At 40.7% G+C, this 144,179-nt stretch overlaps 2 protein-coding genes across 2 annotated transcripts; both read right to left on the bottom strand.

Moving 5' to 3' along the window:
* Positions 1-4,490: 4,490 nt before the first annotated feature.
* On the bottom strand, positions 4,491-7,349 carry gsc (goosecoid). The gene is made up of 3 exons (XM_034135319.1): positions 6,933-7,349; positions 5,853-6,112; positions 4,491-4,775 (listed from the first exon to the last, which is right to left on the bottom strand). Exons 1-3 carry the CDS (start codon positions 7,243-7,245, stop codon positions 4,629-4,631), a joined length of 720 nt encoding a protein of 239 aa, XP_033991210.1. The 5' UTR covers positions 7,246-7,349; the 3' UTR covers positions 4,491-4,628.
* An 85,247-nt stretch (positions 7,350-92,596) lies between these two features.
* On the bottom strand, positions 92,597-143,451 carry dicer1 (dicer 1, ribonuclease type III). The gene is given in 31 exon segments (XM_034135194.1): positions 92,597-94,270; positions 95,236-95,311; positions 95,414-95,576; positions 96,864-97,132; positions 101,077-101,335; positions 105,116-105,790; positions 108,412-108,489; positions 108,491-108,565; positions 110,972-111,698; positions 114,046-114,221; positions 115,877-115,982; positions 116,854-117,036; positions 117,134-117,287; positions 122,139-122,352; positions 122,458-122,637; positions 123,103-123,242; positions 123,358-123,433; positions 123,952-124,084; positions 124,170-124,324; positions 124,452-124,694; positions 125,591-125,723; positions 127,034-127,506; positions 130,054-130,222; positions 132,643-132,803; positions 132,897-133,031; positions 136,684-136,814; positions 136,978-137,140; positions 137,446-137,645; positions 138,834-138,943; positions 140,065-140,111; positions 143,330-143,451. Coding segments are annotated over 28 exon segments (5,727 nt in total). The 5' UTR covers positions 137,560-137,645; positions 138,834-138,943; positions 140,065-140,111; positions 143,330-143,451; the 3' UTR covers positions 92,597-94,104.
* Between the last annotated feature and the right edge of the window lie 728 nt (positions 143,452-144,179).

Below are 144,179 nucleotides of genomic sequence, written 5' to 3'. Positions count from 1 at the left end.
TCCACAAGGTGTCAGATTTTAAATATGAATGAGCATTAAGTCGTTTATCAAAAAGTATGGAGGCTTCACCCCTGCAGCTTTATGATATATTCATTTGTTATCTCCTGGAGGGTAAAAGTGCATCTTTATTACATGAAATATGTATCTGTGTAAGAGCCAGCTGTCACTTTAGATATGACCTCTCATCATTATGTAGTGCTCTGTTCCTTCTTTTGTTCCAACATGTTGTTCTTTTATAATATGATTATCAGATGAAATGTATGCCATATTTGGGAGTTTTGTGAAATCTTGCTAAAAGTATCTGTACAGTAAGGTTTTAGCTTTTGTTCATTGTGTCACATGCCAGGAATAATGAACATCAGCATAATGAAGCATCAGGTCATTTGATGAGAAATGTAGCACAAACGTAGCCAACATGCTGTGTTCCATCATAAAGCCCACTCAAAACACTTTAGAAACTCAGTGTAACTAAGTAGATTTACTGAAGGACTGCACTTAAAGGTGGGGTATGTCATTTATTTCAGAAACACTTTTTGTTATATTCCATGGAATGCTCTTAACATCCCAATAGCAATGAATATATTAAATGCTTTGACAATAAATCCATAACAAAATGTCATCTGTGGAAGCCGTAGTACTGTAAAAAGCATGACCAATCATTTTAGCCGGCCCGGCTAAAATAACTGGATGGCCTACCTGCCTGTCAGCTTTCCATCTGTGCACAAACTTATCTCGTGCCCTCATTGGTCATGTGCACGTTCGTGTGTGTTGGAGGAGGGTCTCTGTAAGGAAGTGGAAGATTTGTTTCCGGTTGTGTATTTTCAAATTCCAGCGCACTCGAGCTGGTTTCTCCAAAATTATCTACCCCACCTTTAAGTACAATTTTGAAGCACTTCATTTTATAATACTTTAAAGTTTTTACTTCACTACATTTATTTGAAAACTGTAGTTACTATGCAGGTTCATAATATGTGTATGTATTAAGGATTAATATACCCAGCAGTATAAAGAGTTATTAAAATTAGATCCACCTTTACCATCTGCACAACTTCAATGATGTTAAGGTCTCTAATAATAGTCCAGCCTTATAATAAAAAAAGTATTCCGAAAAAAGCCATTTTGCTTAATGAGTATTTTTAGTTTTGATAGTTTGATGCAAATACTTTTGTACTTCTGCTTAAGTAAAATTGAATGCAAGACTTTTACTTGTAACAGTGTATTTCTACACAGACAAGTACTATATGTGAGTACTATTCCAGCGCTGCCTATAACATCCACACACATGCCTGTTGTTTGATACGCTGTCAAAGAGTAAGACAGGCTTTAGTTTGATTGGAAATCCCCACAAAAGAATGGGAAACAACATGAGCCATAAAAGAATGTCAGTATTATGGTTTTATTTCATGTGATCCCCAAAATGCTGCCGTCAGCTGACAAGAATAACATACACTAGAAAGTATGGAATTGTTTTAATATTCTTTGGCATGGAAACATCTGAATATCTGTTAGCTATCAGCATAAAAGCTTCACTATATGAAGAGTAAGCACTTGGCCAAGCTGGGCTCAGTCCCTTCTGCGGAGGAGCAGGGTTCGAATCCGACCCGAGACCCTCTGTCTCTCCATCAAAAGGCAATGGTGACCCAAAAAAGAATCTAAAAAAAGAATAGTGATGTTTAATCATTTTAAAACCATCAGAGGTTGTATGAGGATAGAGTCTTCTGAGAAAATGAATAACATTCTGAATGAATAATGTATTTTTATTCATGATGTACTTTTTCTTAGCATGGTTTAATTGTTTTTTATAGACTACATTTCCTCAGTGTATGTTATAAATAGATTGATATATATATAACTGGATTGTTCCGGTGAAAAACAGTCGGCGCAGTGATCTCCAATGAGGCTGCTGACACTGAGGGTCAGAGGTCAAACACCATCAGACATTAATAAGACGTATATCCATTATTTGATGGTAACGAGCACCAAAACTGTTAGTCCAATGAATCTGTTAATTGAATAAAATAAAAATGAAGACAAAAACGGTGGGGCTTTGCTGCTTCAGCTTTAGTTTCCTCGGGTGTTTCACGTAGCTTTCAGTTAGTTATTCTTCCTGTTGTCTTTGGGTACATTTGACCCGTTTCTAAAGTTCTCTATGTCGGAATAAGGTTTTGTGTCATCCAATTGTCACAAAAATGACATGGATGGTTCTTCACTAATTATTTGCAAGAACAATTATGATCACTAATGTCATTGAATTATGGATCTGTCAATAACAAAATGCATATTGTCTTTCTGTGCTGCCATTAAAACGATTTGAAATGTTTTCAGAACTAAATCCTGACTTAACACACACCAGTCTGTGATTATCCCCAGAGATATGTTCCTCTGATTTGAACTATAGTCAAATAACACCAATTCTTTGCCTTTCTGAACTCAAACATTTGTTTTTAATTTGTGGAAATTAGATCTATTGACCATACATCCCAAAAACAAAAGTAAAACTTACAGTAATGAGTTTCATTTCATTTCAAACCTTTATTTAACCAGGTGAATCCCACTTAGATCATCGATCTCTTTTTCAAGGGAGACCTGCAATGAAATGAAGTTGGCTAAAAAGGTGTAACACAGATTTGGCTGATTATTTAAAGCTTTAAATAAACCACGGGAGGACCAAAGCTGCCCAACTGATGGAAAGACCACACACATTTAAGGTAAAACATGTCTGTCTTTAAAATGTTTAAGATGTATTAATAGTTTTATAGAAATAATCTTTAGTTGCAAGGTCGTAGAAATAACTTTAGCAATATGAAGGTCATCGTGAGTCCAAAACTCAAGCACCCACCAGCACAAAGCTTTGAGCTGGCACCAAAACAACATTTCATTTTCAAATTATTTTTATTATATTTTTAATTTTGTAATTGTATTCTTATCCAGCATATCTTCAGTTATATTTTTGGCATATTGTATTCCTTTTTTCATAGCATAAATATTAGATTTTATTTGTTGTGCTTAACATTGATATATTGAATGTAAACATACTAACAACAGCCTAAATACCTAACGTTTTAATTATTTTATACTCCTTTTATCTGGGGCCCTGCGGCTAAATAAGCGCATCTTACTCTGTAAACCAAATATATTTCCCTTCATCCACGCTGATGCTTAGTTGTCTTTTATTTAACTAGAGTGCAATAATGACAAGCTACATTTAAAAATGACACACCTCACATTTTTTGAGACAATCTCACAGTACTTTGAAATATATTTTGTTCTCACTTTATGAAGAACACTTATATAATCTATTGCAATTCAATACAGCAGCTCTGCCATAACTGTGGTCTTACACTCAAGTTAAAATAATAATACCGCAGTGTAGAAATATTTTGTTAAAAGTAAACTATATACTATTGAGAGCCAAATATTTAAGAACCAAATCTACATTTTCCAAAGTATCTATTTTCTGAGTAATATATGATATCACTGGTTTATAATGAGTGATGCATTCAGGTTTCTATCAGTTTAATTTTGCAGCTCATAAATTATTAGAAACACATTTTCAATACATGTTTATACTGTCACATATCTCTTTAAATAGTACATCATAATGTAATAGCTGACTTCATTTCTGTATTAATAATTTAAACCTACAAAAGTAACTAGTAACGAATGTTGTAAATAGCCTAAATGAGTTCATTAAAAGTACAATATTCAGATTTTAGTGAAGTAGAAGTATAAACTACAGTACGTAGGTACATGCATTTAGTTACCTTCCACCACCTAATAAACTCATAATGTTCCGCTTTAATCTCGTAACGAAATGCGTCACACAGTTGTCTGTAATGTTTGTCTTCCTTAGGAAATATATATTACACTCCAACGGTAAGAGAAAATGGTTTGGATTATTATTTTACAAAAAGGCTTCAGAACAGAATCACCCGTTAACAGTTAGAGGACAGCACGGTTTGAGTCATTGCCCTTCCATTATTAAGTCTCTAAAGGATGTGTGTTTTGGCTGGACTGAGGCTTCTAATACTTCCACCTGACACAGTCTACAGCTCTTTATTTTCAATATTATTTAAATTCATATCCGTTTTTTAACCTACATTCGACGCGGGAAATGTGAAACGATGACGTGCTTTTGTTTTCCTCCCCTTTAAAACGCTTACTAAATTAAATCCCTCCCGTTTTCTCGGAAAATCAATTTTGTGCTCCCAATTTTTTGTCTCAAAGTAAAAGTCGGACAACATGTTGATGACATTTCATTTATATTTTAATGAATGCTCTTCGTCCTTTTACGTAGCTTTGCTATTTTTGCAGAATCAAATAAGATGATATTTCACTCAGCTGTGTTTTACAGTCTGTTCCCCTGCGGCAGTGAATAATGTCACAACGGAGAAAATACCGGAAATACAACATTTAATATCCACATATAACATCACCATATATTCAGACATGCCCCCCCCCCCCCCCCCCCCCCCCCCCCCCCGAGCCAGCGTAACCTTAATTACAAAACTTAAATTAAATATAAATAGCGGACACAGGATCAATAATAAAACGTAGATATTTACAGCTGTGCAACATCGCAACATAACCCGCGGCATGCCCCCCCCCCCTGTACACTCTCAGGGTCCTCAGCTGTCAGAGTCCCCCTCGCTTTTCTCCTCCGGTTTCTCCGCGGAGGTTTTGGAGGATTTGTTCCATTTCTGAGAGCTCTCTGACTCCTCTGATGAAGACCGTTTCTGCCTCCTCCACTTCGCGCGCCGGTTTTTGAACCAAACCTACGTGATAAAAAAAGCACAGTTTTAATATCTAAGTTTAGCGTTTTTATCGTTCTTGTTTTGCCCTCAATATTCCCGGTCAAACCGAATAGAGCCTGTGAGTATATTTCAGTGTATTTATTTGATTTTTACAGTAGCCTACAATTAATACGGATTCCTCCACTTTAACTGCACAAAGCTCATTTCCCCACTGGCAGTTAATGCCGGATTTCGAATGAATCCTTTATTGTTAATATTTATTTTATCGCGCAATTCAAATAAAAAAAATGTGTATTGCACTAATTTATAATGTATTTCCTCTGGTGTTAAATCATTGAACAGTGTGAGGATCATTGCGTTAATATATGGAATTTCCCCCGTGAAGCCCCCAATGTATCATCCAGTCAATTTAATTTATATAGTCCAACATTTCACAACTTAATGACATAAAATGTATATTGGTCTTTTTTTATAAACGAATTAAAATTAGAGCTATTCCATGATGTCACCTGCGAATAGCCTGATGTCATATAGGCTACTTGTGTATTATCGCGGTAAGTAAACACTTTCGTTCTTCGATAAATGATCAAATAAATTACTAGTAATAGTAAATGTACCTTGCTATTATTATTATTATTATTATTAGGCTATAATTGTTCATATTTACCGTGGTTTTCCATCTAACAGTCTTTTTACTTTTCATTCACATTTAATTCTCTGTGTTTTAAAGGTTCTGTTTTTATGTGAGAGGAGTTTCTGTTAAATGTGCAATATAAATACGTTTATTATAGGCTAATATTATTATAATTATCTGTTTCTAAGGAACTCATGTGTTTTTATTCTGGAAGTAGCAAAAGCTAAATTATTTAACCTCCCTTTTTTCTTCTTTAGATACATTTCAAAGGCCGTTGACTTGAGGAAAAGGCGTAAATAATAGAAATAATAACAATAATAATTGTTGTGTCACTGTAATAAGCCCTACTATATTTTTAAATAAACACAACGTAAATCTAAATTAAGAGCACATTAATACTGTTTGCATGTTTTGTACTTCTAACCGCAGTCTGAGTGTGTGTGATGAAAAGGTGAATCTCTGACCTCCACCTTCTCCTCCCGGAGGTGGACCTTGCGGGCCAGCTGCTCCCGGGTGCCCACGTCCGGGTACTTGGTCTCCTGGAAGAGGCCCTCCAGAGCCTCCAGCTGCTCGTCCGTGAAGATGGTGCGGTGCCTCCGCTTCCGGCGGCAGTGCAGCTGGTTGAGGAGCTGCAGCTCGGTGCGCGAGAGGCTGCCCATGTTCATGTAGGACATCATCTGGTGCGGCACCGGAGAGATCAGCACCGATCCCGGGCTGTCGTAGCCTGCAGGCGGGGGAGGAAACACCATACAGCGGTGAGTTTAAGGGCTGAACGGTCCTACTGTCACAGCGCGTAAACACACATAAACAGGGCTCTGAGTTATGTGGTTAATTGGAAACTCTGGCTGAGGTTGTGAACACGCAGATTACAGCTGCTGCGTAAAAGAACGGAAATCTGAAATGTAAGAGTTGTCTCTTTTATGTAAGTGAATATGTTTTCTTAGAATAAACAAACTCCAGATTTAAAACAATCGGTCCTTTTGTACATAAACAAGCATCTATTTAAGTCCATGCGTAAAGCAACAGTTTGGAGACGGCTCAGTGACAGTAAACCGCAGCAGGGCTGAGGTCATAACAACAGGATAAAGACATCACGCAAGCATCTGATTTAAGATTACAATATTTTCTGCATGGTTTGGCTTGTGGGTGCATTTGAAGATGTTAGTTCATGCGTAAATAAAGGTTTTAATTCTTTTATGCATAAGAACAACAATTATGTTTTTATCTTCGCAAAGAATTTTGTCACAGATTAAAATCATCAAAATAACAAGCCTTAAAGGTGACACAATAAAGGTTGAGGGTAACTTTATGGAATCACAATATGCCATTTAAACTGTGTTTGACTATGTTGAGCCCTGGTGCAACAAATACATTATTTAAGAAATGGCGCATCACAAAGTCCACATTCTATTATTTCAATAAAGGCACACTTCTTTAATCCCGCAGAGGAAATACCGTTTGAATTTTACTCCCATAAAGTATAATGTGCGAATTTTAAGATGTGTAAATATAAGTCGGTAATCATCAGCAGTGTTCGGTCGTACCTGGCGGGATGCAGGGACACTGCTGCGGGCTGAGGCCGGGCACAGAGCCGCAGCACGGCGGCACCCCCCCGGCCCCCTGCACGTGGAGCTGTCCGTAGTAGTAGCCGTTATATCCTATCCTGGCCCCGTTCATAGTCTGAACTCCGGGGGGAGACGGCCCGCATGTGGCCGAGTACAGTCCGTTGTAGTCGGTGTAGATGGAGTCCGTGAGGCCGGACAGCACCACCGGGCCGCTCCGGTGCAGCAGCAGCGGCTCCTTGCAGCTCGGCCGGCCGGACAGGATGCTGTCGATGCTGAACATCCCGGCGGGCATCACACCGGAGGGCGGCGGGAAAGTAGTAAAAGTGAAAACTGCTCGGTAAAGAGAAAGTCCTGGACGGGAAGCTGTCGGTGCCGCGTAGAACAAGTTATCCTAGAAGTGCGTCATGGTGACTCTGAGGTTACTTTTGTTCCATGCATGCACTGATGGTCTCGAGGATGCGGACTGGCTCTTTAAATGGGACCTGCTGGGAGCTGCGCTGCTTTTATACCCTGCTGACGTCACTCCGGAGCGGCTGCTCTGGGATCAGCGGCCGCGCGGACGGCTGCAGATGTGTGTATTGAGAATTAATTCAATTAAGATAATCCGTACTGTTTGCAGACTTTTGGAAACTGTTGCTGCCTCACAGAGGCTCTTCCTACACAGTAATCCGATTATTTCCTTGTCAATGAAGGCATCATAATCTAATGGAACACATTTACATTAGTAGGCACACTGGGGGGGGGGGGGGGGGGGGGGGGGGGGGGTAAAAAGGAGCAGGTAAAATCTAAAAACAAACACCAAAAATAAATAAATAAATTGATTAACCGGCTCATAATCTTTCAATTCTACTAATGTTACAGGATTTCTATTTTTTCCATTTTTGTGTTTAACATATGATTTTCTATTGCTTTATATATAATACGTGTTTAGGGCTAGCACGTAAAGGTGATATAGTAAGTTATTTAAATATAAATATTAATTGAACAATTTTCAAATCGTCAAAATGTCAGGTTTCTCCACAGGCCTACACCCATAGTTCAACACAGTTTTGTCTTTATTTAATATACATTCAGCCTCCACAGGAAGGCCATCCATGCTCGGAGTCTGATCATTATTATGACATTATTATTATTATTACTTTAGAATGAGATGCTATAAACACTTCCAAGGTATATCAATTAGAAGTTAATAAATGGACCTGGAGATCTGCAGGGACAACAAGCTGCATGAAACTGTAATCAAGGCTTTTATTTGTTTTCCTCTCCGCTTCCCCACATGAGTAAATGAATAATAACCATATTTCCATGTCAGACAGAAGCCGCTGAGCATTATATCTGCGATTCATCTCATTATCCAGCCTCCGCTCGCGCTCCGCGGGGCGCACATCAGCGCGTTTCCTCCCCGGCAGCAGCTCCTCTCTGCGGGTCAACAGCACCAGCATCTCCCCCTGACCGGGATAAGATAACGGCCCATTATCGCCTCCATTCAGCCTGGAAACAGAGTACTTATTGCATATTTACACCGCTAATCAACATGCTGAGTGGAGGGCTTGTCTGTGTGTGTTTGTGAGGTGGGGGCTGCTGTGGAGGAACGTGGATTCCCAGTTCAGACCCTAATGGGACTCATTGATTGCATTTAACGCTCAATGTGTTCTTAACACATGTCAGGCTGACAGATAAGTTTGTGATTTGGAGATGTGCCTTGTGTATGAGAGGTGATTAGCGCGCTGCGGACACTTTGAGGCGCATTGTCTGAAGCTAATGCGCCAAAGCGACCGATTTCACTCATCTGCACAATGTGAGCCCACCTTCCTGTCCCCCTGCACGAGGAAAAATAATTACAATAATTCAACGTGGATATGTGGATACAAATATTTATCCGGCATTAACTCCAGACTGCACACTGCTCAAACCAAATCATAAAACATTACCTAAATTAAGAATGCAATTTCAAATGTTCTGTTTTTTAAATGTAGGACTTTATACGTTATATTTTTGAAAATTGTTTAACCAGATACTGCAAATAATATTTTATTATCGTTTTATTCTTTTTGAATAAACTGTGTTTCGCACTGAAAAAACTGAAACGTTGATCTTAATTAAATGAATTATGTCCACAGATTCCACATCACTGTATATGGTTAGTTGAACGCAATGATATCAAGTTGAAGCTAATATGTTTTATTTCAACTTAATATCATTGAGGGGAAAACAAGTCTACTTTCGGAGAGACTTTTGATAATGTTTCATGAACAAGTTAATTTTTTTTCATGCCTGCAATAATGTGTCATATGGGTTATAATATAACACATTATGATCACCTGTTTCTTTTTTCAATAAATTCCCTTTAATGGTTTGTCATTCTGTGGAAGCTCATGCAGCTCTTGATGATTGCATAGCTCTATTTCTGCCCTGTGTTGTCTGAGCATGAATTCCTTACCTAAGTGTGTGTGTGTGTGTGTGTGTGTGTGTGTGTGTGTGTGTGTGTGTTTGCACTTCATTTTACATATCAACAACTAAAACCATGCTGTTGCCCCCCTTTAAATGAACCTGAGCTCATAATCAATACATTATTTATACCTCTAACGAGACATTGATCGGGGAATCACTGAGCATGGTTTGATTTACTGTACAATGTTAAGACAAGAAAAATACACCACCAAAACATTTATATAAAAATGGAATGAAAACATTTATTCAATTTCTACAAAGAGTTGTGCTCATCTTTGCACATGTGGCCCAATTTCCAATTGTTTTGCCCCCAATTTAAAATGCAACATTATATATATCCAGGATAAACATGAGATACTTTTACATATTTATGATTCCTGTTTTACATTTTTTGGGGCAGGTTTAGAGGGTGTGATGGTCAAAAAAGACTGTGTCCTCAAAGCATATTCAGCATAAGCATAAGTCGAATATAGAATCAGAGCTTTATACTCAGCAGGTGTAGGTTACAGTTATTATTCCATACACATTTCCAGTGATACCAAAAGCAAAACAGGATTTTAGATTTAAAATTCAAATTAAATTGAATTCCCTTTCTACATTCCAGCTCAAATACTTTACAAGTGGGCACAATTTGAATTTCAAGCATTTTATGTTGCATTTCACAGCACACAAGGATGAGTTTTCTGCTCACCTATGCATGAATGTGAAGTCCTGTTGTTGTCTCCTTTTGATATGGAAACATGTTCCTGTGCTGAAAAGCTTTTTCTGTAATACAGTCACAGCCCTGAGAGAGTGGGAGGGAAAGAACGGGGCCATATGCTGTTATTATTTCCACGTTTATTTCTATATTTCGACCTCCAAGTGGCAGTGAAAGGGCTGAGTCAAAGGGATTGCTTTAAAACGAAACGTCCATTTGAAAATAAAAGCCGTGAAGGCAGTGTGAAGGCGGCACTTAAAGGTGAATAGAAGCGTCAATCAGGCTGCTGATGGAGGCTGAGGACTCACAATAGAGGATGCATCTTTATATATCAGAGCCTGATCTGTAAAACCTGGTTAAATACGGCAAATAAAACAGGAAGACTTGGTAATGCATCCTTCAACGGATGGGAGGGGGGTAAATACATGGGGGGAGATGTCCTTTCATGACTGCAGCAGAAAGTGAGCACATCATTTACATAAGCACACCATCAGAAAATAACCAGATAGATAGATAGATAGATAGATAGATAGATAGATAGATAGACAGACAGACAGACAGACAGACAGACAGACAGACAGACAGACAGACAGACAGACAGACAGACAGACAGACAGACAGACAGACAGACAGACAGACAGACAGACAGACAGACAGACAGACAGACAGACAGACAGACAGACAGACAGATAGACAGATAGATAGATAGATAGACAGATAGACAGATAGACAGATAGAGAGATTACTCGCTGTTATTTGTACTTCTGTTATATACTGTATGTTGACTTACTTTATAATGCTGCTACTTATTGGATTTATTTTCAATGAACTGTAACATTGTACATTTCCTCGCTGTGGGTCGAATAAAGGTTTTCTGATAGATAGACGGCAGTGGGTTTCAGTGGTGTCCACTCGATTTTTCGCTCTGAAGACAATAACGGTGCATGTTTTCAGACAGTCGGTCCTTGAAAGCATCTTGGTTTAGCACTCATGGAAAGGTAGTTGTGTGATGAATAAAAAAGAGAGCTCAGAGAGAAGTTCAAACCCTGCCTCCTCTCACACCTCAACGCACCCCTGGCCAACAACTGGATTCAACAACATCCTTCTCTGGGGTTTCAGAGCAGCCAGCATGTTTTGTTGCATTACCTTTTATGTTGTTAAACGACATAGAGTACGTCACTGAATACCCCACTGGTGAATGTTGAAGCTTCTATGTGTCATAAACACGGTTGTTGGCTCCACCGCGCTACACTGTGCTGTAATTCCTTTATAGCCCAATGTTAGCTTTGACCTTCTGGTGATTCCATTTACGTTTCAAAAACCATAAAAGTAGTGTTTAAATCTGTGTTTGGAGTATGGGGTATGGGATGGCAGCAGCAAAGATCATTTTGAAAGACCGGCTGTTGGTTTGGTATAATAAGTAGGCACAGTTTTGTCAATATTACCATTCTTTTTTTAACTGTCACTTCTATTTTCACCATCACCATCACCATCATTATCAGTATCAGTGCCACTGTTTTTACTGATACTACTATTTTAACATTCACTATTACTTTTACTAACCTCATTATCAATCGTACTCTTGCTTTTACTATTGATGTTTACACTATTGCTATAACCTTTACCATCATTATAACCTTCACTTTTACCATCTAACTAGCACTATTAAATATACAATATTCTTCTAATATTTAAAACTTGTTACTGTTTTATTACATTACTTGTATGTACTATTCTTGTTTTTTTATTTTTATATTTCATCACTATAAAATGTAACATCACTGTTACTTTAACTTTTACTATAACTATTTTTTAATATATCCAGGCTGGCAAATCATTTTCAGAAGAATACACTTTATTTATATAGCAAAAATAAACTTTATTTATATAGCACCTTTCATGCAAGATGCAGCCCAAATTGCTTGACATAGTAAGACAAGATACAAAATAAAGAGTGAATAACATAATTAAAAACAAGTTATAAACAAACAGAGTTATATCACCGAACCATAAAACAAAGGAATATTATCGTGTCCATCACATTAAACAACATAAAAAAATGCCAATTACATGGAAAAAGGAATGACATGAAAATAAGATCTTTAAAAATCCAATGAATCCACAGTTGAAGTAGATTTTTTTTATTTTTTGGAGTGGTGATCAAAGTGGACAAAGCCCTGACTGGACTGGAAGAGTGCTGGTGTGTATTTCTGTTTGTTAATGTGCTTGTGTCTGTGTGGGATTGGAAGTGATAGACAAATACACAGTTACACATGCAGACTGGTGCGGTGCCAGACAGGCCTGTGTGTGTGTGAGTGTGTGTGTGTGTGTGTGTTTACTTCCAGTGTATTTGAAAGAAGACACAGTGACCTGACCTCTGTTAATAGACCTTTTCATGTACACACATCATGGTTTGTCTTTCTCTACTTGTGAGGACCCGTATTGTCTTGATGCATTCCCAGGCCCATTTTTTCACCACAAAACTCACCTTCATAACTTATTATCTAATCTATACCATTACATAAACCCTCATTATAAGGTAATTTAAAATGTCCTCAATAAAACAGTTTAAAACTGACCTTGGGCCTCATAAAGGTAGCAAAACAAGATTCCCACACACAGCTGATACCTGTTTAAATGTCAGGTCTTCTAGTTGGATCAGGCCGTGGCTGTGTTCACTGTCTACGTTGAAACCCATGTATTGCTCAGAACTGTTTGCAACAGCTCAAGGGGGCTGCCCCCCCATCCCCTCCCCTTACCCTCCTCGTTCCCACCACCACCACAACATTAAAAGCGTCTGGTTCTCAAACAAAGCCACAAAGTGCCTGTAACCCGACCACACGTTTTATATCTGCCTCTCACATCAAAGAGCACAAATCACAAAATGTACTTTTTGTTCAGCAGTCATGTACTTCACACATGAGGTTCAAGTAAGTTGTAAACATAATAATCCTCGCTCAAAAAGACCCCCGCTCACTGGGAGACAAGTGGCAGTGCTGAACTTAGCTCTTTTATTACATTACATTACATTGCATTTAGCTGACGCTTTTATCCAAAGCGACTTACAATAGTGCATTCGACCAGGAAGATACAAACTTGAAGAAAACAGAATCATATACTGTAAGTACATCAGGTTTCATAGAGCCAAAACATTGCAAGTGCTACTCAACTGGCTTTAGATAAGCTAGTCCTTTATTAGTAGATAAGTGCTTTGTTAGCAATTCTTTGTTAGTAATTCTATCGCTCGAAGTGGAGTCGAAAGAGATGAGTTTTCAGTCTGCGCCGGAAGATGTGTAGGCTTTCTGCTGTCCTGATGTCAATGGGGAGCTCATTCCACCATTTTGGAGCCAGGATAGCAAACCGACCTGTTTTTGCTGATGGGAACTTGGGTCCCCCTCGCAGTGCTGGTGCAGCGAGCCGTTTGGCCGATGCAGAGCGGAGTGCACGTGCTGGGGTGTATGGTTTAACCATGTCCTGGATGTAGGAAGGGCCAGATCCATTCACAGCATGGTACGCAAGTACCAATTAGCGTGTTCACACCGGAGTACTTTTCCCACAATAGTTCATCAGAACTACGATATATTTGCGTTCACACCAAAAAACCCCAGGAACTAAATTAGTTAATCAGAACCATTTTTACCCCGTTTTCAGTCCCTGCTAGAGAGCAGGGACTTTCGTTGGAGAAAAAAGTTCATACGTCTGATTGGCTGTGCGGAATGCAAACAACGCCCCGTGAATCTCTAGAATATTTTTTGAAGGCCGCCATTGTATTTGCTTGTATTAAGCTCAGCACAGCGCACCAACGAGTAGATTACTTTTGTGAAAGCAGTTATTATGGCAACACTAAATAAATCATCGGAGCGGTGGAGTGATGAGGATGTGTCGGCGCTTCTGGCGATTTACTCGGAGGACGCGAAGCGCCGCATTCAGAAGCTTCTACTGAATGCAGTTTCCGTGGTTCAGCAAAGTTAGCAGACCTGGCAAAGTCATGTCGGGACGAAGGTAAAATAAAATACATGCACTGCACAATACTGGTCTCAGATGTACTTTTATTTGCTCAGTAGATCGAGCTAGCCATGCTAGAACTAGCTATCATAGGTCCAAGCTGGCTAACAACATCTAGCTAGCTAGCTATTCTCAGCAGTGCCCACTATGAACACGTTTTGACTTGTGAATAAGTGTGCAATGTTCTGTAATTGCTTCACTAACTCATGGCACTAATCGTGTGTTTCAGGCGAGGTGTTTCTCTCTGGATTGGAAACTAGTTAGCTTTTCCCTCCGGGATAAAACGATAATATAACGTTAGCAATTAGCATGCTATCTGGACATAATACTACCTCTAACAATACATTGTAGTTGCTATATATGCTATGTCATTTGCAACATTCATTCTACATGTTAATGGTAAAAGCTTATACAGTTGATTACCTGCATGCCACAAAGACTAATGTTCTAATATTTTGCACATTTAAGTAAAAATGTAATTTGAAATTCAATTTTCTTTTTTATTGATTGTTTTAATTGTACTCAGCCATGTTATGTTAGATGTCAATCCACTTACACTGTAACTACTCTGGCCTTGAAAGAAGGCTACGCATCTAACTGATGTCCACTAATCCCTATAAAACAAAGTTCAAGCATACATTAAGCACAAAACAATAAATAAGGGCACTTTGATATTTATTTTGTATTTGATATTATTTGATCCTATCTTATCTTCTACTTTACACCTGCATTTTGTACACTGTCCCTGCCTGCACCATGTCCAATGTTGTCTCTGTTGACAACCTACTAGGCGATTAAACTGATCTTGTATCTTGCTTATTTCTCCTTAGGAAAGCGGGCACGGGATGACAGCTTCCTTGACACCATCATGGCGATGGACCGCCGTGCCATGGTCAGCAAGGAGAATGAGGACCTGCGTGCCAAGGAGATGCACGACTAGGGATGTCCCGATCCGATCACGTGATCGGGGATCGGAGCCGATCACGTGATTTTCACGTGATCGGGGATCGGGAGAAAAAAATCGGGGATCGGATTTTTTTTTTTTTTTTTTATAAAATATTTTTATACATTTTATTTAATGTTACAAAACAAAAATGACCATGTTCACGTCTTAAAGTCATCCTGAGGCCTTAGTTTTGGGTTAAAATTACATAACATCATGTATGTGTTGCTTCTTTTGGGCTTGTTTTCATAGACCTGGTTGCTTATTTCTCTCAAATCTGGCAACAGTGGGCGCAGTGTCTAATAGTAGCAGTAAGCTAACAAGAGGCTACGTTCAGCTGGTGCCTCGGGAGTCAGGACAGAGAAAATGTCAGGAGTTTGGAAGTATTATAAAATTGAAAGCGAAGGCAGTGTAACAGCCAGATGCAATGTTTGCAAGGCGGAGGTTCCGCGTGGTGGAAAGAACAGAGCTACGTTCAACATGACCAATCAAATACAAACACCACCAACAACAACACGACGAGTACACAGCGGCCACTCAGGTAACGGCACTGAAACAACCAACACTTTCAGAGACTTTTAAAAGGAAAGAGAAACTGCCCCAGAACAGTGAAAAGGCCAACAAAATAACAGCCAAGATAGCTGAATTCATCGCGTTGGATGACCAGCCGTTATCTGTTACCTTTTTTTTCCTCTTAATGCATTGCATAAAGATCGGATCGGGAAAAATCGGTATCGGCAGATTGTCAAAATCAAATGATCGGAATCGGATCGGGAGCAAAAAAAGGTGATCGGGACATCCCTATGCACGACGAACGGCTGCTGCATTCACACAAGGCCCAGGAATCGGACGACCAGCTGCTCATGGTGATGCCGCGCCATGCTGACTCGGCGGCGCGCCAGGTGGAGGTGTCGGCGCGCCAGGTGGAGCAACAAAATACCTTTCAAGCTGGACTTCTGGCAGTGCTAAGCGAGCTGATTAAATCCAACAGGCCTTCAATAACAAAATAAAGAAAAACTTGTCGTCGTTGATAAACTGCACAATGACTTGTTGGGAGGCGTGTGGTGCAGTGGTCTGGTGCGTTGGTGTTCGGATCAGGGGAGCACAGGTTCAAACCCCACTGCAGTCAGCATGTCGTTGTGTCCCTGGGCAAGACACTTCACCCCAAATTGCCTACACCTGGGACAGTTAATTTTGTATTATTGTGATTATATATATGCCACTGTTATTAATACTGACACTTCACTTTGCACTAAGGTGTGTCTGCTGCTGAGCCTATCTATTGTTATTATATATATATATATATATATATATATATATATATATGTTTTGATACAACTGACACTTTATTTGATATTGAAAATGTTAACTTCTATTTACATGCATACGACACACCTGGGACAGCGTGATGCTGTTATTGATATTGTCTTGAGTGTGCAATAAAAGAGAACCTACATGGCGATTAAACAGAGCCTGTATCTTACATTTTTCATTACATTTCATGTAACTAAGCTTGCTTATTTCTCCTCTGACACTTTATCTTTACAGTGACCTGTGTAGCATCCTATACATAACATGTAAGTGATTATTCTGATACCATCATGTTTCATCGGTTATAAACTGGCGAAGCTTTATTTATTGTGGCTTACAAAAAGATAATTTCATTATATTTCAAAATGGCGTCCATCTATTTATAGAAAGATAAATGGTTAAGTTTGTTATTACCAGTGTTGTGAGTTCAATATTTTTTATTAATTATAGTAAGGGAACATCTTAGGAGTTAGTGTAGTGAGTTTCAGAGCAGTGTAATAATTATTTGACCTAAAACTAAATGTTTTTATGAACATGACATGGGGATTTGCTAACTTTTGATTTCCCCCATTTTACACGACACAAATGGAGGCCACTATGGGCCAAAACTAACACGTAGGTTTCTGTAGGGTTCATAGCAGACGGATGCAGTTGCTCTCAGGAGGATATATAATAAAGGTGTGTTAACTGCTGAGCCTATTTAGTGTGCATACGACACACCTGGCACAGTTTATTCATTTCACACACGTTACGCAATCCATAGCGCGTGCATGTCGTCGTCCAATCCTTTTGTCAATCCTTCTTAACCGCCATCGCCTCCGAATCAGCATTGCTATTGCATTTGGTCGACGATCTGTATTTGTGTTTGCTCAGACGAAGCTCATGTCTGAGGTCGGAAGGTAAACAGACGCCTCATATACAGGTGGGCGTGGCAGTATACGCGGGAGGTTTTTCTTCTTCTTCTTCTCTCGGTTTTTTGGCGGATTGCAACTTTAAGGTGCATACCGCTGATGAACTAAAGCAGATCGCGAGTTCTCATGAACTATTGTGGGAAAAGTACTTGGTGTGAACGCGCCTATTGTCTTGAAGTGGATTCTAGCAGTTATTGGAAGCCAGTGAAGTGAGCGGAGGAGCGGCGTGGTGTGGGAAAATGTTGGAAGGGTGAAGACCAGACGAGCCGCTGCATTCTGGATGAGCTGCATAGGTCGGATGGCACATGCAGGTAGACCAGCCAGGAGGGAGTTGCAGTAGTCTAGGCGTGAGATGACGAGAGCCTGGGCCAGAACCTGCGTCGCTTTCTGGGTCAGATGGGGACGTATCCTCCTGATGTTGTAAAGCGTGTATCTGCAGCAGCGGGTTGTAGCAGTGATGTTTGCAGTGAAGGACAGTTTTTTATCTAGGGTCACACCCAGATTCCTTGCAGTCTGAGTCGGGGAAACAACAGAGGTGCCGATGTTGATTGTTAGGTCAAGAGTGGGACAATCTTTTCCCGGAAGGAAAAGCAGTTCAGTCTTGTCAAGGTTGAGCTTGAGGTGGTGAGCAGACATCCACTGAGAGATGTCTGCTAGACAAGCAGAGATGCGTGCGACGACCTGGGTCTCTGAGCGGGGAAAGGACAGAATTAATTGGGTGTCGTCAGCGTAGCAGTGGTATGAAAAACCATGCGGGCTAATGACAGATCCGAGCGAGTTTGTGTACAAGGAGAAGAGGAGGGGACCAAGAACAGAGCCCTGAGGGACCCCTGTAGTTAATTGACAAGGGTCGGACTCGGACCCTCTCCAAGTTACCCTGTAGGTACGGTCTTTGAGGTATGAGGTGAGGAGGGAAAGTGCAGAGCCTGAAACTCCAAGTTCTTGGAGAGTGCGAAGGAGGATCTGATGGTTCACCGTGTCGAATGCAGCAGACAGGTCCAAAAGGATGATGACAGAGGAGAGGGAGGCTGCTTTAGCAGTGTGCAGTTCCTCAGAGACAGCGAGGAGGGCAGTTTCTGTTGAGTGACCTGCATTGAAACCCGACTGGTGCGGATCCAGAAGGTTGTTCTGATGGAGATAACAGGAGAGTTGTTTAAAGACAGCGCGTTCAAGTGTTTTAGACAGGAACGGGAGGAGAGAGACAGGCCTGTAGTTTATAACATCGGACGGGTTGAGAGTGGGTTTCTTTAGGAGAGGGTTTACTCTTGCCTCCTTGAGACTGTTTGGAAAGTGACCAGAAGTTAGAGAAGTGTTGATGAAATGGGTGAGAAACGGTAGAATATCAGGAGTGATAGTCTGAAGGAGGTTTGAGGGGATAGGGTCCAGAGGACAAGTGGTAGGACGGGCAGAGGTAATGAGGGTAAGAACCTCACTTGGAGAGAGAGGGGAAAAGGAGGTTAGTGTGTGGGTGAAGGGTGGGGCTGGTGACCCAGCGGTGAGTAAAGGTGAGTCAGAAAAAGAAGAGCGAATATCATCAACCTTTTTTCAAAGTAGTTAACAAAGTCGCTTGACAGAAGGGAGGAGGGGGAAGGGGCTCTGGGGGGTTCTAAGAGGGTGGAAAAGATGGAAAATAGTTTTTTGGGATTGGAATAGGAAGATTGGATCTTATCTTGAAAGAAAGTGCTTTTTGCCTGAGAGATCGAAGCAGAGAAAGAGGAGAGGAGAGCCTGGTAGGTTAGGAGGTCGTTCAATGCCTTTCATGCTTCTCAAATGAAACACAGAGATTTTAGACAAGTTCACTCTTCCTTCCTTTAGAGCTGCAAGTCGCAAAATCATAGAAAAACATCCCACCTATCAGAATTACAAAATCAAATAAAAATATATTAACATGGCTCAATATCACACATACAAATGTGCCTCTCTGTCATGAGACCTTGCGGCGGATTAGGGAACAAAAATGTATGGGGGAAAAAATGGGAGAAGCCTCTCCCTCTCACATGACTAACGTGCAATATATATTGTGTTACAGAATATAAAACATAATCAAACTACTACATAGACAATCCTTATGACAAAAACAGTAATGTGAATAACATTGGAATTTTTTTAACTAGGATGATGTCAAGCATTTCCAGGTGTCGCCAACAATACACTATTATTATTTGAGTTATTCTGGGAAAAGTGCATGTGTTAATGAAATAAGCGTGCATTAAAAAGTATTAAAAAAAAAGAAAATAACAACTATATAAGAATATGACAAATTATAATAGAAAGTCAATGATCCAGATGCAACTATGCACAATACCACTATATATCACATTGGAATGGTTAAGAGGTTTTAACTATGAGGTGACAGATATAACAGAATAAGTACTCACTAAATGCACATGGTTGTGAATGCTCTTGCTCATTTTTTATGTCTGTTTTTGTTCTGTGGTTTTTGGTATGTTTTGTCTAAAATGTATTGAATCTGACTGTTGAAAATAAAAATATTAAACACAAAGGAGGAACCAGGTGTAAAATGTGTTCACATAGATGTTGATGCGTAATATGGGTTTTACATTTTTTTTTACTTGTTTTCTCATAGCTTTCTGAGAGTTGGTTGCACAGATAACAGGAGGGAGTAAAACGTGTGTTATTATTTCCTGGGGTTTTGTCAGTGGAATGCACTTTAGAAGCATTCAAATCAGTCCAGCATTTGGGTTGATTTTCTTAAGAACAGCCCTGAGCTGTCGGCAGGAGCACGAGTTAAGATTTCAGATAAATATATGGACTATTCAGAAAGGGGACAAATGCAAATGTGTCCATTTTCAAAATGGCAGTGCGGTACCTGCTATTGAGCTGTGCCTGTGTCCAGTCATTTTCTACTTAAATGGTTTCAATTCAGTGCTAACGTCATGTTGTCAGAGGACAGAAATGCCCCCGCCGCTTTCTTTCAGGGGTCATCAATCATTCATTATAACCAGAATCCATCAGCCAATCCTGGTAATTACTGATTACAGGCAGGCAGTGATGTGGCAGGATCAAGGAAACACACACACACACACTCACTCACACCGCTGTCTGAGCGTGTCATGTTAGGAATCAGAAACACATTTACACATTAGAAGGTCTGGAACACGCTCTCTGACTCCCCCCTCTTTTCACAGAGGTGCTACTTAACACACTTTGGAATTATAAGAAATTCAAATCAGCTCTACAGGCTGTGGCAGGAGCATAATGGAACCTAGAATTATCATAACAAGCCGTCACAGGATGGATTGAACACATTAGAATTTAAACCTCAGGCCTATCTTTATAACAGCTTTTTACATATCCACATAGGATTGTCATGGCAGTGTGTGAAAGCATTCAGTGCCTACTTACATCCCCCATTCACTTCTAACATTCACTTTTAACACTGTACAAAATGTACATTTGATGTCTGCTCCAGTCATGACATTATCCTACATGAGAGATTTCAGGCTAAAAATGTTGCGCACATTTTATAATCTATAAAATACTATACTACTTTATATCTGAAATAGCATTAGCCCTACAGCAATGACACTGTCCAAAGAAGCACGCATAACTATATGGTGTTTTGAAAATACCTTGATGCTAGGGTTAGGGTTACGGTAAATTGTAAAGGGAAGCCATGTGAGTACATGTCTTGTGAAGATTTATGAGTTCTGTTTGTGTGATGGTTATTAGGTTAACATGTCTATGCTTTTATGCACATTCCCCATTTTTAGATTGAAGTGGAAAAGCTGGACATTGTAAACATATCCAAAATATAGATTACTCATGGCTGAGGTGTAATAAAATGATATTGTAATACATTCAATAAAAGCTGATGGAAGATGGATTTCTTTTGGAATAGTCCTTGATGTGGTATTGCTTCTTCATCTTGTACCATACACAGGACATTCATCATCTGATCCTGAGGGCAACATGAATGTCTTCCACAGAATTCATGGTAATCCATCCAATAGTTGTTTAGACATTTCACCACAAATGTCAACCTAATGGTCACGCTTAAGGAAAAGTCAGAGGATTACCAAGGTTATTAGGAATAATGAATGTATGTATCACATTTCAAGCAATCCATCCATTTGTTTTCAGGAAATGTTGTTTGGGCCAAGTAGTCCGACTGACTGATTGACTACACCAGCGTTGTCATTCACAGAGTGGGCCACTAGCATGGTTATTAAAACCTCTTAGAGCTTCTGCATGTGTGTTCCTTTTTAGCTCCATATCTGAGCCTGAGATTCAAAACCTTTGCTGGTTAGATGTTTCCATAATGTAGCTTTAGGACGGCCATCGTGTGAGAGTGCCTTTGCTTTCTGGGATCCTTATTCAAAAGTTCCAATAATGTAAAAAATAAATAAAATCTTAACACAGCGTTAAAGTTATGCTCTGTTTTTTATTTAAAGCAGTATTTTATGAAAGACTGGCCATCAGAGATCCAGAGAGCAAATGAAGGAGAGAGGTGACATAAAGCAGCTCAGTGGCCATGTGTTTCTGCTTCCAGTAGCTCTGGACAGTATCCAGAGCTGGTGGCAGTCTGGTATCACACTATGCTGACCTAGGATCTGTTCTCATTCGGGCGTCAGAACCGAGAAGGTCAGGACCAGCTAGGGTAGTTCCGATAGGTAGCTGAGGCCTGACTGACCTGAGATCAAATCAAAGTTACATTTTGTGCGACATTGGTTTTTCTTGGAACCACGTTTCCCATCAACCCTCCTGTGACAACTCTTCATCCTAGTTGCTCTTGGTTTCACTTTAAAAGCCAAAGTTATCTTTTCCATCAGAATGAGCTAAAACCAACATCTGCCATCAACAGCTAAGGACCATCCTAAATGTTTTCCAGCAGCTGTTTTTTTATTTTGTTTTGCTTTGTGGTTGACTTCCCCTGTCTTTTTGCTCATTTATTCCAAGGTTTTGTGAAGTCTTCACCCCATCACTCTGTCTCATCTTTCTATTTGATCCAACATAGAAACAGTTTTCGTACTTTTGCATGGCTGGTGCATTACGCTGCTGGAGTCTTATACTGTGTATGCATTTGCATACTTCTGTATTTACTTACGCTGTTGTGAGTGCAAAAGTGTGTCCCAGTTCAAAATATTTGCAAAATGAACTACAGTATAAGTACCCAGATGGTGCACTAATACGCTACGCAACTGAAGTAACGTTAGCATACGCGATTGATAAACTTAGCAGTATGCAAATAAAAGTTATAGGTCTTCTTTTTTAAATCTACCACTTTACTGTAAGTGTTATGTGGTTAATTGAGTGGTGTGTAATGATTTGATACTGAACATTGTTGCTAGCTAGCTAGCTTAAAGCGGCGATTGCCACTTCAGGATCGGGCTCAGCAGCCATGTACGATTTGAGACAACACTAGCCGGTCGAAATTGCTTTGTGACGTGTTCACAGTGCAGGAAATGGAGTGTACCATCCAAATTGAGCACAGCACTACTCTACCCTCTGTTAACTGTTCCCTCTCATTTATTCGCAGCCGGCCTGCTCTACCCTGAGAAGCCTGATAAATACCAAGTGTGATGGCACAGCACCAAGACCCAGGGCAGCAGGGGAAGGGAGCACAGCGCAGCTCTGAACCAGAACCAGATTGTTGGGATCTGGGAGGTATTACCTAGCCAGCACCTGGCCATAATGGGTCCCACCCCTCTGTGTAACTCAATCTAAAAGCTTAACTCTGTCGAGCTACTGGCAGAGGTCCCCCATTAATCCATTGCAGGTGCCAAACAGCCCACTCTACCTACTGCAGGGAGAGACCTCTCAAAACCTGTTGAAAATCGGAGATATAATATATATTCTTGTATATAGCCCTTTAATAAAGTGCCCATGAGCTGTGTAAAAACACATAAAATGCTAAGTGAAGTAAATGGAGAAATATCTCCCAAAATAGGTGAAATAAGGAGTCAGGAAGAGTGTAGAGTCTTTTCAACAGAAGGATGTAAATCCTTTAAAAACCTTGAGGTCTTATGAGGGATTGCCATGAGACAATACCCCACTTAAACTCCCTGCTCACTTCTAGCCCCTGGAAATTAAAGCTGATTTCAACAGTGCCACCATTGTGATTTACAAATAATTTGACAGAGCGGCTAGAAATCTTTAATATCCACTGATGACAGAAAGGAATTAGCCGCATATTTCCCTCCAAACTTTTTAATTTTCCTCCCCGTTGTGTAAGCCCGGGCCCTAATCCCATCTTTATACGGTTAGAGTATTAACCCCGTCAGGAACACGGACACCGGTTGCCCAGCCTGCTCCAGGGAGCCCTCAACATGGCCTTTGTTGGGCAGCTAAGGGGGGGGTTGCAGCATGGCAGCATGAGGGGTTATTCAGGAGCCTGAGAATCAACCCAGCATTACAGTTAAGCCATGTAATAATTACCATCATTAGGGGTAACTGGAGCGTGGAGATGACCAGGCTCTGCTCACAAAACTGGAGCTAATGCTGCGCCTTCTCCAGACGTTGTCGTATACATAATTTAATAATCCTGGAAATACATATCAACATTCCCCCGCAGCTGAAAAGTGTCAGAGCCGGGCCCCGCGGCGCTCTGGACCTCTCCCAGGAGTTTACAAGGTCAACTTCCATATTTCCCCCTTCCTTTCCAAGCCCACTCTCGGAGAGGAAGTGGGAGGCTTTTCCTGCAAGAATCTGTGTAAAATTCAATTATTGTGTTGGTTTTGGAGTAATTCAAATAATCACTACAGTGTATTTTAATCGCACAGACATACATATGTTGCAGGAAGAGGTCACAGATACAGTGCTGAGCAGGGTGTTTATTCACTGCTTTTGGGATATTTAGCAGATCCTATTAGCGAGCCGTCTAATGCACTCGCTGTGTAAAACACTTCATGCCTAAAATCGACAGAACATTTCATTACAGCGAGCATATCTGTTGCAATAAACAACGCCTGATAATGCTTTAAAACCTTTACTCAACCTTAAACTACACCTTCTCAAAATTGACCCTCTCCGTTTGTTATTATTGGCACGTAACTGCTGCAGATTTCTATCGCAGCTCGGGTAATTCAATAAGCATCAGGGCATTTAGGCAATAGCCTCCAAGCAACTCACTGGGTTATGTTATGGTTAATGTAATACTAATTTAATATGCATTTATTGGAAAAACATGGGAGATATGCAGATAATGCAACTCGGAGTTCCATACACAAGCTGTTTCTGTGTTTCTGCGAGGACACAAAGGGAACAACAGAAATGTGCAGCATCTGTAAACCACAGACTGCAAACAACATTATTTCTCCGTTCCTCACAATCAAACGCTTTAATGCAAAACAGCACGAGCGAATGAAAATACAAAAGTCCATTCAAACTGGGGGACAATAAACATTTATTTCCACAATAGATGTAAACCTATACAAAGCAAAACAGCACTTAACTCTAACTGAGAAAAAGAAAGCGTACGTTTGTTTGTTGACCAGGACGAACATCTGCTCAAGTACCGATGGTAGGATGAGGTACCAGTAGGCCTACTCTTTTTGCAATAATATACCAAGACACTTCATTCCATTACTCAAGCAAATATTATACTCTACTTTAAGATACTACAAAATTATGTTTATATGATTTTCGTTCGCACAATACTTTAGGGTGTCATTTCCACTGCACATCAGAAACCCTAACCCTAACCCTACTCTAAATCACAGTTTATGTTTGATTTACTTACTCTGATTGTTCTTTATGAAAAACTGTTCTAAAAGACAGCTGAACATCAAGCAAAGGTCAGTGTGTCGCACACTCCAAAGAAGGCTTATAACCCTAACTCAATTCATCAAAAACATACTTCAAATTAATATTAATACTATAATTCACCTTGACAAATGTGGACACATATTGTAATCAGTTATTATATTATATACACAAATGATTATTATGTCTTTATTGAACAAAGACCAATGCCTGAAAATACATTCATCTCTAAGAGAGAGAAGATGCTATACGGCAGAGCAGCTCAAGCTCATTTCCATCTGCAGTCCCAGGGCAGGAACACATAACAAGACATTTCTTATGGTCTATTTTACTAACACTTATAAAACAGACCAAAGTACAAATGTGTAAAGACTCTGAAACATAGGGAACACTTACAAAACAAATCTACAGAACAACCTTGAAGAAAATCTGTGTTTAATATGGAATGCACTGAACACGAATCTCTCAAGTATTATTTCTTATCAACAATTCAAATCAGGTAAGTAGTTAACTTTTTACCTTGAAACTTGAAATTGTTATTGTTGTACTTTTTAAAAACCCATTTTACATAAAGTTTGTATGTATTTTACCATAAGATTTAAGGCCTCAGACCAAAAACGGTGTTTCTGGATAACTCTTTGGCGATATACTTTCTGCCAATGTCTCCATATACAGTATTTATATTGAATTAGTTGAATTAAAAAAAGATGGTCTTTAATTTTGGATAACACAACATATTGCCAATAGAAAAGGATTTTTGCTTTAACATTGTGGTTTTGTTTCTCTTTGTAAGTAAAGGATCTTCTTACACTACTGCTGAAAACACTGATATTATTATTGCAGTATATCACAGACTGACTTGTTGTCAGCATTATAAGAGAGGACTGGATGTAAAACCTCTGGTAGTGTAACCCCTGTGCTTACTGTATATTTACACCTGCAGCAGAATACACATCCTCTCAGTCAGGGATCAGGCAGGAATTTGGCCGGTCTTAACTTCCCTCAGAGAGAATGGAGCTTGGCAGACTTCAGCGTGAGTTAGGAGGGAAGAGGAAAGGACTCTGTGTGGAACCCTACTTGCCTTAATTTCCTCTGCAATGAAAGAGAAGGAAGATTAATGAAATATCCTCATATCCATCCTGTTTCAGTTCTATTAAATCAGCAGTGAAACTCAAGCGTCCTGCCCAGGTGAGGGGGGGGGGATGGGGGTCATATGACTTGTGTATAAAGTTTCCCCATGCTCCTAAAGAGGCTCTTTCTGGGGGTGGCCAATGATTTTTTGACAATTCGATTGTTGCCGAAGTCTGTGTATCAAGTTGCCCTTTGATTTCCCCCCAGACTCCAACTTATTTAATTATGCTCGGTTCCATACGTTTGGGATAAATAAGACCGTGAACCAGACGTTTCCCTCTTTTACTGCAAAAAACAACATTTTCATTATTCCCCTATTGGATTAATGCATAATAGCAACATCCTTTAGGTTTCAGTTTGTGTATCCAGTCAGTTTAAGCTATTGTGCACTGAGTAGGTGTGGTGTAAATACAAATGCTAACGGAGCCTCCTCAGTGGAGTCCATTGACAAACACTGAGACGAGCCAATTGGAGCCCACGGAGTCGCCTAATCCCATCTCAATTAGAATGGACTAATAAGTATCCCTGTAATTAATCTGACAATAGAGAGGCTGGGGAACAAACAGCTTAAAGCGCTAAAGCCATTAGACCTGCAGCTGTGTGTGTGTGTGTGTGTGTGTGTGTGTGCGTGTGGTTTTGGGGTGTTGGGGTGTTGGGAACTTTAGCCCTGGGGGATGATTGGAAGATTTACACACTAAAGTGCTGCAGGGATGACGTAATTTGGTAGGCTGATCTGGAAGTTAGCATTGTAAGATTTGACTCGACTAAAAGCCAATTGGATTCTTTCATTGGATTTTACAAAATAATCTCTGTGGCACTCACACATTTATGATACTTACACGTTTTGTCCAGCAGGATGATCTCCACATATTAACACCACTTTGTTTTGAGGCGTAGATGCAATCTCCAGAAGTAAAAAGCTAACATTCACATGACTTCACATCACCACCGCTAAGCTAAAGGCGGCTAATGTTGGGCTATAAAGGAACTACATCACGGTCACATGACTTCACATCACCACCGCTAAGCTAAAGGAGGCTAATGTTGGGCTATAAAGGAACTACATCACGGTCACATGACTTCACATCACCACCGCTAAGCTAAAGGCGGCTAATGTTGGGCTATAAAGGAACTACATCACTGTCACATGACTTCACATCACCACCGCTAAGCTAAAGGCGGCTAATGTTGGGCTATAAAGGAACTACATCACGGTCACATGACTTCACATCACCACCGCTAAGCTAAAGGCGGCTAATGTTGGGCTATAAAGGAACTACATCAGGGTCACATGACTTCACATCACCACCGCTAAGCTAAAGGTGGCTAATGTTTGGCGTGATGATGTTTACTCGTCTTATTTAGACACTTTAGCTTCTGCCGTTTTTAAGACAGGTAAAAGCATCAGACATTCACGAGTATGGTAAGTAATGACATATTTTATCTTGTAAAACAAAACTTGAAAATCTTGTTAGCTTGTATTAAACAAAGATTACTTTTCAGGCATCTTACAAAATAACTAATTTAATTTATTTTTCGGCCACCAGTACCTTTATTAGAGATACAAAATAAAAAAGGGAAGACAGAGAGGTTTACACATGTTAATTATTATTACACATTATTACATGTCACTTGTTAGACGCGTTTATCCAAAGCGACTTACATACTCAATACTGTGGGCAATCCCCACAGGAGCAATTTGGGGTGAAGTGTCTCAGGAACACAACGACATGCTGACTGCAGTGGGACTCGAACTTGCTATCCTCTGATTTGAAGATCAGCGCATTAACCCACTGTGCCACACGCCTCCGTTAATGGTCCCCGGGTTGGAATCACACTTCGCTCCTCCGCCGGGGGGTCTGTACAGGATCGACAGAGTGAGCCTGATGTGATTCTGATTTTAATTACATAAAAGGGTTCTTAAAATTGCACCTTCCTAATAGTGAGGGACTGGAAGAGGCCGATTAAAAAGAAATATCAGAGGTGCAGCAGAGGCCAACATATCCTGATATCAGTCCTTAGTTATGACCAAACAAAAACACCACCCCATTTCCCATAATGCAACTCCTTAGCTTTTTTTGTTTCATGTTGAGTTAAAATATTTTCATTATTTCTCCAAAATGGCTGACCTTTGTACATACACCTTTGATAATCTTCAAAATTAATAAATCATTGGATCAATTTGAAATGTAATTTCCCATCTGTGTGACGCCATTAAAGTTAGAGTCTTGAAATGACTTTTTCAATAATCTTTTAGGTTTAACAAATTATTGTAATTAGTGACTGAATAAAATTGCAAACTTCTCTTTATAATATTAATATATAAAGAAAATCCTAACATGAAATGTAAGGATTTTCAGCTTATTTCCCATAATGGTTGTTTTTGTCAGATTTCACAAAAAAGCCTTGGGAGATTCATGGCCATGATTATTATTTTTAAATCCAGGACTCTCATTTTGGCAGCAATTATGCAAATGCATATTTTCAAATCTATCCATCTATTTGTATTTAATGTTCTTATGTATATTTCTTCTGTTTTAAAAACACATCAGACCTATGCTGAGCTTATAATGTTGTTTCATGTTTGCCCACTGCAGTGCAGAGAAGTTACTCTTCTAAACACATATATTTATACATATATTTGTTTCAAAAGTATAACTTTGCAAAGTAATAATTCATGCATGATAGGGATAAAGAGTCTTGCGTACTCACTGTAAATGTAACCATTCCTTCTTTTGAAATGTCCATTTCGTTGGATGGATAATACTAACTGAGAATATGTGCCATATGTCAATGACCAGGACTGACCGGAATATAAAGAGCAATACAGAGATGTGAAAACCCAAGAACTCATATGGAATATCACTTTTTTAAACAGTATATACATTTATCACTAATGCACTGCTAAATGTCACTGGGTTTTATGAAGCTCTGGTTAGCAGCTTAGAGGGGGGGGTGGGTCACACAGAGAGTGACTGTTGACCCCCTCTTCACCCACTGTCATCGCTCAAGTGTGTGTGTATACACGTACAAACATCTGTGTGTGTGTGTGGGGGGGGGTTCAGCTGCCGACAGTAGCAAATAGCCCGTCAGAGGACAGACCTGAGAGCAGCGGCGGAGCTTCAGGATGTGAGGCTTTTAAACTGTAAAGCTGAGCTGTGGAGCACACACACACGCACGCACGTGCGCACGCACGCACGCACGCACGCACGCACGCACGCACGCACGCACGCACGCACGCACGCACGCACGCACGCACGCACGCACGCACGCACGCACGCACACACACACACACACACACACACTTTTGAATTACTTAATAAGTAACAAGAAAGTGTTTTACCCAAAAATGCAACATTAAAAGGTTAAAGCAAACAGGAACACATTCTAAAATTACACTTTAATATATTTAAAAAGAGATTAATTGAAAGTTCCAATTAATTCTTATTAGATTACTCATCTTTTATGGAGTGGTATGGAGCATCTCGGCTTCTGACAGGAAGAGACCGAACAGACTGAAGAAGGCCGGCTCTGTCCTGGGGGGTCCTCTGACACTGTGGAGGGGGTGGGGAACAGGAGTAACCTCTCATCATGCCCCCCCCCCCCTCCAGGACACCGTACTGTGCAGCTCCTTCAGTGACAGGCTGCTCCACCCCCCCAGTGTCTCACGGAGAGATACCTGCAGCGGTCATACTGTACAACACTAATATCTATGTCAACATGTACCACTGCTGATGTGCAATATACTCTTATGCAAGTTACACTTTATTTTCTTTCTGTCTTACAATTGATTTACAATTTGTGTTACCGGCTACTTCAATACTTTTGAAAGTTCACTTCTTAAAAATACTGCTACTTATTTTTGACCATGGTCTACTTATTTTTTTGTATGTGCACTTGCCATTTTGCACGGTACTTCTGCTGCTTTCAGGCTCTACATTTGGGACATAAAAAGGATTTCTGATTCTGAATAAAACAAGCAACAATAGACCGGTAAAACATACAAGAATACAAGTTCCAGTGCAGGTAAAGATATGGAAGGTTATGTGATGTATTTAAGTGGTTAGGGACCTGCAGCTTTCTGTTAGTTTGTCCCAGATGTGTTGAGCATATAACACGCGCTGCCTCTCTTAGTTTAGTTTGGGGACAGATTGTAGACAGACTGGATGAGGAGTAAAGGGAGCAGGCGGGATTCGAACCTGGGTCCGCCGCAGCAGAGACTGTTCCCTGGGCCGCCCATTACTGTACTTATGAGGCCTCTGCCCTCTTCTCCAGATCCCTGACATGACATTTGGTTCCCATAAGTATAGTAAACCCAGAGCAGGCACTCAAACGCACCAGCACCATCCTCAGCACTCTGTCATTTGGAACAATAATAAACAACGCAGAGGAGAGCTCAGAACCTGCTGAAACATATTACAAGGGAACAGTGTGGTTATAAAGGGGAGGGGGGGGGCACTTCAACATCAGTGTAATTCCATGTGCCATGCTGATCAGGGCCAGGCGTGCCACACACACTTATCTGATCCAATGGGTGGTCCACAGCCGCCATGCTGCTAACCTCACACATCCCCACGAGTCTGAGCTGGATCCGAGCAGGACCGTCGGAATGACGGAACATTCTTTCAAATGTTGCTGTTTTTCTATTGGCTTTATTTGGCCAATAGTTGTATTTTCTTAAATTAGACAAAATGTCGGGAGTTTTCTCTTGCAATGGATGTTTATCAGATATATGGTCAGTGTGTCGAAGGATTCAAATGTTTTATTTGTCATATTCACAACAGTGTAGTTTCGGTAATGAGCATCTTGCATCTCAGGCTCCTCCAAAAATGCAACTTAAGATATTGCATGTTGAAGAAACATGTTAGAATAAAATATCACAGAATGTCAAATGTAATACTGTGGAGAAGAATGTAATAATACTGTAATGCTATATACATATGTGGATGAGAGGACTATAAACAGATGTACATTAAACAGCTTATTAAGAAAGCATGTGAGTGGTGACACTTCACAGACCTCAGGAATACGCCGTTTTATGGCCTGTGGGATCGAACCGTCTGCTGGCCTTGGTCTTAGCCAGAGCATCACACTGAAGGGGTGAGGGTGAGGGTGAGGGTGAGGGTGAGGGTGAGGGTGAGGGTGATATAACATAGGGAATACCAATCTATTAACCTAATACATTGACCTAATCAAAACACAGAATAATACATTTCTATAACCAGATTTTTATATAAGAGTGGATTAGTTTGAATTGATATTTACCTTGATTTTATTTTCAACACATCAAGCAAATACTATTATAAAAAGATATTTAGAAAAAAATCAAAAATAAATGTTACTAAGAAATATAAATACAAAAAAAAACATTTCAAAAAAGTAAGTTTAACAGGAATATGACATACAACTATGAAAATAAAATATGTGCAGTATATGAGAATTGAAAGCAGAAATGTGAAAAATACATACAGATGTATATATCTTTGTATAAAGAGGATTGAATGGCTCACATGAGTGTTTATGGGGGGGGTCACAGTCTCAGTCAGTGGGGGTCCGGATCACGCTGTTTAAACACTCAGTCGGGGCTGCTGCAAAGACCCAACCCCACCTCATGAGAACCTTATTAAAAGCTCTGAAATGATCATTATCATTTTTTTAAATTGTATTGACTTGATTCAGCATCATGGATTGTACCTCCCTACATGGTGTTCCAAAGGATTCCACACTGTTAGATATCACAGCTTTTTCCAGAAGTAAATAGTAAACAACACCGTTTACCATGCAAACCCAGTTTATTTATTTACATTCTGAGTTGCACCTGGTCTCTAACCCCAACATATGTCAAATAAAAAGTCAAACTTCAAAGAATGAGCCCTTATTTTATTTGAACTATCAATATTGCAGTTACCACTGACCAGCACAGAGGGGCGCCCTTTTATACCCTCACTGTTAACACACCAGTATATCCTGTCACAGTGGACATGTCACAGCAGAGAGCCTGTGTGTGGGGGGCGGGTGCTAATAAATGCTGGTTCAATTCCATGTAGCTGCTTCAGAAAGGATCGGCACTTTAGGTTGGAACATGTTATAAAAACGTCCTTTATTTAAAAAAACAAGCTTCACTTTTATTATCCTAATTATAATCTTTGATATTTTGTGTACTGAGAGAAACATTTACCAAGATTACTACCAACTTTAAAAAATCTTCCAAAGTAATTTCTCTCTTTCCCTCAGATGATGTTGACTGATATTACATTTGTGATATGATTCATGATATTAGATTGATCATCCTTCAAATCATAATTATCATTGGAAATTCAAGATTCAAGATATTCTATTCTCCTACAGTAGAAAATATATCATACTATCATGGTGTGATATTTTAGTTCCTGTACAAAACAAATATGTTTTATTAAGTCTGTAGTCAATTCTTCGTAGGCTGTGAATTCTCTGCACCTCCACAATACTTCATTCAAAATGATATTTTAATTCATATTTAGCTTGAACTAGTCCATTTTCTGATTTAGATCATATTGGGATTATTGCACAGCACTAGAATGAATACAAGTGACAGGAAAAACCTCAAAATTAAAAGTGTTACAAAATGTTTCCACATTGTATGGCAACTAAATATGTGACCCCAAGTATTTCAACAACAGCACTGGAAATATGGCAGAATATATTTTTTGCCTTTTTCGAGTAAAGGCTCATCTCAATTGATGCAACTGAATAAATACTTTGAATATCCAACTCAAGACCCCTGTTTTATTTTTGCTTAATTGTATTTATATAATTTTACTTTTATTTGTTTTATTCTCATTTAATTTTTTTATTCCGTTGTTGTTGTTTTTAATTCCGACTTTTATTGTTTTGGTTCTATTGGTGTATTTATCAATCAAGTTATTAACTAGGAAAGGTTGGGGTAGCATTGTTTTTATTTAGTGTGGTTGGTTTGTGAAGTTTCCTTTTGTGTATGTGCAATATAAATGTAATATTATAACTATAATTCTATTTACGGTCTTCAGTGTCTCAGTTACCGTACAACAGGTCTCCCTGTTGTACGGTGTCCATCTGTATTACACCTACATGTGTGTGTCTACAGACCTCTGTGTTTCTAAGCTAATCTAATTTATTCTTATGAGCTAATACGTCTGAATATCTAACTGTAGGTCACAGGTCAAATGAATACCATGAATAGTGTCAGAGACAGTCTGTATAATTTCCATCTAAATAAAAACACATGGCATTTCATCAAGTCCTGCAAAGCGTTCACATTAACCGAGCTGTAACTTAGAATGCTCCACTGAATTCATCACCCCCGTACCCCCCCCCCCCCCCCCCCCCCCCCCCGCAGGAGAATAAAGTGTTCTGACACAGCAGCTGGCAGCGTGTGTTACACAGGGAGAAATCAAAGCTGAATCTGATCTCAGGCTGCAGGAAGCCACGCTCTGCAGTGAACCTCGCTGTGTTGTCTGCTCCCTCCTCTGTCTTCAGGTGACGGACCAGAACCTGCTCAGAGTCCATGTGAGAATAATTATAGAGCGTGAGATGAAGGGCTGTGATGAGGAGGAGGGAGGGAGCTAATACATAATCAATACACACATTAACATTCATACAGGGAGTGTTTTTGTTCTTAATGTCAGTTAGTGGAACTTTAATGGAGTTTTCACAGATTGTGCTTTAGCAACAGATAATAGGTATTCAAATATAATAAGGAAACGTTTATTCAAGAATTCTGTAGAATGTATGTTTGTAGGATTTGAAAAAAATAACTTTTTGACTGATATTTCAATTGAGATATGATTCACAATAATAGAGGGAACTCTCTTTTTTTATCATAAATGTCATTATCATTGAAAAATATATTAAAGGTGAAGTTTTTTTATTACACTTTATTTTGAGGTTCCAGTATACCAGTTATCTACCCTATATAGATTAGATAACTTTCAAATGTATTTTAATTGCAGTTAGGATTGAACCAGAAGTGCAAAAGAAGCAGTGAAGAGTCATAAATATGTGTTATATTAGTATATAAATATGGCGTATACAAAAAAGAATATACAGAATGAACTATATTAATGGGTATAAACAATATGAACAGTAGTATAAAGGTTGAATACACTATGGATGTAGTAAAAATATAGACAGTATAATATAGCCACTATAGACAGTGGTATGAATGTGAATACACTGTAGACCAGTATAGACACTTTCTTTAATACATGAATAAATATGAGTAGAAAAATCGTTTTTTAAAGAAACCATGAGTTTAGTTTCTGAGGTTGAGCAATAATGGGTGCATTCGTTCATGCAATCTGATGCTTTACACTAAAATGAGAGCGTTGTTGTTCGAAGAAATTACTTTTCTAAATGAATTTACAAACAAGTTAGTTTGAATGCATAAAAGAAAATTTGATATGTATTAAAACATTTGCTGCCTCTTGTTTATGAGTGAGGAAGATAATCTGGGAAAGGATTATGAGGAGACGTTATAGACTTGACTGTAACAATGTGTTTTAGCACGTAGTTTACGTTCAAAAAAGTATGCTAGGTAGCTTTAGCTAAACGTATTTTTAGATAATATGGCTCAACAGCAATTATAACACATTCTCTTATTTTGGTATTCAGCTCCTACGTCTTCTAAGATGGAGTAACCAGAGTACGCTTTGTCGCTCTGAATAACCGAACGTAACATTCAAACAGCGCTACGACTTCCTGGCGGTCATTCATGGTTCATTTAGCATATTAGCTTTTTCCCAAACTTTTAACCGCATCCAGGAGCTCTCTGCAGATACTGTTGCCTCATTGTACTGGTGACCACGACAAGTCCAACATGAACACTGAATTTATAAAACAGCTACCAGGCACCTGGAATAGTCCTGTTCTGCTTCTCCATGATATCCCTCGGAGATGGGAAGTCACAATGGATCCACAACAGCAAATACATTTTCCTGCAGCTGAAAAACCTCCGACAAGGAAAATAGCTTCACATTGGCAGGCAATTTGAAAACACTCATATGTCGAAACAGGCAATATAAAAGTTCCTTATCCCTACATGAGGATTGGGAACTCTGGGGTCTCTAAGCGGGGGTGGGGGGGGTTGAGCTGCATATCAGGCTCAGGCTATCTGTTATATGGAGGGAGAGTAATGGCTCGGCCCGTCTGCTGTAATTCCACAAATGCATTTGAGCTTTCACATTATGTCAGCTTCACATAGCAAACACACTAAAACGATAACAGCATGTCAGTGATGAATACAAAAATCTATTTATTTGTCCACTATACCTCATGAATACAGCTTGAGCACAAACATGCACCTCTCCATTAGGAGGATATTGCTCTTGGCCTTAGCCTCGGCTTAGATTGTATTGATAGAGCAAATGTATTGGAGATAGAGAATTAGAGGAGCATACCTCCTGCTATAATGCCTAATTTGCTTCATTCATTACATGTGGTCAGAGTTACTCCATTTGCTGTTATTTTCCCAGCGGCTCACTTTCATTAAGTTGTAAGAGATGTTTTTTAAATGAGATCTTTCATTCTAAGAGAGAGGAAATGTGATCATGGCAGGTAGATATGGCACAAGTCCATAACTGATTGTCATCTCCTAAGATGCAGAGACTCTCTATATATAAATAACTATATCATTTATATAATGCAGCAGGTAGTTCTATTACTTCAGAGTCCTTCTTTTATTTAGTTATTAACAAAGTTGGTCTTCCCAAATGAATATTATTGGCTCTTTTATCATGGTTATATCGTTGCAATGAATGTGTAGCATTGCACAAAGATATTAAGGATATATTACAATGGCAGACAACTTTAGGGCTTCATCCAAGAAATGTCAATATAAAGCAATAACTCAATCATTGAAGAGGTTAACAGAGTTAAACTACAAATAACAAACAAGAGGAAAATATAGACAGTATAAAGAGAGCTGGATACAGCGTTGGAGGCTGGGCCCCGTCCAGGTGCATGAAGCGCATGGAGCCAAAATGGCCTGACTCGAGTATAAAAATAACGTATCTAGGCCCACAGAATGTACAAACTTGTGCTTTGCTTAAGCCCCGCCTCCGATCCACAGCGTCACAGCCCGTCTCGGTGCAGTGAGATGAATACACAAATACACATATTTGCTTCAACGTTCGGGGGAATAGGCAAAACCTGTAGCATTAGCATGATAAACAAGCATAATAACTCAAACATCTACACATTAAACAAGAAAGAGTAATATTAAATATGCCTCTAATAACAAGACAACTACTTTCTTCACTTCAAAAATTCTCTTTAAAAAACACAAATCGAAGTTTTGTCATTGTTGGTTTTTGGGTAGAACTGCAGACATTTAAAGATGTCTGCCTCTTTAACATTAGTTTACCCAAAAACTCTCAATCAGTTGGGATTGTAAGTAAATGATTAGCCAAAATCAATCTTAATATTCCATAGGTTATCTCCCTGGTTTTGTTGTTGCATGTAATAGCACTACAGTTCAGTTACAATTTCAGGATCTTCATCATTTGGAGCCATAACAAAGTCAGAGAGTTTACCTTTTAACAAACCTTAAAGGTCTCCTATCATGCAAAATGCACTTTGTGATGTCTTTTATACATAAATATGTGTCCCCGGTGCGTCAGGGAACTCACGCAGCGTCAGAAAATAAAACCCTCTCTCTTTTCCTCCGTACCCAAATCTTTTAAAAACGGGTGTACAACGAGCGGATACAGATTTCCATCCGCTGTGGCGTTTTCCATCCGCTGTGACGTCCCAGAAAGTTGCTATCAGAAACAATGCCTGAAGTGTTTTGGACGTAATCCCGTCTTTGTTTACATTAGCAAGCCTCGCTAACACTCAGAGCTAACCTGTACTGTAGAGCACATGTGTTTAAAAAGCAGGAAATAAAAAAAGGAACTCACCTTGTGATAAACCCGCAAGAGAAAAAGCATTTGAGCTCCATACTGTTTCAGAAACAAACCTTGACGTGGTTTAAACAGGATGGCGTTTTATCACAGCAGAATTTAACTTTATCTCCGGTAGAATTCTGATCAGGCATTAACTCCGCCTCCTCTTATTTATTTATTTTCAAGCTAAGGACCCAAAATCTGCGTTTCTCTAACAGGGCTGCAAAAGAGGGGTTTGAGCAGTATGAGGGATGGCTACAACGGGTGAACTGTTTGGTATTTTGAAAAAAAGACTTCATAGACATGTTTTGTACAGGTATGGCCCTACAATATATGTTTCAAATATAGCATGATACGTCCACTTTAAGCAAAACTATGTAACCAACTTCAATGTACCCTTCACACACAAAAAACAAGTCCAAGCCTTTCAAAGTATTTTAGAAGATACACACAAGCCAGAGGAGTTTACTTTGACCTGAACGTCAGCAGTTGGAGGAAACAATGTGGTCTGAAGGCCTCTTGAGTTTCAGTGTAAGGTTTGACCATTTACAATCAAGCCTGAGCCCAGTGAGCAGCATCTCCCCAGCTGTGCAGTGATCTCACACACACGGACACCCCGGTCCATCTCAGTTACATCTCAGCCATCTCGTGACCTGATAACCAAGAGAGTACTGTCATAACACGCTGCTATTGCGTGTTGAGAGAAACCACGTATAGGACGCTGAGCTAAACCGAGCTTGAAATGTGGACCTGATTGCATGGCTGCGTGCCGACTGCAATTGGCCACACTGGGAGTTGATGGTAGACTGAACCATAGCGTACCGTATGCTGAACGCAGTATTTTTAACTCGTCGTTCATGAAAACGAGGGAAAAAAGTGGAGTCTAAATGAATACGGGCCGGCTCATCCTAACCATCCTCCCTTCAGCAGCCTGTTAGAGGCTTTCTCAAGTTTCCAACGAGGCCAGGCGGAGGCACTGGGAAAGGGAGACGGGCTGAAGGGTAGAGTTTCCATCCCACCTACCATGTGGTGCCCTCACCGGACCTAAACCCACTCCATAGCCACATTTATCCTATTACACCAATCTGCTGGGATCCACTTCATACACTCACAAACAGTCGGAAAATGTGCAATACGATGGAATTGACAAGAAGCCGCAGTTGCGGTGCACATCATGTCCATGAATATAATTCCCATCGATTTGGGCTGCCAAACATCTCAGGCCGGCTTAATACCTTTATACCAAATCCCTCTAAAAGCGTATAATTTCCAGTGATTGCTCACACTTGTGGCCTACTTACATTCTCATTGACAACCAGGCAGTGGCACGACTCCAGAGAACACACTCTGTCTCTCCAGTGTTTCCTCGTGTTGCCAGCTTATTTATTCTGCACGGCTTTAAGTGGTGGCTGTGGAAAAGGGAGGAAACAAAGAGTCATTCTCAAACCATGTGTTAAGTTAATATAAAACTTTTTTCATGCTTATTTCGCTGCTGAGTGGGAAAGTCTAGCATGCTTTTAACCTTTCTCAGCTCACACATATTTCACAGTCAGAGTTGAGAAAGTGCAGAGCATTTTACATCATCCCCTTTAAATGGCCGAGTGACATTAAAGCTGTCAGTAATGTTCTGCATGAATCTCCCTCTGCCCGTAAGATGGAGTGAGATTGATCTACATTTCCTCTGAAATCCAATCAGTGTCTCTCGTCTGATGTTCTCTATTGGAGCACTGTCACTGTGATACAAACGATTACATTGTACTGAATAGTACAGAAGTGAATGGTGTTCAAATTTAATAAAAAAATCACAAATGTGATAATAATTAATCAAATAAATAGACCACATGCACGATACAACCATAATAATAAAGTGAAATAACTACATATCTTATCCTGCTTTGTCAGTCTCAGTGGAAACCAGACCGGTGTGGATCGAAAATATGGTTCTTATAAAGGTAAGAAGATTAGAGACAGCGTGTTCAGGTCTGTCGTTTTTGATGTCAGAAGGGTTCATTGTAGGTTTGTTGTGCAAGCATAATCAATAGATTGCCATATTACACAACATTACCTAACTTTAGCTTCCATTAGCTGGTCATACCTGACCAAGTAAGACTGTAACAGTAAAACCGTCTTGTGTCCTGAATTGAGCAAGCCTTTGTTCTATTGCTTGCGGTTGACTTCAGTCTTTCAGTAAGATTTATGATAATCTCAAAGAAAACTGATGTTTAGGATGTCCTGGCAGGGACGGAGGGTTTGGGCTGACTGTGCCAGTCCTGGTCGTTTATATGGTCTCCTTCAAGTAAACCACAAGTAGTGAGCACTTGCTTTTCTCCCCCGCTGTGACACCAAACAAGGGTCACCAAATCTGTTTCTATCGGAATGACTCAGTGCAGCATGCGATTTAGAATATATTTTAGAGGAAGTTTGTTTGAAGAGGCCAGATTCCATACCACAGAGCGGCTGTGTGTTTGAGCATTTGCAGAAGCACTGCTCCAGTGGGCATTATGTCCCGAGTCCAAGCTCAAGTGAAGCAAAGGGTCAGCAGCAGTCTCTAAACACACTGCCTGGGATCTGCCCAAAACAACAACCCATGAACAGACAGCATAAGAGAATGTCCAGCACACTGCGACTACAGGGTACACGAGTGTCTCTGTGATGTCTGCAAACACTGCCACAATCCAACAAAACACTGCTAATGCAGTATATCCTTGTATTCTTACATTGGATCATTTAAAATTTGAATTTTGGCATCTCCCCAACATTAAGTGAGTGCCTTAATTTATTCTCATTTGGAACTGCAAATGAGATAGAGGATAGAGGCAAATGAACATTAAGATATATATTCACAAATATTCAGTGTTCAGAGTTTTAACATCAAACTTGTATTTAAACCTCAGTTGTTAAGTGTACTGACACTCTGAACATAATGTGAATGTGTACAATCATCTTGTAATTCCCCTCAAAAATGCAAATATGGGTATACATTAACCAATAACCTGATCAGGAGATGTTATGTAATATTTCGTCACAAATACAGGTTAGCCAATTAGTCCCCCCCCCCACCATCTTGAGCTGAGAAAAACTATTTATGACGGACACTTTTACCAGCTCTACATTAGTTTAAAGATGACCACGAGCATTTCCTTACCTTAATCTCGATGTTTTAATTTTAACAACCTACTGTAGGTCCCCTTATCTTAATTTAGTTTATATTTGAACATAAATCATGACTATCTAAAAATAACTAAACTTTAAAGAGGCCCTATTCTGCTTTTTGGGGCGGGACATCTCTAAGTGGTTGACCAATCACAACATAACCGGCCAGCTAACCAATCAGAGCAGACTGGGCTCTGGTTTCAGACAGAGGGTGAAAAGAGGTGCTGCAGCACAGGCAGTATGAGAAAAAGAAAGAGCTTTTTGAACATTAAAGCATGGAGACATGTAGAGACACTACATACTGATATACACCTGAACGTCAGCAGGAGAGGACTCTTTAAAGTAGAGACACTACATACTGATATACACCTGAACATCAGCAGGAGAGGACTCTTTAAAGTAGAGACACTACATACTGATATACACCTGAACATCAGCAGGAGAGGACTCTTTAGAGTAGAGACACTACATACTGATATACACCTGAACATCAGCAGGAGAGGACTCTTTAGAGTAGAGACACTACATACTGATATACACCTGAACATCAGCAGGAGAGGACTCTTTAAAGTAGAGACACTACATACTGATATACACCTGAACATCAGCAGGAGAGGACTCTTTAGAGTAGAGACACTACATACTGATATACACCTGAACATCAGCAGGAGAGGACTCTTTAAAGTAGAGACACTACATACTGATATACACCTGAACATCAGCAGGAGAGGACTCTTTAAAGTAGAGACACTACATACTGATATACACCTGAACATCAGCAGGAGAGGACTCTTTAAAGTAGAGACACTACATATTGATATACACCTGAACATCAGCAGGAGAGGACTCTTTAAAGTAGAGACACTACATACTGATATACACCTGAACATCAGCAGGAGAGGACTCTTTAAAGTAGAGACACTACATACTGATATACACCTGAACATCAGCAAGAGAGTACTCTTTAAAGTAGAGACACTACATACTGATATACACCTGAACATCAGCAGGAGAGGACTCTTTAAAGTAGAGACACTACATACTGATATACACCTGAACATCAGCAGGAGATGACTCTTTAAAGTAGAGACACTACATACTGATATACACCTGAACATCAGCAGGAGAGGACTCTTTAAAGTAGAGACACTACATACTGATATACACCTGAACATCAGCAGGAGATGACTCTTTAAAGTAGAGACACTACATACTGATATACACCTGAACATCAGCAGGAGAGGACTCTTTAAAGTAGAGACACTACATACTGATATACACCTGAACATCAGCAGGAGAGGACTCTTTAAAGTAGAGACACTACATACTGATATACACCTGAACATCAGCAGGAGAGGACTCTTTAAAGTAGAGACACTACATACTGATATACACCTGAACATCAGCAGGAGAGGACTCTTTAAAGTAGAGACACTACATACTGATATACACCTGAACATCAGCAGGAGAGGACTCTTTAAAGTAGAGACACTACATACTGATATACACCTGAACATCAGCAAGAGAGGACTCTTTAAAGTAAAGACACTACATACTGATATACACCTGAACATCAGCAGAGGACTCTTTAAAGTAGAGACACTACATACTGATATACACCTGAACATCAGCAGGAGAGGACTCTTTAAAGTAGAGACACTACATACTGATATACACCTGAACATCAGCAAGAGAGGACTCTTTAAAGTAGAGACACTACATACTGATATACACCTGAACATCAGCAGGAGAGGACTCTTTAAAGTAGAGACACTACATACTGATATACACCTGAACATCAGCAGGAGATGACTCTTTAAAGTAGAGACACTACATACTGATATACACCTGAACATCAGCACGAGAGGACTCTTTAAAGTAGAGACACTACATACTGATATACACCTGAACATCAGCAGGAGAGGACTCTTTAAAGTAGAGACACTACATACTGATATACACCTGAACATCAGCAGGAGAGGACTCTTTAAAGTAGAGACACTACATACTGATATACACCTGAACATCAGCAGGAGAGGACTCTTTAAAGTAGAGACACTACATACTGATATACACCTGAACATCAGCAGGAGAGGACTCTTTAAAGTAGAGACACTACATACTGATATACACCTGAACATCAGCAAGAGAGGACTCTTTAAAGTAAAGACACTACATACTGATATACACCTGAACATCAGCAGAGGACTCTTTAAAGTAGAGACACTACATACTGATATACACCTGAACATCAGCAGGAGAGGACTCTTTAAAGTAGAGACACTACATACTGATATACACCTGAACATCAGCAGGAGAGGACTCTTTAAAGTAGAAACACTACATACTGATATACACCTGAACATCAGCAGGAGAGGACTCTTTAAAGTAGAGACACTACATACTGATATACACCTGAACATCAGCAGGAGAGGACTCTTTAAAGTAGAGACACTACATACTGATATACACCTGAACATCAGCAGGAGAAGACTCTTTAAAGTAGAGACACTACATACTGATATACACCTGAACATCAGCAGGAGAGGACTCTTTAAAGTAGAGACACTACATACTGATATACACCTGAACATCAGCAGGAGAGGACTCTTTAAAGTAGAGACACCACATAATGATATACACCTGAACATCAGCAGGAGAGGACTCTTTAAAGTAGAGACACCACATACTGATATACACCTGAACATCAGCAGGAGAGGACTCTTTAAAGTAGAGACACTACATACTGATATACACCTGAACATGAGAAGAATAGGGACATTTTAATGATAGGAGTATTCGATCAGAATTTCTTTTATTTTTCCACAGTTATGCTGTTGGAAGGCACAGAAAGTCAGACATAACATCTAACAATTCTTTGACATATCATTCTGTCAGGCAGTAACACACAATGCATTTGGTTGTTAAGTATGGTGGACTTGTGCTTTTGGTTTTATCATGCAGTTTGTTTTATAGCTGACATAAATATGATCCAGATATATAAATAAAACCAATCCTAGCATTGATATGCTGGCATTAGGTGTACTTGTCCTTACACAGAACACTGGTACTTATTATAATCCATCCCACTGTTTGTGTGCAGCGCTCAGTTTGACCTCAGAGGACAGAAGCTGTTGACTCTGACTAACTCCTGTGTGTTTAACAAGAGATTATGCAGAACTCGCAGCGCCTGCCCTCCCACTTCCTTCTGGATTAATGTCTGTTTTCACACCATGATGTTAAGCAGCCACATTAAGAGAAGGACTTGTCATGCCATCACAAGTTGTATTTCCTGTCCAACAGTCTGTATACTAATGAACATTTGATTAATTAAAACATGTTGTGGGAGCTGTGGCTGGTGCTGGTTCATAATGGCGGGGGGGGGGGGGGTATTTGGCTTCAAGGTTAGAGGAGTCAATAGCAGGCGGGCAGCTCCCATTACATCACTCTACCCACATGCTGAGCTGGGACTCAGTGATGTCACTCCGTTTACTCAGCCATTTGTTTTCCTATGAGTATCCCTCTTTGCCAGCTTTATGTCGACTCTAAAACTAAATGAGCTTAATGTCTGTTGCCTTCTACCGGCGGTAAGAGAGTTGCCCATTAAAACACCATTTATTTATTTTTAAATCACAGTGTGAGGGTTTTTATCATTATACTACATTTATTTGTATTTATTTGTATATTTTTTTTTATTGAGTCAGGCAGAATGAGTTACATTTATACAGTCTATATTTTTCCCTCCCCCCGGTCCTACATAGTAAAGTAAATAAATAAATAAATACATATATAGGTAAAAATAAAGTAATGTAAAAGATAATTAAAAAAAAATTAATAAATAAGGAAATAAAGAATATGTATACCCACATATACACATACACATATACATACACATACATATACACATACACATACACATACACACACATACACATACACATACACATACATATACACATACACATACACATACACATACACATACACATACACATACACATACATACACATACACATACACATACATACATGTATATACAAAAATAAAAATATCTGTTTGCTTTGCTTATTAGGCGCGTAAATGTAGAGAAAACATGCCTTTCTTCCTAACTTAGTGTCTTTAGTTCAACCATTTCTGACGCTGTGTTTGCTTTGCAGAGCTCAATTATCGTTGCACCAGCACCTTTTACAGGACCCCCGGCTGTACGCTTTTAAGAGCTCCAGGAGACGTTAGATCTGTGATTTTTCGACGGCTTTCCAGGGGGAACCTTGGGGGGCGCTGAACACGTCCACTGCTGCCAATGAAAAATGCTCCAATAAGGCAAAAAACACTACTTTTTTTCCTGCAAGACCCCAAAGACATAATTCCAGAGAACAACAACCTCCCTCTGCTTGATAACCGTTGGCCTCCAGATGATCCATAGTGAAATGATACAGCTCAAATGTATTCCAGGAGAATTAAAGGAGAGTGTAGATACAGTATCACGACCAGGGCTGCTCCAGACAGATGGATTGTGCTCAAATGATCTGGCTGTCTTAGTGACTTAGGATGTCAAACTGATAAGATACTGGGACCGTGTCCACATGATACAAATAATACAACCTAATCAAGAGAGAAAGTGCACTTCCTCATACCGAGCCTTTAACTTATTACCTCACCCGAGGTAATTGTTAAATTCTGCAGGGACATATTTTGAGTGAAGGCATCAGCGTCATGCTATAAATTCTACCTATGAGTTGAGCAGGGGAGAAGGAAAAAAAAGGAGATTGAAAGTCCAAGTTCAGTGAGAGTGCAGCCGGCTCTGGGTTCCATCTGATTTGCGGTGGCAATACAAAAAAAAAAATCAGCAGGCCACATGCCGGTCGTCTCAGATGTGTTTTGGATCGAAAATAGGATTAATGTGCTAAAGTGTGATTAGAATGGTTAAACACGATTAATTGGAACGGACTCCGGTCGCCCGGGGAGCTGGGGGGTGGAGGCTGTGTGTGTGTGTGTGTGTGTGTGTGTGTGTGTGTGTGTGTGTGTGTGTGTGTGTGTGTGTGTGTGTGTGGGTGTGTGTGTGTGTGTGTGTGTGTGTGTGTGTGTCAGGGTGTTTTTAGACAGATTCCAGCTGAACCAAGTGGACAAAGTGTGCTAACTGTCCAGGATTTTCCATGTCTCTCCTCCCGTGTGTGTGTGTGTGTGTGTGTGTGTGTGTGTGTGTGTGTGTGTGTGTGTGTGTGTGTGTGTGTGTTGTGTGCACAAGTGCCTTTTCCCTTTGCATTTTCTCATAGCCAGCTTGTCTCAGAGCAGATTGAACACAGCTGAGAATGTTGGTGTAGGCCTGCAGCAGCGTCCTGGGGGAATAGGCAGGAACCACGAGGCTGGACTTGGCTGGCCCTGCGACGGCTGAAGACTGCCATGCACCCAGGGCAGGGGTCCAGGTGGATCGCTGGGGAGAGGGGAGTAATTTGGGGGTTATTTAAAATGATCTATTAAACCCCTGAACTTTAATCAGGGTTGCTACTATACTGACAGCCATGATTTACCTACAAATCAGTAGGATGGGGATGGGAGGGGATAGATAGAATCAAAATGGGACCACTTCACTGAATTATTTCTGGGGCACCGGGGCGTTAGCATTGATGAGGAAAATAAGAAATTCCCCTCCAAACGCAACAACTCAACATCATCCGCGCCGGGCTGTTGACAAAGAAATTGCTGTATTATCCTTTTCCATCAGCGTAGCCTCCTGGTATTAGCATGTCTCAGCTGGGGGAGGAGGGCTCTTCCCTCCATCCCGTCAGCGGGGTCCAGAATACCTCACACAGGGTGCTTGTTTGAGTTATGTGTAAATACAGGCTGCCTCTGACAGACACCCAGAGTCAAACTGGTTTACGGCGGGCCATCGGAGCCAAAGAGCAGAACCCAACGCTCACAGGTCGTTACGCCCCCCCGCCTGTCACTGGGGTAATTGAAAAACCGCAGGGGTGTGATGTAATCCACCGCCAGATTACAGAGAAGTACACACATAAATACACAATCATCGCAGAACAAAGACCAGGACAGACCCATAAACACGTAATCAGGCTCTGGTGAGGCTGCGGCTAACTGTTTGATACAAAGGTCTCTGTCGGTTCATATTGTTGCAGATCAAACATCTCCAAAGTTCTCCCCTCCACAGCCTGTCAGCCATGAAGACTTTTACAGCTGAAATATTTGTTGTTTCTGGGAATTGATACAAACCAAAACGGGATTTCAAAAACTCATGTGAATATATTGCCTACGTCATTAAAAAAAATATCAGTTTATTGCAATATTCTGATGCATATTCTGGATGTTATGTTCAGTGTACGACTAAATCAAGTCTTTAGGGCACAGCTAAACAGAGGGAAATATGATGGTCTTGGTTTTATACGGCTGAAGTAAAGAGTCAAAACTGGGAGGCATTTACATATTCCCTAATCGTAACCAAATCATCATCTTTCCTGACTGAAGTGATGCAATTTGTTGGGATTTGGTAGGAACTATCTGTTTATCAACAAATATGATATATAAATACATATATATATATAGTGGTGGCTGGGGCTCCGGGAGGGAATGGGCGTATACATATCAGAGGGTCAGTGGTTGGATCCCCAGCCCTTTCAGTCACCATATTGAAGTGTCATTGGGCAAGATACTTAACCCTAAATCTCTCCTGCAGGCACGTCTACTGCATGTGAGCTGCTTTGGATAGAAGTGTCAGATAAATGACCTGTAATGTAATATAGTAAATAACACCATTCATACGGGTTTGGTAACAACTACAACGCACCAAGAACAAATGGTGAGGAAAATAATGTCTTGTTAACATGGATGTTAATAATGCAGGTGTCAAACTTTGAAGAAAAATCTACTTTGCAAATGTTTTATGAGAAAATAAATGTGGTTGTCGCGTTTGTTACACCTCAGCGACACACATATTGCATTTTGTTGTGCAACAGTTGAATGTTAGTATCTCTTTTATTTGTATTTAAGAAAAGCCACAGGACACCTGTAATAGATGAAGCAACTCAAACCTTCGATCAGTCAGATTCAGAACACTTTATTTAGCGAATTGGGTTTCGTGACAGTTCAAACATTTAAGAATAAAATAAATAAATAAAAAAAACTGTTTATACAAACATAAGACCTGAAACTAAGAATGAGCAATAAAAAGATAAAATACAAATAAATCGAGGTATTTAAATAAACATAAGATCACAATACCCACAGCATTTGAAATAAATCTTTACAACATCATGTCTGCTGTGAATGTGTGGAGGTTGGCCTAAACTGCTGTTAGATTCCCAGCCTGAATCACCCTTTCACTTTTATAATCCACATTTAGATTTCTGTCACAGAGTTTATTATACCATTAAACTATTAGAAAATACACATGAAAAGGACAGGTTGGCCCATTTGATTTAACCTTCTCCAATTGGATTCCACAGCAGCTATAATTGGTTACATAACCCGGCCTGATGGCTGCTGCTGAAACACGGCGACCTGCGGAGGAAGATCCTTACTATCCCATAAAAGTATATGGAGTGGGGCAGCTGGAGCTAATAAACGGCTGCTGAACCCTGTAAAAGCTTTATAAGTTCCTGCCCGGGGTGAACAGGAGAATGGGGAGTAAAAAAACAGGATGAACACAGAGGAAGGCACCAATAAATCTGCGAGGATTAGGATTGAAAACAGCGATCATACGTTTACTGTCAGAACGAGTCACTGTGTCTTCTGTCAGCTAGCTGGGTGGGTGTGGGGTGTGCTACAAGTGGCCAGAAAGAAAAAGAAAGGTAGGAGTGTTCCAATCCAAATACCCTCCATCTGCCTGGCAAACACCTTCACAGTGAGAGAGCCATGCTTTATGAGAGTGTTAGCTGAATCAACAAATTGCAAACGAGAAGCATACCCAAACCTAAAAACAACCCGATATGTTTGTCAGGTTTCCAGCAGTAAGTGTTCTCAAAGCTGGTAAAGGTGCAGCTAGTTTGAATGACTTTGTATACTGCAGGGTAGCTTGTGAATTTACTAACTAACTTAGCGTAACTAAAGGTATTAAATACATGTAGTGGAGGGCAGTGGCGTTTTTATATGTACAAAAGTGGTGGGGCACGAACAACTTAGATGTGTATAAGCTTCTGGTGCTTTTTTAAACACGTAAACAAATAGCTGTAGGCTATCCATGGTTCCGATAGAGAGAGGGGGGGGGGGGGTATAAGGAAAACACAGACACTCATCACTGAGGTCAAAATATCAATCGATCCAGCAGAGCAATAGCCTATAGGCAAAACACAGAAGATCAACAAAATATATGACATCAAATGAACTTACCAAAGCTGAAGTAGATTGTCAACTTCATTCATTTTCTTTCCGTTTTACTGATTTTAATCGCTACGCTGCTCTCTCTCGTCTCCTCTTCACAACTACACTTTTCGCGGCACACGTACTTACAGCCAATCAGCTCTCTGAATTATGAGATGACGTTTGGTGGGGATGCCAGCACACTGCCCCACTGGTGATCATTTTTTTTTGCCGCACACATTGAATAGAAAAAGACTCTGAGAATGCGCAGTGTAGTTTTTACAGCACCCATTCATTTTGACAGCAGAGAAAGGGACTTGCCCCACATCGCTCAACACAGCTCAATAGGCACAGTGTAGACACTAATTATAAGAACGCAGACTAAAACAGCAATGTACAGACTAAACAGATGACTAAACATGATCTTAAAATATATTTTAACATATATATTTTTTTTTGCATATTTTTGGAATTATTATTTGCATTACTTTCTGCTGACACTAGCTGACTTGAAAAGTGTACTTAGGGACAGTACTTGAGTAAATCTACTCAGTTACACACCACTAACCGCCCCCCCCCCCATTTTTTAAGGTGTTTTTCCCTATTAGATTTATAATGTTCCGCAGTTTCACGAGAGCCAAACATCAGCAAGTTGCAGGTTTTGGCCCCGTGCAGTGGGGGGGGCCCTGACAGCAGAGTAATACGCACTGTCAGGAGAGTTCAGACCCGAAGGGGGGGGGTCTCCGCTGATGCCTGTCTGTAATGGCCCCCCCCAGGTCACGGCCGCCGCTTCACTGCAGATGACCCGGCAGGCATTATATATTATTACAAGACAAGGACTTCAAACCGCTCATAAAATCAACTATCAAGGGTATTTCTCCTTAGCTCTGGAGTCCTGGACTTTGTAAAAATCAAGACCCCCCCTCCTCTTTACTTTTTTTTCCACCCCCGCTTGTCTTTTTCGAACATTAATTCCCAACAATGGTACTTTTCATTTGAGTAAGAGCAGAGCGAGGCGTATGGTGAGGAGTGAGGGGCCGTCCACGGAGAGCAGCTCAAACATTAAGTATTCTTTCTGAGCGGGGTCCAAAGATGACCCGACTAATGGACGGCCGTTGGAAGGGAAATATCGTTGCCCATAATGCTACACCCCGAGGCGCTCTCTCTCCTCACTCACTTGTGGAAGTGTCAGGAAATATCCCGGCCGCAGCTTATTGAGTCCTGATCTGTGCATCGGAGTCTGAACGGTTGTTTGCTTTGCACTCCTTTTGAGACATTCAGCTTTAAAAATCTGCCATTTGAAGGCAGAGCGACCTTCATATGTTGCATGAAAGCTAATTTATAAAACACACAAGTCAAAATGTCCTAGTCTGAGAATCTTAATGAGGTATTTGGAAATGGCCATCAGGCGTAAGTCAACCTCCATTTGATTAATGCTCCCTTTGAATGACCCTCTCCCAACAATCCAACGCTGTATGATATGTGGACTATTACTGATAACTCTGCTTGTTGAAAAGCTTTGGTTAAGTGGATTGAAAAGTCCCAGAGAGGGCTATCGTATATCTGCTGGAAACCAGACTGCACTTTTTTTCATACAACACTTAATCCCTTTTTTTCCATTATGAGGCTAATGCACAACTTTTTTTTAATTCCTCAGCAACACGTTGCCATAAGTATGTCTGTGATTTGTGACCCGAAGAAATGTAAGTGCATTAGGGGATTTATGAAAATAGCTTATTGTTTTATGATGTGTTTTTTTTTTTCATTTTTACAGGGCTTATTTTCACATTTAGCGTTTATTTAGCCCATATTAAAGCCAAAAACAACACACAACCTTTGTGTTAAAAAGTTCCAGATTCCTCATTATTTATCGTGGACAATGTCCCACTATTTATTTTGGAAAATAAATAATATAAGCAGTACATTACTCCAGTCTGTGGTTTTTACAGGGATATATGGAAGGATCATTCATTGCAAACCTCATGTCATATATTTGTAACAACAATAGTTGCATTTCAGCAACACAACTGTAACTAAAACTTGGACAAATCAACCCAGTATAGGGTATTTCCTTTCATTTTGGACAATTCAGCAGGTCACAATTAACTTTCACATCCACAATGTAGAGTTAGAGGTGTATCCTCTCGCATTATATGACATATTCTGCTCATTTCAGATTCATATCAGTATGTAGTGTCTCTACTTTAAAGAGTTCTCTCCTGCTGATGTTCAGGTGTATATCAGTATGTAGTGTCTATACTTTAAAGAGTCCTCTCCTGCTGATGTTCAGGTGTATATCAGTATGTAGTGTCTCTACTTTAAAGAGTCCTCTCCTGCTGATGTTCAGGTGTATATCAGTATGTAGTGTCTCTACTTTAAAGAGTTCTCTCCTGCTGATGTTCAGGTGTATATCAGTATGTAGTGCCTCTACTTTAAAGAGTCCTCTCCTGCTGATGTTCAGGTGTATATCAGTATGTAGTGTCTCTACTTTAAAGAGTCCTCTCCTGCTGATGTTCAGGTGTATATCAGTATGTAGTGTCTCTACTTTAAAGAGTCCTCTCCTGCTGATGTTCAGGTGTATATCAGTATGTTGTGTCTCTACTTTAAAGAGTCCTCTCCTGCTGATGTTCAGGTGTATATCAGTATGTAGTGTCTCTACTTTAAAGAGTCCTCTCCTGCTGATGTTCAGGTGTATATCAGTATGTAGTGTCTCTACTTTAAAGAGTCCTCTCCTGCTGATGCTCAGGTGTATATCAGTATATAGTGTCTCTACTTTAAAGAGTCCTCTCCTGCTGATGTTCAGGTGTATATCAGTATATAGTGTCTCTACTTTAAAGAGTCCTCTCCTGCTGATGTTCAGGTGTATATCAGCATGTAGTGTCTCTACTTTAAAGAGTCCTCTCCTGCTGATGTTCAGGTGTATATCAGTATGTAGTGTCTCTACTTTAAAGAGTCCTCTCCTGCTGATGTTCAGGTGTATATCAGTATGTAGTGTCTCTACTTTAAAGAGTCCTCTCCTGCTGATGTTCAGGTGTATATCAGTATGTAGTGTCTCTACTTTAAAGAGTCCTCTCCTGCTGATGTTCAGGTGTATATCAGTATGTAGTGTCTCTACTTTAAAGAGTCCTCTCCTGCTGATGCTCAGGTGTATATCAGTATATAGTGTCTCTACTTTAAAGAGTCCTCTCCTGCTGATGTTCAGGTGTATATCAGTATGTAGTGTCTCTACTTTAAAGAGTCCTCTCCTGCTGATGTTCAGGTGTATATCAGTATATAGTGTCTCTACTTTAAAGAGTCCTCTCCTGCTGATGTCCAGGTGTATATCAGCATGTAGTGTCTCTACTTTAAAGAGTCCTCTCCTGCTGATGTTCAGGTGTATATCAGTATGTAGTGTCTCTACTTTAAAGAGTCCTCTCCTGCTGATGTTCAGGTGTATATCAGTATGTAGTGTCTCTACTTTAAAGAGTCCTCTCCTGCTGATGTTCAGGTGTATATCAGTATGTAGTGTCTCTACTTTAAAGAGTCCTCTCCTGCTGATGTTCAGGTGTATATCAGTATGTAGTGTCTCTACTTTAAAGAGTCCTCTCCTGCTGATGTTCAGGGGCCTCATTTATAAAGGGATATACGCTCAAAAAATGGCGTACGCCAGTTTCTACGCAATGTTTGCGATTTATAAAATACTAACTTGACGGGAAAATGTGCGGTCCTCCACGCAAACTCTAACCCATGCGTACGCACTAAGCACACAAACGGGAGAGACGAGAAACTGCGACACCGTTGGCAGAAGAAAGAATGGAGAGAAATATGTGGAAATAATACCATAAATAAAATGTTACCTCTCATTTATCAAATATGAAGAATTCCTTTTCAAACATTGATTAAAGCCAATTTTAAAATGATTAAACAAACGCCTGTTTGAGACTCCTCAGTGCACACAAAAACATAACTTGGAGAAATAAATAAATACGGATGCTATTTAAAACCACCTCGAATATGTTGTGTTAATGTTATGAAATGTTTTCTCATAAATGATGCGGTAAGCAGGAGGACAGAATAAACTGACGCCGTTTTGCATTTCTATAGGTTGTAGATACGAGCATGGTTTTATATACTATCACGTTTAATCGTGTTTTATGCCGTTTGCCAAGACTTGATAAGTCGCTCGTAAAACACAGGAGTTATGGAAACTAAGAACACCATATGTGGTAAATTGTACAGCTAATATAACACAACCCATTAGTTGTATTTCCTTTAACTGGTGGATTATGGATATATAGTTGCTGATCGACAGCTGGAACACAAACCACCAAATACAACAAAATAATTCAGATCCAGTCGTCATGACTCCACTCCGGAGGGATTCCCCGATCATTTCTTAGTTTCTCATCAAGGGGCTCCTGTCCCCGGTACAAACACACTGCCTGAGGAAGGTTATGTGTATTTTTTTTGTCATTAACTTTTTTCGGACCACTTATTTATTTATTTTGGTGACGATCCGACCTCCATGCTGCTACTCTGGTTCAAACTGCATCCATCAAACAATATGATTTATCTCGACCTCCCCACAATAACCAAAATCTGACACGGTGTGAGATGTCTTTTTTAGCTGTTCTATCGTTATTTCCTGCGATCTTCTTCATGCAGTCAGTCAAAATGAATGAATGAATGGGCGTTTCTTTGACTATGTATAGGCAAATATGGGCGTTACGAGTCGATTGTGATTTATCAAGGGAAACAGGCGTAGGGAGTGCCGTACGCACTTCCCTCGCCGGTACGCAATGTTTTGTGAATCGGAAAATGGCGGAACATTTATGTACCTATTTTTGTGCTTTGTACTACGTAAGCAACCTTCCTACGTAAATCCTACGCAAGGCGTTATAAATGAGGCCGCAGGTGTATATCAGTATGTAGTGTCATCTACTTTAAAGAGTCCTCTCCTGCTGATGTTCAGGTGTATATCAGTATGTAGTGTCTCTACTTTAAAGAGTCCTCTCCTGCTGATGTTCAGGTGTATATCAGTATGTAGTGTCTCTACTTTAAAGAGTCCTCTCCTGCTGATGTTCAGGTGTATATCAGTATGTAGTGTCTCTACTTTAAAGAGTCCTCTCCTGCTGATGTTCAGGTGTATATCAGTATGTAGTGTCTCTACTTTAAAGAGTCCTCTCCTGCTGATGTTCAGGTGTATATCAGTATGTAGTGTCTCTACTTTAAAGAGTCCTCTCCTGCTGATGTTCAGGTGTATATCAGTATGTAGTGTCTCTACTTTAAAGAGTCCTCTCCTGCTGATGTTCAGGTGTATATCAGTATGTAGTGTCTCTACTTTAAAGAGTCCTCTCCTGCTGATGTTCAGGTGTATATCAGTATGTAGTGTCTCTACTTTAAAGAGTCCTCTCCTGCTGATGTTCAGGTGTATATCAGTATGTTGTGTCTCTACTTTAAAGAGTCCTCTCCTGCTGATGTTCAGGTGTATATCAGTATGTAGTGTCTCTACTTTAAAGAGTCCTCTCCTGCTGATGTTCAGGTGTATATCAGTATGTAGTGTCTCTACTTTAAAGAGTCCTCTCCTGCTGATGCTCAGGTGTATATCAGTATATAGTGTCTCTACTTTAAAGAGTCCTCTCCTGCTGATGTTCAGGTGTATATCAGCATGTAGTGTCTCTACTTTAAAGAGTCCTCTCCTGCTGATGTTCAGGTGTATATCAGTATGTAGTGTCTCTACTTTAAAGAGTCCTCTCCTGCTGATGTTCAGGTGTATATCAGTATGTAGTGTCTCTACTTTAAAGAGTCCTCTCCTGCTGATGTTCAGGTGTATATCAGTATGTAGTGTCTCTACTTTAAAGAGTCCTCTCCTGCTGATGTTCAGGTGTATATCAGTATGTAGTGTCTCTACTTTAAAGAGTCCTCTCCTGCTGATGTTCAGGTGTATATCAGTATGTAGTGTCTCTACTTTAAAGAGTCCTCTCCTGCTGATGTTCAGGTGTATATCAGTATGTAGTGTCTCTACTTTAAAGAGTCCTCTCCTGCTGATGTTCAGGTGTATATCAGTATGTAGTGTCTCTACTTTAAAGAGTCCTCTCCTGCTGATGTTCAGGTGTATATCAGTATGTAGTGTCTCTACTTTAAAGAGTCCTCTCCTGCTGATGTTGAGGTGTATATCAGTATGTAGTGTCTCTACTTTAAAGAGTCCTCTCCTGCTGATGTTCAGGTGTATATCAGTATGTAGTGTCTCTACTTTAAAGAGTCCTCTCCTGCTGATGTTCAGGTGTATATCAGTATGTAGTGTCTCTACTTTAAAGAGTCCTCTCCTGCTGATGTTCAGGTGTATATCAGTATGTAGTGTCTCTACTTTAAAGAGTCCTCTCCTGCTGATGTTCAGGTGTATATCAGTATGTAGTGTCTCTACTTTAAAGAGTCCTCTCCTGCTGATGTTCAGGTGTATATCAGTATGTAGTGTCTCTACTTTAAAGAGTCCTCTCCTGCTGATGTTCAGGTGTATATCAGTATGTAGTGTCTCTACTTTAAAGAGTCCTCTCCTGCTGATGTTCAGGTGTATATCAGTATGTAGTGTCTCTACATGTCTCCAGGCTTTAATGATCATAAAGCTCTTTATATTTCTCATACTGCCTGTGCTGCATCACCTCTTTTCACCCTCTGTCTGAAACCAGAGCCCAGTCTGCTCTGATTGGTTTGCTGGCCGGCTCTGTTGTGATTGGTCAACCGCTTAGAGATGTCCCGCCCCTTAGCCTATCACATACAATGTGTTGGATTGCTAGCCAATAGAAGCGCAAGTGTTACAGAATGATGTCACTATGTTCCTGGAGTAAACAAAGGATTCCACTGGAGGCGTTTCAGGCAGGGGGGGGGGGGGGGGGGGGGAGAAACACAGGGATTATAGCCTTTGCAGACCATTTACATGCATTAACACCTAACACTCTACAGGAAAGGGAACACCCCAAAATGCATAAAAGGGTCACTTTAGAAGTAAACTTTTGACCACCATCTTTCAAGGCTGAGGGGGAGCTCCTCATAAAGAGATAGACGTTGGTTTGGGTATTGCTTTGTATTTTATCTTCATCTTCACCCATCTTCTCATCAGATCAAACCATTCTAATCTCCACTCAAGCCTTTCTAACCTTCAACCCAAAAAGAATGATGTGTAACATGACACTGAAGCTCACTGTGATTGGTTGAGCTTGTTACTCAGCGTGGAAATGAGAAGCTCTCTGACAGGCTGCATTTGTGGTAGAAAGAAAGAAGTGGAATGACATGCAGTATACGGTCTGACCAGCAGGGAATGTGCGCAGTAGTTCCTCTCCGTATAGCTCTGGTTTGGTCTCCAACAAATGTTGGTCTTTTTAGCTGCTAAACGCTAAAATGACATTACCATCCAGTCTCTAACGGTGTCTGCTGCTGTAGCGAGTTTGTAAAAAGCAGTGAGATTAAACAAATTGGTAAAGTTGCGCGTCATGAAACCAAAACAGATTACAGATTTACTGATCATCATCAGGGTTTGTCACTACAAGCAAACCCTTTTAAACATCACATACTCCTTTTTTCATTGTTCATGCATAAAAATATGAATTAGTGCAGCTTAAAAATGTTAAATAAAATGTTTTACCTTGCATCAAAGCAGCTGATTTGTTTGAGTTGCAATAACCACAACACACTGCGACTGCTAGATGGATCCTCTGAGTGAGTAGGGCTGAGCACAAAGCCTCACAATGCATCACTTGTGTTTGCAAACACACACATCTCCTCCAGCATTGTGAAAGCTGGAATACATAAGCTTCAGATAAACAGAGCTATACTGTGATGCATGCGATGCTGGATTGCCTTAATGTTTCACAGGTCTTTTGAAGCCTCCTGAGCTGTAAGGCTCTTATCATCTCCCCTAATGCATAGGTAATCACATGTGTGTCACTCCTCACCACTTCCCCCCCTGACAGGCCAATCGGCCGGCCACTCCGAACATAAAAAACATCCTTTTTACAACATGTTTTTTCCCTCCTTTGGGCTTTTTTCTGCGCTCAAAAGCCTGTGATGGACACCCAGGGAGACTGCGTGACACTGATGGCTGGGTGAGGGCATCATTTCCATGAGTAAAATATCAAGCCCCTGTCACAGCTGTCAGCGCTCACACACACCATCACACAAACACACACAAACTCAAAGATATGTATTTTTTTCATTGTTGACTTTTCTGTTGGACTGTCAAATGGATGCAATGGCTCCTGGGGAGAAAGAAAACACTCGGGGGCCGGCGGGACGCTCCTCTCGCCTCACTTGTTTACCGTTCGGCTGCAGGGCCCGCAGCACTTAGCCCCAGAGAAGTCATTTGGTTTTCTCTTGGCAGCTCTAACACACACTTTGGGTTGAAGAGGTTTGTGGAGGAAAGTCATTTGTCTCGTCCGCTTTGTTTTCCTTCCTTCTTGTCGGATCGCAGAGTTTCTTTATTGAGTTGTGTGTTTCTCACTGACACATGGCTTATTTTCCTCCCTCAAATGAGCCTTTGATTTGATTTTTGATGTGTTTTACATGTTATTTAGTTAAGCCTGAAGTATTTCAATTTAAATATAATCCGTGAAATATACTACTTACAAAAAATATATATGTTTGGGACTGTGGATGCAGAGAAAATATAAGTTTATAACCCATTTCTTGTTCTATTTCCATCCTGTTCTTCTTTGTTAGTGAATCTCTGAATAACTCAGTTCTCATTGGGAAAGGATTAAGATTGTGATTCTTTAACAGCTGATTATACGTTAAGCCTTAATCATTCATTCATCATTTATATTAAAATTACAATTATGAATTAAATTATGAAAAGTTATGAGAAATGTAATACAGGCAAGGAGAATAAAATATGTAAAAACAAATTAAACATTTATTTTCATGATTCATTTGTTCAATAACATCAGTGAACACATAAACACACGACTCCACCAAAAATATACTTACATCTAACACACACACACACACACACACACACACACACACACACACACACACACACACACACACACACACACACACACACACACATACACACACACACACACACACACACACACACACACACACACACACACACACACACACACACACACACACACACACACACAGCTTTGTGTCGTCTTTAAGAAAGCTCTCGGTCTAGCTGTCGCTTCAATATCTCCTTCTATTCCAAACACAATACATTTTATAATGCTCTAAACTATAAACAAAAAAGTATTTATATGAAACCACTTCTTCTCTTTAATCATTTTATTTTTAACAATATCAAAAAATATAGTTCAGTCATCTCAAAAACAAAACACATTTTATAACCGGGAAAAAAAAGGGCAGCACTTTAAAAACGGACTAATTCACATTATTATATAATATGAAAACATAAGGGCCCAATACAGATCCTAGTGAGACTCCATATAACCCTTATACATTCAGATTTAAAACAGCAAAATGTACATTTATCATACACAAATGATCATGTGATATTTATGAATACCATACACCTCTGGCTGACACTATACATCTGTATATATATATATATATATATCAAAAATACACATTGACATCTTTATGTTTTTCTGTTTAGCAGAGCCATTGAGCCCATTTTCTTTACAGAATAAATTAGCAAAATACACGAAGCTGAATAAAATAATGCAATTAATGTAATGTTTTATAATCATATATGGAATTGTGTATTCCATATAATAATCTCTTAGTACCCACAAAGTATTATATAATACATAGAACATTTTGCATATGAAATATAAAACTCAATAGCTTTTTCTACTAAATAAACCGTCACAGGAAAATGCACCAACACCACCCTTCAGGCTTCATGCCTCAGACTGTGTGAGAGCAGCCCACTGTAAAAAGTGGAGAGACTCATTCAGATCATCAGGGTCCGGGTGGGGGGGGGGGCCCTCAGCTCCCTACCGCTGATATGTTTTCTCTACATTTACGCGCCTAATAAGCAAAGCAAACAGATATGGCTGCTTCTTATTGTGGCTGATGAGTTGGAGGGATAAGGAGGATGTGGAGGGGCCCCGGCTCCTCTCTGTGCCTCCCCCCCCCCGGCGGGGGCTGCCGGCGAAGCTTGAATAACAAATGAGTTTTGCTGAGGATTTAGCTAATCATCTCAGGCCGCGGGACAACTGGACTATCAGAGAGAGAGAGGGGGGAGAGAGAGAGCCAGCACTTGAACTGCGGACCCCGGGCCCCCAATTAACAGTGACCACAAATGAAAAGCAGCTGGCAATAATTACATAATTAAAGTGCCTTTAGGGGGAAGAAAAGCATAATTTCTGCAGCCATCGCCATAAATCTTGTGCTGTCCGAGCCCATACGCTTAACATGAACTTCTCCCGGCAGGTTAATGCATTACTCATATAAAAACACAGGACCCCTTTGTGAGGGGCCGGCCTGCTTAATAACAAAGAGGACGGGGCTCTGAGCGACACCTCACTCAGCTCCATGTGTGAACTTTCTCTCCTCCTCAGCCTATCAGCAGACTGACTGTATCATAACACACTGTTGCTAGGCGAAAGCGTGCAGGAAATCCATCTTCTGAGCAGTGTTGGGAGGGTAACTTAAAAATGTAATCTGATACAATAACTAGTTACCTGTAAGAAAATGTAATCAGTTACCTTATCTGAGTATCAAAATATCAAAGTAATCTGATTACTCTCAGTTACTTTTGGATTTCCTCAACATCAAATGCAATGCAAATAAGAGGATAGAAATATCAATAAGGTGATTTTTTTTTTAGTGTATTTTCTAAGATAACAGAACAATTAGAAAAGAAGAAACCATGAAATGTAGGATCAGAAATGATTGTATTTATAGCTAACCTACCTGATCCTTTTACAACAAACACTATATGCTCTTTTTAGGTTTTTAACACAAATCCTTCTAGTAATCCCCAATTTTTTTAAATGTAAGAGAAATCTGATAAGTAAGGGAATAGTTTATTTTTTTTGTATTCTGATTACATAATCCAGTTACCTGTAATCTATTACTCCTCAATCCTGTTGTGAATGTATTTTATTTAACGTAACCAGTGGTGTAAAGTCACATCCTTTACTCAAATGTTGAGGTACTTACATTTTTTGCGTTGTACTTCTACCCCTATAAAAGTCAGAGGTAAACTTTTCCTCCACAACATGTATTTAATACCTTTAGTTACTTTACAGATGTGGATGAATGATGTGAAATATAATCAAGTGTTAAATCAGACTTTAGTTCCACCTGGAGTAAATTCACAAGCTACCCTGCAGTATACAAAGTCATTCAAACTAGCTGCACCTTTACCAGCTTTGAGAACACTTTCATGATCAATCATTATAAAACATATATATTATTCTGAAATGGACCAATCTGCACAATCACTACTTTTACTGTCGCTACTTTAACTATATTTTGATGAGAATACTTTTGTATTTTTACTTTGAGTCACATTTTAATTGCAGGAATTAACTGTAACAGAGTATTCCTACACTCTGGTACTTTACTCAAGTACAAGATCTGAGTTCTTCTCCCCCCTCTGGACGTAACACTCCTTTGGCAGTTTATTTGACCACCTCCAGTTTAGAGTGATACCCTATGGGCGCTGTAGAAAAAACCCTCCTCACATTTTCAAATGAGCAGTGAAAGCTCAAAGCCAACATTTGGTTTTACTTTGGATAATTCCGCTGAAACTCAAGTCAGAGGGTAACTTTTACCCAGAAAACACTGCAGCCACCGACAGATGAGCAATTAAGCAATTACAGCCATTTCACTAAAGTAAGCCATAAACACCTCTAAGTGTATTGTGCGGGGGGGGCAGCACGTTCCTCAGGGCCCGCCGTGATCTTTGTCAGGGGATGATTAATAGTTTAATTTCTCAAAATTATTTAGACACACAAATAATTTGATACAACGAGGGGCTATTAGCACATCTTGTAATAGACATGTTACACTGATGAAAGCTTTAATTTGTTTTTGGAGCACTTACAGGGGTTAAAGAGCCGCGGCGGCACCATCATCAATCATGTGTCACTTAACACAAGTGTTATATTATGGGAGAAATGCAAATATGCCGGTGTTAAATACAGCCGGCGCTCCGCGGCTCTTTGGAGCTCCGCTTACTGTTTTAACTGTAAGGAAAATTACACGGAGTCTCTGATGCCCCTTTCACACCAACGCGGTTCCCGTTCTAGATCCGTGCTAGAGCTTTTCTGGTTCGGAACCGGTTTTTCTTTTCAGCCCCCGTTTTGTTCACACCGCCCAGAGCCCGACTGGTGCTGCCGCAGCTGCGCCATTTACCGACCGCTGCAGTGCTGCTCTTCCACCGGAGTTTATTCTCCCGTTAGCTCCGGGTTAGCTCACACGGCAGCGGCCGCTCTAAAGTATTCACTGTCTGACTGTCACACAAGCAGCTGTTACATATCCCCAGTTCCCCTTAAGTGAATGTGTGTCAGTCTGAATTGACGCTGTTTGGCATCACAACGCTGTTATGAAAGTTTCTCTGGTATAACATGGGTGATGTTAGCATAGCAACCGAAGCTAAACTGACTACTTGCTAAGCCGTGTTCTACAGGCACTTTTTACCGGCGTATTTTTCATTATGATTCTACTTGTGATAGTCGGACATGACAACCTGTGCAGCCCATGTATTGATTCCATCCGATAGCTGCTATAATACAAAACAAAACGTCTGCCTGCTCTCCACAATGATCAATAACAGCGAACGGATGGTCAAAGTAAGGTACAAATAAACAGAGGGGTACAAGGTGGGGTATTATTAAAACGGACAGATTTATGGATGTTATAGACGACAGACAGGAAGACAGAGACAGTATAAAGTGTTGTGGATCTTCCATAATAATTGTGTTTAAATATTCAATCCACCAACCAAACACAGTGATGAAGGACAACCGTGGTAATATCATTTCTCAGATCTGTTTTGTTGAATTCAAAATTATAGAACTGCTATCCAATACCTCTGCCTATGTATAATTTACCTTCTTGTACAATTTAGTAATGTTATAACATCCTCAGTCACTTTATATTTTCATGTATTTCATGACACTGCTACTTTAAAAAAAAAATGTTTGGATTGATAATGTACTATTTTTTATCTGCACTCTTCCCTTTGCTGTAACAATGTACATTTCCCCGCAATAAAGAATTTCTGATTAATGTTTCCTAATGTTTAAAACAAGATAATTGTAGGCCCTCAAACCTTTATTGGAGCGGCAGAGTTGAAAGGTGGTGACAGAATGGATGACATGCGTAATATGTGACCTGCTCCATCGAAATCAGTCGCATTGACCCGAAGACACATTTTGAGTTGTATACACTGTTGGAAAGAGGAGATTCCTAGCTTTCTAATGATATCAGGATTGTTTTTGTACTCCAAATATTAAGCAAAACATGTCACATTATATAATGACTGTTACAGAGTCATCATTTTGAGAAAAAGGCCTTCAAAGTTTCCTCTTCTCTGGAATCCATCGATCTGATTGATTATTAGCAAATGATCAAAATAGTACAGAGGGAAGATATTTCCGTTTGGATTACTGGTCTGGGGGAAGCTCGCGAGAGTGTGTGTGTGTGTGTGTGTGTGTGTGTATACGTGTGTTTGTGTATTTTTGCGTTTGTGTGTATTGTGTTTGTTTCCCGGGGAAAACACTCACGAGAAACACCGGCTGTTGTTATGCCTGCTGTGACGTCAAGTTACTCCGTTCTCCGCTTGTAATTATGCCGTTACAAGCTTCAAAGTTGTATTTATCATCTGAATTTGCCGAAACAAGTTTAATATTCTGAAAGCCAAGACTTTGTTTATTTAAAATCAAACAAAACACCCGAACCCCGAAAAACTATTTTTTTACGCAAATCCACGTTTATTTTGAAATTGCGTTTCCGTTGCGACTTCCGACTGATTTCGATAGAGCGGGTCACATATGTCCCCAGATCAGATTCAAGCCCGGGTCCTGTGCAGCGGACTGAGCCTGAGCTCTATCAGGTGAGATTTGAATCCTGATTCTGTTGTACAGTCTTTATTAATGAGCAGTTAACCAGCTTGTTCCAATGAATGTGTTTTCAAAATGTGTAAGAGAATAGAAAATATGGCAGGGCAAAACCCCTTGTTTCCCCACATCCCGACATCTTTGCCCATTGTTTATCCTAAACAATAGTAAAATATCCAAATTATTTTTATATAACACATTGGAAGAAAAATCCTCCTGTTTGCTGAAATGCTTTTGTACAGCGTTTTGCTAGATATTTATTCTCACATAATATAGAGTGGCAAAGCCCTTTTTTTCCAGCATGAGGGAAAGTCGTTTTTATAGACTGATCATGAGAGACCCTCCACAAAGATGTTCACCATGGTTTTCACAGTGTTGGGCCCTCTGAGCTTCCATACTGATGGGAAGCAGTTTTTAATAGAGATATTTAAGAGCCACCAGTTCCTTTATTACAGAGGCAGATTAGCACATGCCCTTAACCCTAACCCTAACCCTAATGCAGTCTATTGTAATTTAATTTAGGCCAAGGCGCAATCTTCTCCGACACACTCTTTGAAATGAAAAAAGAGAGCGTTCTTTCCTTGACATTGCAGATTAAAATAAATGTATCTCTGTTCACGGTTAGTTAACAGCAAATGTATATAAATGTGGTGACTTCTTTGGGACAGAAGTCGAGGATTACAGAAAATAATTCAAAAGTGGAATTATTGAGCAAAATCCAGAGTGCTCCTTGTAGGATAAGTGCTGTGTGAGCAGAACAGATTAAAGAGTCTCCTCAGCCGAAGGTTCCCCCCCGACCATACCTTCGTGTTTTCTTTTCCTACGGCCCAGAAGAGCTGGTGTCGTATTGTGGAAGGGTTCAAAAGGTAGAGGAGCATGAAGGTAAAAGGTTCCTGCAGCAGAGGTAATCACTGCGGCCCAAATGTGAAGCAGATTTATCATTATTTATGTTGCTTTTTTTCTTCCACAGAGAGGATTTAACCAGCCCATCCGGCTCGGTACAGTAAATGAGTTTCTGTGCCTGTTTTTCTAAGCGGCCTTGTTGACACATCAGCGTGCCGCCACACAAACGCAGACCTGATTGGGACCATGAGTGTTCCAGTGCATTTCAAGTGTCTTGACAGACTTCAGGGTTAAGATGTTCTGAATTAGATTTGAATTACAACCACTAAATGCCCCTGTCAAAGCTAATTACTGCTGACACTGGCCATGTGCGTGCGGCTGGAGGCTCCTATAGGAGAGGCACGGAGCTTTAACAAAGAAATACTCCAAAGCATCACCCCAGAAAGTGTCACAGTGTAAGAGGGTAATAGGGAGCTATCCTCAGCTAACAATGCTAATCCACACTCACTCTCCGGCTGGTGTTGGGCAAAAAAACAACCTGTTGTTCTGCTGATTTCAAGAATAACAATCTTTTTCTCAAGTTATTCTTTATTTCACCAGAGGTGGAAGAAGTACTCAGATCTTTTACTTGAGTAAAAGTAGAAGTACCAGAGTGTAGGAATACTCTGTTACAAGTAAAAGTCCTGCATTCAAAATGTTACTCAAGTAAAAGTAGAAAAGCATTATCATCAAAATTAATGATTGATCATTAAAGTGTTATCAAAGCTGGTAATCATTAATCCAAATACATGTAGTGGAGTAAAAGTACACTATTTACCTCTGAATTGTAGTGGAGTACAAAGTAGCAACAATTTAAAATACTCAAGTAAAGTACAAGTCTCTCTAAATTGTACACTGAAGAAACTGAAAAGTTGACTTTAATTAAATAAATCATGTCAACAGATTTCACACAACTGTATTAGGTTAGTTGAAAACAAAAATATGAAGTTTAATCTAATAATTAAACTTAATTGTATTGCTTTCAAATAACCTGATACAGTTATGTGAAATCTTTTAACATATTTCATTTAATTAAAGTAAACTTTTCAGTTATATCAGTTTACTTAAGTACAGTACTTGAGTAAATGTACTTAGTTACTTTACACCTCTGTATTTCCCCAGGTTGAATCCCCATTTGTCGTGTTGTGCTGATGAGGTTTGCATAGTTGCATCGAGCTCTACTATAACCCGGTCCGGGGGGGGGGGGGGGTCAGCTAAGCCCCTCTCTCGGCTGCAGATGTTTAAGCTCACTCTCCCTGACACAGTAATTGCCCGGGGAGCAGCGGTATCCTTAAACAACGGTCAGCGTCGGCAGGAGAAATGAAAGGACGATGAAATTAAAAAAAATTCTTGTGTGAAACGGTGAAAATAAACAGCGTGCTAGAAATGGCACCAACAGTCCACAGAGGGGGCTTCTGGGAGTTCTCAGGCTGACGGCCCGCTGACATCACTGAGGCTGAGGGTCTCTGACAGCTCAGGTGTGAAAGTCTCACACAGAGCCCCCCCCCCACACCTCCCTCTGACCTCAGATCAGATCTGGTATTGTTTTTTAATATGCTTTTATTTATTGACTTAGTTTGTCCATATGTGTACTTTGTTCAAAATACAAATGTTTTTACAAACAGACAGTATAATAAGCCAAAGAAACGTGTCGTATTGGATGCCTTAAATCCAAAAGAAAGTAAAGGAAAATAAAATACTGTATATATATATATTTATGTTGAAGCTATTGATTATTAGCACTTAAGAGTTAAACAATTATTTTCCAGTTTTTTTTGCAAACAGTAAATGGATAATTATTTAGTGAATTTGAGTAGTTGGTGATGCTTTTATTTTTGAACGACTAGGGGATTTGGCACATATATTTATATAAATACATGCATACATTAATACATAATATAAATCCATATTTATTCATATGCTTAAACATACATGTGCATATTTACAGAAAGTAGAGTAACAGTGTACAGAAGAAAGGAGATCATGCTCAGCACGTTGGCCTTACTAAAACGAGGAGTGTGTTTTTTCCATCGAAAATCTGCAAATAATAATGATGTCGTCTTTAATATAATCTGTGTGAAAATCCTTCAAATCGGGCCGTTTCCTTTTCTTTTGAATAAGGTGTTAAACCAGTCTTTTCACCATCAAACTCGACGTGTAAATCCATGCAAACTATTCTAAAGTGAGGGCACCGTTTTCAAATCCTTTCACACATATTACATTCTGCAGGTCTCCCTTGAAAAAGAGATCTATGATCTCAATGGGACCAATCTGGTTAAATAAAGGTTTGAAACCTCAATTTCTCTTCTGACCATATGACCGTGGAGGGGCTCCATATTTCACATAAATCAAGAGTGACGAAATGAACGTTGCCAGGGATGTGTGTAATACCTGGATGATGGAAACGTATATTACGTACTGCCTCTCCTCAGAGAGAACAGGCTTCTTTATTAAACCTTCAAATGATGCCGTTCTAACATGGAGGCCAAAGCATGTTGGTCATGGTTGAATAATGAAGCATGTTATATGATACTAGTTTAATCAGAGGTTAAATGACTCTCAGCTATTTGTCTTAAATGATGTTGGGCCTAATAATGGACACTAGAATGCTAAAGGAAATGGATCCTGTATCATTTTGTTATTATTTTTGTTATATTTTATTACCCAGTAATGATCTGATATAGATTCATGTACAAAAGCAACTATAACATATGTCAGGTTATGGTTACAATAAGTTAAGGTCACACAGGGTTCAGGGGTCATACAGGGGAAACACAGAGGTAGAGGCATCACTTAGACCTACCAGACAGTATGCCTTCTTTATTCCAAGGATAGAAGCCAAATATCTATCTAATTGTGAAGATAGACCATCTTCTATCATGGAAAGACCACATTGAATTTAGCTGTCAAATGTCTTTTCTTAGATGAATAGGGGCGACACATTCTTCTCCTGTAATCAATAGTGTTCTTTAAAGTCAAAACTGCTCCACAAATTAAAAATAATGTCAAAAAGTGTAGTTTACCTTTTCAGAAACGGTTTAAATCTTTAAACTAATCTTGTATAACCTTGTCTCTAACCCGCACCTTGCACCATCAAATCTGAGAGTCCCCCGATTCAATCACACTACACTGCACTCTTCTGTCAATCCTAAAACTAAATACAGGGTCTTCAACATATCATCTGCAGTGATTGTGATGTTACATTAAATGTCTGTCTCCTTCTATCCTGTCTCTGATGATGTTGTGCAAATGGAGCTGCTGTGATACAGTAAAAATGTCAGGCTTGTTCTGAAAATAAAGTATTATTGCTTATTGCATTGAGTCGTATGCAGCTACATCGCAGTGTTGTGGATGTATGTGTGTGTGTGTGTGTGTGTGTGTGTGTGTGTGTGTGTGTGTGTGTGTGTGTGTGTGTGTGTGTGTGTGTGTGTGTGTGTGTGTGTGTGTGTGTGTGTGTGTGTGTGTGTGTGTGTGTGTGTGTGTGTGTGTGTGAGAGATGAACCACCACCTATTACCAGGAGTGTAACCACCTTAGTAATAAGTTGTAAGTGTGTTTTGTTGATGAATTTCAAGCAGATTTTTTGATATTATATATTTCTTGCAAGTCTGAGAATGTACATGAATGTTTGGGCAGGCGCATGTTTAGACCTAGCCGACAGCATGGACTTCATTGAATTGATGTGCATGTGTTTCTGTATTTTCAGATGTATAAAAGCACTGAAGCAGATATGTTGTACGTGTTAGTGTTGAAACTAGCAGTATTGCAGATATGAGAATTATTTCACATTTTTAACGGTTAAAGGACGAGTGTGTTGTGTGAAACAATGAGTCACCTGATAGCTAATATGGACTAATACCAGGAGTGTTACCACCTGTAGCTAATTAACAATATGTGTATGTGAGCTGAATATCGTCAGTCACTGTGATTTTCGGGTTAATTGCAAGCAGACATTTTGATATTTAATGTTTCAGGCAAAGAATGTACATGAATGTTTGGGCAGATGCATCACTCATTAGACGGAGCCGACAGTGTGTGGCTGCGTTGCAGTGATGTGTTAGTGTTACTGTATTTTCAGGTGAGCAAAAGTGGTGACAGATGTATGTAATGAACATGTAAGTGTAAAAAACAAAAATTGTTGAAATTGTTTTCCTTCTTAAATGCAAGTTTAAGAAAAATGAGGCATCATTCATTCGACCTAGCCGACAGCACAGAGCTACAGTGCAGTGATGTGCTTGTATATTCAGAACATAACATTTATTTTATATGTATGTATGCCTGGAAGTCCCTTTTGTGTATAAGTATGCAACACATTTCACCTCAGTGTGTGTCTATAACCCATGCAGCCTAAACCGGACTACAAGTATATAAAACCTGCATCATATCAGCGGTGTTAGTTGTGACATGTTTATGTCCATTCCATTTTAGTTTTTAGTGGAGAAACGTTAAATCACCTCTATCTCTGCCAACACAAATTTCAGAATGTTTTTTAAAACACAGTATTAATGCCTTTACGTCATTTTGGTACAGGCGTATTATTGTTTTCTCTCAAATATCGTTTTGGAGCCTAGCGAGGTTTATGCCTGTTTACAATGGCTCTCATGAGCTCTGATGTAATTGGACTCTAAAAAGCAGCTCCAGCAACACGTCGTTACTCGCTGAGCCGGCCCTCGTGTTGCCTTTGCCCCCGCAGCCCCTCCAGGTGCCCATTGGTGACGCAAACAGGACCCCCTTTTTTCAGAGCCACCCCCCCCACACACACAATGCAGAAGCCTGCCACTGACCTGCTCCGCTACACCCCCCCCCTCTTTACACCGGTGTGCATTACACACGGCAAGTGCAAATGAGTTTAGTGAGTAATACCCAGAGAGGCTGCAGCCAGCATTCATGTTCACGGAAAGCAGTTAGAGCGCTGTGATTACCAGAGGTGGGATTAGAGCGGGATTTGGCTGCTCATAAATACATCACAGCTTCATTAAACATGCACAGCCCTGGTGGGGGGGGGGGGGTCGAGTGGGGGTCTGTAACTTTGGTGTTTAGGATTGGGGCCTGGACAAGGCTTAGCTAATTGTCTTATTGTGGACTAGAAGGGGGGGGGCCTGAAAAGTATTTCCTTCTGAAAGTACTTCATTAGGTCGTCGTCGTCGTCGTCCCCCTCATTGCAGCGATCCCCCCTCTGCTAGGCAGTAAACAGCTGAGGGTGAAAGATGAGAGGCCAGCCTTGATTTGGTCTTTCTGCCTCATCATGGGCCGGGGGGCGGGGGGGAGCTCGGCTTACAGCGCTGGAGGAGAGCCACGTCGGGCAAATGAGCTTTGATGCAGTTTAGGGATATTGCACAAACAACCAGTTGCAAGTTTAGAAGGATTACTTTGTCCGAAACAATTCAGCTTGATAGTCTCCAAAAGCAGAAAAAGTACAAAAAAGCAGAGGAGCCGAACACAGCTGTTTGTTTTCTGAAAGTGAATATTGTAAGTCATATCTGAAAAGAATAAAAGTAAATCCTTTGGTCCACTAAACCTCTCTTTAAATGCCTGCATACATTTATAATGCAGGCAATATTGCACTGAAATGAAATCAAACAGCATGTTAGCCAGATTACAGGCTAGACTATGATACATTGTTTGAAATGTAGCTTTGATTGAATTGGTTAAGAACTGTATTTTGAAAGTGAATTGGGGTTTTAAAGTAATCACAATTTTTATCGGTAGACCTGTAACCCCAAATCTGCTCTGATAATAGAACTGCTCTCGTTGTTGTTTTGAATCGAGTATACCTTTTAAAATATTTAAAATGTAAAATTGTAGTCATCTTCCAACAAGTTGTGCAAATACATCAATCTCATCTAAGCTAGGCACCATTTTTCTGTCACTGTTTACAATGAATGTAGCTAGGTAGCAAGCTAGATGTTGTAGCATGAATGTTAGCTGAGTCTCTATTCCGATACTCAGAATGTCCTCCACTGTGAACATGCTCAGTGTGTGGGTCTTGACTGTGGAGTGTTGGTTCAATCACACACGCCTGCTGAACTCAGTGGAAGTGACAATCCATGCTGAAAGCTAGCTAGCAAAGTTAGCATTGGTTGTAGCAAATCAATACAGACAGCTCAATTAACACTTTAACATTAAGTGGCTTCTTTTCAACACCAGTATTGTGGAACGCTTATGAAATGTAGAAACAAAAATGATATGTATAAGTATAGTTTATTTTTTACTGGGAGCATCGGGTGGTCTTTCAACATCAGTTACCTAGCCAAGATTGCGGTCGTTGAGTGTGAAGTGACTTAACTTTTTGATCAGTATGAGTGCACCATCCAGGTTCTCAATGTGAATGTTGCCATACTTTACATTTGGAAGTACATATGGACTCAAAATAGCAAATTCAAACGCAGCAATAATGTTGCCCTCTCAACTCTGTGTGATCTGTCCCCGACCGGCAACACCAGACCTTTTGGAATGCTACACACATCAGAGAGCCGTCCGTAAAGCTACGGGAATCAAAAGCAAAGGAACACTAAAAGGAAATATTACCACCCTGAATTCTGTTGCCTGCATGCTATCTGTCAAAAGCCTCCTGCAAATTCACCACTGCAAGTCAACTCAATGCTAAAGCTGTATGGGGCCAACACAGAGGTATTTACAGCAGGGAAAAAGCCATCCTAATAACACTGTAATATTATACTTACGCTCTGTATTTTTCCTTCAAAAAGTGCATGTGTCACATTGGTCTCCCCCCTACAAATAGGAATTGAGGGTATTGCACCGTGGCTTTTCTGTCTGGCTTGTGAACAGACGGTCCAAATGGAACCCAGGTCCCGTCTCTCTGTTCCAAAATGGCACGGTTGTTAAGAAGGAAAATACATGAGATGAGAGGCTTGGATATCAGATTATCATTAAGTAGCACCAGATCCCCTGGTATTTTGTCAAGATTTTGGTATTAAATCTCCGCTTCAAAGTGACTAATTACGCTAAGTCCTGATTTCATGGTCACAGCTGTCCCACATTACCAATCACAACAGCTCCACGTAGACTGCTGCGGTCTATCCGCACGAGGAGATGCTGCGGCTTATCTATGGTGGTATCAATGTCACCAACACGCTCAGCAGAGCCATCTGGACTGATACGTCCATCTCATCTTCATCAGCCTCAGCAGTCACCACAGGCGTGATCCGAATTCCAGAGGTTTACCTTCCGTCTTTGTATTCGAGGTAAAAATGTAGAGCTCTTTTCCTTCACGCTCCATTTCATGACTCGCTCACACTTTAAGCAACATGTCATGCTCGATCAACAAGTCCCTGCTGTATCCCCAGAGCTCAGTGGCCATGGGAGATCAGCCAAAGTGTGGATAGCCAGGAAAGATTTCCACAGCTTAGCTTTTTGCAGTCCTCGGCTGTTAAGAGCCAATCAGTTCGCACTACAAGACTTTAGGCCTGATTTTCCACTCCCAGCACTTTTTGGAGCTCCTTGACATCAGAGTGCATTTTGACTTGTAGAGGAACTCACTGCCTGATTGCTTAAATTCACTGAGGAGGATATTCTTTGTTTTAATATGCTTCTATGTTCAGTATGCTCTGTGTAAAATTACACAGACTACTAGGGCGTGTAGCTCTTTTAAAAGACCACTCACATTTCCTCTGATGAAGGTGGGACCCAGGTACCCCTCAACCCAAAATGCACCTGTCTGCTGTCCTCTAGTGCTATCCCTATAATGTGGTACAGACATATTTGTGTAGGCCAACCCAGAAGTTAACATCGCAAGGGTTCCCTCGAGAAAAATCAACGAGGTTTCTCCATAGCGGTAATAATAACGAACATTAGTGATGCTTACATGTTGTGTTCATCAGTATCATTTCCACATATTAACACCACTTTATGATTTTTCAAGCGTAAATGCAAGTAAACAGCTAACATTAGGCAATACACAAACTACATCACGGTTTCATGACTTTACATCACCACCGCTAAGCTAAAAGTGGCTAATGTTTGCATGATGGCATTTTGCAGTCTCGTTTAGCCACTTGCTACCAACCTCTGTTTTTATGACACACAGAAGGTTCAGAAATGCAATGGTGGGGTATTTACTGACGTATTTTATGTTGCAGAACAAAATGTGAACATTTCTTCAGCTTGTGTTAACCACAAACCGTATCTGAGGCCTGTACAGAGAACTGGAAGTGGTCAAATGCTAACTAATTTCCAAGTTATAGGACTTGTTCCTGCACCATTCAATGGAGGTCCGGACAGCAGAAAGTCATTTAAAATGATTGGGTCATTGCAGTAGCACTTACAATGGTTTGGCTTATTGATAATGTACTTAAAGATTTTTTTTTTTATCTAAATGGTTGAATGCACTAATTTTAAATTGCATTGGATAACAGCCTCAGCTAAATGTAATGAAATGTAAAAAGCCCGGCTCAGTAGCAAATCTGCGTTAGCTCAGCCGTTACCTGTGTGTGTCACGTGTTGCATTAGCAACGTGGACAAACGTGGAGGTTGCACATAGTTTAGTGTTTGAATGATAACACTTAACACAGTGACATTTCTATGAAGGTACCATAGTAAAGACATGTGGAAACAGGCTATTTAGAGAAAATGTGTGCCAACGACTACATCAACTGGCGTGACTCTGGGGTTTGTATTATGGTATTTACTGTGGTAATTCTTGTGTCTCTCTTCGTGACAAAACGTAGTTTAGAGAGCAGACATCGTCTTAGTGTGTGACTCTGTTAACGGTTAGTTAGAACCACGATGCATCCAAGACTCACAATTACAAGTGGTTGTAATGTGAACAGTACAGCTCTCTGAAATCGTGTTGCATGAACTTGGCTTTAGTTTTTATGAACAACCGTTGAGTATAAATGTTTTTTTGAGAGTGACACTGTTCTCCAGATACAGCAGGGTTCATTATATTCCACAATTGGAAATTATTCAACAAAGAAACACAAATGTCCTAGGGATATTTATTGCCTTTAGAGTAGTGTAAGAGGTAATGTTACACTGAAGTTAAGAGTGCGATATCAAACCCTATCACCAGTGTTGACATTACAAAATTCAGCAAAATCAGCTAACATTCAATGACAACATATTTCAATATCCAATACCAATGTTTACATTTTTTCTATCTCTTTCTATGGCAACTTTCTATTAAGGCTAAGGACAGATTGTGATCATTAGAATTAAACAATAATAGTTGATTGATGGTCAAGTTAAGGCAATAAATCACCCGTTGACATTTCAGGATTGGTGCTAGAGGAAAGTCAATGTGTCATACAAGAAAGTGTCCATCCTATAATGAATATCAATCCAAATGTCCAGTGTCCTTTGGATTCTTTCATGAAAGCAGAGATGTTTGCTCCATGGTGGTGCTAAACCAAAGGTAACTCAAATTATTTGGAATGGTGAAGGGTGTATCCACTGAAGATTCATGATAATCTGAGAAGTACATTTCCTGTTCTGGAACATTGATAACCCAACTTGTACCTTTTGTTCCACCTGAGGAACAGACACACGTTAACCTGGGGCTTTAGCGACGGGCCGATGAAGTTTTAGTATAGGGTTCTGCCACTGCATTAAAACAAATTAAGAGCTATATAGAAAGAGATGACTTAGCTTGTTAGCTTAGCTTGTTTAGGCACTCTTATGCATCTCTACTGTGAAAAGGAGGAATATCTGCCTCCAATCAGAGTGCACGGTGGAGCATGAGAAGAAGAAAAAAAGAGGGGAACATGGCGTTTTTCTTGACTCTGTGATGCCAAGGGGTGCAGGGTACAGGAACCAATAGCTTTTATACTTGTCAAGGATCCTTGGGAATTGAGTAGGTCCCCAACAACTGTGTGGACCAATGTACTGTACGCATCACATTTTTGTATTGTTCAGTGAACTTGTTTTATCTTTGAATTGTTTCCCTTGTATGTTTAGTTGACTTTTCTGATGGAGAAATCCCTTTGGTTCACTTTTTGGTTTCTAACCACAGCTCCCTGACATCACATATCCACACATACTGATGAGGACTTGGACATATTGGTTTGTCCAAAAAGTTGTCTATGTTTTTTTTTTTTGTATGACTTTATTTTGCTCCATACAGAGGCAATGGTGTCACTGTTGTGTTTGTTGTAGACGTCTTTGCTAACGTGACAACACCGGTCGACCTATAACCATCAAAAGCCCTGCTGGCAAGCCCTGAACATGACTCGACCTTTTGTTATTTGGGAAAACATATAAATGTTACATGGAATAAGTTCATAATAAAGTATAACATAAGACTTTATTGATTCCTACAAGGGAAACTCACAAATATGTTTCTGAGCCAAAGTCGTCTTTAGATGCAAATAAAACCCTAAGAGCAAATTTAAAATACATTTACCATAAAATAATATGACTTACAATACTGTGTTTAGTGTATGTACTTTCTCTGAGAAGCTGGAATCATACCACTGGAACTATTATTATCAGTGTGTTAACCAAGATACACTCACTATGTAAAGACGCACGCACGCACGCACGCACGCACGCACGCACGCACGCACGCACGCACGCACGCACGCACGCACACACACACACACACACAATGAAATCCCCCTAACGTCAGTGCCAATCCCTCTCTTTGGTGATGGTGAATCTGATCCCCAGACGGGGGTCTTGATGTGTTCAGGGTCTGATGGAAAGCGACGGGTCGATTGCTGTGGTCCGACGCTCAGAGCACACAACAATCACTCGACTTAGTTTCTCTTCTAATAATGCGTGTCTGCTGCTAGCGTGCTCCGCCTGCAGCGCCCCGCACAATCAAGCTAATATTTTGGTCTTGAGTTACAAATGACTAATAATCATAGGCTAACAGTGGAAATATTAAGCTCAGCTCCTCTAGCTAGAGGCACCAGGCCATCTTGGAACGAGACGGTTGATGTAATAAAGTGCGGTACGTGCCTTTCAGTGTTTGGGAGACTTCAAACTGTCAGTCATGGAGAACATCAGACAAAATAAACACTGCCAGCTCCACTAAAGCCAGCTCTGCTGTCCCCATGGAAATTCTTCTTTAACTTTATGTATCTTAGTCTAGTTGCCAGCTCATAGAGTTCTATTGTGAACTATCTCTAAAGTTTTACGATAGAAATGTAAAGTACGGGTCCCAGCACAAAGAAACTGCCGATGCTAACTTGCATATGCTGAGCAATTTGCACAATTAGCATAAAGTGCGTTAATTCAAATGAATGGGATTATAGTAAACATGTAAACAATAGTAAATGGCTTATTGCGGATGCCGAGTCAACATAAACAAGTTCGAACCCGGCTGTGTCTGAGTGCTGGGGGCCCGTTCTATACATTTCTAACATAACACTTTGGGGTGCTGAATATTTCCAGGTTGACAACTGGACTCTATGAGCTGGCAACTAGACTATCTGGGGGGATTGGCTGAAGTATGTAAGCATCAGCTGACCTGATGCGACGAGTAGGGGTGTTTCGTTGGGAGAGGTCACAGAGGTGGGGGGGGGGGGAAATGTTATGTATATTTATAAGGGCTGTCAGTCGATTAAAATATTTAATCGCGATTAATCGCAAATTAATCGCACATTTTGTATCTGTTCTAAATGTACCTTAGAGGGATATTTTTCAAGTTGTTAATACTCTTATCAACATATGAGTGGACAAATATGCTTTATATGTTTGTTTATTATCATTTGAACAATGACAAATATTCTCCTGAATATTCTCAACACAACAACCTCTCTCTCTCTCTCTCTCTCTTACACTCTCTCTCAACCCTGTCTACTTCTTTGCACTGAGCCAGTTGCTCAAACAGACAAGCCTGTTTACAGTTGTCGGCGAAATGCTGCTCCTCTGTCTTCATAACAGTCAAAGCATGAGACGTTCTCACTGTGGGTCAAAATAATGCGCTGTGATGCAGTCGACACGTTGGATGCGATCCGAATGATCTAACGCAGCTCCTCGTCCTCCACGATGTTAAGCCAGGCGTCTCCCCGGCAAACTTTCAAGCGTGGTCTGCCGCAAGCGAGCGGCAGGAGCGGGGCTGTCAGCATCAGCTGTGTGCTTGGCTTGCTGTTTAAAACACCTTTTTTTGTATCCATATCTCTCACTAGAATCTCCCACCATCCAACTAACAACAACAACAACAACGTCAAGCCTTTGGGCTCTGAAACTACGGGGCGGGCCGAGGACAAATACACATGCGTTAATCGCACGTTAAAATAATTAGTGGCGTTAAAAAAAAATTGCGTTAACTTGACAGCCCTAATATTTATATTAACAATTGATCAAATGGATGCCTTTTAGTTTATTGTTTTTCATTTTCCAACAACAGCTTTGTTCAGTGAAACCAGACAGTTAGAGACTATAGAGAGAGAGAGAGAGAGAGAGAGAGAGAGAGAGAGAGAGAGAGAGAGAGAGAGAGAGAGAGAGAGAGAGAGAGACTATAGACAGAGAGAGAGAGAGAGAGGAGAGAGAGAGAGAGAGAGAGAGAGAGAGAGAGAGAGAGAGAGAGAGAGAGAGAGATACACGTGGAAACCTGCCTCCTGAGTTTGCTGTAATATTTGGGTCCCTGACCAAAAACATTGAAACTGGAGGACTAACTGGAGGGCTATTGTCTTTCTGCCCTCCCCTTCTACTCATTTAGTCTGCTTGTCTGTTACATTAATTGTCTGTTTTAACATTGAATAAGCAGAATAAAAAAAGGCCTGCCTCCAATGTGTTGATTTAACCAAAACATGGTAAAGTACGGCGGCCCTGAAGGTCAAAACACAACCTTTCAAAAAAGGAATAAATCCAATCAGTGAGGAGGAATCATTTCCAAATACATACCTTTTCTGATTTGAGTTAGTCTTGAAATGTTGTCTTTTTAAAATGTTATTGGGTTCTGTGAAATGTGTTGACCTTCAGGGCCACCGTAGTAAAGATTTATGAAGACCAAAACTGTAACAACACTTAAAGGCTTGGTAAATTCATCTATTTAACCAAAAAAGCAATAAGAAAGCGCTCTCATTATTGTTGAATATCTGGTTATTGGAGGTTTGTCATCGGTCGCAGTTTTGAGTCTATAAAGTGTCTTCTAAGATGAACACTCTTGTGGGAGGAGGTGAAATCATATTTGTGTTTGAATGAAGTGAATTATTAATTGAAATGCAGTGAGTGAGAGCCAGAACAAAGACGGAGCCGGAGCTGATGTGTTTTGGACGTATTATTATCTGTATAATAAGGTTCTTCTTCAAGAGAGTTGGCACGACTAAAGTGATAATACACACACACACACACACCTCTGATGGTGTGAGTGTCCCTTTCCATCAGCCGGCCTAATATCACACTTCAGAGTGATTCACCCCCTCTCGTTCCGCTGGACTCATATCATATTTAAAGTCTCTATGATTGAGTCCCCCCCCACAGTTGATGGCATATTTCTCATTTAGGTTAAATCAAAGAGACGTGGTGTCAGACCTGAGCACGGCTCATTACCATCATGGCAGGAGAACAGGGAGCAATTCACCTGTGGAGACGGTGTAATGCTGGATGGAAATAGGTGGAGCAGGAGCTGAAATGATGTTTTTAATTATGGAGCCCCTCTCCCTCCATCCCCATGCTGCTGCCGAGCCTGCGACGCCCCGGCCTCATTCCCATATTTGCATCAGACGGGGGGTTTGGAGGGAGGAGGGTGGTGGACGTCTCCACAGAGCGACCTCCGCACAAACAAAAAGCAGCAGCCATAAAAGGTGACGTTGTGTTGATTATCTGGCTAATTGTGTCTCTGTCTAACTGCAGCTGGACTCTCAGAAACGGTGGTGAACGCTGAAGCTGCTCTGAGATCAGGCCTTACAATGATCAGAGAATTAGAAAAACATTTATTGCAAATTTAGCTCAAAGCATTTTACTTTATTTACATCAAGTCCTCTGATCAACTATAATAAATTAAAAGATGAATTAGGAAGAATATTGGAAGATGGATGGTTTAAATACAGGGAATTCAAATTGGCCAAGGACTTTTAATGATAAGTCATATTAAATAGCAACAAAGCCTTATAGAATAGGGCCCCTTTAACAAGGCTTTCTTCTTCTGTGGTTATCAACTGTCCTTCCCTGGCTTTCCTCCTCTCTGTGCGTATTCTCATAAAAAGGGCCGTTTGGTTCATCATTTGACTCTTCTACCGCTCGAAGGGGAGTTTTCCCTGCTGACTCCCGCTTCTCAAGAATAATAACATAATGTGAAGGTCTATGGCAACCTGTTGCTGCGAGAGCAATACTGGCAGAAATGTACTTATGGTGTAAATCAAAAGCAACATATATATGTATTACTCTGTCTCCCATATATTTCTAACATTACAACTGCACATTCTGCAGCTCTTAAACTGTTTAAACTTGATGCAGCAGATTTCAATCTTATACTGAAGAATACATTTGAGTCTGACAATCAATTGTGTAATTGGTGCTCTATTAAACCAGTATATTCAAAGCGTGCTTCAGCAAATCAGGATGATAAAGACATAATGCAAAGCTTATGGTTTACAGAACTTGTACCAGTGATATGCAAGAAAGCAAATGTATAGGAGGCTCAATTTCGAGCCAGTGTGGGCAAATCACCAGAGAACAATGCAGACATAATACTGTATATAAATATAATAAAACATATAACACTCAACTAATGAGGAAAATAGGGGAATGTACCATATATCCTCCATCATTTGGCTTTAATGTTATGGTATTATCTTAACGTTATTGCTCAGCAGGTGTGCATAATCCCTGAGCTGAGAACATGTATCACTCATACATTGGCTATATTATTATATTGCTCTCTACTGTTTAAAAAGGTCATACCAGCTGCTGAAACCATTTTCTTCTCTTTAACTGTTTGTTGTAAACAACAGCATTTTATACCAGTTGAAGATTTGTAATGGATGTGGTGGGACAGCATGATAAAAGGGAGTTGCAGTAATCCAGCCTAGATGTTATAAAAGAATGAGTTCTTCTGCATCGTTTTGAAGAAAAAAAATGATATTGCGGAGATGAAAGGTAATAGCATCAGTAGTAGTTATGTTGATTGATGCTTAGGTAAAGTAAATCCACCTGTGTCATCTTTACCTACGCAAGCTTCATGACATGACTACAGAAATCCACAAGAAGAGTCATTTCCATTTTGACCAGAAGGTGGCAGCAGAGGAAAGCTCATCATTGCGAAAGTGCAACCAGAATATTGATGTATTTTGCAATGACTTTTTTGATTCATAATTTGAAGACAATACTGGAGAAATAAATACTGACATGCAAATATAATATATCTTTAAAGGTTAATGTATCATTTAAATACAAATTAATTAATTAATTAAATGTAATTATTTTCTCTAAGACTGACCAAATATTAAAGGTCTCCTATCATGCAAAATGCACTTTTTGATGTCTTTTATACATAAATATGTGTCCTCGGTGCGTCGGGGAACTCACGCAGCGCCAGAAAATAAAACCCTTTATATTTTCCTCCATACCCCACATCTTTTAAAAACGGGGGTACAACGAGCGGATACAGATTTACTGCCAATATTACGTAATTTCGGATGGTGGACCCATAGAGAGTTGCTATCAGAAACAATGCCTGACGTGTTTTGGACGTAATATGGTATTAGCAAGCATCACTAACAATCAGGGCTAACCTGTACTGGAGAGCAAATGTGTTTAAAAAGCAGGACATAAAAAAAGGAACTCACCTTGTGGTAAACCCGCAAGAGAAAAATAATTTGAGCTCCATACTGTTTCAGAAATAATCCTTGATGTGGATTAGAACAGGATGGCGTTTTATCACAGCAGAATTTAACTTTATCTCCAGTAGAATTCTGATCAGGAATTAGCTCCGCCTCCTCTCTTTTTTTTCAAGCTAAGGACCCAAAATCCGCGTTTCTCTAAACAGTGCTGGAATAGAGGGATATGAGGGATGTCTAAAATGCATGATCTGTTTGTATTTTGAGAAAAATACATCATAGACATGTTTTTATATATTTTTATATATCTGAGACCTATAATATATGCCTAAAAATAGCATGATAGGTGCACTTTAAGTTAATTAATATAAGTGATTTCCATGCTTCAGTCTACTCTAGACCAGGGGTCGGCAACCCCTGGACCGTAACCAGTGGCACACTAGGAATAAGTGGAATAAGTGTGCAAAATATTTAAAGGGGACCTATCATGCAAAATGCACTTTTGTACGTCTTTTATACATGAATATGTGTCCCCGGTGTTTCAGGGAACTCACCAAGTGTCAGAAAATACAACCCTCTCTCTTTTCCTCCGTACCCAAATCTTTTAAAAACGGGGCTACAACGAGCGGATACTGATTCCATCCGACCCGACGTCAGCCCGGAATAGTGGGCGGTGACGCTCCGCCTACATGGGCAACGCTCCACCTATCATGGGAATGAGAGGTTGGGCCACGTCCACGGCCATGGGCCAACCTCTCATTGCCATATAGGCTGTCGGCAGGCTGAATCTCCCCGAGTTGCATCTGTGTTATTTGCCAGCATGTCTAAGGCAGTGAAAAGTTGTGCTGTTGTTGGCTGCAAAAATCGGGACAAGGGACTGCATACAATGCCATCATGGAAAAACAGAAAAATCTGTGGCTGGACTTCATTTTCAAGGGGAATGTGCCAGAACACCTCGGCAAATGTCTGCTTGTGTGTTCTAAACATTTTACCTCTGACATGTTTATCAACTTCCCTCAAGTGAAAAGAGGATATGCTTCCAATCTAAGGCTAAAAACTGGATCAATACCAACCATCCGGGACCAGGACACATCCAATTTGGAAGCTGTACGTTTTTCCATGTTAATATTTGCATTCCTTTTTATTTAGCGGTGTTTTTCCTGATAAAGTTATCTCTACTACGTAGCTTGTAGCATGTAGCTTCGCCGTATCAATATCGCCTCAAACCCAAACAGTAATCGGTTGGGTGTTTATATGTTTTTGTAACATTTTATTTCATTTTGTAAGCTCCACAGTCTTTTCTATTTAAACTATCAGGCATTTGCTAACCTGTTCAGACATACTGCTGTAATGGCGATCTGTGTGAAGGCTGTAAAGCTACGCCCTAGCCGATACCACAAGTATTTATTCTCCTATTTATTAGTATTTTTGATCCTCTAAAATCATATTGAGTAAGTTATAATAACAAACGTAATCTTCTGTAGGTAAGTGCCGTTTTTTCCAGCGTTTTATGTAAAAGCTTTTGTGATTGTAGTCTATAAGAATGATCAAATATCACCGATCTGTAAGCTAAGCTAAGCTACGCGAATGAGATGTGATGTGATTCAGCAGTCTTTATTACTTGTTTGCGCACATGAATATACATATGTGTGTGTGTGCACAACTGTTAGGATACAGCAGTGTGTGTATGTGTGCGCAATTGTTGCAAGGAGGGGGGAAAAACACAACGCTGCACAGCTCCGTTGATGGGACTTGGCTAATTAGTGGCTAGCACTCATTACAGTCTGTCTACTGAGCTCAGCCCCTCTCCAACACATCAGCTTTGCTAAATAGACAGCGTTAGCCCCCATCTTTGGGGATTTCAGATTATAACTAGAGAATGCAATTCCTGAAGAAATTGCTAGTGGGAATGCTTTATGCTGAAAAGCTGACGTGGAATTGCTATGCTGAAATGTAATGTGTAAGAAGAAAGTGAAGAATTTAGATTGAAATGATACATGAACACTGGGGGCTTGAATGTGTGATGAGAGAAGAAAAGAATGTAAAAAGGCTTGGAAAAGCAGCAGAATATTTGAACTGCAAACTTTTGAACTAACTTGATGATGAATGATCTTTCGCCATGCCAACGGCATTTGATGACACCCCATACTACGCTTAGATGCGTTGATGGCTGCATCGTTACCAAACCTGTGAAGTTTTGGGCCGTTTGGAACATTGTGTGTGTGTGAGAGAGAGAGAGAGAGAGAGAGAGAGAGAGAGAGAGAGAGAGAGAGAGAGAGAGAGAGAGAGAGAGATATTGAGGAAGATATTGAGGAAGAGGAAGATAGAGGAAGATATTGAGGAAGAGGAAGATAGAGGAAGATATTGAGGAAGAGGAAGATATTGAGGAAGAGGAAGAGAGAGAGAGAGAGAGAGAGAGAGAGAGAGAGAGAGAGAGAGAGAGAATGAAATGAACAGTTAGAACTGACTCTTGATCGCCCTCTCTCTCTTCTCTTGAACGGCATATGATGACACCCCATAATTGATGTAGAGCTGTTGAGGGCACGACCATTAACCTTTATCTGAAGTCTGCTACTCTGAGCATGTCAGTTGGAGTGATGACATCATCGTGTTCCATTGCACAGGTGTTTATAGTTGAGCTAACGAGCTCTGTAGAGATCAAAGGTTTCCATTGTTCTGAATGAGAGATAAACCTGTTACATGTGAACGTTTTGTCGAAGAACCGTAAAAGATATCTGTGAAATTTCAAAACGTGAAGCATGTCAAGGAAGTTGAGTATCTGAAGTGTAATTTTTGTGTACTTTCGGGTTAATAATGTGGCCTTTTTGGCAGTTTAACTAAAGGTGTGCGGCTGCTGCTGTGAGGAAATATCTGCCTGAAATTACAATGGGCTTTAATGGAGACATGTTGAAAGTTTTTGTCACTTCATGCCCTCAAGAGGCATTTTGTTTAATTATTTTTGCTTAATTATTTGTCATTTTTCAAGCTACGAAAATGTTTTCCTACGTTTGTCATGAAAAATTATGTCTCAAGAATGTAGGGTTTGGGAATTATGGCAGTTTAAAAAAAAAATATGAAGGCACATTTCAAGAATTCCCACACTCTAGCTGTGACATCACGCACTCTAGTTAATGTTAAAATCTGAAGAAAACCTCTTTAACAAGGTCTGAACAATGTTTAATATCTCTAAAAGTAAGAATCAGATTTAAAAGTTGTGTTACACGAATAATGTCAGAAAGATGTGTAATATTTTAAAGTTGGAATGAGGTTTCTGAGTGAAAGTATGAATGAACAGTTAACAGTTGAAGTCGCATGAACATTTGTTGAAGTCTGAAGAATGTCTCCATTGACTTCCATGTTAAAAATTGGATGAATTATGGGAGGTATCTCTGGAATTATGAAAGTTATGAATGATAAAAGTAATAGCCTGCGATTCCCGACCGAGCTGAACGTTTTGATGTTTGAACGGAGTTTCTGCGATGTTGAATGTGGGAGGAGAAGAGGGCCAAAATAAGTCGGCGGAATAATAATAAGAATTTTGTCCGTAGCATAACATATAGTTGGAATGCTGTATCAGCATTCCCACAAAATTATCCAAATAGTATTTTCTCATCCTGAATACTAAATTGAGATGATTTTGTTCTAACTATGTTTCTTCTATACAGGCCAGCACCTCACATACTACCAGCGGAAAACCTGTGATGATAGATTCTGCATGTCAGACTGACCCACCGGAGCTGCGTACTGTATTTTTTATTTTTCAATGAACTGTTGATTTTGACAATAAAGTTCCGACAGTTTATATAAAATGTGTCATGATTATTCATGTTTGATGGGTAAAGTATATGCAGATTTCAAAAGCAAAAGGTTGTGTATGGACTTTTTTTGTCATCAACAAATGGGTGTGTTATGCCATTGCTGTGTAGTATATAATATAATAGTAACGCCATGTACAATGACAGAATGAAATGAAAGATTGCATAAAACCATATACACCAGTATTTATTTTCATGAACAATATTAGCATACATTTTACAAATTCGCATACGCTCGTGCCGGGGCCGTGCCTCGCCCCCCTCTTCTGCAGGGGGGCGTGGTCAGCTGCAGCTCATTTGCATTAAAGCTACGTCACAGAATCAGCCCCCTGCAAAAACAGGGCTGGAATAGAGCAAATAAAGCGAAATGAGGCATGGCTAAAATGCGTGATCTGTTTGGTATTTTGAAAAAAAAACTTCACAGACATGTTTTATATAGGTATGGCCCTACAATATACTTTTCAAATATAGCATGATAGGTCCACTTTACATTTTATTTAACGTCTCCCCGTTACCTGCAGAAGGAAGCCATGCACGCAACGCAGCCCCACTCTATTTAACTCCTGGCGACTTTCTGCCGCTTTCCTCCGTGGTGCAGTGCTGATCGTTTCACCACAGAGGAAAGCACTTCACAAATTGCAGTACCCATAAGGAGCTGTACAAATACCGCAGTTTTTGCACGTGTACGTGGCGCTGTAACTTCCTCCAGAAAAAGCAGCGAAGAAGCATGGTTGCCCTTCTGTTTATTCACCGTGGTGGGGGCCGAGGGAACCGGGCAGAGTTTTTCGCCGGTCAACGTGTGTAAAAGTTTAAATCTTCCAGACAAAATTATAAAAGTGCCGGTCAAAGGTCTTCTTTGTTATTTATTAAGCTTTAAAACAAATGAATAACGACTCTATATAATGATATATAATAATAAAATACACGGAGCCTGTCCTCTCTTTTTCCTCTCTTCTGACAGCGTCAGTGTCTGTCTCATGCAGCAGCTGATCCAGTAATGAGTGACCCGACAGTAAAAATAAACATATTTATAAGTTTAGGTAGTTTGAGAGATAATTAAAATAGCTAAGGGTGATGATCTGACTTGAAGTGTGTGTTTTGCTCCCGCTGCATCACAGCGGGAGGAGCTGCGTGTCTCCGTCCTGTCAGATTAGACTTCACTCGCGTTTATGTCCATATCGAGATAAAGATAAATAATCTGAATTCAGTGTGCAGTTTACTTTTGCGGGGGTGAGCAGCAGAGGTGGGGGGAGGCAGGGCTATTGCGTCATCATTATCACAAAATGATCGTATAGAGGCGATCACACAGAGCCGTATGACCCCCCAGAGCGCTCCGTTCCCAGATCTATCCACCTTTGGACCCGTTATCGTTTGCGGGGTCCGTTTCTATCGTTTAGTTACGGCCTTGTGTGGCAAAAAGGGCTATACGCAAGAGAAATATGCGGATACAACCCGTTTTCGTCCTCGTGGGGCACCAGCCTCTGTCGTCTCCCAGGGCAGAAGCAACAAGCTTCAGGTTCAATAACCCACTTTAGCTTAAATGACTGGAGAGAGGCGAGCTCTTCTTGGGAGGCCGTTGCATTTATTTAGTTGTTCTTCTGTTTCACAAAATACATCACGGACCTCTGTTTTTCTGCTGCCTCGTTTCACTTCCAGAAACATACACACGCTCGCTCACTCTCACTCTACCATCCATCCACACACACACACATGCACACGCCACACCGCTCTCTCTCTCACTTCATATCAAAAAAGTTGCCGACCCCTGCTCTAGACCAAGCCCCCAGGAAGTGCGCTGGACTCTGAGGAAAATATTCGTTGTGGCCAAACGGCGGTACTACACTTCCGTATCAGTCGCTGGGCCTGGAAATACTTTTTCCCATTGACTAACATTGGGAAAGAGACGTCCGTAAATCGTTGGATAATGTTTTTAAAACTAAATAAACTACCCAGTATGAACATTTGTATAGCCCTTATTAAAAACATTCGGTCCTCAAGTTGTAAAATGTGCTAATAACGTTATTCTGAGAGTTATTTTCCTCGGCATTATGAACGCGGATCTAACCCACGGGACCGCGCCGCCCGGCACGTTCATGTGACGTGTTTAGTACTACATGAGTTTTGCCTTTACCCATGGATGCACAATAAGAACGGATTATATGATTATATGAATACTTTCGTGAGGTTTCGCTCCATCAAAAGTTGGGCCATTTTGTCTTCATGCGCCAATGAGCAACTCTCATAGGAATGAACGAGGCCCCGCCTCCCACGCTGTATCCAGTTCTTATAGAGAACCACAGTGACGCGTCCTAAAACCCGGATGTAAACTCCTTCAGGTTCCTTCGTCAAAAACCAATGCAATCTCTCCATAGGATTTTGGAAAATAGCTCGAAATAAGGTCTGTGGTTGACACACATTTAAGAAAGGGATCACGTTTTGTTCAGCCGGATAATATCCACATGTCTACACTACTTTTATAATTTTCGAATCATAAATCTAGTCGCCAGAAGCAAAATGCTAACGTTATGCTATAAACGAACTACAACAGGGTCGCTGCTTCAACGTCACGCCAACTTAAGATCCATATTAAAAACTACAGATTCAAAATTGTACAAGTTGAAGCGTTTGTTTTAACAGTTTGCAGGAGGCAGGTACTTGCTTTCAAGCAGAACAGGGCAAACAAACTTAGCGGGAGTGTTTACGTGTTCGGCGTAATGACGTACAACGTCCTCGACAACTTCTGTAGTCCTATTCAGCCACATGTTAACAACCATCGTTTTTCAGACACGTAAACTCTTCAAAAATCACCAGTGGGGTCACTGCTGATGTATTTAATGTCGTAGAACAAAACGTGATCTGTCTCTTCAATTTGTGTCAAACAGACCTTATTTCGAGCTATTTTCCAAAATCCTATGGAGAAATTGCATTGCTTTTTGTCGAAGGAACCGGAAGTGGTAAAAATGCTAACTTACTTCCGGGTTTTAGGACGCGTCACTGCGGTTCTCTATTATACATTCATGCTCTAGTCTAGACCAGTGACCATCAACTGGTGGCCCGCCAGACATTCTGATCCAGCCCGCACGGCGGGGGTGACTGTGGCGTTGTATGTGGTTAGTGCGTTCGCCCCCCCACTCGAGGTATATTTTTATTGGAAATATTATATTCATCGTCATAACTGTTTGCACGGTGTAACATCTCCTGCTGCATACATATTTGGTGTTGGTCAATTTACAGTGGAAAAAGGCTTGTTTTATTTAAAAAAGAAACTCATTTTTATATGAAAAATAAAGTATTATGTTCTCCTTAGAAAAGGACCATGTATAAACATACATTAATCTAAATAAGAGAGGATTTATGCCAGATTTAGCTATAACTTTATTACTACCCACAGACCCTGTAGAAGATTCCTTGAAGATTTACATAAAATGTACCCTGCTAAAGAAGTGCTGTAAAGATTTAAGATAAATAAAGATTATACTCTTTTTGAAATTCTGAAAGAGAAACAATATTTCATGTGTTCAATCCCTGTCAAAAAATAAATAAAGTATTTTGGACAAATCAGCAAAACTTTATACATTGTATAATAGTTATTAATGTACAGATGAATAGTTCATATTTGATTTTATATTTTGAGTCTTTGTCTAAGGCAGCGGTTCCCAACCTTTTTCAACTCAGGGCCCACTTAAAGGGGACCCATCATGCAAAATGCCCTTTGTGATTTCTTTTATACATACATATGTGTCCCCGGTGCGTCGGGGAACTCACGCAGCGTCAGAAAATAAAACCCTGTCTCTTTTCCTCCGTACCCAAATCTTTTAAAAACGGGTGTACAACGAGCGGATACATATTCCATCCGAATTGACGTCAAATCGGCAGCGGACCCACAGAAAGTTGCTATCAGAAACAATGCCTGACGTGTTTTGGACGTAATCTCGTCTTTGTTTACATTAGCAAGCCCCTCGCTAACACTCAGAGCTAACCCGAGGCCTGTACTACGAAGCCGGATTTTCGCTTAGCGGGCTAACTTCAGGGAAAACTCGGGGTTTCCGGTCCTACGACGCTGGTTCTCTTTTTAGTGGGCTAGATCTCCATGGTAACTTATGCTGAGCGGCTAACCTGGGGCCTGTACTACGAAGCAGGATTTTCGCTTAGCGAGCTAACTTCCTGGATTTCCGGTCCTATGACGCTGGTTCACTTCTTAGCGGGCTAGATAACTTATTCTGAACGGCTAGCCTGCTCCGGAGCAGGATAGGTTCCAGGATAAGAGATCAACTGTGCGGAGTTCTTCTTCTTCTTTGCTTTAATGGCGAATCGCTTCCACTTGGAGCATATATCGCCACCTACTGTTGATTTATTTAATGTCCATGTTAAATCCTTGTCCTCAGACCGTTTCAATAAGGATACATCTATTACAGGTTGAGGTAGCAACCATGGTGGAACAGCTGATAACAACAGTGTGCAGAGTTTAAAGCGATCAAGTCATATTACAGGATAAAGGAAATACAGTTTAAACTGCCGTTGCAGGAAAGACGGCCGGCAAAAATCACCGACTTTGTGAACATGAAAATGAATAGAATATCCCCTCCCATCTTCAGAGCAATCTGACTATTATAACATTAGCGTTAAGAAAGCTTACTTAAATATCTGCCACAACATAAGTAACCAGATCAGAGTAACATTAAGTACAGTCTGCGGCACTGTGAGTGCAGACGTAGATGTGTCCCATTATCATTCATATCATATCACATCATAATGTATCATATATTTCCTTATCTGAGTCAGCTTCTTGAGCCGTATCTGGCCGTGCAACACTCACAGTGTCACATACTGTATGCAGAAGTAATATTTTAAGCAACACATTAAGTTGACGAAACACTTGAGTCAAATGTAATTAAAGTCAGATCCACTCGTGTCTTAACGGGGCAGTGTCGTGATATCATAAACCTGTTGATGTACGCATTCAAACACTTTTTCTTTTACCAGCTGTATTCACCTTGCAGGTGCAGCTATGTGGATTTTATCCTGGATAAAGTGTTTAAAGGTGGGGTAGATAAGTTTGAGAAACCGGCTCGAGATACACTTTTTGTTATATTCCATGGAATGCTCTTAACATCCCGATAGCAATGAATATCTTAAGTGCTTTGACAAAAAATCCATAAAAAAATGTCATCTGTGGAAGCCGTAATACTGTAAAAAGTACGACCAATCATTTTAGCCGGCCCGGCTAAAATAACTGGATGGCCTACCTGCCTGTCAGCCTTCCATCTGTGCACAAACTTATCTCGTGCCCTCATTGGTCATGTGCGCGTTCGTGTGTGTTGGAGGAGGGGCTCTATAAGGAAGTGGCAGATTTTCTCCGGTTGTGTATTTTCAAATTCTAGCGATCTCGAGCCGGTTTCTCAAACTTACCTACCCCACCTTTAAGTCATGGATGTTTAAAGTTTAACTTCTTCATATGTCTAATATTATAGTTGACTTTTCATTCAGGAAGTATGACGCTGCGCTGTCAGTACGCGGCTTGTCCATGTTTGTGATTGGTCGATCGCTCCAAATACCACCCCTTTCATGTGAACGCGCACCTAACTAGATAGGGCACGGCTGGCTTGAGCGATCCACTTGATAACCAGCATCGTAGGACCGCTTAGCGAGAGCGCGTATGTTTTGGATTAGGCCAACCGGCTAACTCAAACATATCCAGGTTAGGTTGAACCGGCTTCGTAGTACAGGCCTCTATACTGTGTAGAGCACGTGTTTAAAAAGCAGGAAATAAAAAAAGAACTCACCTTGTGATAAACCTGCAAGAGAAAAAGCATTTGAGCTCCATACTATTTCAGAAATAATCCTTGACGTGGTTTAAACAGGATGGCGTTTTATCACAGCAGAATTTAACTTTATCTCCGGTAGAATTCTGATCAGGCATTAGCTCCGCCTCCTCTTCTTTTTTTTTCAAGCTAAGGACCCAAGATCCGCGTTAACAGGGCTTCAAAAGAGGGGTTTGAGCAGTATGAGGCATGGCTACAATGGGTGAACTGTTTGGTATTTTGAAAAAAAAAACTTCACAGACATGTTTTGTACAGGTATGGCCCTACAATATATGTTTCAAATATAGCATGATAGGTCCACTTTAAGAATCAAAAATGTTTTCGCGGTCCACATTCAACCATAAACAATACGGAGGCTAAATAAAGTTCTGATTGGTCAATTCAGAACATGTGACACGTTGTTAATCCAGTAGAACAGAGCGCTGTCAAGGACTGTAATGACCGTTGCTAAGGAGGATCAAGAAAGAGAAAGGAAAAGAGGTTCAAATAAAAAATAAATCTTAATAATGAAAATGTTTCCACACAAATCATGTTTTGCAAATTATTTGGCGGAAAATATTGAATTTACATTTACACCCTTTATTTGGGCTTTTAGATGAAGACCGCACACAGTTAAATACAACTATTCTTCTGGCTAAAATACATATTTTTAAAAGTCAATCAAGGAGTAATCTTAATTTAAGGTGTTTGAAGAGTAGTTTAAAAATACAATTTATTTTGGAAAAGATTATTGCCACAAAAAATCAAAGGGTGGCTCAACACGCATGGGAAATAATTAGCTCTAACGAAGAGTGGGATTAAAGGAACAATAAATATGCTTGCTGTTGTGTTTTTGGTGGTTTTTGGTAGTCAAGCTATTTTTGTTTGTGAAATGTTGAAGTGATCCTACTGACTGTATCTTTATTTCTTCTGTTTTTGTCTGAGATGGGAATGTCATCTCCAATATGTTATTGTTATGTCCATGTCTTTAGCCTGTACAAAATAATAATTAAAAATATTAAAAAAATACAATTATTTGGCGGCCCACTTGCAATGCCTTCGCGGACCACTAGGGGGCATCGTGCACTACTAAATGTTTGTATATCTGCAAAACACAGCACAGGAAGCAAAGATGATGACCATCCCATTACTTTTATTGTAGATATACTGGGCTACAATTATATAAAAAAAGAAAAGTCCAAACAAACACAATTAAAGGTCTTTATGATCCATAAGGTGCAGACCGCAAACACTGCAGCACAGTTACAGTATGAGTGAGGAGTCCTGTTCATGTCCCTTACACTGCAGCTCTGACCGCTTAGCCCCCCCTGCTGGTGTGCTGGTGTTCTGCTGCTCCGTGACCCCCCCCCCCCAAACAGACAGGGGATCTATGCTGACATCTCCTCTCCCACACACCCATTGTTGATCAGGCATTTCTGTTCTCTGCTAACACTGATCATGAGCGATCATTAAAGGAAAAATCCACCCAAAACTCTTCTGTTGGAACACATGCTGCTTATCAGGGATCACCTTCCTGTTAGCTGATGCATTTCCTGTCAATACCTGGCCAAATGTATCACATCACATTCAGATACAGCACCTTTAAAAAGTGACCTTTCAGGACTTTTGATTCACAGTGGATGTCATTATGATTAAGAAATATCCTTAAACTAAATTAGGAACAAATCTTTAAACAGATAGTTTCCCTGATTCAGGACGGTCCCACACATCAGAGACATGTGGTGATTGTGTAGGTCTTTTACTGTAGACACAAGGCAGAAAAGCACTTCTTCATATAACCATCTTTGATTTACTATGATTTGTATAAGCTTTCAACAGAAGGGTTTCTTATCATTTTGCACCAGTAAGACGGCATTTCCCTGTCTGATAAGCAGCTAAGGAAAGTGACACCAGCTGGGATAAAGTACAATTAATGGTAAAACTTTGAGGTACTTGTACTTTAGTATTTCCATTGACTGCTAATATGTTACAGCTACTCCTTTTCATTTGAGGGATACAGTGAACTTCCTGTTGCACTACATTTATCAGAGCTGCCCAACAGATGTATGATGTTATGTATTAAATACAATGTACTATATTGTATGTGACTCCTTACAGGAACACAGTGTCAGATTCTGGAGCCTTGTCATGTTTCTGAGATATTTGCACTTAAACATAACAGATTGCAAATTTAGAATTTGAACAATTGGACATTTGTTTCGTTTCGAAAAGTAAAAGCTCCAGTACAAAGGAATTCACAAAGTGGTACATGTGAAGTCACCCTGGCTCAGGATTCATCACAAGTACAGAAGCACATTAGGGTGGATTTTTCCTTTGAGTTCCTGATAAAGGGGAAGGTCAGTCAAACTCACACACCACAGAAGAAGAAACAAGGGAGAATCCAGAAGTGAATTGAACCAAGATCCCATTCATGATTGGACGTGCCAGTCCGACTCACCGAACAGCTGTTTGAGGCAGGATACAGGAAGTATACACGTTTAGAGATTCTTCTAACAGTGTGTTTGTCACATGATGCCCCGCAGCACATTTGGAGCCCCCCCCCCAGCCCCTTGCCGTCTCTTTCAATAGCTCTGAGCTAAACCAGCATCCACACAGCAGCCAAGCCTGAACCGGTTAGTCCTCCCAACATCATATACATGTATACACGTCTTCGCCTTCCTCTACCTTTCACTCCCTTTCACTCTGACATGAGGTAAAGTATGACTCCGAAGTGCAATGCTCAATTGTGCTACATATACAAAAAAAAGAAAATTGCCATTACGAGAAAACGTAGTCCGTTCTGACTATCGCACTGCTCCCTCCTGAATAGAAACATGCTGCTGGATATTGGTGCCAAGATGAATTATGATCCTAGTTTCCATCAGTCACAGACATAAAATAGAGCGGCTGTGGCACCAGATGAGTGATTTCACATTATTTGTAGTACCCCCCCCCCCATCTGGGACCTACACAATAGTTAGTTGAACCCATGTAGAACTGTACCAATCTGACTTTAGCTCTTTATACATGGCTAGCCCTGAGAGATAATGACAGACTGCACTCTTTAACTCGAGATGTAGTAACGCTTCCTAGGGTCACATGATTTAAATATAGCAACTGAAGGATTTCACCAGAGAATCTCTAGGTCTTCAATATCTGGTTAAAAATCTTTTTTTTATATACTTTCACATTTTGTTCGGCAGGATGATCTCCACACATGAACACCAGTTTATGATTTTTGAAACATTAATGAAATAGCCAGAATTAAAAGCCATCATTAGCTTATAAAGCTAAGATGATATAAAAAGCTAACGTTAGCTTGTAAGCTAACTACATCTCAGTCACATGGCTGCGTCTCCACCGCTAAGCTAGATGCGGCTAATGTTCATTGTGATGGCGTTTAGTAGTCTCATTTAGAGAATGGTTAGCAACCACAGTTTCTATGACTCACGGAAGCGTCAGACATTCACCTGGTGTATTTACGGACATAAAATGTCGTAAAACAATACCTGTAAAACTATTTCGCTTGTGTTAACCGAAGACCTTATTTCAGACATCTAACCAAAACACGCTCACATTTTTTTTGAGACAAGCTATAAGGAAGTGCTTAAATTCCGTTTTAGGACTCATTCCCGCACCACTCTTTTACTCAGTTAAGCAACCACACAGGCACGTGTCTCTTCGAACCCTTTTTTATGGACAAATAAGTTTACCCTCTGCCTATATATATATATAAATACAAATGTTTAAGAGTGCAATCAGATTACCTCTACAGGTTTTTACCCATTTGTCAATCCTCTGTTTGTTTTTACCCAGAATTCAAATGCAGATTTTCAGCCGATTCAATTAAAAGCTAGTGAAGGAGGGGAAAGCTAATAATCCACTCCAATCCACCTGGAGTTTGGGGGGGGGGGGGGGGGGGGGGGGGGGGGTGGCCAACGGGACAACCAAATCAAACAGATTTCCAAAATAATGAAAAGGTCAAATAAAGAGGTATTATAGTTACAGTGCAAAAAAAGATGAGAAATTCAAGCTTAATACAAAAACATAGCACCAAACAAAAAAAAAAGGAAAAATATATAAAGACAAGAAAATGCATGCAATTAACTGAGGTATTCAAGTGAAAAAGGGCTTATTGATGAGGGGGAACAGGACATTTAGCGAGAAGCAAAATGTGTCAGAACAGAAAACACAAAAAAAGAAAAAGGCTGGTGTCTTCTCCGCAGGAATCGCCTTTAACCTCATAGTGTCACATCTGTTAGAGCTTTGGTAGGTACGGGATGTGAGCAACACGTGTGTGTTGAAATGAGTTGGCCTTTTTCACAAAGACTGTATTTGAAAAGATTTTGAGCCTACACGAGTATCCAATATAGAAAAGTCTGCAGCATATTGAACGTGTGATACGTCTTTCTCTTCGTATATCAAAACTGGATGATCCTTGGAAAGACGTTAAGTGCGCAAGAATGTTCAATTCCTTCCATTCTTGGTATCAAAACATGTTAAACCAAATCATCAAGGTAATGCCGTTACATCGAGTGTTGCGCTCACACACTCTAGGTACATCCGTAGATCTAGAACATTTATAGAAGCAATCCAGTTGTCATGGTTTATACATAAACTACAAGAACATGCAACCTCAAGTGCGCTTTATAAACTACTTTAAATTACAGTAACTGGGAATGTTGGAATTCCTATCCGTCTTGCAGGATATGAGGGTGAATCTTAGCAACTAAGGCTAAGAATACCAATCATGTATCTTATTATTTTTATATATATTTATAGACTTTGCTACGTATATGATTCTGGTGTCAATGTGACCACACGATTCTTGAAGTAACAGACCCTAATGGAATAAGTGCAAAAATGATTAAGAATACCATTTCAAGACAGATTTCAGACAGAAGTGCCACCAGCGTTTTGCTCCAGTGGTTTCTGTTAGCCATGTCCGCCGCTGTCAAACTGACTGGCACTAGTGCACAGGCTGAGGAGTTTAGCGTTTTTTCTTCTTCCTACATACTTTGATTTACACCTTTGATTGAACTATGTACAATCTAATACTACACAATAAGCATAAGCGCCATACCATCGGCATAGAGGTTAACCAAACACTAAACTGTGAGGAACAGACGATGCAACCTGACCTTCTTTTAAACACACTGCTAAACGTTAATAAAGCACTGAGAGAGGGAAAGCAAAGATTGTGTAGGCGCAAAAAAAAAAAAAAAAAAAAAAGAAAAAAAAAAGATCTGATGAAATGTTAATGAGATCAGTCTGCTTCTTCATCTGCGTCTCCACAGTGTTCCCCGGCTGCCTCGGCTGAAGATGCAGGGCTTGCATGGCGCTCTGTTGGAAGCCGGTGTTGATTTTCCTCCGTTAGCGTCAGTAGCTTAGGTGCTAATGCTGGGAGCTCGGAGGGTGAGCTCAGTTTTTCTGGACCTGAGGTTGATTGGCTTTGAGGCTGCGCAGAGCTCGTCTCGCCGCCGCAGACTTGGCGATGCGGTAGCTGCGGCCCACTCCTTTGAACTTGCCCTTCCCCACGACCTCCACGGTCACCCGCACCTTCCCGTCGTACGTCCTCTCCGCAGGGCTGCACAGAGCAAGAGGGGGGTCAGAACCTGGCTAATGGTGGCCTAAATCTCACACAGCCGGGTACTAAAGATACTACTCTCATTCTTATTCCTCTGTTCCCTGAATGATGCATACTCAGTGTAAGATGTATTTCCATAGCACTTCCTCCATCAATAGTTGAACCTTTATCCATGTCTAATCACCCCTTTTTCTCAGCTTTTTATTTGCAGGGAAATGCTGAGTTTTATCAACGATATCTTAACAATGATTTATACCAATTTCAGTGTTAATCCATGATTCTGGGTACCAAATTGGAGAACATGGTTAAAAAAGATATACACCATTAAATCCCATGTCGTTCATCTTTAAATGGATTTCTGACCAATTTTAACTAGTTCTCTTCTAGGCAAATCATTTTACATTTGGCAGAAAATCTGGTATCATCCCAAAGATTACTGCATTTTTTTACGCCATGGGGAATGCTCATCAGACAGTCCCAATAGGCAAAATAGCTGATAGTAGTAAATTCTGATTTACAACTTGACACGCAGTGCTAAAACGCATCATCACCATTTGTATTTAGCTAACTGTTGACTTGTTATCTACGCCTTAACATCCCTGTCCCACACCTGACACCTTTAAAAAGAAGGGGGGGGGCTGTTAAAGGTTAATGTGGAGATGATTATTTATATACAATTAAAAATTCCACACGTTCGTTGTACTTTAAGAAAACTGTTTTCTACTTGAAGTTTTACTTCAAATGTATATTTATTTATTATATATAAATATAACAGGTGACAGCTTTTCTGGATACATTTCATAAAATAGGCTATAAAATGAATAATATAACATGACTTCTTGCTCAAATGGAATGAACTCAGTTATGATTAAGCTGTCCTTTCATCTGTGCATTGCTGCAATGATTATTATGAAGTTAGAAAAGAGAACATCTTCATATTCCTGTGATAAATGTTTTACTCTCACCTGAACTTGGCAGTTTCTGGCTCCATCTCCAGCAGCTCCCTCACAGGAGAGCGTGGCACGTTGGCAGAGAATTTCTCTGGAAGAGGCGGGGGATGGAGAGCGAGGCATCAGAATCATCCTCACACTGATAACTACAATTAGCTTCAAATAGAAACAAGACGCTTCCACTCCTCCTCACCTATGAGTGGCCTCATCATTGGATAATACACCTCCCACACGGTCTCCAGAGACATCCTGCTGTCCATGTAGATGGCTCCGGCCAGCGACTCAAAGATGTCCCCCATGGCCTTCGGGACCTCAATGTCCTCCTCCTTCTCCTCGTCCTCTTCTGAGCGCCGCAGCTGAAAACACACGCAGTCGTTAGCTGACCAGATCATAACACACACACAAAATGTATCAGTAGAGCTCGCTAACAAACTAGGACTGCACAATTGGGACAAATTCACTAATTTAGATTTTCTTGACTGATTGCAATATGATGCAGATATTTACCAAACAAAGATGTTTTATTAAGTCTGTAACTGACTATGACTTCTCGTCAGCACCACAATAAAATACAAATAATGATATTTTCACTTAGTTTTTAACAAATATTGGGCCTACTGTGATATGGGATAGCCCATATAGCTGTATTTACCATGGCCTATCTAATTAGAAGCAAATCATTTTTAAATAGACATAATCAATGAATTGGCTAATTAAATACATTCATTTCTCATATACATACAGTGTCAAATGTGGTACATTAGCTAGCTAGCAAGTTAGCTAATGGGGAATGCTACTTGAAATGTGGAGCCAACAACAGGCTGTTGCAAACTTAAGGATCAACAAGGATGCTCAATCAAGCGTCACACATACGGTAATGGCTGGCTCAAAAAAAACTAGCAGAAGAAGGTAAATATAACTATGTAATAAATGTATGTGTATTTTCAATACCAAATAAGTTAACAATCAAAAAGTGTTGAAATTGTGCAAAGATTCCGAAACTCCCAAACGTATCTTGATTTGGAAATGATCAAACAACCCTTAACGTGTTATGAAATATTGTGTTGACTTCCGTTCATATATTTCAGCTGTTCTTGAAAAAGCATGAAATAAGAACCTGTAGAGAATGATCTGCAGTGGGACACTACAGTACATGGAAGAGTTTAAAGCAGGCTAGTGAGTGCAGCACATTCTTCCTGCTGTACTTCCTGTATGTTTGTGTAATATGTGCCTGCTGTCCCTAAGGCATAAAGTCCCTCAGCAGAAGAACGAGAGGAGATAGCCATTTCCAGACAAATTCAATCCAACTGCATTTTCTCTTTAGTGCTGAAATCATGGGAATATGAAACAGCCTTGTTATTCAGGAGGATCTTTTTGAATACTGACACTTATTTAAATGTGAAAACACTACAGCATCAATTACACATGAAAGAGTAGGCTTAACACTTGATGTTTTGCTAAAGCTTATAGTTAGGGCTGGTTCAAGGTTTAGTTATGCAGCGGGAGGCTTAGGCTGTTTGGTGACTTAACACACTGTAAAGCCCCATGAAACTAAAGTGATATTGTGCTATATGAACATACTTTGATTGACTGATAGGTTTTATTGTTCAGTACTGCTGCTCGTTGTGTTTCGGTCTACTCACCTCAGAGTCCATGCCTTGCATCTCGTTCTTCTCCAGCTGGAACTGCACGAAGTCGTCGATGACGTGGAAAAGCTCGGGCGAGATGGCCTTGAAGTACTTGTGGTAGTCGTACTTGACGGCCAGAGAGGCAAAGATGGTGTTGTTGACGAGTGCTGAACGCAGGTCGGTCAGCACGCCCGGGGAGTGCTGCCGGGGGTCTTCATAAAGGTGCTTTGTAATGAGGTAGTCTAAAATTGCATCGCCGAGGAACTCCAGTCGCTGGTAACAATCTGAAGAGGAAGAATAGACGTCAGACATGAGAATGTTAGTGTTTTCATTTCTCTAAAAGAGATGCTTATGATTGTAAGAGGTTGTTTCCATCTCTATAGAACACGGTCAATTCAGCCTAAGCAAATAACCCAGTCAATTAAATGTTTCTTTTATGTTCATGAGTTTTCACCATGAACATTCCTGGAATTTTGGAACCCTAGGTTTGTTGACCATTTCCAGTAATCCAACGTTTTTTCATTTAGTTCGGTTCCACCGGTCTGTTTAGTCTGTGTAAATGCAATATGTATTTGAACTAGCTTGGACTTTAACTTGGAAATGTCCAATGAAAAAACTATTTTGAATGTTAGTCATGTTGCATTTAATCTAAATAAACATTCAGATCTCAGTGTCTCAACATCTATTGCAGCACTGTTATTATCATTTATAAATAACTCATATTTTATCAACATATACTTCTAATTCTTGAACATGGTTCTTTCTGACCTGTACTAGTAACACTACAGTGAACATGGTTCTGACCTGTACTAGTAACACTACAGTAAACATGGTTCTGACCTGTACTAGTAACACTACAGTGAACATGGTTCTGACCTGTACTAGTAACACTACAGTGAACATGGTTCTGACCTGTACTAGTAACACTACAGTGAACATGGTTCTGACCTGTACTGGTAACACTACAGTAAACATGGTTCTGACCTGTACTAGTAACACTACAGTGAACATGGTTCTGACCTGTACTAGTAACACTACAGTGAACATGGTTCTGACCTGTACTAGTAACACTACAGTGAACATGGTTCTGACCTGTACTAGTAACACTACAGTGAACATGGTTCTGACCTGTACTAGTAACACTACAGTGAACATGGTTCTGACCTGTACTAGTAACACTACAGTGAACATGGTTTCTGACCTGTACTAGGTAACACTACAGTGAACATGGTTCTGACCTGTACTGGTAACACTACAGTAAACATGGTTCGTGACCTGTACTAGTAAACACTACAGTGAACATGGTTCTGACCTGTACTGGTAACACTACAGTGAACATGGTTCTGACCTGTACTGGTAACACTACAGTGACATGTGATTCTGACCTGTACTGGTAACACTACAGTGAACATGGTTCTGACCTGTACTGGTAACACTACAGTGAACATGGTTCTGACCTGTACTAGTAACACTACAGTGAACATGGTTCTGACCTGTACTGTAACACTACAGTGAACATGGTTCTTTCATGGACCTGTACTAGTAACACTACAGTGAACATGGTTCTGACCTGTACTAGGTAACACTACAGTGAACATGGTTCTTTCTGACCTGTACTGGTAACACTACAGTGAACATGGTTCTTGACCTGTACTGGTAACACTACAGTGAACATGTTCTGACCTGTACTGGTAACACTACAGTGAACATGGTTCTGACCTGTACTGGTAACACTACAGTGAACATGGTTCTGACCTGTACTGGTAACACTACAGTGAACATGGTTCTGACCTGTACTGGAACACTACAGTGAACATGGTCTGACCTGTACTGGTAACACTACAGTGAACATGGTTCTGACCTGTACTGGTAACACTACAGTGAACATGTCTGACCTGTACTGGTAACACTACAGTGAACATGTCTGACCTGTACTGGTAACACTACAGTGAACATGTCTGACCTGTACTGGTAACACTACAGTGAACATGGTTCTGACCTGTACTGGTACACTACAGTGAACATGTCTGACCTGTACTGGTAACACTACAGTGAACATGGTTCTGACCTGTACTGGTAACACTACAGTGAACATGGTTCTGACCTGTACTGGTAACACTACAGTGAACATGGTTCTGACCTGTACTGGTAACACTACAGTGAACATGTCTGACCTGTACTGGTAAACACTACAGTGAACATGTCTGACCTGTACTGGTAACACTACAGTGAACATGTCTGACCTGTACTGGTAACACTACAGTGAACATGTCTGACCTGTACTGGTAACACTACAGTGAACATGGTTCTGACCTGTACTGGTAACACTACAGTGAACATGGTTCTGACCTGTACTGGTACACTACAGTGAACATGGTTCTGACCTGTACTGGTAACACTACAGTGAACATGGTTCTGACCTGTACTGGTAACACTACAGTGAACATGGTTCTGACCTGTACTGGTAACACTACAGTAAACATGGTTCTGACCTGTACTAGTAACACTACAGTGAACATGGTTCTGACCTGTACTAGTAACACTACAGTGAACATGGTTCTGACCTGTACTAGTAACACTACAGTGAACATGGTTCTGACCTGTACTGGTAACACTACAGTAAACATGGTTCTGACCTGTACTGGTAACACTACAGTGAACATGGTTCTGACCTGTACTAGTAACACTACAGTGAACATGGTTCTGACCTGTACTAGTAACACTACAGTGAACATGGTTCTGACCTGTACTAGTAACACTACAGTGAACATGGTTCTGACCTGTACTAGTAACACTACAGTGAACATGGTTCTGACCTGTACTAGTAACACTACAGTGAACATGGTTCTGACCTGTACTAGTAACACTACAGTGAACATGGTTCTGACCTGTACTGGTAACACTACAGTGAACATGGTTCTGACCTGTACTGGTAACACTACAGTAAACATGGTTCTGACCTGTACTAGTAACACTACAGTGAACATGGTTCTGACCTGTACTGGTAACACTACAGTGAACATGGTTCTGACCTGTACTGGTAACACTACAGTGAACATGGTTCTGACCTGTACTGGTAACACTACAGTGAACATGGTTCTGACCTGTACTGGTAACACTACAGTGAACATGGTTCTGACCTGTACTAGTAACACTACAGTGAACATGGTTCTTTCTGACCTGTACTAGTAACACTACAGTGAACATGGTTCTGACCTGTACTGGTAACACTACAGTGAACATGGTTCTTTCTGACCTGTACTGGTAACACTACAGTGAACATGGTTCTGACCTGTACTGGTAACACTACAGTGAACATGGTTCTGACCTGTACTGGTAACACTACAGTGAACATGGTTCTGACCTGTACTGGTAACACTACAGTGAACATGGTTCTGACCTGTACTGGTAACACTACAGTGAACATGGTTCTGACCTGTACTGGTAACACTACAGTGAACATGGTTCTTTCTGACCTGTACTGGTAACACTACAGTGAACATGGTTCTGACCTGTACTGGTAACACTACAGTGAACATGGTTCTGACCTGTACTGGTAACACTACAGTGAACATGTCTGACCTGTACTGGTAACACTACAGTGAACATGGTTCTGACCTGTACTGGTAACACTACAGTGAACATGTCTGACCTGTACTGGTAACACTACAGTGAACATGGTTCTGACCTGTACTGGTAACACTACAGTGAACATGGTTCTGACCTGTACTGGTAACACTACAGTGAACATGGTTCTGACCTGTACTGGTAACACTACAGTGAACATGGTTCTGACCTGTACTGGTAACACTACAGTGAACATGTCTGACCTGTACTGGTAACACTACAGTGAACATGTCTGACCTGTACTGGTAACACTACAGTGAACATGTCTGACCTGTACTGGTAACACTACAGTGAACATGTCTGACCTGTACTGGTAACACTACAGTGAACATGGTTCTGACCTGTACTGGTAACACTACAGTGAACATGGTTCTGACCTGTACTGGTAACACTACAGTGAACATGGTTCTGACCTGTACTGGTAACACTACAGTGAACATGTCTGACCTGTACTGGTAACACTACAGTGAACATGGTTCTGACCTGTACTGGTAACACTACAGTGAACATGGTTCTGACCTGTACTGGTAACACTACAGTGAACATGTCTGACCTGTACTGGTAACACTGTGATGGTAACACTACAGTGAACATGTCTGACCTGTGATGGTGTTGTAATGGTAGGAAGCGTGAGTGAAGGCCTGCAGCAGGTAGGTCTTGTTCTGAAACGTGTAGTTGATCTTTCTTTCAAAGTTCTCGAAGCCGGAGATGAGGTGGGTGAGAGTTCCTTCTGGGTCAGGATGATGGTCCAGCACGGAGCGGGGGGGGATCTTCAGCCAGCCGTAGTTCAGGTCCAAAGTGTTGGTCTGACCGCTTAGCACCACGGCACCCGTCAGAGCCCCCCTGTCCATCGGTAACACCTGTCAACATCAAAAACAACTGTTAATATCTGCGTTTGGAGGAGCAGCTATCACCTGGGCCAGACATGGGGACGGTGGCAGTGTTAACCATGGCCGGTATTAACCTGACCTTGAGCAGGAACATCTGTTGAAGTCACCAAATGTAAGTCTCTCTGATAATAATGCCAGAAGAAAATAGTTTCCCCTTAGCACAATTACACGTGTATTAAATCAGTCAGAAAAACCCTTTAAATAAATGTGAACAGCCAGGCTGAGGCTAACACGTAGTTTGGTTCGTTTACAGGTAGTTTTATGTATGCCTTAAGCTCAGGGAAATTATTTGTGTTAAGAGGTCTGATTAAGGCTTGCACAATATAGATATAATATTTGTTTGCGTTATGCACAAATCTATTGACAGGACACGTACTATTTGAAATATGTGACCTGAGGCCTGTACTACGAAGCAGGATTTTCGCTTAGCCGGCTAACTTCAGGGAAAACTCAGGGTTTCCGGTCCTACGACGCTGGTTCTCTTTTTAGCAGGCTAGATCTCCATGGTAACTTATGCTGAACGGCTAACCTGCTCCGGAGCAGGTTAGGTTGCAGGCTAAGAGATCAACTCAGTGAAAGCACCGCCTGCTGACCAATCAGAGCTACGTGTGCGGAGTTTAAAGCGATCAAGTCATATTACAGGATAGAGGAAATACAGAAAAACTGCCGTTGCAGGAAAGACAGCCGGCAAAAATCAACTGACTGTGTGAACGTGAAAATGAATAGAATATCCCCTCCCATCTTCAGAGCAATCTGACTATTATAACATTAGCGTTAAGAAAGCTTACTTAAATATCTGCCACAACATAAGTAACCGGATCAGAGTAACATTAAGTACAGTCCGCGGCACTGTGAGTGCAGACGTCGATGTGTCCCATTATCATTCATATCACATCACATCATAATGTATCATATATTTCCTTATCTGAGTCAGCTTCTTGAGCCGTATCTGGCCGTGCAACACTCACAGTGTCACATACTGTATGCAGAAGTATTATTTTAAGCAACACATTAAGTTGACGAAACACTCGAGTCAAATGTAACTAAAGTCAGATCGTGTCTTGGCAGTGATTTCATAAACCTGTTAATGTACGCATTCAAACACTTTTTCTTTTACCAGCTGTATTCACCTTGCAGGTGCAGCTATGTGGCTTTTATCCTGGATAAAGTGTTTAAGTCATGGATGTTTAAAGTTTAACTTCTTCATATTTGACTAATATTAAAGTTGACTTTTCATTCAGGAAGTATGACGCTGCGCTGTCAGTACGCTTGTCCGTGTTTGAGATTGGTCGAATGCTCCAAATACCACCCCTTTCATGTGAACGCGCCAGAGTTCCCGTTAGCCGGTAATTACCGGACAATGACCGGTAAAATATGCTGAAGTCCGGCAAATCTAAATCTCTCCGGTCAAAATGTCCGGTCAAAATAATTTTCCCTTAGCGCAATACCGCATCAGTTGCGCCACTTATGTGACAGACAAGAATAGTATGTGACAGACAAAAGAGTATGTGACAGACAAAAATTGTCAATTCTAATGTCTAACACTTAATGTGGAGAAAGAGATGTCCTGTATGGGTTGATTGTGCGTTGATCTGTTGGTAATGCCTCGGGGTTCCGGTGGGCATGTAAACAAATGCATAATGCTGCGCTATACTTTGTGGCCTCATCCGGTTGCATAGCGACGCTTATTGTTTAGGTGTCTTTTAACAAGCAGGTAGTCATATCATTAGCTAGAACTAGCTAGATCTGATCGATATGGACATAAATGCGAGTAAAGTCTAATCTGACAGGAGAGAGAGATCGGCTGCTGCTGACGAGTCGACACGCAGCTCTGCATGATCCCCTGCAGCGGCGAGCAGAGCAAAACACACTTCAGGTTAGAAAATCACACGTAGCTATTTTAATTACCTCTCAAACTACCTAAACTAGTTATAGATATGTTTAGTTTTACTGTCGGGTCACTCATTACTGGATCCGCGAGCTGCATGATACTGACGGGCTGTCAGGAGAAGGAGAGAGCGCTCCGTTTATTATTCCCGCGTTTTTGTAAATTACTGTACACTTTTGAATAATGTAGTTAATCTACTATAATTAGTTTGTTTAATGTCGAATCATATCAATTTGTTTTAAAGCTCAATAAATAACAAAGAAGACCTTTAACCGGCACTTATCTAATTTTGTCCGGAAGATTTCAACTTTAACGGACATGTTGACCGGCAAAAAAATATTCTAACGGGAACTCTGGAACGCGCACCTAACTAGATAGGACACGGCTGGCTTGAGCGATCCACTTGATAACCAGCGTCGTAGTACAGTTTAGCGAGAGCGCGTATGTTTTGGATTGGGCCAACCGGCTAACTCAAACATATCCAGGTTAGGGTGAACCGGCTTCGTAGTACAGGCCTCTGCTCCATCGAAATCAGTCGCATTGACCCGAAGACACATTTTGAGTTGTATACACTGTTGGAAAGAGGAGATTCCTAGCTTTCTAATGATATCACATGTCACATGATGTAATGACTGTCACCGAGTCATCATTTTGAGAAAAAGGCTTTCAAAGTTTCCTCTTCTCTAGAATCCATCGATCTGATTGATTATTAGCGGAGCAAATGATCAAAATACTACGGAGGGAAGATATTTTCGTTTGGATTACTGGTCTGGGGGAAGCTCGCGAGTGTGTGTGTGTTTGTGTGTGTTTGTGTATTTTTGCATTTGTGTGTATTGTGTTTGTTTCCCGGGGAAAACACTCACGAGAAACACCAGCTGTTGTTATGCCTGCTGTGACGTCAAGTTACTCCGTTCTCCGCTTGTAATTATGCCGTTACAAGCTTCAAAGTTGTATTTATCATCTGAATTTGCCGAAACAAGTTTAATATTCTGAAAGCCAAGACTTTGTTTAATTGAAATCAGATTAAAACAAACTGTAACGGGCCCTGCCGTGTTATCCATGATTACTATACGCCTTACATTCATAATTTCCGCCAGAGGGAGGGGAAGCAACACTGCGGAACAGCAGAGTGGCGAGTGAGAGCTGTCATCTTCCCTTTACAAGCTTCAAACATGTATTTATCGTGTGATTTTGGAAATAAAAGTTTCATATTCTGAAAGCCAAGACTTTGTTTAATTAAAATCAAACAAAACACCCGAACCCCTTCCGACTGATTTCGATAGAGCGGGTCACATATGCTGCTATTCAATAAAAGAAAAACCTCCATGCCTTTAAAATGACAATCGTTATATAGCTTTCCTATCAGTTGTTTTAAGCTGATCAATAAGCACAGAAAATATGACCAGAACAGGTCTGGGATATTAAAACATGTCCTTGCTGTCTGAGCCCCAGCTGTGAACCCTCCTGTCCCAAGACGTGGAGCAGGCACACTGGACGGAGTTTCCTCTGTGAGTCTTAGAACACACCTGCATCTCCCACACTGAACTTTAGGAACCCTTCACCATGTTAGATTAGACCGGTGGTGTTCACAGTGCCGTCTGAAAATGGCAATAATCACAGTATTTGCGGAAAAATAAATAGTTGGAGTTGTTATTATATTTGAATATTATATGGGGTGTTTCACCATGGTAACCAGCACATCTCTAATCACACCACGCACAATGTGGCTAAAACCGGCTATGAATTACATCAGCACCATGGTCCTTGACTCTTTTATTCACTTTATCTTATTAATGTGTCTTTTATCATTTGCCTGTATGCGACTCCCTTTATTAAAATGGAATGATTGGCCTGTGGCTCACCTTGAGGCCCAGGGAGCAGAGGAACATCTGGGCGGCTCTCTCTCCACAGCTGGTGAGGTAGCAGCCCAGCAGAGCCTCCACACAGTCGGCGATGCTCTTGTCGGCGATGCACTGCTCCGTGTGCAGGTCGTAGGAGATGGACTGCTTGCCCAGCTCCGCCCCGCAGTTCTCCTCTGACGGGTTCCAGAAGCCCACCACGAAGTCGTCCTCCTCCCCCGCCTTGCTGGGGTCCAGGTAGCACATGGCGTCCCACGAGCTGTAGTCAAACTCCTCGGCTGAGGGCCCGCTGGGCGCCGGCTCAGGGGGGTAGTGGGCTGCGGTGGGATGGTGGGGCTTCTTCGGGGGCTTCCACTCGCGTGGGGTCTCCGTAGCAGGGGCGGAAGCCGAGGCCGGGGTGAGGGAGGGGGAGGGGGAGGGGGAGGGGGAGGGGGGGAAGCTGCTCAGAGAGATCTTCTTGCCAAACGCTCCGGACCCCAACAGCATGTTGTCGATGAACTTGATGTGCTCCTTGTAGTACTCCAGATCGTCCTCCACGTTCACCTCGTCCTTCGGCTCTTCCTTCAGCATCAGCCCCTCCTCTTCCTCCTCCTCCACCTCCTTACACTCCTCAGCCTCCTCATCGTCCTCGTCAAAGTCCGTTCCAGACTGCCCGTTGGCCAGGAGCTCCTCTTTGACCTGATGATGGCCAACAGGAAGGAAAGCAGAGTTCAAAGGACATTAAAGAAGGAAATTAATTAGTAATCACTTTTAAAACCTGCCTTAAAAGTGATTTTTTGTTATTTAAATGAAGCTTCATGATATAGACAGGTACAGTTTCCTCAGGCCTTTGCAGTGCGTGACTCAGAAACAACGCTCTTTGCTCCTGTTTAGGAATGGTTCTTTACAAAGCTACAATACAAAAGTTGTGAATACATACACTTTCTTTTATAAAACAGAAATGATTCATTACCTACAATTTGTCTTTGACACTTTAACGTACAAATATGAACCAAGAAAGGCAAACATAAACACAAGGCGTTTCATTTTAAGTACAATTTTCAGCTTCAGGTAAGCAGACCAGAAGCACTGGTTGTTAAATGAGCGTTTCTCACTCGACTTAGTTTGTGGTTCCTGCTTTGTCTTGTATAAGAAAAATCATTCAAAGCAAAGTGATTTGATTGTTTTATAAAATACTTAAGATTATAACGGATGTTATTTCTGTCCAGTTTCTGGGCTGTTTGGCTGCTGGACGCTGTGAGTTGAAATGTTTCCTTCACCCCTCTCTATTTCTATCAGCTGTAAACCTAAAAACAAACATGTTGTGTTGCCAGACAAATGGGAAGCCTGCCCTCTAGTGGCCAGACCACATCATAACACTCACAACATCCATGACACTAATTAATGAAGATCATACTTCACTGTGAACGGTTTATCACAAAGTACGGGTATGCTCGAAATGTCCAACTCTTACATTTTTATAGTAAAAACACACTGCCTGGGTCGATTAACCTGTTAAGCTCTGAGCCTGTTTTTCAGGCCTCAGGCACGAAAATGACATTCCCAGAACAAATGACTATATCTCACTTCTAAAAAGGGGAACATTTATAATCCTTTTTCTCAAAGCAACGATACACCTGTGAGTTGGATGTAGAAAAGTCAGAATCAATATAGAATTGTTTCATTTTAAAGTAAATTCAGATTGAACATAGTAAAAAAATGTAAATTATAGTGTCCGTCTTATAGTGAAAACCACCCTTGAATGATGGGTTAGTAGACTAAAAGCTTTAGGAATCCAAAGTATAACATATAATAAGTACCCTGTATCAAGATTGATGCAAAACAAGTGACATTTGACCTTTTTAGAGAGATTTAGAAAAGAAAAAAACACCTTTGGGGTCATTTGGGTGGATTTGCCGTTTCTCTGGAACCCATTGGTCGATTTTGGTGATTGACACCTCTTTTGAACCGTTAGAGCCAATAGAATTGAAGGGGAAGTTCCACATACACACACGTTACCATTGAGGAGTTAGTGTGACGCGCACGCTGTCGAAAGCTATGTTATGCTCTGAAAACTGAAACCTAGGCTGAAACTAGTAAATATGAAGATGGATTATCAGTAATCATTTCAAAGTGACACAGACACATTGGATTAACCTTTGGATTAACCTTCAGCAGCGTTATCATCGTTTTTGATGCCATTGAACACAACTTTTGATCAGAACAACAGCTGAGGTAAGAATCTCTCTGTGTTTCCTCCGTGAAGCTACGTGTTGTGATGTCTGTTTTCGCGAGTTCGGATTGCTCAGTGATGATACTAATATTTCTGGAATCTGTGGAATCTCAGCTTGCTAATCGATATCTTGTTTGTGCAGATACGATAAGTAATAAGGGTATTTATACCTAGAGTTCTGTGCTAAGTGCGATAGCATTTTTTCGCTCAGGGCTCATTTAGACGCTTCTTGTGGGACTTTTTGTTCATTCCATTGTTTCGATAAAAATGGTTCGTCAGTTAGCCGAGTTTCTTCCCATTAAGTGAGTATGGAACATTAATAGTTTCATAAATGTTACGAAGCCCTGAGACACAGTTTCGTGAAAAAAAAAATGCTGATCGCCAATTTTGGGGCCGATCGCCGGAATCAGTATCGGCCGATACCGATCGCCGATCCGATCGAGTGGGCGGGGCCTAAGGGGATCTTTCATTTAAAGTGATGTTTACAACTCAGTTAATGGGGCTCATTCACTGGCGCTTCCACAAACAACAACCAACATCATTATTACATTCAAATGAAGTAAATTATTCAAGTTTACATAAACTTTGGATAATAACACGGGAGAAATGAGAGGAAGCGCTCTCTTTTCCTCTCTCCCTCTCTCTCTCTCTCTCTCTCTCTCTCCTGACAGCCTGTCAGTATCTCATGCAGCTCACTGATCCAGTAATGAGTGACCCGACAGTGAAGAATACATATATTTATAACTAGTTTAGCTAGTTCCAGAGGTAGATAAAATAGCTTCACTCACGTTGCATACCGCTATTTTATTGTCATTTTCGGACACCTTAAAATACTGCCAGACTGGTGAAGCCATTTTGGCGAGCTTGTTTTGCCGCGCACTGAGAAAAGTGTCATGTATTTTACGTCATCATTTTACGTCATGCGATCGGTTCTCGCGATCGACATTTTTAGAGAGCACCGATCGATCGGCAGAGAGTGAGTATCGGCCGATATCGATCGGCGGCCGATCGATCGGAGCATCCCTAGTTTTATTTAATTTACATTTTTCTGTAAGTATAAAGAAAGAGAGAGAAAGTGTGCACTGACCTCCTCTGAGTCCAGTATGTCTGTGCAGCTCTTGTCCTGGTTCACCACGTATCCGGGGGGCAGCCAGTTGACGGGGGGGGTCGAAGATGGACACCACCATCCTGCTGGGGAGGCCCTTCTTCTTCCCCAGGCGGTACAGGTTACAGTTGCTCACCTGGATGGACATGTTACAGGGTAAAGGTTATTCACTGACAGCATGCTACATGTTTCAGTGAATAGGAAACTCAGGGTCTGTAAGGATGTTCAAATATGTAATAAGATTAGAAAGACTGTATTACATTCACGTACAAGGACTGACTAAAAGCATAAAAGTGGGTAATGTTCAAATCGACAACATATTTGAACTAGGGCTGTCAAGTTAACGCGTTAATAACGCGTTAACGAAAAAAAAAATTAACGCCACTAATTATTTTAACGCGATTAACGCATGTGTATTTTTTGTCCTCGGCCCCCGTAGTTTCAGAGCGCATCGAGTGTAAAACACCATCTACAAGCTGATGCTGACAGCCCCGCTCCTGCTGCCCGCTTGTGGCAGACCACACTTCCACGCTCACCGGCAGGCCCGGACTGGCCATCGGGAGGACCGGGAGGGCGTGTGTATGTGTGGCGCGAGCGAAGCACACCTTACGTGTTGTTGTTAGCATCTGGTGCTAGCTAGCTGAGCTAACGGATATAAGGAGCTGTTTCAATGAAAACAGAGGAGCGACATTTCGCCGACAACTGCGCCGAGCACTTGACTTTATGCAGGTAGCCAGACAGCACACTTAGCACGGATAGTGCTGCACACAGCTCATACACACAGGCATATATGCCTTGAGCTGCACATAGCTCCAACGATCCATCACAGTACACACACACACACACACACAAACACACACACACACACACACACACACACACACACCACACACACACACACACACACACACACACACACACACACCACACACACACACACACACACACACACAACACACCACACACACACACACACACACACACACACACAACACCACACACACACACATCACACACACACACCACACACACACACACACACACACACACACACACACACACACACACACACACACACACACACACACACACACACACACACACACACACACACACACACACACACACACACACACACACACACACACACACAACACACAACACACACAACCACACACACACACACCACCACACACACACACACACATCACACACACACACACACACACACACCTTATTGTATGAGAGAGGTTCCAGGTTGAATTGAGGAGAATACTTTGTAATGTTCAGGTTGTTGTGTTTAATATTCATGAGAATATTTGTCATTGTTCAAATGATAATAAACAAACATATAAAGCATATTTGTCCACTCATATGTTGATAAGAGTATTACAAACTTGAAAAATATCCCTCTAAGGTACATTTAGAACAGATAAAAAATGTGCGATTAATTTGCGATTAATCGCGATTAACTATGGACAATCATGCGATTAATCGCGATTAAATATTTTAATCGACTGACAGCCCTAATTTGAACATTTTAAAAGTACTTTATATTTTCTTATTTACATTGGTGTTTAAAATGTAAAACTGTGATCTACTAGACAGTCTTAATCTAGCATCCTGAGATGGATTGCTTTTGTCTCCACCCACATATCTGAGAATTCCCAGTATTCTGGTCCTCTATTTCTCCCCATTTATGAGGTAGGATGTCCGTTGTGTATCGGCTTGTAATTATACCTTAACATGTCAAGAGTTTTCAAAAGAGTTCCTGTGACATTTTGAGTGAGTTAAAGAGAAGTTTTGCCAAATGTACTAATGTGCAGTGAATGTGTTTTCAGGCCAATCCCTGGAAGTCACATTGAGAAAAAGCAATGAGATTTTCCATTGGATTATTGCAGAAAATGTAATCTGTGGCAAACAGGTTTATGATACTTGCACGTTTTGTTCAACAGGATACTATCCACATATTAACACCACGTTATGATCCCTGAAGCGTAAATGCAATCACCAGATATATAAATCTAAAGGCGGTGGAAACCAAAATGTTTTTGACGCCTTTGATGTTGTAGAACAAAAGGTGAAATCTCTTCAGCTTGTGTTAGCCACAGACCTTATTTCAGACTAACAACCAAAAACATGGCTGACTTCAAGACAAGGGAACCAGAAGTAATAAAATGCCGACTCATTTCTAGGTTTTAGGACTCATTCCTGCAACACTCCAGTCATTGCACCTATGATTAGGGATGGGTATCGTTTGACATTTATCGATTTCGATTCCGGTTCTTATCGATTCCCCGTTTCGATTCCAAAATTATAAAAGAAAGAGGTCAAACATTTAGATAACACACTTTGTAGGTTGTTGCTTTCTATTGTTTTTACTTCATGGCTGTTATTATTTTATTCTTGTTTATTTGTACCTCTTTATTTGTATTTGTACTTATTGTATGGTTTGTGAGCTGAGCTGTGTGTTTGTTGTATTTCATTCCTTTGGTGTGGAGGTTGTTGGGTGCTTTACAGATAACGCTGTATTGTAACTGACCTTCTTGCTGCGCATGTAGCTGAGGCGGCCCTCGTGCGCGTCGGGGTAGGTGCAGAACAGGTACGTGGTGATGGCGTGTTTGAGGAAAGAATCTCCGAGCATCTCGAGGCGCTCCAGGTTGAAGCCGTCGCTGGCGTTGGAGAGGGTCAGCGCCTGCAGGATGAGACCAGGGTTGGGCCCCAGGCTTTTGAGGGGGTCTCCTGCCGGGGCTCCGTGCTGATCAGAAGGTACTGCGGGAGCCGGCAGGCAGCAGACTGAGGTAGATGGATTTGAGGTGCTCCCTGGCGTACATTCGTCACTGGGCTGCGGAGGACTGGAGCTGGGCTTCTTGGAGCTGGGAGGGGGGGGCTGCACAGGAAGTGAGGTAGTGCTTTGTATTGATTGGGGGCTCTGCGGCCCAGGGGAGCGGGGCCGGGAGCGTTGGCAGTTGTCCTGTTGGTGAAGGTGCTCGTCTTGGGGACCGTCGTCATCGCAGTTGGTGCTGAGGGCCGTGCCGTTGGTTAGGGTCCTGGTGCAGGGCTCTTCTTCAGGCTCAGGGGCCACGAGGGGGTGGGGACTGCTGGGACGCGCTAGGGAGTTGGGTTCAGGGGTTACAGTCTCTTGGTGCTCACAGGGACCCTCACCCTCATTCTCATCATCATCATCATCATCACTGCAGGAGTCAGGGCAGGAGATGAACGTCTTGCTGTCGATGGATCGCTTCCAGCCAAAGTCCAAGTTCGGATACCTGCCAAATAAACAACAACCACAAAAGAATGTTTGGATCAATATCTGAAGAGGCTGAACTATGGCATTTCTATAACATATCATTTCTCATATCAGCATCCTATCAGTGATGACATGCTCCTCCCGTCATCAATGACGTACAAACGTTGAAACTACAGACTGGAAAGAAATCAAAGTTTAATAGTGAATGCGTATAAACTATACACTGTCCAGTGTTTCCCCTAGGATGGAGTCATAGCAGCGGTGCTAAGGCCCAGCTAAATGTTGAAGTGAAATGCATCAATCTGGTGCACTTTGAGCACAACATGAATTGATGGATACAGCTCTCAACACTCAGATGAAAGGGAGCTGTATACTTTTCAATCATCCAAACATCTTTAGAATATGATCACAACCAATAACAAATCATTTAAACTGGTTTATTCTTATCTTATGTTACCTAGTTAGCATTCTTTCTTTTTATTTATGCATATTTTACTAATCACTCCCCTTCTAAACCTTTTTTTTCCTGTCCTATAGTACAGGGGTTCCCAAAATGGGGGTCGAGATGATTACAAAATAAAAAATTAATACATTTTTTAAATAATTGTTTTTTTAATTATTATTAATAACAACGTGTGCATAGACATTTTTCAGGGGCGGACTAGCCATCTGTATAATTTCCCCGCGGCGAGGCTCCCCCTTTGACAATCCACTAGCGCAGTGTTTCTCAAACTGTTTCATACCAAGGACCACTTAACCAATAAAAAACACTCACGGACCACCTGACTCCACAAATATCCCAAACAATAGGCCTGCTCACCACTCCAACAGTACATAGTAGCCTAATAATGACAGCTTAACCTTCTCTATATCGCCTCGTTCAGACATGAAATCAACAATACAGATTTCATTCAAATGCGATTTAAAATGCTCTCAGGTTTTACACCTCTTATGAAATGTAGACTACATTTATTACGGAGTTTATGTCCGAGCCAACAGACTCCTGAGAGATATGCAAAATACACCGCATGTAGTACGACACAAACCTCCGCTGTGGATTTTCAAAACAAAATACAGTAAAACTATGGTCGCAGGCCCAAGTTTAACGAGGCCTGCATGGTCTGCCTACAAAACTAAAATAAAAAAAACGTTTATGCAATCCTCTTTCAGCGTGGATAAATGTTCATCAAATACATCCATTGTTTGTTCTATATGCTTTTTGAAATCCTAAAAAACACATCGTTTTTCTAGAACAGATTACAAATCGCCTGAAAATGGTACAAACAAGTGGCAACATGTTTGACGAAGGTGTTGCGCTGGGCTATATCATGCAATCGAAAGTGAAACTTAAGCTCGCTCCATTGCGGAGATATTCCCACGAGAGTGCGGAAAACTTGACAGGGGTCGCCAGTCTCTGGCACTGCTATTTTGGGGGTCGCGGGCTGAAAAGTTTGGGAACCCCTGCTATAGTACACATTGGAATGATTTCTTACTTTATTTTGTACAACTATATTAAATAGATAAAGGTGCGCTCTCTCTCTAGCTCGCTCACAGAGGCTGTGTGCTCCTCCGTGGCGATGACGCGAGCACCACGTATTATTATTTTAATGTATAAATTAATTAATTTTTTTTTGGTACCCGGTAGGGATGCCAGAAACTGACCATGATCAAATTCGAAAATCGGACAGCCCTGGCGAATATTAATCGATTATTCCCTAGTACCTGGCTGACGCCCCCAATGTATATAGGGGAAACACTGCTGTCTATGGCATGAGAAAAATAGATGTTGCTTAATTTATGTCACATTACCTTATTTTGAGTGTGGACAGAGAAGCTAGAATGGAAGTTCAGCCTAGCCATGATAGAACCAATCATCATTTTAAAAGATTTTGGCATGCGGACAGACACTGACAAAGAAATAACTCCGGCTTTTAACTATTTCATTTCAGTATGTTGTTATTTAGGCATCCTCAAGAAACATTTTTTAAATAAAATCATAGCAAAATATGTTGATTTGGTTTATTTTTACCACTGTAATACAAAAAATTGGTTCAGCCCACTTTTGACTTGCTAGAGACAGTGACTACATGATTTTTGCCATGGATGATGACACGTGTTGTCCTCCTCTCCTGCGAGAATCAGTTGAGCGTCTGCTCCAAACGCACCATTAAAGATTTAGCAGATGCCCAGTAGCAAAGGGCAGCATACTTCATTTGTTGCACTCTTTCACTGCGAGAGAATAAGCAGGACGTGTCGTGTGCAGTGTTAGTACTACAGTAGAGAAAATAAAATGGAATAACTGACAATGTCTCGCTGTTGTTAAGCACTGATCCTGTGTTTATGTGGTTTAGTGGGTAAAACCAGACCTGAAGTCGGGGGGGAGGGTCTGAGCCCCCACTCCAGCCTCACTGGCGGTCTGGGCCCGCAGCTCCTCTGCAGTCAGCAGACAGTGGAGGCGGTACAGGATGCTGGGCAGGCACACAGCTTTCCTCCACAGAGAGGCGGGGATGGGGTGGATGGCACACAGCTCTGGAACCAGGATCTGACAAACACAATGCAATGTTACACTGCTGCAGCTCAGAGTGTGGAAGCTCATGTCTAATATTTAAGAATTATACCAGGACGTCATTGGCTTCTAGATGGTTTTCTTTGCAGTTAAATACGAGTCATGATCAATCCATAATAGCTTTTGTTCAAAAATGTCAATCATGAAAATGGATACAACATGTAATAAAAAGTAAATCTTTGAAATCAGGCACTCTGAGACAATGGTCTTACTTCATCACCAGCAGTCAAACATTTTTAAACTGTGCAGTTAAGCATTCATATTATTATTATTACTAATCCAATGTATACACCTCTGTATACTAGGGATGGGAATTTGAAAGCAAATGTATATTCGAATATTCGACCCCCCAAAAAACGGTTAACCGGTTAACCGAAATGTACATATCCTATAAAAAAAAAATTGGGTCAAAAAAACATTTCTAACATTTTTTTTGGAAAAAGGTTTTTTCAATAACCAAGTCGAATTTGTCAAATGTATTGAACTGGTGATCACAGTTTGACAGCTATAGGCTTACAGCTTTCATGTGCAGAGGCGATTCACAATCAGGCCAGCTGTAGAGAAGACCCTCTCAGCTGGAACAGAGGTTATATAAGTTTAATTTGGCATAGTTTGCACTCTACACCGCACTCACTAACCTGGTCGAAATATTTCCACACATTACTCCTTTTTGACGCCCTGTCTGTTGTGTAGGACTCTTCTTAGAGTGTAAATAATTACCGGACTATGACTGGTAAAATATGTTGAATACCGGCAAAACTAAATCTCTCCTGTCAAAATCTCTATGTACTTTGCCGCCACACACGGTTGCCAAGCAGCGCTTATTGTTGTTTAGGCTGGCCACTCATGTGTCGCGAGTGTTGACAGGGGGCGGGGGAGCACGCTCATGAACGGTTAGCGCCGGAACCTCGCAACGGCTGCGGAGCGCATTTGCGCCGCATTTGGGCATAAGATGAGGTTTGAGTCTGTGTGATCTGCGTGTAGGCAGGGGCAGCAGCCATATCATTAGCTAGAACTAGCTAGATCTGATGGATTTGGACATAAACGCGAGTGAAGTACCGGACGCGAGAGAGAGAGATCAGCACCTGCAGCTCTGCCCGCTGTGAGGGACCGGTGAGCGGAGCAAAACACACCTTTAGACCTAACACATTTAGCTATGGCACTGTCGTATACATTGAATTATTCAATTTGATAATATGTAATCAACTTAGGCATCCCTCCCAAAAAAAATCCATAAAAATATTCATAACTCATATTCGAATACCTGAATAATTATTTGAATACCTGAATAATTTCGAATATTCGATTAATCGTTCCCATCCCTACTGTATACACTGTAATAAACATGCATATAAGGAGATTGTGTATATGTGCATATTTGAACTTGAAGTTCCTATAATTATATGCATTTTTTTATTCTATTTAAGATTTGATTGGACATTTTACCATAAGCTGCTATGTTCATAATATCCTTTTTATTCAAATGTTTTCTTTCTCAGTTCTTGGTGCTGGCCAATCAGATTGTTGGTGCCTGAGTTTTACAAATGTTTGGTACGAGAGCCGGACTCCTGTTCCTGGACCTGCCTTGGTGGTATCACTGAAATGAATGGGGGGGGGCTGTGATTTATTACCTGTTTGTTCTGCAGACTCTCCCACTTGGCCTTCCTCTTCTCTGCGCTGCTGAGCGGCAGAGCTTTGCCTTTCTGGTTCAGGTGCCGAGGGGTTAACAGGTTCAGTCTGAGAGCAGAGGGAACAAGAACAAGATTTTACCTGTCCAAATAATGGTCATGGACAAGGTGCAGTCATTACACTGGAACTTGATATCACTTTGCTTTCAAATGTGACCTTTGCTAAATCGAAATATTGTATCAAAATATTCTGAAAATCTCTAACAGAGAACTGTACAGTTCATTGGACATTTATACAAAAAAATGGGCTTTTTGTATTACTTGCATTCTGACCATAATCACCCACAATGCAACAGGACTGGATCAGTTCAGTTCTGGTGTTAAGATAGTAGCAGGTAATGTTTCCAGCAGCAGATCTCTGTAAGATCACTACTTTCTAACTTTACAACCCCACATACTTTACTTTTTAAACTTGACCACTTTAGTCCCGACCAAAGCTGCCTCAAGGCAATTTCTCATACTCAACACATCTCTCTCTGGGCCCAAAAGGCGCTATACTACTTTTCTACAGGTGTGTCCAAACATTTTTCAATGAGGGCCACATACAGAAAAATATACGAAGGGCTGGGCCCCTCACTAGAGGTTTGAAAAGTGGGCTTATTAACACAGGAGTACTGTGTAACATATTTTCATATATATAAGATGTATAATATAGTCAAGCACAAGTTCCATGTGTGGGCCATATTCCATTATACTTTTAGAATTTGCTGTGGGCCATTGGCACCCCGGGCATCCTGAAGCACACTTGGATGTGAAAAATGTGTTTGTGTTTGAGACCCTTTGTTAAACCTGTTCTCTTGCACAGACTCGGGACAAATGACAAAACTATAAGAATTAACCTTTTGAAAATTCCTAGTAGTTAAAATAGCAAATATAGCAAATAGAGCAAACTAATGAGAGTGGAGAGCCTGTGCTGCTACCTGGAGGAGGTGTGGTCCACATCCAGGAGCGGCTGGTTCAGGTTGGACAGGTCCAGGTTGTACTTGGTTTTGTAGTACTCAGCAAACGTCTCGTACTCTGGAGAGGGAAACTTGCTGAGCGGCGTCAGGTCTGTGTACACGTCGGCGACATAGAAGCGATGCGGTTGGTCAAAGTTACGATACCTGGGGGGGGGGGGGGGGAGCAGGGAGAGTCATTGTGGCGCTCAGACATCGTAAGCATAGTAAAAGTGGTTTGAAGGTTCACATGGCGCAGTGGTACCGTGGAATGATGACAGCATCCTGGTAGTCCTCCAGCTTGAAGCTGAAGGGGTTCTGCTTGGTGTACTGAGTGGTAGGAATGCCGGTGCGGGCCTCAGACTTCTCAATGTCCTCCATGAAGGAAAAGTCCATGTCTAGTGTGTTGGAGTCATCAACTGAATGAGCAGCAGAGAGAGAGGATGGTTTAAGGAAGGGGTCGGCAACCCACGGCTCTCGAGCCACATGCAGCTCTTTAAGCCCTCTGCTCTGGCTCCCTTGAGCTTAGACAAAAATAAGAAGGAAATAAAATAAAAATATTTGTAGGACTATTTATATTTTGTTGAAAATGTTCCGTATCTTGTATTTTGAGGTGATACTGTGACACATAAATAAAAAACAAAACGGTTTTAATTAGGTGAACTAAAAGATGCGTCACATCCTGCTACGGTCCCGCGCCACTGGCACCAGCGCCTTTTCTTACAGGCGAATAACCTGAGCCCCGGCTCGATGAGCGAACTATGGATACATCAAAGAAAAGAAAAGTATCTGAGGAACACAGAGGGTTTCATTCTGCGTGGTTAGAGTTATCTGCTTTCACAGCAAACGATGCTGGCTTACCGGTATGTTTGATATGTGGAGAGAAGTTATCAAAGGTGCTGCAGCCTTTACGCATTGGAGGAACAACACGGAAGAGGAAGACACCTGACGATCTTCATCATAATTCAATCAGTTAACTCTTTTTAGGGTGCAGCTATATGTTTTATTGATTTCAAAGTGGGTCAATTTTAATTATATTCATTTTCTTCAAATGTGCAGAGGACTACCCAAGTGCTGTGTTGATTTATTTGAAAGTTTGAAGTCTCCTTATAAGAGTTATTTGTTTGGTATTAGAGGTAAACAGTTTTCTATAATGTAATAAATAATAAATGCAAAAAAACTGTAGTTTTTGTCTATGATGTAACAATATATACAACTTTATAAGCTATCAAGTTATCAAATATGTTTTGCAGCTCCAGACAAAACAAATTGGTGGAAATGGGGTCAGAATGGCTCTTTTGGTCAAAAAGGTTGCAGACCCCTGGGTTAAGGTAACAAATAAACATCTTCACCACGAAGGTATGAAGGGAACCCATTTATTCCAATGACAGTTGCTCAGTGGCACTTTAAGTCAAAATGGGCCAACTGTCGAGAACAAAAATATCAGACCTTCCCTGGATCTGGGCCCATAGAGCATGCGCACTAGCATTTTCTGTAAGCCCCGCCTCCAATCTGCTCGTTCACAGTAGCTTATTGGCCGTTCTCGGCTCAGTCAAATGAATAGAGAGGACAATAAACTTTGGATTCAGCTTTTAGCACACATTTCAACTTCTAGGACCTGATGATTTAAATATGGCTTCTGATGTGCTGAACACAATGAAACTCAATCTGTTCAGGACAACCATCGAGACCATCCTTTTGTACGGCTCCAAAACCTGGACCTTCAATGTTTGGACACCATCAACTAGGGTTGCCCGCAACTAAAGATTTTTCTAGTCGACTAATAGTCGTCAATTAAGGCGATTAGTCGACTAATCGCCTTAATTAATTGTGTGTGTGAACAAGCAGCGAGGACACACACGGAACATTTAGAGCTAGCTTCCATTATTCATATCTGAATATAACAACCAGACTTTCCGTTAGCCGGTAATTACCGGACTATGACCGGTAAAATGTGCTGAAGACCGGCAAATCTAAATCTCTCCGGTCAAAATAATTTCCCCTTAGCGCAATACTGCATCAGTTGCACCACTTATGTTACAGACAAGAAGAGTACATTCTAATGTCTAACTAGGGATGTCCCGATCCGATCACGTGATCGGGGATCGGAGCCGATCAGGTGATTTTCACGTGATCGGGGATCGGGAGAAAGAAATCGGGGATGGGATTTTTTTTTTTTTTTTTTTTATAAAATATTTTTATACATTTTATTTAATGTTACAAAACAAAAATGACCATGTTCACGTCTTAAAGTCATCCTGAGGCCTTAGTTTTGGGTTAAAATTACACAACATCATGTATGTGTTGCTTCTTTTGGGCTTGTTTTCATCGACCTGGTTGCTTATTTCTCTCAAATCTGGCAGAGTGGGCGCAGTGTCTAATAGTAGCAGTAAGCTAACAAGAGGCTACGTTCAGCTGGTGCCTCGGGAGTCGGGACAGAGAAAATGTCAGGAGTTTGGAAGTATTATAAAATTGAAAGCGAAGGCAGTGTAACAGCCAGATGCAATGTTTGCAAGGCGGAGGTTCCGCGTGGTGGAAAGAACAGAGCTACGTTCAACACGACCAATCTAATACAAACACCACCAACAACAACACGACGAGTACACAGCGGCCACTCAGGTAACGGCACTGAAACAACCGACACTTTCAGAGACTTTTAAAAGGAAAGAGAAACTACCCCAGAACAGCCAAGATAGCTGAATTCATCGCGTTGGATGACCAGCCGTTATCTGTTACCTTTTTTTCCCTCTTAATGCATTGCATAAAGATCGGATCGGGAAAAATCGGTATCGGCAGATTGTCAAAATCAAATGATCGGAATCGGATCGGGAGCAAAAAAAGGTGATCGGGACATCCCTATGTCTAACATTTAATGTGGAGAAAGAGAGTTATCCTCCTGAAGGGGACATTTTGACCCCTCATGTAAACAAATGCATAATTTTGCTGTAAAAAAAAAAAAACTGTAGAACAAGGTCCATCGACTTTAATCGCACAATGATGATGATGATAATTTAACCATGAGTAGTTGATTAAAGTAGTAGTAAAAAAACACATATATACACAATACACTACACTACAGTGTTTCCCCTAAATACAAATCGTGGCGGCGTAGCCAGGTACCCAAAAAAAAAATAAAGAATATATATATTTTTTTTTTACTTTTTCTTTTTTAATTAAAATAATAATAAGTGGCGACCCTTTTTCATTTTTGATTGTTTGTTATGTGGATTTGTAGTATTTGTGTTACTGTTCAATAAAGGTGTATTTTTGCTAAATCTTGAGACATTGCCACTGTATGTACTGGCAGGGCCGATTTTTGGCATAGGGGCGCCAGATCTGGGGGGCGCTGCGTTGGTAGCTCTGGGAGGGGAAAAAACATTTTTGACCATTGGCGCTCATCCTAATTTTCGGCCTTGATGTAACAACATTCATAATTAAGTAAATGTAACTCCCTTTTCACCCCGGTTACACTTTTCATTTGCCCTGTACGATGGGCGCTGTAAGTGATGAAAGTGGGGGATGTTGGCTTATCAGGCGCCCGCAGCTCACAGCCAAAGTGCGAGCGTGGGAGCGAGAGAGCGAGCGAGGGAGAGAGAGAGAGGGCGCACCGGTACCGGTGCTGTTATTAGAATCTGGTGCTAGCTGCACTAACGGATATAAGAAGTAGATGTTTCTACAACCAGGGTGGAGGAGAGCTCTCCTGTCAGACTGAGAGGCTCAGTGAGGTAAAGGACTCTCTGAGGGTTTAGATAGTTCATTTTAGTCTAAGTTATCTCAGTGGGTCTCAAACGGTTTGACGACAAATTATGTAAACACATATTTCCAAGGCACTCCTTTATAATTATTAGGATAAATAAAAACAGGTTTGAAATCATTCCAATGTATACTATAGGACAGTAAACCAAACATATCGTTTAAAGTTGGAGAGATACAAAAATATGCATAAATAAATAAATGTTAACTAGGTAAAATAAGATATGAATGAACAACAAAAATAAAATAAGTTACATTTATTTGTTATTGGCTATGGTAGGTTATTGGTTATGTTCATATACTTATTGATTATTAAAATGTAACCCGATCTTTTTCAGATGGGTGTTTTAGAGTTCCCCTAGATCAGGTCTCTAGTAATTGTGTGCTCAAAGTGCACCAGATTGAAGCATTTTACTTTAAAATGTTCAAGAAAATCTTCCCGGGGAGGCATACCCCCGGACCCCCCTAGAGCAGTGGTTCTCAAATGGGGGTACGCGGACCCCTAGGGGTACGTTGGGGTACTGCAGGGGGTACGTGAGATTTAAAAGAAAAAAAAAGAAAAAAAAGGTTAATTAAAAAAATACCATGCATGATTACAAAAATAATCTTAGTACAATAAATTAAATAGAAAACACAATTTTATATAAAAAATTCCTAGAACCACCAAGGGGGTCCTCATATAAACATGTCAAATGTGTGTATTATAGTTTTTCACAATATATCATTTTGTTCATTAGTTTGTTAAACATATATTACTTCAGTTGAAAAACCTGTTTTATAAAAACGTTATTTTTTTTCATGCATAAAATGAAAATATCCTTAGTTTGTTGTAATTCATGCACGAAGCAGTTAATAAATCACACACTGAGGGAACATCACTATATTGTAATTATTTATATAGGCTTTTTCGATCAAAAATGTTCGGGGTCGGTCAGGGGGTACTTGGCTGAGAAAATGTTTCAAAGGGGGTACATTACTGAAAAAGGTTTGAGAAGCACTGCTCTAGAGGATGTGACGTCCACCCCCCAATTCAAACATGTTCATACAATACTGAATACATTTGAAGCCATTTTGACGTCTATTACCTATGTCAATACGTTTCTGTTTTTGTAGTGTATTTGTCTTTTGTAGAGATTTTTCATATATTCTTTATATATAAAATCTCGCCTAGGGCAGCAAATTGTCTAGAACCGGCCCTGGTATTAGGCCTCAAGAGCCTTTCTTGTGCTGGCAGACACATAGAAACAAATTGGCGGGGCGCACTTCGCACGTGCACACACTAAAAAATTCCACGCGCTCCGCGTTCACATTATGCTGGGCCCACGTGCCTTAGCACCGCTGCTATGACTCCATCCTAGGGGAAACACTGCACTAATTACCAGACATCTAGTTTCCAATGCAAGTCAATGGAAGTCTTATTGGGCTTAATTACGTCATAGTATGACATAGTATGACGTTGGAGTACCACTGCCTAGGGGAGATGAATGCAATAAGAGTGACAGAGTGATTGTACTGACCAACATTCAGAGGTAGAACGCAGTAGGCCGAGTCAGCCAGCGTGGGCTTGAACTCCAGTGCAGGTTTCTCCAGGCGGAGGATGTGGGAGAAGATGTACTGGTGCAGGCGGGTGATGAGGTCCAGCTGGGCGGTGGTCAGCGTGAAGCCGGACTTCTGCAGCTCGATGGAGATGGTCACCTCACCCGAGCGGGTGTACACCGGGAAATGGGGGATCTGGACAGAAAAGAAGCATCAGCTACCATCTACAACCAATGACAGCCATTTCTCTCTTTCTTTCCTTAAGAGTCTGATGTGAGAGAATAATGGGAGGTGACGTACTCGAGGTATGGGTTTGGCAGTCAGGATGCCGAAGCACCTGGTGGTGTCCTCCGGTGGGTACAGCCTCCTTCTGCGAAAGTTGAGTTCATCAGGGAGGGGGGTGGTGAGCACCATCCCGACCACATATAGGTAGTACGTCTGCTCTGGCACTGCGTAACTGTCCCTCAGACACTCAGGTATCTGAGGAGGAGAAGTGAAGGAGAAAAACATTGAACAATTCAACAGGATGCTCGCTGTTTGTAACAAAATAGTAAGCACTTCATAAATAATAAGACGTCATTAAACATTTGGAAAATTTCTAATGTTTATAGAGCGATAGGAAGATAAACATGAATGCCAACACCTTAAAGTGACACGTATCTAAATGTGTATTTGGAAATAGAAATCTGTTATTATGCTCAAATCAAAGATTCTGAATTAGTTCTTACTAGACATTTCTGCTCAACAATTGCAACTTCCAAACCAGAGTAGAAGATGAGCATTTTTTTTTTTAATACATAACAACATACACATTTTCCATCCAAAAAGTCAGTGAAAGGAATGTAGGGATTGTCCCATGAGAAAACATGGAAATGAACTGTAGAAATATGGTTTCTGCTTAGAGATGCTAATTTGTGTGCAATGAGAGAGAGGGAGCCTCCTTACGGCTTTAGGGTAGCACTGCCTCCTCTTGGTGGAGCCGGGCCGGCCTGGTACGCTGGTCTCCTCTTCATCGTGGAGGTCCAGCTCCTCTTCATATTTCACCGTCTCCTTTCCCACCGGCATCAGGTGATCATCCAGCTCACCTGGGGTAAAGAAAGCAGCATAACAAGATGAAGAGGATGCAGGGGAGAGTTCTATACAGGCTCACATTGAATAGTTTCCCCATCATGCATCTGAAAAATCTCATTCTGGTTTTACCTATTTTGTGGAGTTTCTCACAACATAGAAGTGCAACTGCTTTCTCTGCCAGCCTGGCACAGAACATGATAGGACCCTGCAAAGACAGTGACACATTGATCAAAGGAAGAACCTAATTCAGTTATTAATACATTCTATTAGTTTACACTAATGGAATCTATCGAGTGTTGACATATGAAAAAAAAGAAAGAAAAAAAAAGGCCTAAAGCCCCGTGTGGCACCTTTTCTGTCGGAAAGTGCTGTAGTAAAATTCATTTATAAAAGTGCTCTGTATTATACAGTATCATTAATAATACCAAGTATATGCATTGTCTAATGTCAATGTAAATACTGATGTATGTTCTCGTATCAAGGAGAGTAAAAAGGCGACGATATAATAGATTTAAAATGTGCGGCCCTCCACAGATACTGTACTTTGACATACACACAAACTGGAGAAATGCAAAACTGCCGCATTGATGGCAGAAGGAGCCGAGTGCAGCATACTATCACTCCATGTTAAAAAACAAGTTGGCGGTCAGAAAAAGCTGCTATGTGGACACAGGCCTTGTAACCATTGCCAACATTGTTAAAAATGCAGATGTTCTTCCTCACCTTAAGAGGAACTCTCAGAGGGGAGTTGATGGGCAGGTAGAGCGTGGACTGGAAGCGTGCGTCCGGCCTCTCTGCAGTTTTACACTTCGGGGCTAAGTGAGTGAAAGGGTCGCTGGGCAGCCGAGCACAATACCTGAGCACCAGAGCAGAGAGGACATTTAAAAAGCTGATTTAGGAGCGTTTCCTAAATGGATTGAGGATTTGAAGACTTCACCGACCTGTTGATGTGTCCGATGGCCGTGTTGACGGTGACCCGGGGGCTTCCATCCTCAGAGCGGAGCACGTAGGGAGGGATGATGTTGTCATCGTCCAGAACCTGCTCCAACTCATACTCACCTACCTCCACCGACTTGGAGCACTTGTTCCTTAAGATCTGCTCAGAAGAGTAACATCATCATCATCATCACTACCTCATTCAGCTTCACAGGATCACAATTGAACTTTCTACATTTCTCCTAACACTATTCAAATAATCCTCCATTGACTAAAGAAAGTGCCACCTTCTCTATGGACTTGTAGGTGGTGAGATCTTCCTCGAAGCCTCTGGTCCTCTCGCTGTCAGCCAGCATGATGTAGTTGGAGACGGGGGCTCGCGCTCTGCCTTTGGACTGGACGTAGGAGCGGTACTCTGTGGGCAGGTCGAAGCGCACCACCAGGTTACACTTTGGGATGTCCACGCCCTCCTCCACGATGCTGGTGGCGATCAGCAGGTTGGTTTCATGAGCGCGGAACTTGCGAAGAACCTGTGAGAGAAACAGGGGAGCCGAAGCAATAGAAAGTCTTTAAGAAATGCTTTCTAAACTACTAAATGTAAATGTTCACTACCTTGAAGGGCCAGGACAAACCTATGAATCCCATCAAGAAGCGCAACTCATGTGCAAGCCCATTAGTGTTGGCAGTTGGATAAACACATTGGCTCTTAGTGATTGGCTAAGGACATTTTCTGCAATTTCTTTCGCTTACTTATATTGTGTGGCCCCAAGCAGAGAGTAAAAGTGGAGGATTTTCACATCATAAGAGAGAGCTTGTTGGTGGAAAAACTTTGGGTTTACAGAGTTTAACTTAATTTCTTAAAGTTTGAAGGAAATCTTTATTGTTCCGTCACTGACGTGTTATCAGAATTAAAGCAAAATGTTGCTGTATGGTGACTTCAGGGAAGCTAGAGGATTTTCCAGTTCTGTTGTTTCTCTGTCATCTCCAACTCTGGCAGTGTTTGTGCAACTGGTAAGCTTTACCTTTCTGTCTTTGGGCTGCAGGCTGTGCGAGGTTACACTATCATGTTTTTTTGGTTCATGCTCCAGGGAAGTGTGCTTTTCTGTCTTTAAGCTGCAGGCTCCGGTGTAATGTGCCGTGTTGTTTTTTCTTCTGAGGCACAGGAGTAGGCGGGGTTGAAACAACATACAAATACTGAGAGAATAGCCCATTATGCTTTTGATTCTGATCTAAGTTGAAAGCTCTTTCCAATCGATTGTGGAATCAGAATAAAAATGGTTACAACTCTAGAGGAAAGAATAGAAAGTGACTAATCTGTGAGGGAGCTCAGTGGTAGCTAGGTCCTGCAATGAAACGCGATAACTCTACATATATCAAAATATGACAGTATATTTATGTACAGTGTGAACCATATGAGCATATATACCTCCTCTTGCTTCCTGAACTCCACCTCCATCTGCTTGTTGCGCGGCTGGTTCTTGCCGATGCTGTGGCCGGTGATGAAGTTGCTGCTGATGTAAGCCAGCTCCGGGTCCTGCTTCCCCGCCTCTTTGATCAGACTGAGGGAGGAACACAGACATACATGTTGAAGTTTCTCTAAGATGCACTGGCACAACTGTCATTATTCTCAAAACATGGGAAATACTCTGCTCTTAACAAATATCTGCTCTTTTTCAAAAGCAGACTGCTCCTCAAAGGGCACTGATCATGATTCAATACACAGAAAGAAGCCAAACAAACATATTCATTTGCCATTTATCCATCAGAAAACACTTTGGAATACTTCTTAAATATTCATTTATATATGCACAACACTTTGGGTTCATGATGGCTAAACTATCCACAGTGAATACAACTGAACAGAGAGCTGGACGTCAGAGAGTTCAACAGAACGGCAGAAGGAGACAGGAAGTAAACACTAAAGGGAACATCAGAAGGAGACAGACAGGAAGTAGACACTAAAGGGAACATCAGAAGGAGACAGACAGGAAGTAAACACTAAAGGGAACAGCAGAAGGAGACAGACAGGAAGTAGACACTAAAGGGAACAGCAGAAGGAGACAGACAGGAAGTAAACACTAAAGGGAACAGCAGAAGGAGACAGACAGGAAGTAAACACTAAAGGGAACAGCAGAAGGAGACAGACAGGAAGTAGACACTAAAGGGAACAGCAGAAGAAGACAGACAGACAGGAAGTAAACACTAAAGGGAACAGCAGAAGGAGACAGGCAGGAAGTAAACACTAAAGGGAACAGCAGAAGGAGACAGACAGGAAGTAAACACTAAAGGGAACAGCAGAAGGAGACAGGCTGGAAGTAAACACTAAAGGGAACAGCAGAAGGAGACGGACAGGAAGTAGACACTAAAGGGAACAGGGTATGGGCTCTGGCATTGTTTTAAGACTTGCTCATTGAAAAAAAATATGTCCAGACTTGGACAGTTACTGAAAACCTCCATCAGTGCTGCTGTCATTTTAAGTTAAGTTGCTGTTGCCGCAGTTCCAGCTGTTGTTTTGCAATAGAACAGACTACTTTGCTTAGCAGAAGCAAAATAATCATTTTTAAATCAATATGTTGTGTCAAATTGATGATTTATTTGGCAGGTAGCCGTGTTAAAAGCAGGATAATATGCAGCGAGCCGGTCATTGTAGGACAAAAAGACCCTGACCGCATATTATCCCTAATCCATGAATCCTCACGGTGGACTTCTGAGTTATTGATTATAAATAGTGTATTCCACAGGGTCCAAAAATAAGGGCGATTCACTTCACACTAAGAGCTACCAACAAACACATATGACAGTATTATAAACAGAAACATTTCATTGTCTTTAGTTGACATCACTATGTGTGAAGTGGTTGCCAGCCTACCGGTTGAGGACGACAGCCGTGTAGCGCCTCTCCACGAAGATGATCCCACAAAGGATGTTGGTGAACGGCGAGGGGAAGTTGGTTTCAGGCCTCTCTTTGACTTCCACCTCCTCGTCCTCATCTTCATCCTCAGAGTCGCTCCATGAGACGTAGTCGTCCTGGTTGCGGTTATTGTACCACTCTACGCTTTCGAACTGCTGCCGCTCAAAGGGCTTGTACTCGTGCAGGATCTCCAGCAGCCGGAGGACCTTGGGGGTGACGAACTTGAGGTCCAGGGAGGCGGGGGAGAAGTGCTCCTCGCACAGGGCGTGCACTTTGCGCAGGATGGTGTCGGTGAAGAGCAGGAACTTGCGGCTGAGCTCCTCCTGCTCGTGTTTGATGTACTTCTGGATCTCGCGCACCATGATGCCTGCGGCCTTATCTGCACACCAGGGCCCTAAAACCATGAGCACGGCCAGGAAGTCACCCAGGACCTGATATGGACAGAGACATTTATATGAACTGATGAACTGCTTATTGACTGGAGGAAACAGGATCTAAATTGAGCACCTGGGTAACAGTCCCTATCTGCCCTCTAAAGGGTTATTGCTGCATGGCAGTAGCTTGCCCAGACACAGTTATGACAAAACAACATCTCTTCAGTAGAGGGAGGAAAGGGTTATTTATTCTATAGAATAAACAGCAGCTTGTTTTTGATACCAGTAGGATGGTATGTTACCTCAATAGTAAAAAAAAAACACACATTGATATAAACATAAGAGGCTTAAAGGTGACTGACCGGTGACACACACTTCAAGTTAGCTATTTTATCTACCTCTGGAACTAGCTAAACTAGTTATAAATATATTTATTCTTCACTGTCGGGTCACTCATTACTGGATCACTGAGCTGCATGAGACGATACTGACAGGCTGTCAGGAGAGAGGGAGAGAGAGAGAGAGGGAGAGAGAGAGGGAGAGAGAGCGCTCATTTCTCCAGTGTTATTCAATCCAATCCACTTCATTTCTATAGCACATATTAAAAACAGAGGGTTTACCAAAGTGCTTCACAGCAAACTACAATAATAGATAAAAGGCACACATAAGAAAAGATAAAAGGCACACATAAGAATTAATACAAGGTACATAAAGGCTGTGGACAGACAATAAAAGCATACAAATCGATAAAACATAGCTCAAACTGAGGGAAAAGAGGTGGGTCTTTAGGCGGGACTTAAAAGTTTGGAGGGTGGGCGACAATTTGACATGGGGGGGGCAGGTCGTTCCAGAGCCTGGGGGCTACCGCTGAGAAGGCTCGGTCTCCCCTGGTCTTTTTCTTGGTTTTAGGGACTACCAGCAGCAGCTGATCAGTGATGTGCTCATGCTTGCGTGTTCCTGTAAGCAGCCGAGCCGCAGCGTTTTGTACCAGCTGCAGGCGTGCCAGCGAGGTCTTGTTTACACGAATTACACGCTCAAAGTCTAAAAAGGATAAAACCGGTTTAATTTTGGACAGGAGCCTCAAGTGATAAAAACTGGACTCAACCACAGAGTTTATCTGTTTATCTCATTTAAAAGCACTGTTGAGTTTAACGCCCAGATTAGTGACCATGGGTTTTGCATACGGTTGTAGGGAACCCAGGTCAATGGAAGGGACATCCCCATGTGGTCCAAACACAATGACCTCCGTTTTGCTCTCATTTATATTTAAAAAGTTTAGCGCCATCCAGGCCTTTATGTCATTAAGACAGTGAACCAGGGGCATCAGAGAGCTGGTGTTTTGTTTTAGGGGTAGGTATATTTGGGAGTCGTCCTCATAAAGGTGGTAGGAGACGCCATGTTTTCTAAAAATTAGTCCAAGGGGGAGAAGGTATAAGGAAAAGAAAATGGGCCCCAAAATAGAACCTTGGGGAATCCATAGGATAGGGGGGCAGAAGAAGATGCAAATTCACCAAGCCTAACAGAGAAGGATCTCTGGGACAAATAGGACCTGAACCACTCTAAGGCAGTGCCCCTGATACCCACACAGTGCTCTAGACCAGAGATAAGAATGGAGTGGTCAATCGTATCAAAGGCAGCTGTGAGGTCTAAGAGCATAAGGACGGCAGAGTCACCAGAGTCTGTAGTGACCAGGAGGTCATTGAATACTCTTAGAAGGGCAGACTCAGTACTGTGAAGCGCTTTAAAACCGGACTGAAAAATATCAAAAATATTGTGTGCATGTATAAAAGACTGCAGCTGTAAGAGTATTGTTTTCTCCAAGATTTTTTTAATAAAAAGGAAGCTTAGAGAAAGGTCTGTAATTTGAGAAGACAGAAGTGTCCAGATTCGTTTTTTTTCATCAGGGGTGCCACAACCGCTTGTTTGAAATAAACTGGCACAGAACCGGACTCTTGGCTGCTATTTATAATTGTATGGACTTTAGATCCAATAGTGTCCCATATCTCTTTAAAAAGTCGAGGAGGGACTGGGTCTGTGGGACAAGATGAGGGTTTTCATTTAGCAACAATGTCACTGAGAAATGACAACGACACAGCAGTGCATGTGATGTCAATGGAGGGGTCAAAAGAGGGTGGTGAGATACAGGCTCTAATAGTGGAGATCTTGTCTATAAAATAGCAGAGAAATGTTTCACACACCTCAGTTGAAGCTTCAATACAAGTGGATAAAGGAGAGTTTAACATAGCATCAATGGTTTTAAAAAGAACACAAGGTTTGTTTAAATTACTAGAAATAATATCAGAAAAGTAACTCATCTTTTCAGCCTTTACAATGCTCTGATACTTTCTCCAACTCTCTTTTTAAATGTCATGAGTTATTATCCAAAGTTAATGTAAACTTGAATAATGTACTTCATTTGAATGTAATAATGATGTTGGTTGTTGTTTGTGGAAGCGCATCATGTATTGAAAAATTCATCTGAACTTTTCCATCCGTTACGGTTATAAACTGAAGCAATATAAAAATGAGCCCCATTAACTGAGTTTTAAACATCACTTTAAATGGAAGATCCCCATAGCAATTGTTAGTCTTGCTAGCTCTGACCTGTTTGGAGATGAAGGTGGGGTCCCGGTCCTCTTTGGTGACACAGAGGTTGCAGTCGTTCAGGAAGTGGAGCGCTTCCTCCAGCTCCTCCTGCAGACACTGAGAGAGACCACTCTTATCCAGGTAGGGGCCGCAGTCCAGCACCACTTCTCTGGGCTGAGAGGAATATCTGAATACAACACAGAGTAGGTTACTGGCAGGCCAATCTGGGTCATTCATTTTCATTCATTGGGAGATTTGACAACACTATGTTTCACTTTTCTGTTTGAATGAAGTGTTACCAAGGACATTTCTTGTTGCTATGTATAGTGGTAACTGACACACATTAACCATACATATACTTAGGGATGGGTATCGTTAAGGTTTTAACGGTACTACTACTTTTATCGATACCGCTTATCGGTCCGGTCTTTTAACGGTACTCTTATCGGTTCTTTTGGAGAAAAAAATGAGGTAAACTAACTATATGTTGTATGTCAGGGACTACGGATGGAAATTAGCTCAAAGCTAAAATCTGGCATATTTACACTTGAAGCATTATTTGTCTAAAGTGTTCATTAATGTGCATTGTCCCTATTCAAATAAACGATTAAATGACAATTAACAAATTGTGAACAAAACTAACATTGCTTTTTATTTAAATGAAATACATAATATTTCACATCAACAGAAACAACAACGTTTTAACAAATCATATTAAATAATCTGATGACAGAACTGGGAACAGAATGGCTGAAACTTTAACAAACTAAATAACTCAGTTACCTCTAATCATTAACCCATGTTTGTATCATTGAGTTAGCTCCGTGTGTTGCTGCTAGCATACATAATATACCTGACGTGGAAACGTTACTCGTGGATGGGGCTACAGAGCTACTAGAGAGACAGTCGAACCCGGTGCATTCCTCCGTCTGAATGTGGAGCACTTTTGCAAGATGTTTAGACAAATTGCTCGTGTTACCGCCCTGACATGCTAAACTCTTATTGCACTTTAGGCAACGAGCGAGACGGGTAAAGTTTAACCACACCTCGGAGCTCGTTCTCTCCGCCATCTCCTCCGTGTGTGTGTGTTGCTGCATGTAGCAGCTGCGTGTGTGTAAACTGCCCCGCCCCCTCGCACACAGGCGGGGGAGAGAGATCTCTCGTCTGGATTGGAGAGATCGAAAATACTAAAAATGACGCATTTTGCAGTCTTTTTGCGTATTAGAAACGGAGTTGGCGACACTAAAACTGCAATATAATGTTTGTGTAGCAATAATACACATGATATATTTTTTAAATGTCTCCAGTACCGATAAAAAGACCGATAACGTCGGAGCTTAACGGTACCACGGTCTTTAATAATTCAGCCCCGGGGCCCGTTTAATACCGGGGCTCGGTACCCATCCCTACATATACTGTAGCTGTTCACTCCTGGGTTTTTTTTCAATGGTTTAGAGAAAAATGAAAACAAGCGTAAAAGTATATATCTTCCTTTGCAGATAATTACATTTTATATTCATTGTTTACTATTATTTTTGGGGTATTTAACATGTCTGTAAGTGCAGAATGTTTACTTAATTTAAATGGCTAAACTGTGTGAATGTGTGTTTGACTGTATGTGTGTGGACTAGGGATGGGAATTTGAAAGCAAATGTATATTCAAATATTCGACCCCCAAATAAACGGTTAACCGACTAACCGAAATGTGCATATCCTATACAAAAAAAAAAGAAATGTGTGAAAAAAAAAAAAAAAATGTATTTTTTTATTTTCAAAAATAAATAAATACATGTTCAAATAAGTATAGAAACCAAGTCGAATTTCTCAAATGTATTGAACTGGTGATCACAGTTTGAACAGTTGACAGCTATAGGCCTACAGCTTTCATGCTTAAAACATAACTTGTTTTTTAAATGAAAGAGGGATCATACAGGAACAACATAACGGGTTAGGGTAACGTAACCCTATTACAACAGAGATCAACAACCTGTAACAGGGCCTATGCACAGAATGCAGCTATTCAATACTCATTCTTCTTGAAGAATATGAGCATGTCTACTCAGGGGAGAGGCGGGTGCGGGGGCGATTCACAATCAGGCCAGCTGTAGAGAAGACCCTCTCAGCTGGAATGTGGGCATAAGATGAGGTTTGAGTCTGTGTGATCTGCGTGTAGGGAGGGGCAGCAGCCATATCATTAGCTAGAACTAGCTAGATCTGATGGATTTGGACATAAAAGCGAGTGAAGTATAACCGGACGCGAGAGAGAGAGATCAGCACCTGCAGCTCTGCCCGCTGTGAGGGACCGGTGAGCGGAGCAAAACACACCTTTAGACCTAACACACTTAGCTATGGCACTGTCGTATACATTGAATTATTCCATTTGATAATATGTAATCAACTTAGGCACCCCTCCAAAAAAATAAATAATAATAATAACAATACAAATATTCATAACTCATATTGTCATACCTGAATAATTTCGAATATTCGATTAATCGTTCCCATCCCTAGTGAGGACCCCAGGATGAATAGCTAATGCTCATGCTAGTGCTAACGGGGATCCAAATAAAGTCATAAAGACATAGATCAGAAGTAAGGGCTTTGTACCTGTCCAGAACCACAAGGTCAGTGGCGGTCTCAGCATTGCTCTTCAGGACCCTCTCCAGACTCAGGATCTTCTGCTCCAGCTCTGACGGGTCACACTTCCCGTTCAGAATGGAGGCTGTGAGACCCAGGATACGAGGGCAGCATGAGGAGCCCTCAAACAGCTGCACAGAAACAGAACAGAGTCAAGTCATTCACATTTGTCTTGGACCACTTTCCGGCAAAATACAAAAAAACTCAAACAAAAACAATCTCACCTTCATTATCTCACAGTAAGGGTGCTCTGTGATGGCCAGGTGACAATCATCAAAAACCACCAAGTTGATTTTAGACAACGGCAAGATTTTATTCTTTAGAACGTGAAGGAATATGTGGCAGGTCATGACCAGCACCTGTAGAAGAGAGTATTGAGAAAGAGAGGAGACAATATTATTTTCAGCAATGACTATGGAATGATTGGTAATGAAGGTGCAAATAGAGTGGTGCGGGAATGAGTCCATAACTCAGAAATGAGTTAGCATTTTAGCACTGTTTTTTGTTAAATATCTGAAACTAGGTCTGTGGTTAGAAACAAGCTTAAGAGATGTTCATGTTTTGTTCTGTAACTAAAGATATGTCAGTAAATACACACCACTGGATAATGTCTGAAGTCTCTATGAGTCTTAAAAACAGCGCTCTTTAACAAGTGTCTAAATTACCAAATGTAGCTTTGACTGCTCCACTGTCATAAACGGCACCGAGGTAAAGCCTAGAAATCCTGTATTTAAAAAAACACTGTTGCACAAAAATGTTTCAAACGGTGAATCAAGCTAAAATAGTGTAGGATCCTCGGTGCAAGCCGAAGGGACTACTCAGTGGACATTTACATTTCCGCAGCATCTGCAATAAACATGAACAGCTAGAACATCTCCTCCTTGAGTCCAATATTGACTGTTTGGGAATATCGGAATCTTGGCTAAAACATTCGTCACCATCCACTCTTGTATCTCTGTCAGGATATAATGTGTTTAGGAAGGACAGACTGAAGGGAAAAGGAGGCGGTGTGTTGCTTTATGTGAGGAATACCTTTACTTGTAGGGAGATTGCTCCCAGCTAATATTGAGTTTGATTGTGTTGGTGTGGAAATCACACTATCTGAGGAAATGTCCCTCACCATGATTTGCCTGTATCGACAACCCACCGCTAAGGTGGATTTCTATGACCAGGTAAAACTCCTGCTGAATTCCTGTGACTCCAACAAAGAGCTAATCATTTTAGGAGACTTTAATATCAACTGGAATGACAAACAAAATAGAAAGAGCTTAAAACGGATCATGGATAAACACAACTTAATACAACTAATGGATCAACCGACTAGAATAACCAAAACCTCCAAGACTATGATAGATTTATTATTTACAAACAAAGCTGACAGAATAGTTAAAACCTACAACTTCCTGACTGGTCTTTCTGAGCATAATCTTGTTCTTTTTGCCAGGAAACTCACAAAAAAAGGTTCATGGCCACACCTAAAACCCCTGCCTTGGGTTCTCGCTTCATCCCCAAAAACCTGCAACAACGTTTTATGGAGGCAGTGAAAATGATTGATTGGGGGGACACTCTCTCCTCTGAAGACATTGGTGAAAACAGTAATCTGTTTATATCTCAAATTAATGACACAATGTCTTCCTTCTCAAGTTAGGGACAGGAAGGAACGTCATCTTCCCTGGCTGAATCTACAGTGCAGGAATTTCATTAAATCTAGAGACCAACTATTAAAGCAGAGCTTAAAATCCGGACTATCCACTGACAGACAGAAATCGCTCCACTCCACCCAATGCAGTTTGGTTTTCATGCTCACCACTCCACTGAGACAGCTCACTGTGTCTTTGTGGAAAAGGTTAAATGTATGTTGGACACGAGCCCATATGTAGGTGCTGTCTTCCTTGATCTCAGGAAGGCTTTTGACACAGTTAACCACCAAGTGCTCCTTACAAAGCTGACGTATTTCAATTTTTCTGCAGATTCAATACAGTGGGTTAAATCTTACTTATCAAACTGAAAACAGTGTGTTTTGGTCAACGGAGCCAAATCCCCCTACCTTGTGAACCCTGTTGGGGTTCCACAAGGTTCCATTCTTGGACCATTACTGTTTTCTCTGTACATTAATGACTTGCCTAATGTATGTCCTGAGTTGAATGTGCAAATGTATGCCGATGATGCGGCCATCTTTGTACACGGGAAAAATACTGAAATGATCACATCCTGTCTCTCAAATGCTTTGGACAAGGTTCAACACTGGCTGAACAACATTTGCTTACAGTTAAATGCAAAAAAAACAGTATGCATGATGTTCAGTAAACGACCAGTCAAAATCGAAGGATCCAATGTGTTTTTAAACGGAGCAGAAATAGAACTAGTCTCCCACTTCAAGTATCTTGGAGTCATATTGGACTCAAACTTGAATTTTAAGAAACATATTAAGAAAGTATCCAATACCATTAAATTCAACTTGCAAAATTTTAAACAAATTAGACCTTTCTTAACTGTCAATGCTGCAAAGTCATACCTCCACTGTATGATTCTATCCCACATTGAATACTGTTTGACAAACTGGTCATTTGCTTGTGCCACAAACCTGAAACCTATAGAACAGCTGTACAAGAGAGCTATCAAGGTGTTTGACAGAAAGCCTTATTCATACCACCACTGTACCATCCTTGAAAAACACAATGTATTGAGTTTTGACCATTTTAAGTCTTTTAAAAGTATGTGTTTTATTTATAAATGTTTACATGGACTGCCCCCCCCCCTCCCTTAGGGGAATTCATCCACAGAAAACACACTGGACGCTGCACTAGGTCAGAAACCAGAGGAGACTGTGAGGTCCACCGTAGACGGACCACCTTTGGTCAAAATGTCCTCTCCATTAAAGGCAGCTCATTCTGGAACAGCCTCCCTACTGAGATACAGGATTGTTTCACTCTCAATAGTTTTAAAGGTCAACTCAAGGAATGGTTGAGAAACAAACAGACATGCAATCACCGCTAACTGCACTTTAACACAGGGGTCTCTCCTCTTGCACTTTAGGTAGCTCTTTTTTTGCACTTGATGTAGCTCTTGTATCTCCTCCTGCACTTTATATGTCGTTGCTGCTACAACTGCCTTGTGGCGTGCATGCTGCTCATGCTCTTTCTGCATATGTATTTCTGTTTGCCATGTATATAAATGTTATGTTCATAAATGTTGTATGTGACGGGACTACGGATGGAAACTAGCTCAAAGCTAAAAATCCGGCTCATTTACATTTAAAAGCATTACTTTGTTTAAAATGTTCATTAATGTGCACTGTCCCGGTTCAAATAAACGATTAAATAAAAAATATGTCATGACATGCATCATAAGCCACCTTCATCTTAGAACTTTCTTAGCCATGCGTTAGCATTTTAGCATTAACCCTTTTTACTTATTGTATTAACGCTTTAAAAGGAATCAGAAATTGGAGTTAAAATGTGGAGATTATCCTGCTGAACAAAACGTGTAGGTATCATAAACCTTTGTTTGCCACAGAGCTTCATTTCTGCAATACTCCAAAATCCTATGGAAAAATAATATTGCTTTTTGTTCAGGGAGCCCTTGGGATGCTAACTTCCGGGTCAGCCTACAAAAATACATCATCACTGCAGCACTCTCTAAATAGCCCAATTATGGTCAAAAGTTAGAGTTATTCATCCGAGTTAAACCCACAATGTCATTTGATGCATTGTACTTTAACAAGTCTTTGTCAAAGAACAACATGTTATGTTATGTTATGTTATGTTATTATGTTGCATTGTTGGAGAAGCCTGTGACATAAGATTTTCAACTGCATAATTACTCTGTAGCTATGTCAGATTGACAATAAAGAACCTTGAACCTTGAACCTTGAACACATGTACAACTACGTAATGGTCAATTCTTACACCTGACAACTCTGCAAAACGCTCACAACATCCATAAGCATGGAACTAGCATGAAGCTAGTGTTCATTTACTGAGACAAATAAGGCAAAGAGAAGCAGCACACCTGATTCTGGATTAACTCTTGACTCCATCGCTGGTCAGTCCATGCTGAGGTCTCCTCCACGTCTGTGTACTCTCCCACCGTGAGGTCAGAGTGAGTCCTGACTGCAGCTGCCTGCTGAACTACAGTCAGAGCTGTAGGCCAGAGAGAAACAGGTCAAATCAAATATATGCATCAGAATTGATATGAAAAATAACTTTGGTCAAATTTGGGAATGACTAGTGCCGTTTACAAAAGGTATTTGACAAAAAGAGACGCACTAAGGCAAACAAACATCTGTTGCACGTCAGCAGGTACCTGTGTTCACCAAAAAAACAGTCCTCTTCGCATTTTCTTGGTAATGTCCACGGATTTGGTGGGAGAGCTCTTTTGTTAGAAGTACTGCAATAAAGGTCTTCCCTGAGCCAGTATTCAAGCAGACGATAGTATTATGTTCAATAGCTGCTTCAAGAAGTTCTACCTGTGGAGGAAAGGTCAAGGGTTACTGACAGGTAGATCATAAACACATTTCTAACCAATGAAAACAAATCAACAGGAATCTGTCCTGAAGCTCGAAAATGAGTTGGCATTAACTAGCACCTTTCTATATAGCTATTATCAATCATAAGCTGATGCTTCTACTTCAAAAATGGTTCAGTACTGTAGTCTTTTTGCTCCCTTATACCGTCACAGACGCAACACTCTATTGCCTCTTGCCTTTTTTGTTGACTTATCCTCAACAGACTTATCCAACACATAGCAGCTGGTACACACAAGCCTCCTTACCTGATATTTCCTCGGTGTATAGATGTTATCATGGATAGCCTCCTGCTGCCAGGGCAGACCAAAGAAAGGCCCCATGGGTGAAGTGGCAGGGGTAACCAGCTGTAGGCCTGCCATGCTTCAAAGAGGTGGAGGTGGGGGGGGGGGCAGTGCTCCTCCAGTCGTACACTTTATCTCATTTCATAATCCTTTACAGAAGTTCACTGTGGGGGGAGATGATGGAACTGTGTTAGAGACTTTCTGCCACACATAACTGATTAGAGACAATGAGTTCTAGTGAACTAGTGTGTATGCAAACTACTTCGGCCAGAGAACGGCTTTGAACTCACTTTTTCAGGGCTTGAAAGCGTTATTTAGAAGGCAAGAACAGCTCATTAAGAGCTCTAAAGCAGCTTGTTTACAATGTGACAGCAGCAATGGAAGAGCTTCTTTCTAGATTAGAGTAGAGCTTGAGGACAGCTTCATTAGAAGTTGTTTGGGGAAAGGGCAGCTTGTTTACAGATCAAGTGCTTTTGGATGTTCCTTAGAGAATGTCAACAGGTGGTTTGGAGATGGTTTAGAACATGACAATGACTTGTTAAGAACTTCCTTAGATCAAGAAGAAAGAAACCTTCTTTTGAACATGAAAATGGCTTGTTTGGAGTTTGATAAAACACCTGTTCAGAACTTGATAACAGCCTCTTTGGAGCTCTTGTTTATTAAGTTTGAAATGTAGCAATGTGGTTTGCTTGGTCTGGAAATGTGATACAAGGTGTGCGGTTGAAAAGATTGGATTTTTCCATGAAATATGAAAGAATGGACCTTCTAATGGTACCTGCCATAAATCAAGTCTTTGAACCTGAGTCGCTCTAGACGTCTTTGTAGAACAAAAATGTGACCGCACTTGTTTTTCTTCAGTACCACAGATCAGGGCTCAAAACTCACAGAGTTTACCAATGGCTGACATTTTAAAACCAACATAACGCAATAAATGCACTATTATGGGACACGCCATATGATTTCTCTGCCACATTGTGAACAGCAAATCAGTGTAGAAATTGGCGAAAGAGAAGTGAGTTGAAGATAGCTGTTAGCGACAGCTGTGCTGGATAACTTGAATGGAGGTTCCATAGAGTTACACTGTGACACATTCAACTCTATTCACTGAAATTAGTATTGGGTGATAGAACTTTTTAATGTTATCATAATGTATTCATTATAAAATGATGTTTTGGCTCTTGTCTGCAACATGATATAGCTTAGATATTGAGAAGAAGATTTCTTTGAGCATGTGGTTTAGAAAATTGCTAGGCCTTTTAAGAGTTTGAAAACAGCTTGTTTACGGCGTGAGTTCTAAAGGGGGAACATTATTTGGTCAATAAGAGAAGGGATTTCTTAGGAAATATACTTACAGGTAATAAGTGTGACTTTTTGAATAAGCAGACAACACTTAATCTGGGCTTCATGATAAACGGCTCTCAATCAAGTACTGATGATGCCCCACATTTAGTAGGTAACAGACCTGAAAACCAAACAGAGAACATTGTTATACAGTTTGCAATGCAGATATGACATATATAAGTCTATATTACAGTGTAGTTAATGACTAGGTATGTAGAGGAAGGATACAAGTTAGTTTAGCTTCCACAGAGACTGCATCTGCTGATGCTAATGTAGTACTGTTAGACCAGGGGTCGGCAACCCGCGGCTCTCGAGCCGCATGCAGCTCGAGAGCCACATGCAGCTCTTTAAGCCCTCTGCTCTGGCTCCCTTGAGCTTAGACAAAAATAAGAAGGAAATAAAATACAAATATTTGTAGGACTATTTATATTTTGTTGCACGGTTGAAAATGTTCCGTATCTTGTATTTTGAGGTGATAATGTGACACATAAATAAAAAACAAAACGGTTTTAATTAGGTGAACTAAAAGATGCGTCACATCCTGCTACGGTCCCGCGCCACTGGCACCAGCGCCTTTTCTTACAGGCGAATAACCTGAGCCCCGGCTCGATGAGCGAACTATGGATACATCAAAGAAAAGAAAAGTATCTGAGGAACACAGAGGGTTTCATTCTGCGTGGTTAGAGTTATCTGCTTTCACAGCAAACGATGCTGGCTTACCGGTATGTTTGATATGTGGAGAGAAGTTATCAAAGGTGCTGCAGCCTTTACGCATTGGAGGAAAAACACGGAAGAGGAAGACACCTGACGATCTTCATCATAATTCAATCAGTTAACTCTTTTTAGGGTGCAGCTATGTTTTATTTATTTCAAAGTGGGTCAATTTTAATTATATTCATTTTCTTCAAATGTGCAGAGGACTACCCAAGTGCTGTGTTGATTTATTTTAAAGTAGGCCTGTGTATTTCTTTTAATTCTCCTTATAAGAGTTATTTGTTTATTATTAGAGGTAAACAGTTTTCTATAATGTAATAAATAATAAATGCAAAAAAACTGTAGTTTTTGTCTTTGATGTAACAATATATACAACTTTATAAGCAATCAAGTTATCAAATATGTTTTGCAGCTCCAGACAAAAAACATTGGTGGAAATGGGGGCAAAATTGCTCTTTTGGTCAAAAAGGTTGCAGACCCCTGGGTTAGACTAATATAATAATTTGACTCAAAAGTAAAACAGCTCACCTCTACACAAATGAGAAGTGTCAAGGACTGTGAATGGGTCCTCAGCTCTGCAAAGACAAAAGCAATGATAAATGGACTGCATTATTATAGTGTTTTTTCAGTCTTTACGACCACTCAAAGCACTTTTACATATACAAGTCAGCATTCACACACATTCATAGAGGCTGCCATACAAGGTGCTACCGCTCAAGGAGACTAACATTCACTCAAACACTGTTGGCCATCGGGAGCAATTTAAGGGTTAAGCATCTTCTCCATGGATACAACGACATGTTGACTGCAGGGGAATTTAACCACACTCTGATTGGAGGACGACTGTGTTACCTCCTGAGCCACAGCTGCCCATTAAACGCAGAGAGAAAGATGAAAATGGTACTGGGTACAGCTGGGTGCAATGAGCAGAGGAAGGATGATCCATCACTATAACAGTGTTTCTCTTCCTCTCCAAGTATATTTGGCAACACATTTCAGCATTTTATTTTATATAGGTCCTTGATAGATGAACTAGTGGCAGCATGAGGTCTTGCCTGGGCAGCTTTAGGTCTCACTGCCTCAGCTGTCCGGGGCCAGGCGTGCTGCCCTCCGCTCGTCTGGGTTTAGGGCAAAGGACTTGTACTATAACGACAGACGTGTGTGTGTGTTACAACTATTTCACCAATCCTTGGACTGTTCTTGCTTGGTGTATGTATTGCTGAGCCCCTTCAGAGGAAGTTATGTGGATCAGTGAAAAAAAGGGAGAAAACACTGTCTGTCCGGCTGGGCTGCTGTAAGCATCATATCTAATCTGTAAAAGTGTAAACAGAGGGGCAAAAAATCCACACAACAGAAAACTGCCTCTATGGGAAGTCTCTGTTTTCGTTCACAAAATAGCAAGCCTGTCAAAGTTTGTTTGTGTGTATTAAACCAGTTGACTGTATTTGGAAAACCAGTCTTTTTTTCATTTGCCATATGCCTGTAGAATGTTATTTACATACCACTAGTCAAAGAGAAAATCCCAATTATATGTAATTTAGCTGAAACATTTACAACTTACATACACCTTAAAACAGAGTATGAATATATGAAAGGATCAAAGGGATCAAACCACTGACCCTTTGATTTGTAGACAGTCATTTACACCCTGAGCCACAGCTGCTGATGGCAACAGGTTTGATCTGCCAGTAAAACACTCGTGACATACTGTTTATAAGAGGCCTTTATCTATTTTGAAACTTCAAATATCAATTACATTAGCGACATAACATAATCATCAGTGTCACATGTCAAAGAGTATCAGTGTAGGCCAGTTTGAAATGGTATATAAAAACAGAACATTAATTATGTGCAAAATAAGGGCCAAAAGATAATAACAACAATCAGAAATGACCAACCAGGATCAGCACATGCCATTTGAGCAACAGTCCAAAACATTTTGCCACTTTTTGATCTTTGCTTTCTCTCCAAAACACCTTCTCCTGACATGAAGACATGAATACTTCTGGTCCTTAAAAGTCTATCACTTGTATTCATAGAACACCATATCACACAGTAACATTGATCCTAATGTCAGTTGTAAATGACTGAATCATTAACACCTGTGATATTGACACACGTGCCACTGTCCCACAGTCTTGCTGCCAGAAAAAGAGATAAATATGCTAGGGGTATTTCAAGCAAGACAAACATGTAGAACACAATGTCATTTTTTACTGCATCATATCCAGCCATTAACTAAATAAACAAGGGCCTGTTTGACATTCATATATTTGATTCTCTGAAACTGTGTTAATTCAGCATTAGCAGTTTCCTCACTCAGTAACCATTACATTCAATGGTGGAAAGTTACTTTGGTGGAAAGTACTCAAGTATTGTAGTTAATCCGAATCAAGTGTATTTCCAGGTACGTTTACACATATCAGGATGTATAGAAATGTGCAAAAGGTATTCAGAGAGGTGAACATGAAACTGGCTCAAGTATTAAAAGAACAACAACATGTTTACATGAATGTCTGTGGGGTGGGCTGGTGTCAGGGGGGGTCCTGTGTTGTGTTAATATAATCAGTGTTGGAAGAAATACTTAGTAAGTAAAAGTATACATACTATTGTCTTACAATACTCTGCTGCAAGTAAAAGTTCTGATTTCAAATGTTAAAAGTACAAAAGTATTAGCACTAAAATGTACTGTAAATAAAAGTACTCATAATGCAAAATGGTCCATTTCAAAATAGTATAAAGTATATAAGTATCAGCTAATCGTACATCTCTAAGCACTGTAAGTATCAAAAGTAAAACTCCCAGTTATGCAGTAATATATTATTACAGTTATTATATTATCCTGTTTTTATACATGTCAGAGCATTTGAGTATTGTAGTTTGTATTGTCAAATGTATATACATGAAATACTGTGTAGATCAGTGTTTTAATATGATATGTACAAAGTAAGTTATATGTATAAAGAGTTTTAAAATACATTTAGTGGAGTACAAAAATACAATATTAGCCTCTGAAATGTAGTGAAGAAGAAGTATGAAGTAGCATTAAATTGAAATACTCAAGTATGTCAAAAAAGTACTTAAAGTAGAGACCACGCTGAGTAACATTGGCTAGCTAGTTAGCAACTAAGCAGCTCCATTTCTCATGAGTAGCTGATGTAATACACATGGCCGTAACCTTAAAAGCTATGTTATTAACTATTTAGAGATGCCTGCTTGAGATAACCTGAACTCCAAAGAGCAACACGACCCCTGGCCTCAATATGGTGTCAAAGTATTAACTGAAGACGCTAGCTCCCATTAACTAACAGCTGGGCGCTAACGTTAGCATAAATAATTAGCTTATTTACGTTGCGTTATCTTACCTGATACCGTGATGTATTGGTACAAATGAAGTAGCCAAAAAGTGTGCTATTAGCCCCTTACATAGCAACAGGGCTAAGACTCATAACTGCAATGGAAACAACGCTAAACAAGTTAGCCTAGCATGGCTAGCGAACGTTACATTAACGGTTAGTCCCTGTATTGAAGCAGCTAGTTTTTAGCCTGGCTATTTAATGGTCATTAACTTTATGCCTGCTCCCGTGAGCTTAACTGAAAACTGCTTTACCCGAAATGTACAGCGTGTAAGGCTAAACAACGTCTGGACAGCGGCTACAGCCACCATGCACCATCACCATCACCATGTCAGACAGCCGCCTGCTAACTAGCTAATGGCTAATAAGGCCAACACATACACAATAGCAATGTTATTCCAGGAAGACCAATAATATAATGTGCTACATAATCTCACCTGGTGTATTTTTTCTCAATTTTAGTCTTGGATAAAAATACTTCAAATCATTCGTTGGATTTCCTCACTGTCATTCACTCTTGCTGTCCCGATTTGGTGGCTTCTCGTTCACGCTGGGACCACTTCCTTCCACCAGGGCCTCTGCTACGTCTAAACATTAACGTCAATTCCGTAACTGCCAGTCAAATTCTGGGACGCAATTCTACTAAGGTGAACGAGAATCCCTGCACTTTATGATGTACTGAAGGTACACAGCCACTGGCCTTATATCAGGGGCAATGTATGTATCCTTAATTAAATTATATAATATTATAATATATTATATTATATTATATTGTAAAGATATTATTATTCTGCTGCAGTGTAGCATGTATATGCTTCAACCTGCCATAATCTGAGAAGCAGTAACTGTCCGCACGCACGCACGCACGCACGCACACACGCACGCACGCACGCACGCACACACACACACACACACACACACACACACACACACACACACACACACACACACACACACACACACACACGCCATTACTTTGTTAATTTCCAGAGGGTAAGGGGATGGTCAAATTACCTACTTTAATAATAAGATAACATTCTTAGGTAAACACAACCATCCATTGCTAAAACCATGAGCTTTATTCCACCAGTACTGAATTCATGTCTTGCAGCAGAACCTTTACACATGGTAGTACACATTATTTGCACAGACACACTTGTTCCTCATCCTTCTCACTGCAACCAATCAGCAGCACCTCTTCCACACAGCTGCTACAAAACAACAACATTGGTTTTGGATGATAACATGAACACAAAAATACACGACAAAGAGAACTTGTGACTAAAT

The sequence above is a fragment of the Trematomus bernacchii genome, unplaced genomic scaffold, assembly GCF_902827165.1.
Source record: "Trematomus bernacchii unplaced genomic scaffold, fTreBer1.1, whole genome shotgun sequence".
Classification (NCBI taxonomy): domain Eukaryota; kingdom Metazoa; phylum Chordata; class Actinopteri; order Perciformes; family Nototheniidae; genus Trematomus; species Trematomus bernacchii.
The sequence above is the reverse complement of the archived record's forward strand: the minus strand, read 5'-3'. Positions and strand labels throughout refer to the sequence as shown.

Coding starts and splice junctions, on each gene's coding strand:
- gsc (XM_034135319.1), bottom strand. CDS start 7,245: ATGCCCGCCGGGATGTTCAGCATCGACAGCATCCTGTCCGGCCGGCCG. Junction 6,113..6,932: donor GTGTCCCTGCATCCCGCCAG/GTACGACCGAAC, acceptor CCCCGCCTGCAG/GCTACGACAGCCCGGGATCG. Junction 4,776..5,852: donor TCCGGGAGGAGAAGGTGGAG/GTCAGAGATTCA, acceptor TTTATCACGTAG/GTTTGGTTCAAAAACCGGCG.